The sequence below is a fragment of the Mustela nivalis genome (assembly GCF_964662115.1).
Source record: "Mustela nivalis genome assembly, chromosome: 11".
NCBI lineage: Eukaryota > Metazoa > Chordata > Mammalia > Carnivora > Mustelidae > Mustela > Mustela nivalis.
This window is the reverse complement of record NC_139030.1, coordinates 87,683,450-87,820,329: the sequence shown is the minus strand read 5'-3', so window position 1 is coordinate 87,820,329 and position 136,880 is coordinate 87,683,450. Positions and strand designations below refer to the sequence as shown.

The 136,880-nt window shown below is 49.6% G+C and overlaps 2 protein-coding genes and 1 long non-coding RNA gene across 3 annotated transcripts; 1 reads left to right on the top strand and 2 right to left on the bottom strand.

Annotated features, from left to right (window-relative positions):
- Positions 1-42,798: 42,798 nt before the first annotated feature.
- LOC309844573 lies at positions 42,799-48,439 on the bottom strand. Its single transcript, XR_014300768.1, has 3 exons — positions 48,367-48,439; positions 45,650-45,797; positions 42,799-45,003 (listed from the first exon to the last, which is right to left on the bottom strand). It is a non-coding gene; the product is annotated as an uncharacterized lncRNA (long non-coding RNA).
- An 11,691-nt stretch (positions 48,440-60,130) lies between these two features.
- IGFBP2 (insulin like growth factor binding protein 2) lies at positions 60,131-84,406 on the top strand. Its single transcript, XM_082689077.1, has 4 exons — positions 60,131-60,692; positions 81,431-81,660; positions 82,401-82,541; positions 83,905-84,406. Exons 1-4 carry the CDS (start codon positions 60,245-60,247, stop codon positions 84,067-84,069), a joined length of 984 nt encoding a protein of 327 aa, XP_082545203.1. The 5' UTR covers positions 60,131-60,244; the 3' UTR covers positions 84,070-84,406.
- A 6,316-nt stretch (positions 84,407-90,722) lies between these two features.
- IGFBP5 (insulin like growth factor binding protein 5) lies at positions 90,723-111,292 on the bottom strand. The gene is made up of 4 exons (XM_082689078.1): positions 110,188-111,292; positions 96,845-97,074; positions 96,515-96,634; positions 90,723-95,312 (listed from the first exon to the last, which is right to left on the bottom strand). The coding sequence occupies exons 1-4, from the start codon at positions 110,519-110,521 to the stop codon at positions 95,181-95,183; spliced, it is 816 nt and encodes a 271-aa protein (XP_082545204.1). The 5' UTR covers positions 110,522-111,292; the 3' UTR covers positions 90,723-95,180.
- Between the last annotated feature and the right edge of the window lie 25,588 nt (positions 111,293-136,880).

Here is a 136,880-nt window from a genome sequence, read left to right as displayed (position 1 = left end):
TTGTGCCCAAACATACCATTCAGGGACTCCTGAAGCCAACTGGGAAATACTTGGATGAAAAGGAAAGGTATCCATCAGCATCATTCTGTCAAGCTGGAGAGCAAATGTGGATCTAGTTAAAACTGAAATAAGCCCAGAGGGTTGATTATCTTCTCCCCTGACAGACCATCTTTCTAACTCCGGTTCAACTTTTCCCTTCCTGGAATGGAGAGAGATTGGCTTCCATGATACTGTTCTCATTCAGGCCAAGTGGAAGATTGGCACCTAGTACAGCTCCTTATCTCAGAAGGAAGCCTGTTCTCTCTCCTGCGGCCTGACCTTGGGATTCGAGTTATGCTCGTTTTTCCCTCTGGTGTCCTTTAGAGACTTGTTAGAGGGCCTGATCTTTCTTATTCCATTAGGTCATAGAATCAGGGCCTTTGGGGGAGCACAGCTCCCATGGAGTCACTGTTGTACCCAAGGCCCAGTCTCTAGTCAACTCTTTCTTTCTCTCTCCCTCCCTTTCACAGCTGTCGTGGACGCTACGGTCTAGGCATGGGGCTGGATGCCAAGGATGCCAGGATGAATAAGACGGGCAGCTTCTTGCCTTGTTGGAACTTACTGTCTGTTGAAAGAGACAGATTTGAAACATCAGCGTGGGTTGGTTACCGTGGGGGAGCACACGTAGCAAGAGCCATCTTCAATCTTTTAGCTACCATGTACGTCCCCTGCAGTTAAAACCTTCATTTTAGCATATGCTCTTTGACCCTGCAAGTCTACTTCTAGAAGTTATTCTTATTTACATGCGAAATGGCACCTGTCTGTGCTTATTTCTTCCAGGAATGTTTAGAATGGCAAATGAAAATCCCAAAAAATCCCAGAAAAATCCCCAAATCCATCAATACATACATGATCGATTAAATACATGATGGTATATCCATAGAATGGAATTCTATCCGAGGTTAAAAACCCGGAAAACAAGGAAGCTCTTTTTTATATAGACATGAAATAATCTCCAAGACACCTTATTAAGAGAAAACAGCAAGGTGACTAGCCAGGAGTTTGGTCTGTTGCTGTTTTTGTAAAGATAAGGGAGAAAGTGTGGTGTGTGTGTGTGTGTGTGTGTGTGTGCGCACTTGATTGTTTACAGAATATCCCTGGAAGCCTACAAGGGAGGGATAAGAGCTGAAATCTTGTTCACTGTCACCCATCTTGTCCCTTCTAACTTTTAAAGCAGTGGATAAGCACTTTTTCAAATATTTTAATTTCTCTGTAGAAAAGAACAACAGCAGGGCTGTGGACCCACTAGCGACCCAAAGCACAGATGCCCTTTTCAAGGCAAGAAGCAGGTAGGAAGTTTTAACCATTATTGGTGTTGGGGGATGTCGGTTTAATATTGCCAGAGCTTCTGATTTTTCAAAATAAGCTGGAAAAAATAACGTGCCTAAGGGGTATTCTGATTTCAAATGCTTGGCTCAAATATTTAAAAAATCCAGCTGAAATAAGACAGGCCCGTTGAGTTATGTCCAGCATAAGCCCATTGCTGCGGGATCCTGTGGGAGGGACTCCAGGGTCCCTCAGGAAGCTACCATCTTTGTTTGGGAGAGATGTCACAAGGCCACCTAGGTCAGGGGCAAAGGACAGATGGAATGGAGTCTTGGGGGAGTGAGGGGTGAGTAAAACAGCAGGATCTGGTGACCCTTATTTGTGGGGAATGAAGGAGAAGAGAAGGGAAAAAAGACTGAATTATCAAGCTCAAGTGGTTTGTCAGGTGGAGGCATTTCTGCAAATAGGGAATGAGAATGGCTCTGAAATCGGGGGGACCTGCGATCTCACCCCTTCTCTACCATTTGAGGTCATCGTTGGGTGTTCTTACAGTTAGATGTAGATAATAGGGTCTACAACTTGCAAGGTTGGTGCTAAATAAAAGAAGGCACTTAGAAGTGTCTACAGTGCTCAAAATCTGAGTTGTCACGGACACGTGCTATTTTGGGTCGCTATCATTCCTTCTCTCTAGTTCCTGTGTAATAGCTCATTTTCCTTCCAGCCCACATGGTTCCGGGGAGCTGACTCCACCCCCAAGAGGGAGCATCGGGGGAAACGCAGGTCTAGCCAGTGGGTGAATCATGTCTTCCTGGCGTGGGGAATAGGTTGGGGCATAGTCATCTGCCCCAGTGCAGGCCAGTTAGAGCCCACGAGGCCAGTCGGTCACTTCGGTTGGAACCGGGCTGGGTGGGAGCCTAGACTGCTGTGACTGTCCTGCTGCCCAGCGGAGAGCAAGTGTGGATATGCCACCCGCAGTTAGCATAGCCGAGAGATGCGGGGCGAGGAACCAAGGCGCCGGGGAGAGAATTAGTGTCACTCCATTGTGCCTCAGCTCCACGCCCAGTCTCTGTTTACACCTGGGCCTGCCCATTCTTTTGTCTAAAATATAGATACCCGAACAAACAAACAGATGTCAGTGTCCACAGACCGACCTTGGGGAACAGCCAAGCAGGCCCCTTGCTCTGTGGCATCCTTGTGTCCTGGGCCTCAACGGTTAACTTGATCCCCTGGAGACTTTGTGGAGGGTGGGGGGTGGGGGAGGAGGTAAGGCGATTGGTAACTGCTAACGGTCCACCATTCCTTCTAACCACAGCCTGGTAACCGCGTCATGGAGGCTTCCAGATCAGTGAGAACTTAGACCTAGAGGGAGGGGTGAGACCCTGGGGACAGGGCAGAGACAAAGCAGGAATGATGGTGTGTGTTGGGGGGGGAGGGAGTTGTTGAAGCTGCTTCTAGACTCCTATGTAGGGGACCTTCTTGGGGAGGCATGGGATTTCTTGGCAATGGATGGGGCAGGCCATGTGGTCCTGAGGACATTAAAGCGACACTGCCCCCGCCCCCCAACCTCAGGATGTGGCACCTGCAGAGCAACAGCATAGGGCTGAAGAGTTCAGGCCAGAGAAGGCGAGGCCTTCCTGCAAGCTTGAAACTGTTGCACCCCACTCCCCAACCGAAGGACCTGGTGTGTCAGCCTTAGAACTGTGTGAATGTCTGTCTCCCGTCCAAACCGTCCAAGTAGAGGACAGGGCCTTTTCTTCTCAGTAACCTGTAGAAGACCCCACACAGTGCCTGGCACATAGAAAGACCTAGAAGAAAATGTTTTACCCAGAAACGAACTAGAAGACTTCAGCGACTACTACTCTTTCCAGAAAAGCGACCCCAAGCCAGTGGGGTAACCTTGGCATGGAGCTGTCAGGCGAACCCGGTGTGAGGAAGGGAGTGCGGGCTGAGCGTCTGCTGGAATATTCTGTCTGCCGGGAATGTTGATGGGGAATTAGGGTTAGTTCCCTTCACACAGGGTCTCTCCTTGCCAGGCTTCATTGGAATGGCAGGGCCAAGGGGGCAAGCCTGCAAGTTCCAAGGTCAGGTTTGGAGGAGGAAGGTAGCTGGGAGCATATTGGCATCTCAGCCCGGCTTCCCTGCCTTTAAGGACCAGCAGTTAGGAACTTCTCGCCTGGAGGTTGCTGGGCCCTTTCGGTCCCTGCCAAATGAGAGCACTTCCAAATGATCTCCCACATCAGTGCTTCTAAATGATCTGCCCTGGTCTGCTTTGTCTCTCTCCCAGTAAGGCAGCTGGAGAGCAATCCTCGTGTCACAGTGGAATGGATGCAGGGGTGAGAAGGAACGAGTTGTTTTTCCATGCCTCAGACGTCCTTTTGGCAAAGAAGGAAATGCTCTCTGCCTCTAGACGAGTGTGGGAAAAGTGACTGCTGGATTGGCAGGGTTGGAGTTCTTATGGCTCCTTGGAGGAATTCAAACCCGCTCGGGCCCTCACAGCATCCCTGATTGGCAGCAGCTCTCAAGCAATCAAATCGATGTATCCATTCATTCAACAAACATTGAGAGATTACAATAGGAGGAAATAAACAAGCAGCCAAGACAATTACGTACATCCCAGGGTAGTACCTGGGATGCCTGGAGGGACCCCGTGCGATGGGACCCCAGCAGAGGGCCCCCTCCTGCAGGCGTGCTTCCTCAGCGGGGCATTAGGTATGTGGTACCAGATCAAAAAAGGAAGTGAAGGGGATTTGGATGTGCCTGCCCTGGCCACACATTGAGGAGGAACTTGGGCCCAGGTTGGACTTAAAGCAAATGCTGAGGGGTCGTTTTCAAACTCCAGTGTGCATCCGCATTAGAACCCGATGGAGAGCTTCTTTTAATAAGTCGTTTCCTGGGCCCAAACTAAGGAATCCTGGTTCAGTAGGATTGGGGGAGGGCCTCCTCATCTTCATTTTTAAGAAGGACCTTGGGTTGATTCTGATGCAGATGACCCATAGGCCACTCCCTAAAAGACTTTATTTAGAGTCCCTGATGGGGGACCAAACTTTCCCCAGACTGTCAGGTATGTAACCCAAGCAAGTACGAGTGTCTGTGATGCAGCCTGTGATTTGGGCTTCTCTGAGGCACAGGCTTGACCTTTTCTCCATGAGACCCGCTAGTCACAATTGCCAAGTTGTATGTTTGATAGGCATGTCTAATCACATAGTTATTCTTTTTCTTTTTTTTAATAAACATATAATGTATTTTTATCTCCAGGGGTACAGGTCTGTGAATCGCCAGGTTTACACACTCACCATAGCACATACCCTCCCCAATGTCCATAACTCCACCCCCCTCTCCCGACCCCCCTCCCCCCAGCAACCCTCAGTTTGTTTTGTGAGATTAAGAGGCACTTATGGTTTGTCTCCCTCCCGATCCCATCTTGTTTCATTTATTCTTTTCCTACCCCCCTAACCCTCCACGTTGCATCTCCACTTCCTTGTATCAAGGAGATCATATGATAGTTGTCTTTCTCCAATTGAGTTATTTCACTAAGTATCACATAGTCATTCTTGATTTAGATGTTTTGGGAGAAACGGTGTGAAAATACAGTATGGAGTCTAATCAGTTCCCTCCATAAAACCACCTAGATATGCTAAGTATGAGAACAGCATAGGGGCACCTGGGGGGTGCTCAGCTGGTTAGGCACTGACTCTCGATTTGGGTTCAGGGTCTGACCTCAGGACCCTGGGTTTCAGGCCCTGCGTCAGGGCCCTGTGTTGGCTCCATGTTGGGCTCCATGGTCCGTGCTTAGCGGGGAGTCTGCTTGGGATTCTCTCTCTCCCTCTGCGCCACCCCCCCCCCCAAAATGAAGGAGTAAATCTTTAAGAAAATTTTTAAAAAAGCACCATAGAGTATTAAGAGCACAGGCCAGTTTGCCAACCCTCAAATCGAAGCTTCTTTCCTTACCAGCCACTAGACCTTGGGCAAATGACTTTATCTACCTGCACCTCCATTTCCTTATCTGACATGAGACTGGCAGTAATACCTCAGCATTTCAAGGTTGTGACAGGAGTAAAATGAGATAATTGGGAGAAGAACCTAGCATAGCGCCGGGTGTTTATGAACAAGAAATGCTACTTGTTACTGACAAAGCTGAGTTTGCAAAAAATTCTCCAGGAGTCAGAAACCCCACAGGGAACTAAAAACTGGAAAAGTAATTTCAGGGACTGCCCTCTGCAGTTACCGCGGGGGTGCACAAGGGGTAACGATGTTAGAGCTGCCCTGATTTATACAGGCTTTGGGTTTTTAATACTCTTTGGGGATAAGAAATAAGAGGTTCAGTCCCTGGGAGGTGGAGTGTTGGTACTAAGGAATTCTGCGGCGACCCTGGAAGGACAACATCCTTTAAAAAATTGTGGCCCAGAAATAGTCAATCTCTAGCACAAGAAATGGGAAGAAATCTTGTTTATCTTGAACTGAGCTCTAGGTCAGGAGGGGAAAATGTCTCCCTTGAGAATTCAAAACCACTGGCATGAGCCTTTAGTGGCTTTGGGGTTTGAATAAATAGTTCCTGAACAACCTAGAAACCCCTAGGCTGAGAAATAGCATAAAATTTGGTTTGGGCCAGTGATCATCTGTTAGAAGGAAACACTTTGACTGTACTGGCTTCACCAGGTTAAAGGCTGTTGCAGATGAGCTTACAATCTGAAATCACACAACACACACACACACACACACACACACACACATGAGCAAGGGTCCACAGATCCAAAAAACCACACGACTAGATTTCCCAGAACCTTAGATTATAGAACCATACCAGGAGACCAAAAACAGTGTGTTAAAATGACTACTAGCTTCAAAAACAATAAAGCTTCAAAAACACGGTAAGTAGAAAGTAAACATAATCAGGCAAATTAAAAAAAAAAAAAAAAAAAGAGGGTCACCTGGTGGCTCAGTTGGTTAAGTGTCTGCCTTTGGCTCAGGTCATGAGCCTGCGGTCCTGGGATTGAGTCTTGCATCGGGCTCATTGACTAGCAGGGAGTCTGCTTCTCTCTCTCCTTCTGTCCTTTCCCCCACTTGTGTGTTCTCTCTCTCTCAAATAAATAAATACTATCTTTTAAAAAAAATTCCTCAATTTACGATTACAATAAACCCATTTTAAGTGGAAAATAGAACTCAAAAGTACATTTAATACACCTAACCTACCGAACATCTCAGCTTAGCCTAGCCCACCTTAAACATGCTCAGAACACTTACATTAGCCAACAGTACAGGGAAGAAACTCAACATAGAGCCTGTTTTATAATAAAGTGTTGACTATCTCATGTAATTTATTGAATGCTGACAGTGAAAACCAGAATGGTTGTAAACGTGTGGGCTGTTCGCTCTTGTGATTGTATGGCTGAGTGGGAGCTGCACGTTCTGCTGCTGCCCAGCACCAGGAGAAACTGTGGCACCACATATTGCTAGGAAATAGATCCAAAATCAAAATTAGAAATGTGGTTTTGACTGAATGCGTACTGCTTTTGTAAAGTCAAAAAAGCATAAGCCGAACCATTGTAAGTCAGGGACCATCTGTTGTACTTTTTCTTAGAAATTAAAAAAAAAAAAAGTACTCATTAAAATTTAAAACTCAATGAACAGACTGTGTAGTTGATGAGACACAGCTGAAAAAAGAATTCTTGAACTTGGAGGTAAATTGAAGAAATTATCTGAAGAGAGTCCAGGGATGGAAACTGTGAAAAGAGATAGCAGGAGACAAGGAAGTTAAGATGAAACAGTCTAACATGGATCCAACAGAAGTTCCAGAAAAGGAAAGAGAATGGGTTGAAGGCAAGGTCCCTGAGAATCAATGAGAGATGAGAATGTTTAGATTTAGCAATTACAATGAACCCCAAACCAGAGAAGTAAAACCCAGTATTCTCTTAGATACACCACAGCGAAACTGCAGAACACCAAAGACAGAGAGACTCTGTGAAAGAAACCAGAGAGTCAAGACCAAGACCCATTCAAGTTGAGAATTCCATGGGAGAAGCTGTGCAGACCATGTGAGTGTCAGTGTTCCTGGGACCCGTGTCCTAGGAGCAGAGACCCCATCATGTGGGAACTCTGAATGTGGAAAAAGGGGTGGGGGGCCAAGGCAAGGTCTGGGATCAAGGATGACTTCAAAAGCAGGAAAAGGACTTGCATTTGCTATCAAAAGATGTGAGGAGCTGATGAGACATGTAAATATCTTGTTAACTAAAAAACATTTTCCAGAGGATTGTTTTGCAGTGACTGTGTGTGGAACTGAAACTATTCTGGGACTCTTTGTTCCCAAATCCAAACTGTTGTTTTTTTGTTTTGTTTTGTTTCTTTCTTTCTTTTTTTCCTCCTCCTCCTCCTCTTCCTCCTCCTCCTCCTCCTTCTTCTTTTTTAATAGCACAGAGAGGTGCCTAGAGAAAACCTTGTTGTTTCACTCAGGATTAACCATTCTGGGTTCAGTTTTGACATTCTCTTTTCTTTCTTTCTTTAAGATTTTATTTATTTATTTATTTGAGAGAGAGAGCGAGAGAGAGCATGAGTGGTAGTGGGGGCAGAAGGAGAGGGAGAAACAGGCTCTCTGCTGAATGTGGAGCCTGAAGCAGGGGTTATGGTCTAAAGAGAAAGTGGATGCTTAACTGAGTGAGCCACACAGGTATCCTGACAATTTCTGATGGAAATGACGTACATTACCCTCTTTCCTTTCCCCTCTTTATAGCTTGATTAAATTGGATGGACCCTGCTTGAAAAAACTCTGGCTTGGCCAAAAAAGGGTGTATGCTCTGGGCAGAGGGGATGTCCTTGAAAACCCTAATTTTACATCCAAATTGATAATTCTCTGTAGCCTCCAGCATTCTGGGTTGTTGTTGATACATGCAAAATTGCTAGGCATTTGCCCAGGAAACCACCTTAAAGAATTGTGCACAACGAGCCAAGGAGTGTGAACGGATTAGAGAAGGCTGAGCCCAGGGGAATGAGGAGAGGGTCTGGGTACCATTCAACTCACCCCATCACCCACTCAGGAGCATTCATCATGCTGGCCTGTGACGTGAAGACACAGCTGTCCCCAGGAAAATTTGCTCTTTTGACACATTTTTATGGAGTGATGATTATGTGACAGTCACTGCACACAGTGATTGGGGACACCACAGTGATCCAGACAAAAACCTTTCTCTCTCAGAGCTTAGAGTCTAGTGAGAGATGCAGGTAAGTAACTCTGATGTGCTTTAAGAATGTTGTATGAGCTAGGTGGGAGACATGGCAGCGGGGACACTTAGAACTGAAGCTTGAGAGGAACAGGAGTAGCTGAGGGAAGGAAAGAGCCACAGACATGTAAAGAAGGTCACATTGTTCCACTTTTCTGGAGCATCAGAAATGAGAGGTGAGGGGTGCCTGGCCGGCTCAGTCGGTTAAGCGTCCAACCTTGATCTCAGCTCAGGTCTTGATCTCAGGGTCATGAGTTCAAGCCCTGTGTTAGGCTCCATGCTGGGTGAGGAGTCTACTTGAAAGAAAAAATGGAAGTGAACAGTGAGAAATATTCCTAGAAAGGCAGGCAGGCGTCCCCAGAAGGAGTCTGTCAGCCAGAGTCAGAATAAGCCTTGATCCTGAGGACCCTGGAGGCCATCAGAGGATTTAATGCAGGAAAGTAACCCGATTAGATTTTCATCTTAGAAAGAAAGAAAGAAGGAAAGAAAGGAAAAAATAAAGAAAAAGAAAAGAAAAGAAAAAACAAAACTGTTGTCTGGGGATTCCAGTAGAAGGAAGAGAGGGGTTCAGGGAATCTCAGGCAGCTGAACCAGATGGCACAGTGGAGATGGGAAGGGTGAGGATTCAAGTTGCTCTGAAGGAGAATTAACAGGGATTGGTACTAAATGTGGATTTTGAGGAACAGAAAAGATGTAGAATGATGTGCAGTGTCCTGGTTTGAACATCACGTAGATGATAGAAGGGGAGAGCTGTTAAGATACCAGAGGGTGGAGAATGTGACCACTCTAGGGAGGCCTCAGAATGACCAGTGGGCCTCTTTGCCTTGGCTTGGGTCCCCTTTGTTAACAGGGAGTGGAGTCTTCAAGGACCTATTCTCTTGACAGCTTCTCCGTTAACTCCTGCTTGGACCTCTCAGGTGGACTTTGTCAGAGCTGGTGCTCAAATGTGATTTGCTCATGGATGCTCAGCCCCTCCTCTTTGCTCTGCCTTCAGCTTGCCCCTTTTTAGCATTTAGGAGCCACATCAGTCCCAAATCTCCAGGAGATGGAGAGTGACATTTCCCCCTGAACAACCACATAATTGTCATCAATAGAAATGAGGCTTTAACACCATTTCTGTCACTCACTGGATGACCTTGACCAAGTTGTTTCACCTTTCTGGGACTCAGCTGACCTGTGTGTAAAAGGAACATGATGGAGGGCAACAAGTTAGGTGATTTTCCAAGAAAGCCACCATAGAAACCCAGTATGTAAAAAGATGTAAATGGAGCAGCTGTGGTTAAATGTAGGGAAAGATGGGAGAGGGATAACCTAGAGTCTCAAACTACTACTCACCTGTCCCCTTGCCCCACCAGCGCCCTTGAAACTGCAGAGTTTCTAGAAACATCAGGGTACTATGGAACACAATTCAAAAGTCTTTATCAGGTATGCCTTCTTCATTTTATAAACAGAAGGGCAAGGGGCTTGTTCAAGGTCATTCAAGAAGTCAGCGGTCATGATGGAATTAGGACCCAGGTCCCCTGACCTCTAGTTCAGTGCTCTTTCCCCTCATCGTTTTGCCCCAATCCTGTTGTGACCATTTTTTGTTTATTGAGTAGGAAACACCCTACCAGCCCAAACATGAGCTCTGCCCTTTGGAAATGGGAACAGCAGCCCACACACAAATCATTGCCACTGCCCGTGCAAGGGCACCCATACAGAGTGCCAGCAATATGATCCTGACTCTTGCAGGTTCTTTGGGTTTATAATGGAGTATGAGGTTTCTGAAGTCCCTAAAGCCTCTGAAAGAGATCTGTCAGGGATTTGGACGAGCCATCAGCTGAGTCTTGACCAATTTTAGCGTTTGATCTCTGCACCAGCAAAGCACTGAGTTATGCACAGTCCTGTATTCTTAAAGTCCAGTTCTTTCATGAGTATTGATCATCTCTCTCCAACTAGAGGCTCTATCCCATTAGAAGACAGTTCCTCCATGCCTCGGTTGGTGTTTGGTATGCCGCTGGTGTGGATAATAGTGCTGAGTCAATCAGGTGTCTTCTCAAGGCTGTTGGACCTATTTCTTCTTCTTCTTCTTCTTTTTGTTTTTTTTAAGTAATCTCTCCACCCAACATGAGGCTTGAACTCACAACCCTGAGATCAGAGGTCATGTGTTCCATGAACTGAGCCAGCCAGGTGCCCCATTGGACCTATTTCTGTTCACAAAATGGGAAGAGGAGCAGCATCAGAAGTGAGTTCTGGAGGCAGGCAACCCCTGAACCTATCAGAAAGGACATGGCGCTACTTTACTCAGCAGGGTGTAAGCGAGAAGGAACTAAGCTGGCGGCCAGTGAGAGCATAGTACAAATGATAGCTACTAGTTTGGAGGGTTTATTGTGTGATGGGTACCATGCTGAAAACTGGGGATGTATGACCTCCAGCAGTGCTAACGACAACCTTGAATGGACTCCTTCTTCATTAGGGAGTTGAGGCTCAGAGAGAGAAAGTCTACTTAGAGGAGGCTTTGGAACTACCAATAGAAACCAGCTCTAGCTGACTCCAAAGCCCAAGGTCATAATCTCCAGATCAAGATGACCAAGGGCAGTAGAATGAACTTTGAAAGATCCCATGGGTAGCGTGAAGAGCCTTTGTATCACATACTTTGATATCCCTCTGCTTGGTCTTTGCCCTTCTGCCCACCTTGCTGTCTTCCTGCCGCCTGCCAAAGAATTTAGACAGGACACCGGATGAAAACAGCTAGAGAATGTGGAGCCAGCAAGTTTGTAAACCAGACATATTAACATGGTTCTCTGGGGACAGAGGAGGAGGGGCCCTGGCTGAGACATCAACATGGTCAGAGATGGGGTAATGAATACAGAAAATCTGCAAAGTTTATCCCAAAGGTCTTTAAATCGGGAACATTGTGATCCTACCAAGCAGTCCCTCAGAGGCAGACATAAGAACTAAAGCTTTTCCAAAGTCCACTGGAGCCCTGAGAGGGTAACGGGTAGTTACTCAGTGATCTCAGAGTCAGACAGCCCTGGGTTTCAATCCCAGATCCAATCCAGATCCTTCACTTAATAGCTGAGGGATTTGGGGCAAGTTTCTTATGCCTTTAAACTTCAGCTTTCCTGCTGTATCTTGGGAATAATAATACATACTTCAGAGGGTTGCAAAAATTAAATGAGATTCCTGTTGAGTGCTTGGCATAGCATCTGACATATTGTAAGCATTCAAAAAAGAGTTATCACTATTGTGATTACTTATTAATATTCTCCATGTTCAGCTTCTCATCAAGTTCAATATAATTCTTTTGATAGCTGAAGTGACTAAACCTTCAAGTTCAGTCACACCCTTTGGTGTCACACACCCAAGCCCAGTGCTTGGCTCAGGCTCCAAGGCACGGATCAGTTCTTGCCCTCTGATTCACACCCCCTCTGCATTGTTTGAACATCTGGAGGCCAACTTGAAGCCCCCTGGTAGAAAAAGATCCTGATGAGGCTCTTTTCAATAGTCTGGGGGTCTGGGGGTGGGAGCCTGGGTGGCTCATTTGGTAAAGCATCTGCATTCAGCTCATGTTGTGATCCCAGGGTCCTGGGATTGAGCTGGGATGGAGTGCATTGGTGAGCCATGAGCAGGGAGCCTGCTTCTCCCTCTCCCTCTGCCCTTTTCCCCTACTCATGCTCATGCTTGCTTGCACGTTCTCTCTCTCTCTCAAACAAATAAATAAAATCTTTTAAAATAAAATAATAATAATAAGAAGAAGAATAGACTAGGTGGCAACTCAGAAGGAAACTTGTCCAGATCCCAGAATCCTTAACCTTCTTGAAAATTATTGATGTTGCCTGGATATCCAAAACCATGAAATCGAATAGCCTTCCCATTCATTGACTATATGGACTCGAAATAGGAGAGCTAGACTCTTCTCTGGGAACTTAGAAGGCAAAGCCTCCCATTTCTTTATGTTCTAGATCAGAACACTGAGTCTTAGAGAGGAGATGAAACTTTGGCTGGAACCACAGATTATTGGAACTGCGAGGTGACAAGCAGCACATGCAGGGCTGAGAATGAGACAAAGGCCAGAGTTTCTCTGGGTGGGGTGATCTCTGGACACCTCCAGGCCCTCAAGCCCGTGGCATTCTCATGACAGTTCAGGAAGTCTCTGGGCTCTCTCAGGGTCTTTCCATCTCTGTCAAGCCTCTTGGTGGACCCATCTCTCTGGCATGCCTGATTGTGTAACTGGTTCTGGCAGGGATTCATGGGCAGAATAAAGCCAGCCACTTTTCTGTCTTCTTGTGCTTGTTGGGCTCAGTGTCCCTGGAAAAGCTAAGCAGCTTCCTCAGGTAAAAAAACAAGGGTGCTTTCTTCCTACGGCAGTTCTCATGATTCTGGCAGAAGTATGCAGTAGGGAGAGGCTAAAGAAATAAAATTAATGAGAACAAGAAATGAGAAAACAGAGACCCAAACCAAGGAGCTGGTCCTTGGTTTGGGTCTGTGAGGAAAGGAGGAATAGAGGCAAGGACCCTATCTGCTTTGCCCACTCTGGTGTCTGCAGTGATCACATCTGACGCTCAGTGAATATACTGAATAAATGAATGGATGAATGAATTGAGGTGGAGAAGGAGACAGAGATATGCAGCTTATCAGTTCACTTGGAGAACCAGGCCAGGAAAGGTAATCTGGTAAATGGGCCATTTAGGCACGTGCAAGAAACTGATGTCCACGGAGCCTCCGAAGAGTACCAGACCCTGATCTTGGCCCTTCCATGTGGCATACCCTAGAATCTTCATCACCACCTCATGACACAGGCACTGCCCTTTCAGAGTCAGGAGTACCGAGACTCAGAGCAACTTCTGGGTTTGGGCTGTGGGAAAGCCTTCTTGGCTAGAGTCCACACTGATGAACTCCTCTCTAAATATCTTGTGTGACTGATTAACCTCCATTTGCCCTCACCACTCGACAGAGGCATCATTGCCCTTCCTGTTCTGCTCCACGCCATGGGAGGCTGACCTCGATGCACGACGTCATCCAGACTCCTCTGCTCTGGCCTTCTCTTTGGGTTTAACCCATAGAGGCACTGACTAGAGATTAGACAGCAGGAAAAGAGAGAGAGAAATGGGAATGTTTACTGCCTTGCGCTCTCTCTGCCTTGCAATCCTCTCTGGCTATAGCTCTTGCCAGACAGTCTCCCTCTGGTCTTCCAGGCTCTGCCTGGGCTCTGGCAACAGCATTCCCTCCCTGAGCCCTCATGGTGTATCACCACTTCCCCATCGTCACTAAGCCCTGGGTCCTTCACTACTGGTGGTTTTTTTGTTTTGTTTTGTTTTCTGGTTTTTTGCTTCTCTTTTCTTCTTCTCTGTTTCATCTCTAATTTCTGTTCAAAAAATCTTAGAATATAATTGTTCTAACACATCTTACTGCCTAAGGACCAACACAAGGAAAGCGATAAAGACCAAGAAGACTTTCTGAGTTGTTCATCAACTGGTGGCCCGTCTTTAGTCCAACAGACAGAAGGACAGAGTGCCGACATTTACGACTGTGGCATGACTCCTGGTCAATTACTATTTTTTCATAGTGCATACTGCATTTTGTATATTCAAGGTATATAGTAATATACATTTTCTTCCCTGTTCACCCCCACCTTTACATTTAATTCATTAGTATTGTCAAAAGCATTTTTGTTAAGTACTTAAATACAGAGTCTCCCAGACCGGGTCTCTTTCTCTCGGACAGTGGTTCTCCACTGGGGATGATTTTGTTCCCCGCCCCTGCCTGGGGACATTTGTCAATGTCTATAGCATTTTGTGTTGTCATGATGGAGGAGAGATCTATCAGCATCTACTGGGCAGTAGCCAGGGATGCTGTTAAATGCGCCACGAAACACAGGGCAGTCCCCACAACAAAGAATTATCTGATCCAAATGTCAATAGAGCTGCTGTTGAGAAACCCTGCTCGGGGAGTTTACCATGATGACATCAGGGCTGGCCTGTTCTACATCCAATGAAAACAGTATTGCAGATTTCTATTTAAGGCATTATAGTTGTTTTTTTTTTTTTTTCATTCAAATGTGTTTTAAAATATTTAGAAGAAAAGAGACAGGGGAACACACTTCTGGTATGGGTTATGTTATGAAATACATAGTTTAGAAGAGATTATTTTCCATAGTGATCAAGCTTTCATCACAAAGGAGGGACAACTGAAGAAGTTAGAACATCATTGCCAGGTAAATATTTTCCTGACTCCAAAGAGATGTTATGAGCTTACTCATGAATGGGATCGTTTAGGTGAGCAGCTATTTTTCCTTCATTTTTCTGATTCTGATCTGGAGGTGGATGCAGCAACCACTGATGCAGAATCAAGGGTTTTGAGTCCCTTCCCCGTTATTAATAGGACACTAGCCTATTCCCCAGAGGGGCCTGGACTGTGGGGTGAGACAGATCAAGGCCTGGACTGGCCAGTGACTGAAGTGTGTAGCTCTGGAGTCAAGGGCGCCCTGCCACGGTCCGTCCGAGGTCTAGGCCCAGGAGAGCCTGGCTAGGTATTTCTGTGGCCAGCAGCACGAACTATAATGGCGGCAAGTGAATATCTTGTCTCCATTGTGTGGACCAAGGGAATGAGGCTCAGGGAATTTACATAATGTACCTAACAGTGCACAGTTGTTAAGGATTGAAACCAGACTCTGAGCCCCATCTTCTCCCTTCTAGACTGGGGCACTTTTGGACAGACTCCATAGGTTGGAAAGAGGACCGAGGAGAAGTCAAAAATGTTACCCAGTTTTCTGTGGCTTTGGGCAAGTGTTTAATACCTCCAGACCTCGGTTTTCTCTTCTGTAAGTTGGGAGAGCAATAATGTCTGGTGTGTCCACAGCCCCTTGCAATTTCCGTAATCTTGTTGCATCTAGACCTCTCTCACCAGGCTTTTGAGAATTCCAGTTTCTCCTGTCCACTCAGGCGAGGAGTGGCCGTGGGAGGAGAAAAGGCCACTGAAAGTTCCAGGGATTGGGATGACGACCTGATCTGGGGCCCATTTTCAGCCTACCATAACACTCCATTCTACACACGGGAAAACGGAGGCTCTGCAAGGTGAAGCGGCTTGCCTGACATTATGGAGAGAACCAAGGCAGAGGCATGTTTCCAAACACCGGGGTCTGAACTCCATCCACGGCTCCTCCCAGTCCAGCAAGCTGTGCCCCAGACAAAAGCAGGATGACAGAAGAGACCTGCTGAGGAGAGTTCCCTCTGCGAGACGCTCCCCTTCGAGGAAGATGAGCACAGCAACTCTGCGAGGACCGTGTGGTGGGAGAGCCCCGCTGTCCTCAATCCGGAGGAGACCGGAGATGCGTGCTTGTGGGCAGGCAGATTCCTGGAAGCAAGGAATCTGATAGGAGCCTCAGATCCAGAGAAACTACATTGACTGGAAAACGTCTCGAATGCAAAGCGCCGTGGCTGCTGGAGGAACTCTGTGGTGATTCCGTTCGGCAGGTCGAGGCTGGACATGATGTTTATTCTCTTCAGGAATGAAGCAGGGGTCACGGAAGAACTTGCCGTGTCTTGTTCAGAGAGGTGCTGGGAGGCAGTCAGACTCCCTGAGCTTGGCAGCCTCGGCTGCGGTTTGGCCCCGGATGTGGGAAGAGAGGATGGGGTCCGGCCTCTGGCAGGTGCTTTTCTGTCTGAAGAAGCAGATGCTTGCTGCACACCCAAGAAGGGAGGGGACCGGCTCACGCTGCTTTGCCGGGGACTCTCCCCATTCTACCTCCACGAAACCCCTTAGTCCTGGGCGGAGAGGGACAGCTGGTCCCCCGTGCTGTAGCATTTGTTGGAGTCTCACGGGTGCCCGTCCAGGCGGCAAGACGCAGGCCACAGCTCTGTCTCCTCCGGGAAGGGAGAGGGCCTGTCTCTGCAGATCGCCCCCAAACAGGCCATATAAAAAGAGGCATTTGCTAGATCTGAGCTGGGATGCTCTAACAGAGACTCCAAGCAACAATGGCTTTAACATAATGGAACGTTATTGTCTTCTACTTCCTAGCTTGGGCTCACACAGCGCAGAGCCCGTGGGCAGCTCCATAGAGTGGCGGGATCCAGTTCCTTCCGTCTTGCGCCTCCATCCTCACTCCGGTGTTGCCCTTGTTCCCAGGAGCCACCAGGTTCATGTCCCTCACTGTGCCCTGCCCAGCTTCTCAGCTGTCCCATCTGTCGTGTAAACAATTCCTTAGAATATACTGCCACGATGGCTCAGTGTCGAAAGAGGTTCCCTTTCTCTTGATTGGATGCGGACTGATGCAGTCTGTGATCTGAAAATTTTAAGAACCACAGGGAGAATGGACATGGGGATCCCATAGACACCTCCTCCCCCCCCCCCCCATTGCATCTTGAGAAGGGAGACGAGATAGACGAGCAGAGACATTTAGTGCCTAGATCCGCAATGGGAGAAATGTCTGGCATGTGTTGTCAGTGAGTAGGGAGTTTGGCCTCATGAAGCTGCAGAGCTCCAACTTGGGCGGAGGCTGTGTCCCTGGGCTCCTGAGTGGAGGATCCAAAGACGGGAGTGGACTCCACCAGAGTGGGCAGGACTACACGGGGGTAAGGAGGACAGGTGGAACTCAGTAGGCTGGCTGGAGGAAGCAGGAGTTGATGCGAGGGCCGGGCGGTGGGGCACTCGGGAAAACTGGCCTGGATGTCTAGGACATGTGACAGAAGAGGGAGGGCAGTAGAGTCAGCAAAGAGAGATGACAAGAAACTCCTGGATAATGAGGTAGATCAGCAGGAGTCATCAGTTATGGTCCTTGTTACAGGCTGAACTGTGTCCCTCAAATTCATTATGTTGAAGCCCTATTACTTCAGAATATGATTGTATTTGGGGATAGGGTCTTTAAAAGAGGTAGTTAGGGTATGAGGTCATTTGGGTGGGCCCTGGTCCAATCTGACCCATGTCCTTGTAAGAAGAAGAAATTAAGAATCAGGCACACACAGAGGAAGACCACGTGCAGACACGGGGAGGTGGCAGCCATCTGCAAGCCTCAGAGGAATCCAAGTCTGCTGGCACCTTGATCTTGGACTTTCAGCCTCTGAAACCATGAGACAATGCATTTCTGTTGGTTAAGCTACCCAGTTGGTGATTTTTGTTATAGGAGCCCAAGCAGACTAATACAGTCCCTTAGTTACCAAAGCATTTTGATCTTTCCCTGCAACCTTCTCTGGGAGCATTTTACCTGATTAAACATTTTTTTTACTTCCTTTCCTTTTTTTTTCTTTTAAATTTTAAGAAAATTAAAAAACACGTAAAAGTCTGGATAACGCCAAATAATCACACCCTATTATACAGAATTAGCAACTATAACGTGGTTCTCTATTTCAAACATTTTTTTTTAAAGATTTTATTTATTTATTTGTGAGAGAGAGAGAGTGAGAGCGAGCACAGGCAGACAGAGTGGAAGGCAGAGTCAGAGGGAGAAGCAGGCTCCCTGCGGAGCAAGGAGCCGGATGTGGGACTCGATCCCAGGACGCTGGGATCATTACCTGAGCCGAAGGCAGCTGCTTAACCAACTGAGCCACCCAGGCATCCCTATTTCAAACATTTTTGATAAGATAATTAAAATGTTCTGATGTGGTTAAAGTCCCTTTACCAACAACCCTTTCCTCTTCTCTTGCTCCTCAGAGGAGATCACAGTTAGGTGCCTGATTTGAATTCTTTCAGTCCACGTGTCCATGAAAAACATTTGGAATTGCTTTGTGCAGGTTTTTAGTTTTTCGCATTCAGACTGCATTTCTTGGGAATCTTAGCTCCACTACTTCCTAACCTCGTGTTTAAGATTTCTCAACATGTAGCAGGCAAAGCAATGCAAAAGAGTTCTTGATAACTTGTACAAGGATCAGCCAAACACAGCATGATATGGAATGGAATAGTAACAAAATTATTCCTTGTAAGTTAAGTCCAAGAGAAATCTCAGGGTAGGGCTGAGTCTCTAATACTTCCTAATTTCCCTCTTTCGCAAGTTAGGGTACAGGCTCTAAGTGTTCAGTAAGCAAAGGTATCTGGCTAGATTTTCATACTGTTGTCATTTTCCATGAATTTATTTTTCTGACTGCCTTCTATTTAAGATGAGCAATATTGGTCTGCCATGTATGACAGTAAAATGAAGTAACCCTATAAAATGAAATTGGAAGTGTAAGAAAGTAGAGAGATTTAAATTTTTTAAAAATTGGGCCAATAACGGTACTGATAGAATGTGACAACTGAAAATTGGTGTAACTGTTCATGAATAGAATTTTGGGAGAAGCTGGCTACCCCTGTCGGGCACACGAACAGTTCTATGTATGGGACACTCTGACTGCCCCCGGCATGATGGAATGTGTTCTATCCATTCTTTGCTGTGATCCCACAAGAACCCTGCAGAATAACCTTCACCCCTCTGAGGCCTGGCCCATATTTGAGCTTTCTAACTCCAGAACTCACGTATTTAAGCTGTGCCTTGTGGTCTTGCCTTTGCCTGTAAAATAAGTCTTAAGATGGTCAACCCGATTGTTTTAAAGGGCCATCTGTGGTCAGGTAAGGATGTGAATGTGCTTTGCAAGCAGTGAAAGGCTGGCAGGGCCCTTCATGGGTGTGTGACTGGTGCAGAAGGACCCACACCTAGTTTGATGCCCTTGTGTCCACCATCTTGAGATTCTTAATACTGGCATCTTCGATTGTGTGTGCGGATTGAGGAGGAAGTCCAATGGGACAATGGAGCAGAGGTCTGGAACCTCTGGGGTCCACCTCCCAGGCCCCCACTGGCCTTCTCTCTCCAGCCCCACACCGTAACAGCCGCTGCCCTCTGCCCGGCCTGATGGTGGGCCATGTTCCACTGTTCATCCATCCCTGGCCTGGGCTTGGGCACACGGACTGTAAGAGTCAGTGTGTCACGTGCCTTCCCAGGCTCTCGGTAGCACGGTCTGTTCACTGTCCACTTGCACATGGACCTCTCACCCAACCTCCAGTGGGGCCCCAGGGTACCCTGGCACCAAGCCCACGATCCCTGGGGGGCTGACCCGAAGAAGGGGAGATCACCTTTCCCACCCCCTGCTGGGCCCCACATTTTGTAAAAAAATCTTGCTCTGGGCACCACAAATTATGCAGCTAGCCCTGAGTATTGTGTAAACATAAGGGAGTACTTAATGTGTGTGTGCCCATGCAGGAAAGCCAGAATCCAAAGGGAAAACCCAGGAGGGGGGGAAAGTGTTGAGGGAAGACTCAAGAGGTAGAAAATGCACATAGATAAGGCAGAGAGCAAATGAGACAGACCCCCCAACCCCATCCCAGTGGAACTCCTTAGGACCTGCGTAGGTATCTGTGACATGAGGAGGCTGGGCCCCAGGAGGGTCCAGGGAACAAAATGGGAATCTATGGAGTGTCTCCCCTGGTGGATGCCCAGGCCCTCAGCATTTTGCATGAAATTTAAGAGCATCACAGCTTCCCCGGAAGCCCACGGATGGACCACAAGGAAAACCAACCAGGGATTACAATTCCTGGACCGGAAGTTCTCTTAAACTCCTCCAGCACCCAAACCCAGCAGTAAAGGGCAGCTGTGAAGCAGGCCAAGGGCGTGGGAGGCTGGCTGAAATGTTCAGGCCTCAAATGGGACTGAAAGGGAAAACTTGAAAAATGCCCGTGAGACAGCCGAGGATAGGGGCAGAATGTGTGAGGCTCCTGGGTCGGTTAAAAAAAAAAAAAGGTGGGGAGAAGAGAAACAAAGAGAGTCGCCACTCCTAGAGCAGAGACTTGATGGCTGAGGAGATAATGCCATGGACCAGGCTTCGGGAGACTTCAGGAAATGGGAGAATTCTGTGAGTTAGAGCTGACTCATGACATGTTTGTGCTAACGGGCCCCCGGGGAACTTACCTAAATTCCACGGCGGGAGTGACAGCAGCTCCCCGGTCTCTGATGGGCCACTGATTGATTTCAGGGGCCAGCTGGCCCCGGCTCTGGAAAGAAAGAGTGGGTAGACACTGTTTCCAAAGAAAGCAACTCGGGGGCCTTGGGGAAAAGTAAAGAGAGAGGAGGAGAGCAGGCATTTGCAGTGAGGACAGCAGTAAAACAATGCTTTCAGTTCTGAAATGAAGACCAGGGTCTGGGGAAGAGCCAAGAAATGGCCGTGGCAGGGTGGTGGGGAAGGGGGCGACCTGGAAAAGGACCCACCCGAAAATGGTGCTTTTTGATGTCCGTGATATGTGAGAGATGGCTGGGTTTGTTGGCCTGAGAGGACGTGCCTATTTGAGTCACACATTTCATAATTTCATTGCATGATTTGTTAAAAAAAAAAAATTATTTTGGTAAAATTTGTAAAAAAAAAAAAAAAAATTAACAACATGCACAGAACCCAACCCAGTGTTATTCCTGGACACCTGGGTGAAAAAAAAAAAAAAAGAAGGTTCTGCTTTGACCAGGCCGGCCGAACACATGGGTGGGATTTTTTTTGTCCCAGAGCATAGGCCCCCTGAGAGCCAGAACCACAACTCAAAAATCTGTACTCTGCCACGTTTAACTCTGTGATTGCTGTTATTTCGGTCTTTCAAATTGCAGTTTGATTATTCATGAAAGGACAAGGTAATATTTGTCATGCCTCTGCACTGGGTGGTTTACAAGCTCTATGGAAAAAATGTGTGCATAATAGCTTTGTAAACAGTAAATTGCTTCAAATGTAAGACACTGTTTCTCTGCTCACTTATTTGTTCATTACCAATTCAAGGACTCCCATTATCCCAGCTAAACAAAAAGCGTTTGCCCAAAGTTAAACAGTCAAAATGCTATAATAACTCAGCCCGCTTTGTCCTGCGTTTTATTCCCGTTGTCAGTGAAATCGGGGCTGGAAGGGGCTTTATCCCCTCATTCGTTCACTTCTTTCTCCCTTTGTTGGGTCCATCCATCATTCATTCTGTTGGAGGGCAAGACATCCCGCAAGCCACCAAGGGATCAAATGCGACACTTTCTGTCTCGGGGAGCTCTTAGCCTCATGGGGGTTTTATGTCCCAACCATAGATGGAGAAGGAACTTTCCCCACTTCCCTTTACCTCCATTCATAGGAACTCCTCTATGTTTAGTACTTGACAAGCCAAAGCAGGTTCTAGAGATGAATTTAGCGTCTACCCTAGGCCACTGTTGGCTTTCCTCATTTTCATTTTCCTGAGACCTGGCTCAGTTTTCTGCTAACTGTGTAAATTAACCCCATCCTTGGAAAGGCCACTACCCCCCACCCCCGTCAATTTGTCACAGCTATAGAATATGACACCCTCTCCTTGAGCTTCAGACTCCTTAAGGACAAAAGCTCCTTTCTCCCAAATTAACTTAGACTGTAAATCCCGGCTCAAAATATGTCGTAGTGTTGGCCATCATCTCTGGGAGAACACAGTCCACAGGAAGGATGCATTCACATTGCTGCTTAATCCTGCTCCTTCCTCTGGTGCCTTCCAAAGCCAGAGCTGGGAACATGGAGAACCGAGCGAGAACCATGACCATGCCCTTTGGACATTGGTCACAGCCAGATGGGGAAGGTCACAGGTCACTGTGAAGAAGTGGGTGAGTGAGAGCATCTGTCCTTGTGAGACATGAGAACTGTCCCATGCGACGGCACCACAGGCTTTGTATAAACACACACTGCAGAGTACGTAGGAGACAATACCTTTTTTTTTTTTTTAAAGATTTTATTTATTTATCTGGCAGACAGAGATCACAAGTAGGCAAAGAGAGAGGCGGAAGCAGGATCCCTGCTGAGCAGAGAGCCTGATGTGGGGCTCGATCCCAGGACCCTGAGATCATGATGTGAGCTGAAGGCAGAGGCTTAGCTCACTGAGCCACCCAGGCGCCCCTGAGACAAATATTAATCATCAAGTCTTGACACTTGTTCCAAGCTTGCAACTATTTGTTTTAAAAAAGAATGCATTGGTCCCATCTCCCATGCCAGGTCCCGCCCTTTCCCCCCAGCACACATCTCTTCTGACTCCTACTCATCTCTGCTCTGCTCCCTAGCTTGTCCCTCCTCTCCCCAATCCCATGCAGGGATGTTTTGCCTTTTGCAAAAACTGTCCGGCATCTGGTACCTTTTCCAAGCATGCTCTGGCCCAGCTATGCGACAGCTGACCCCGGCTTCTCTCAGATGCTCTGCTCTTCTTTCCCTGACGACTCCAACTTCTCCTGAGACAGGGGGATAGCTGGCCTCTGGCTTCTGGCTCCTCTCTAGTTTGTGTTCTGTATTGTCATTCTGCTGCCACGAACTAAATGCTTTGCTCTTTGTTGTTTATTGTGGTAAAGTACATGTGACATAAAGTTTACCATTTGCCCATTTTTTTTAATGGGGGTATAATAACAATGGACATATAACATTGTATTAGTTTCAGATATATGGCATAATGATTCAATTTTTTTAAAAGATTTTATTTATTTGAGACAGCGAGGTGAGAGCACAAGCAGCGGGAGCTGGAGGCAGAAGGAGAGGGAGAAGCAGGCTCCCGGCTGAGCAGGGAGCCCGATGCGGGACTCCATCCCAGGACCCCGGGATCATGACCTGAGATGAAGGTGACGCTTAACTGACTGAGGCACCCAGGCGTCCCATGACTTGGTGTTTGTATATATTGAGAAATGATCGCCCCAATCCATCTGGTTAGCACCTGTCACCATAAACAGTGACAAAAACTTTCTTGTGTTGAGAGCTTTTAAGATCTCTGCCTATTTTTGATTGAGTTGCTTTTATTGAGTTATAGTCCTTTTTATAAACTAGGTAATAATTTTTTATTAATAATTCCAATTTATTCCCAATAATTCATCATTTCTAATTAGTTCCTTTTAATTTCAATGCAATCCAATTTATCTAGTTTTTCGTTTCCTGTGTTTTTAGTATCAAATCCAAGAGATCGTCACCAAATCCAATATTATGTAGATTTTCCATCTATTTTTTCCTAAGAGTTTTTATAGGTTTAGCCTTACTTTTAGGTCTTGGATTTGTTTTGCGTTCACATTCGTGTATGTTATTGTAAAGTCAGGGTCCAACTTCATCCTTTCACGTGTGGCTGTCCAGTTTTCCCAGCACACTTCTTGAAAAGACTGGACTTTCCCCCATTGTATGGTCTTCGAACGCTTGCTGAAACCCAGCTGTTGATGCTAAATACCTCTACTCTGGAAGTCTCGCCTCGTCCACCTTTCCTACCCTGGCGCTCTCATCGCAGAACCAGCGACAATCCAGGGTGGCAGCCGGGGGTCCCGCTTCTGTTAGGAGGCTCCTCCTGTTTTGCTGCCGGTTACTCCGGATGCCTTTGCCCGTGCAGAGGACTCCCAGTCACCTCAGACAATGCCTTCCTGAAAACCCAAAAGGCGGCCTCCCGAGGATCCCAGACATTAAATTGCAAAAAGCCTTTCAACTTGGGTTAAGGGATGCTCACGTGATGACATGTCGCAGAGACCACAGGCGGGAGACCGACGGGTGCAACGGGGACTGAGGTTCCCCACCCTCAGCGTGCAGACCCAGCTGGTGCATCATTTCCAAGCATGTCATCTGTGGTAGTTCCTCACTCTGTCTGCATCCCTAAGGACTTCCCCACCCTGAGTGAGGGGCAGATTTTTCAGAGAGTAAGACCTGTGTCTTCCTCTCCTGCGCTAACATGAAGTGTAGGAACTTGTGGAGAAGGTGCATGGGCTTCTAAGGTCCCGTGAAACTGAGCAGCTCAGCTTTCGAGACTCCTGGGCTTTAGACTTATTCTCAAAGTATGACCTTCAGGGGCGCCTGGGTGGCTCAGTGGGTTAAAGCCTCTGCCTTCAGCTCAGGTCATGATCTCAGAGTCTTGGGATAGAGCCCCACATCGGGCTCTCTGTTCAGCAGGGAGCCTGCCTCCCCACCTCAAACCCTGCCTGCCTCTCTGCCTACTTGTGATCTCTGTCTGTCAAATAAATAAATAAAATCTTTAAAAAAAAAAAAAGTATGACCTTCATCTTCACTGGGTCTGACAAAATTCCTCATACTTTAGGGCTGAATTCTCTTAGGGCAAAACTTTCCTCCGTTTCCTCTATCTATTGTTTTGATCCAGGACAACGCCAAGGGGGAGGCGGCTGATGAAAGCAGGGAGTGGGCTTTAGCTCCTTCTCTGTCATTGGCATCAATACCTCCCCCAAATCTGGGGCCCCTGGCTGGCTGAGTCGGTAGAGCAGGTGACTAGTGATCTTGGGGTTGTCAGTATGAGCCCCACACTGGGTGTAGTGATTGTTTAAAAATAAAATCTTTAGGGCGCCTGGGTGGCTCAGTGGGTTGGGCCTCTGCCTTTGGCTCAAGTCATGGTCTCAGGGTCCTGGGATCGAGTCCCACATTGGGCTCTCTGCTCAGCAGGGAGCCTGCTTCCCCCTCTCTCTCAGCCTGCCTCTCTGCCTACTTGTGATCTCTCTGTGTGTATGTGTGTCAAATAAATAAATTAATTAAATCTTTAAAAAAAAATCTTTTTAAAAAAATACCTCCCCCAAATGTAAGAGAAAACAGTTCTTTTTGCAAAGACAGTTGTGAGATACATTCACAAGATTGTTTTTCCTACCAGACTGCTCCCACCCTTTTCCACGAAAGTGCTAGAGCTTCGGCTACCCTGACAGCAGACACACGCATGCTAGCTCCTTCTACTGAAGGCCACAACTTTGCCCGATGGTCACTTCCAGGCACTTCCTCCAGCTCCAACGATGCTATGATTACACTTTCTTCAACCGCTTGCTTCCCTCCTTTCTGCTGATTTGACCTTTCATAATCATTGGAATCTGGCCCAGGGGAAAACAGCCCAAGAAGGGTTGTCATTCTGGCACGGAAATTCACTAGCTACTGCGTGTCCCCCCAATTCCCCTCTCTGTCCCCTTCAGCTCCTTATCAGAAGAATGAGGGCAGTGGAACCAATTTCCAATTTCCAATTTTCCATTTCCAGCTCTTCAGGTTCATGATGGCGTTTACTTCTATATCCTCAATATCATGTTGGGACGAAGCAACAATCAGCCCATTGCTGGGTCTCCAGGACTTGGAATGTTTGCATCCCCTGACCTTCTGCTATTCCTTTTTTCTTGCCATAGCTCATCCCGTCCAACTGCGGTCCCCAGTCTCACCTCTCAGATGGTGAAGTGTTTCTAGAATCAGATTGGGTCCCAAGTGTTGCTTCATTAGATCCTTACAGATCCACACGCTTTAATCTGAGCTGTCTCTACTGTTGCTAGACCCCCCTTCACCGTATCTCCAAAGAATCATTATTACGCACCTCACCTGGTTCTATTTCAAATATTTTTTTATTCCCCAAAGTTCCTATCTCTAACAGACACTTTTGGTGCAGGATCCCTGTCTTCTCAGCTGGTACCCTTTCCAGGAATGCTTCCAGCTGTCTGCACCTGGCTGCCAGAGCGCATGCCCTTTCTTCCGACATGCATGGCGCTGTCCACTCCTGTGTCTGCAGGACGTTTCTGTCGGAAGCAGCGCTCCAACAGTGACTGGAGGATAAATTCCCTGGCTCCCTCACCTCTTTTAGGAGAAGTCCGAGGAGTGTGTTCCATGCTGGTTCCCAGAGCTCTCCACTGGGTGAAGCGCCCACAGTGGTCCCTGGGCTGAAAGGGCATCTTACCGCCTACCTTCCCTTCCCAGTCCCACCTGCTTGTTCCTGTACTTCTGCTGCTTCCTAGAACCAGCTCCCCAGGAAACGACTCATCTCAGTCTGCTTCTGGGCATACCCAAACCCAAACAGCTGTCTTCCATCCAGCTCCCTCACGGCTGACAACTGAATATCCCATTTCGTGGAGAACACTGAAGCCAGCTGGGTTTATGGGAACAGCTGGAGAGCCTCATCCAGCTGCCCCTATAGGCAAACTGTAAAACTGTCAAGCATGTCCATTTATCTTAGCTTTGGAAAGAAAGAGAAGAGGAAGGGCCAGGCAGCCTCTCTCTATCTTTTCTTGGGAAAGGTATCTTGCTCTCCTTCTTCTCACTGCCTTCCTCCCATCTCCCTACAGACATTTTCCTTTTTGTCTTAAACCTGCTGGGGGAAAGAGGCAACTTTCCTTGAACCTGTCCCATAACCTATAGACCTTCCGTTCACTTGAAGCTTCTCTGGAGAACTGTTAGGCACTTCATTTTCATCTCAGCACGGCCGACCGCTTCCTCCCTCTTTGGTGAGCTGGTTTCACCCTGGTCACCCGGGGAATGCCATTGCAAGGTCATCAACAGTGCCTTATTTCCCAAATCCAGACATCTTTGCTCTTTGTCATGCTTGGCTCCAGGTAATACTGTAAAGCCCTGTTATGATCACATTACTCTCGTGCTCAAAATTCTTCAAGGATAAAAAGATAAAAACATGTCTTTGGTTCTTGCATTTCAAGTACGCCACGACTGGCCTCCAACTTTCCAGCATATCTTGTTGGCCCTCTGCTACAGACAACTGGTCTACTAACGAGCCTCAAAATACATCCATTCATGCCCACCGTCACCTTCCAGAACTCTCTCAGTCCAAGATGCCCTTCCTTCCTCTTCCTCTTACACGAACGGCTTCTCGAGTCCCCATCCAGGGCCCTTCCATCCTCATGTACAGTCAGTCTTTCCCATTTTCTCCCAGCCCTGCTTCCAAATCGAAACTCCCGTGGGCCTTGGTCTCGGCTTCCATACTGGACTTTTTCTTTCAGGAGTCCGCCTTGTCTCTCCAGTGAGGTAGGGGTTGTGTGGAACCTCAGAACCCGATGTACGGCATTCCATGCACATTTGCGGGTCTTGCTGAAGAGGAGATAGAAAGTCCCAGTCAGTTCTGAAGAAGTCACATACTGGCCTCGCTGGCGGGTGAAGATTGAAGACCCCTTTCTCACACAGACAGCGGGCACACAGTTTGTGGTGGTGCAGTGTGTGTGTGTAGGCTCCCACCTCGGTTTATTCCAGGAGAGTCGGCCCTCAGCCTATTTTCTAGAACATTCCTCTGGAGTCTTTGGGAAGGGTGAGCCCTCTATTATCTTTGGACAGATAAGAGCAGAAAGGCCCCAAGGGGAAAAGCTGTTTGTCCCAGGCTGCTGGGCCGATAAGTGGCAGAGTCAGGATGAGAAGTCACGTCTCCAGCGTGTCTCAATCCAGGGAGTTTTCTTGCCGGCCTGGATGGAAATTCAACTTTATCTCACACAGGAGGAAATGGGAGAGACCACAGTCTCTAGAAAAACAGCACAGTTTGGGAGGTACCCGGTCTGCCAGTTACAAACTCTTCGACCTCGGGCAAATAGTTTCTTGAACATTGGTTTCCTCGTGCATAAAAATAGGCATAATAATGTCTCCCTCAAACAGGAGACTTTGAGAATTAAATCAGATGACATGTCGAATATTACTCTGGGAGCAGACCTAGTGTGGTGCCAAGAGCACAGGCTTGATTTTGAGTCTGACTCTGTGAGGATTGGTGGTATCACCTAGAGGAGTGACCTGACCTCTGTGGGGAAGACCTTGATCTCTCTATAGGTAAAAGAGAGGCAATAATTGCACTCTTTTCATGGAATTAAAGAAGAAAAGGTGTATATGGCTCTCAGCACATTGTCTGGCACATACCAGACACCCAAGGATCCTTAGTTTCCTTTTTTCCTTCACAAGCAAATACTGTAAACACAATAATGGGAACCACATTGTAACTATTGAGAGAGAGAGAGAGAGAGAGAAATGTTTTCTGGGACGTTAGAACATTTTAGGCAACCACTGTTACTAATTACCAGTTCTGTGCTGTTAATTGCGTTAGTGTTTCTCTCCTGCACTAACCAGCGAGAGCCGCCCCACGGCGGGTTCATTTCTATTCATCTTTGTTTTCCCAGCGACGGAGGGCAGTACTGGGTGCACAGTGATCAAAAAAGTTTGCTCATTGTCATAAGTCAGCTCTTTAGGAAGGAAAAAAAAAAAAAAAGGAAGGAAAAGGTAATACAAAGCAGCATGAATATTTACTTGTTGGAACCGAAGTATGAATGATAAAATCCTGGAATGTGTTCTGTGTCTCAGGTACTGTCCTGAATACATGATGATGTGTTTAATGCTCGCTACAAAGCCTATGAAGCATGTACTATTATCATACCCATTTTATGGAGCAAGAAACCAAGGCACAGAGAGGTTAAGAAACTTACTGGAGGTCATGGAACTATGGAGTAGTAAAACCAGGATTGGAGTACAGGCAGTTGAGCCATATAGAGCCTGGTCTTTTGTCCCCTGTACTATTATTCTTCCCTTCCCTCTGGACAAGCCTCAGGGGTGAGGATTAAATGAATGTAAAAACCCAATGCCCCCTACAGAGCGGACACCGGAAATCATTAGCTCCTTCCAGAAAGTCCTACCTACTCTCAGGTCGCTCAATCCCCCAGAGATCTGCACTTGGTGAGCTAGGAAGGCAAGCAAGATTAGTTTTGTCAGAAGTGTTTGCAGTAATAATAGAATTTCCTTTAAAAAAGAGCGTTTGTGCTGATGAATTAACTGAACTCCCCTTGTCTTCCCACCTCCAGCCCGGTTTTTGCACCAGTCCCAGTCTCTCCGATGGTCAGATGAGCTGCTGGAGAGGAGGCTGACTGGATCGTGTCTCAGTAATCTTTCCATTTCCTGCCGTGCCTAGGACAGTGCTTGGCATGGATGAAGCGTTCCATAAATAGTTGCGGAGTTTTTGAACTAAATTAAATCTTCGCAGTGGAAAAACAAGAATGAAGTAGCCCATGAAAAATCAGAAAGCAATCTGTAACATCGCGATGCCCATGATTTACGAGATGCTACGCCTCCTTTTATTAGGCAAAGAATACACGTTCCTGGCGGAAGAATGAGAAAATACAGATAAGCAAGGAGAAAAATGTTGACATTGTGTATGGTTCCACGATTAACATTTTGTTTCCTTCTGCTTCTCTTTTTTTGCTTTGTCTCTGCCCACTGCTGGTCACACACTCTGTTCAGTGAAAAATGCCCAGGACCTATTTCCTGGCCATTGTTTCCCTTAACTTGAGTTTATATAGCTTTACTTTGCCCTCACCTGAGTAATGGGGCATTTTTGCTATTAATGTTTATTGTAGAAAATTTGGAAAATTAAAAACTTGGGAATAAAAACACAGGAATAAAACTTAATCCCAGCACCCAATTAATGTCTGAACCTCTCTCTGTCTCTCTCTCTCTCTCATGCACACACACACACCACAAAATTGTAACTATATACATAGTTTTCTATCCTGCTTGTTAAGGAAAAAAGTTTCTCACATTTATTCAGTGAGGATTTGTTTTCTGATGTTTTCCAGCATTCTGCAAAAGTAGGACTCTCCACGCTTGCTGTTCCATTAGCTGGACGCTTACCATATGCATTCTTTAAGTGCTATAGGCTGTTTTGTGGCAGGCAAACTCTTAAAAGCTCAAGGTTCAAAGGATGATTCCCTTATGGACAAACATTTTCTTCTTTTTTAAACAATTTTACTGAAAGAGGATTCACATACTGTGCTGCTCACCCCCTCGTAAGTCTGGTGACTTAGTAAATGTATACAGTTGTGCAGTCTTCTCCGCAACTTTTCAAATAATTTCATGTCCCCTAGTGGGAACATGGAATTTTGATAAGCACTTTCAATAGGCTGAAGAGTAGAGTGGTCTGGGGACTAGAACCATCTTTGTGCAAACCCAGACCCCATGGACGGTCACCTCTTCTCCCCAGCAAGTTAGGGCCAAGGCTGGGAGGCAGGAACCCTGGTTACCGCCTTCATTTTCCAGAGTCCCAGTCAGGAAGGCAGAACTTCCCTTGCCTTGATTTGTCAGATACTTTTAATTTTTGCAACCACCATTCATTTCCTCTCCTCTTTCTTGTCTCCACCATCTCCCTCCCCCGTCCACGGAGGTTGCAGCAGCGCATCAATCTGGCATCTCTGAGCATCTGACCATTTAGACATCAGCTGCCTTTTCTCTTGCCTCCATGCAGTCTGGTCTTCACTTTGCCACCAGAGGGATCCTGGTCCAAACCTAATTAGAGCTGGTCACTCCCCCGCTCAAAACCTTCGCTGGTTTTTCATCACACCTGGAATAAAATGCAGACTCCTTGGCCTGGCTTTTAGGATACCTGCCCAGTCTGATCACGCTTCTCAGCCACACTGGTCTTGCTGGTCCTAGAACATACCATACTTTTTCTACCCCAGGGCCTTTGTACTCGCTGCTCCTGCTAACTCATTTCCTTACTTTCTCCTTTTATTTGGTCCTTGTTCGAATGCTACCTCCTTTGAGAAGCCTTCTCTGCTTGCTTTGTATTAAAATAGCCTGACCCTTCTCCCCACCATCACTCCCTACCATTCTACCTTGCTTGCAGTGTTCCCTCTTTGTAGTAGCATGACTCACAGTTCTAGTTTAAGGGCAAAGATCCGTCGCATGAGTGAATGATAAATGAACACACAATTTGCTTTGACTTACGGAGTCATACCGTGAAAAGCAGCATCTAGGGGATCTGAATAAGTGATGGAGTGTGTACAAAGAAGACTGTGAATCCTTGTGGGGAGAAGGTGGTCTCTGGTGTCTTGGAGTCTGGCTCCAAATCCACACCTATTAGCTATTTTCATCTGTCATTAGGGGCTATTAATAATGCCTACCTCTGGGGCTTTGTGAAGACTCAAGGCCCTAAGGTAGGTAAAATACCACATGTAGGACACATTTTAAGAAACTGGCTATTAACTTTTTTTAAACTGCATTTTTTTTTTTTAAGTAAGCTCTAGGCCCAGTGTGGGACTTGAACTCATGACCCTGAGATCAAGAGCTACATGCTCCACTGACTGAGCCAGGCACCCTAGCTGTTAGCTTCTATTTTCTTTTTTTAAGATTTTATTCATTTATTTGGGGGTGTGGGGAGCAAGTCTGAGTGGGAGAAGGGGCACAGAGGGAGAGAGAGAAGCAGGCTCCTCACCAGGCAGGGGGCTCCATGCCCTGAGGATCACGACCTGAGCTGAAGGCAGACACTCAACCAACGGATCCACCCAGGTGCTCCCCAACTCTTTATCATCATCATCATCATCACCATCATCTCCATCACTAGACTTGCTAAGTGAAGGATCTAGAATCTTGAAAATGCCTCATGAGAAGCTGCTTTGGCATCACGCAAAGAGTCATGTGGGACCACGGTGGTATGCCTCTATAGTGCAGGACAGTGGTTCTCAAAGTCCGTTCCCTGGGTCAGCCGCACTGGCATCAGCTGGCAGCATGTCAGAAGCAATAGTCCCTCAGGGGCCCCTGGCTGGCTCAGTCCATGGAGCGTGTGACTCTTGCTGAGTTCAAGTACCTTAAGTACCCAAGAACTCAGGGCTGAGTTTTTTTTTTTTTCCAGTGTTCCAAGATTTATTATTTATGCACCTCATCCAGTGCTCCATGCAATCCATGCCCTCCTTAATACCCGCACCACACCCTCCCAACCCCCATCCCCCTCCCTTCCAAAACCTTCACTTTGTCTCTCAGAGTCCACAGTCTCTCATAGTTTGTCTCCCCTTCCAATTTCCCCCAACTCCCTTCTCCTCTCCATCTCCCAATGTCCTCCGTGATATTCCTTATGCTCCTCAAGTAAGTGAAACCATATGATAATTGACTCTCTGCTTGACTTATTTCACTCAGCATAATCTCCTCCAGTCCCGTCCATGCTGATACAAAAGTTGGGTATTCATCATTTCTGATGAAGGCATAATATTCCATAGTGTATATGGACCATATCTTCTTTATCCATTCATCCGTTGAAGGGTATCTTGGCTCTTTCCACAGTTTGGTGATTGTGGCCATTGCTGCTATGAACTTTGGGGTACAGATGGCCCTTCTTCTCACTACATCTGTATCTTTGGGGTAAATACCCAGTAGTGCAATTGCATGGTCATAGGGAAGCTCTATTTTTAATTTCTTAAGGAATCTCCACACTGTTTTCCAAAGTAGCTGTGCCAATCATGGCTGAGTTCTAAGCCATGTTAGGCTTATAGCTTACTGGAAAAAAGAAAAAGAAATGCAGTTCCTCAGTCCACAGTCCAGACTTACAGACTCAGCAACTCTGGGCTGAAACCCGGCAACCTGTGTCTTCATAAGCCCTTTGTGGGGGATTTGGAAGCCCTCTTAAGTCTGAGAGCCTCTTGGAGGAGGCAGAAAACCCGCCGAGACGGGGCTGAGTCAGGCGTGCAGAGGTTCTTGCTTGGCGCGTGTGATGGTAGAATATTTTGAAATTAGTTGTCAGCATTTAATATTTGGGAGATTTCACACACAATCTCAGATCTCCAGCTTCTCTGTGGGCAGGAGTGGAATAGCAGCTGCCTTTTGAGACAAAGAGAGCGTCCTACTCCTTGGCACACCCGCACCCCCCCGCCCCCGTACCTGTCTGGCCCCTGGCAACACCTGTATGGGCACCGAGTATCTGTAAAGGGTGTTAGACGCCGCTCAGTGGAAGGGCCACCTTGTAGAGGTAAGCAAGCAGAACCCCGGAAGGGACGTGGCATGGGTGCCCATGCTCACCGAGCCCAGAGGGCAGGATGAGAGGACGCTGGCTCACATGGGCTTTCTGCGCTGGAGAATGGAATCTGACCGGGAAGTTCCCCTCCCCCGTCCCCCAACCCATCCCAGACCTGTCCCAGGTCTGAGGCTCAGATGCTTCCCAGGGGCAGACTCCGGATGACACAGACCCTTTCCGGGGTTTCAGTGTGGGGAGAGAGTGGGAGAGAGTGGGAGAGCTGTGGAGCAGGTCTGCGGGCTTTCTCAGCTCTCCGTCGGGGGGGGGGGGGAGCACGGGTGGGAGGGAGGGGGGTCCACGAAGGGTTTGCAGAGACCCCGCTCGCACACCAGGCTTTAGCCTGCCTGAGAGGCCCACGCAGGAAGGAGCAAAGCCCGGGGAGCCACGGCCCTGGTCAGGCAGGCTGCAGCCACCCAGAGTGTGTACTTCACTGAGGAAGGCCGGCGGTGGCTCCCAGGCGTCCAGCGTAAGCCCTCCTGCGGACTCTGCGGGGGCCTGGTGGGCCCAGAGATCTGGCACCCAAGAGGCCAGGCTTCCGGCATTTTCCAGCTCTTCTCAGACCTGCCCCTCCTCAGACCTCCTGTCCTCAAGTTTGCCTTGGCAGGGTACCTCTTTAACTCCTAATGGTCTCGGGGACCCTTTCTGCCCTGTTTTCTTTACAGTTCTTTCCATCCTCTTGATCCTGCCTCCAGATGAACCCCACTGCCCCTGAGAAGTGGCCCCAGACCACTACCTTTACTCCTCTCTGCCTCCTTCAGTTTCCCTTCCAGCCCCTGATTATAAAAAGGCCAAACCTCCATCACCACCCCTTCCCCCTCCCACCCAGGGGCTGCCAATACGTGTGCAGAAGACGTGGCTGTCTTCCACCCATCCATCCCCCAAAGCACCTTTCGGGAACCTGCATCGGGGAGGGACTTGGGAGGGGACGACAGGGAACACTGAGGGATCAGGGAGGGAGAGGAATTTTTCTGGGATGCTGAGGAGGCAGGGAAGGGAAAGGAGGGGTGAATGTGTTTGTGGAGGAGAGAGTGCGTGGCCTTCATTAGGGGGTTGGGTCGAAAGGAGCAAGGGTGTTGAACAGCATGAAGGGTATTATGAGAGATGATGATTTACCCTAAAACAGAGGTTTCGAATTTTTTGACCATGCGAGATTCATTTTACATCACAACATAGCCCCCAAGGCTTTGCCCCCCTACCCACAAGTGAGAGTCTGACTTCCGGGAAAAATGCTTACCCTCAGCATGTGTGATACACTAATAGTTTCTATTCCTTTCCTCCTTTTTGCCTACATGCTTGTCTTTTGTTGTGTAATTAGCATAAATATTTCTTTTACCCGTATTGTAGTATACCCATCAAGTGACCTCACCCCCTGTTAGTGGTTCGGAACCTGTAGGCTAAGAAGCAGTGACCGGAAGAGAGGTGAGCGTGAACGTGTTCCTGGTTGTAAGTTTGTCAAGTGTGATTAGTAAATACTGGTGATAAGGAACGATGGCTAATAGGCACGTTTCCCGGCAGTACCTTACTCAGCCTTACAAATCCAGGAAGTCCTGTTGTGATTTCCATTTTACACATGAACAGAGCATTTGTAGAACTTGGTTCAAGCGGGTCCCCGTTGGAGTCACCCTGGCAGCCTGACACCAGAACCGTGTTCAGAGGTCACCAGACATGAAGCCGAGGAATGTCAGGAGGACAGAACAGGAGGAATCACAGAGCAAAGACAGAGAGCACAGAGGCCAGCCGCTCACTGCACAATGAAGACCCAAGGCGCTGGGAGCCACAGAACTGAGGGTAGAGCTTGGTGGGAACCCAGGAGCTCTGGGCAACGACACCTGTTCTCTTCCTCCAGTGAGGTTATGTGAATCCCAGACAGGTAGACACGCATCGGTGATGGCCTTCTGCAGATTCTTGTGATCGACATCATGAGTTTTAGAGAAGGGGGCATGTGTCCAGTTCTACTCTGCTGTCCCCCAGCTTCAAGGACCAGGCTGTCCACATTATCCATCCACGGTCGGTGTCATCTAGACCACCCATGTCCTGTTCATCACCAGCTGCCTGTCATTTCTCTGCTAGTCTTCTCTAGTTTCTATCTTGGGTCTCAGCTCATTCTCATTGCCTTTTATACATTGCCTGACCCACTAGACCATAAGCCCCCGAAGAATGTGAAGTTGTCTGCCGCGCTTACGGCCCTGCACTCGGCTGTTGTGGATTGTGCCTCTCTCATAAGCCGACTTCGATAAAGGACATGAATAGACAGTGGGGACCCAGCTGCAAGACGGGAACCAGACCCTCCACTTCCCAGCTGAAGCACGCCTCCTCGATTCCCAGCTCGGGGACACTCACAAACGTGCCCTTGTCCGCTGCCTTAACAGCAAAGCAGTAACTCCGGGCCCCTGGAGGGCCCGCGGATCAGTGGGGGGAGAGCAAGGACCTCAGACTGCTGGCCTGATGGAGGTGTGGGGCTCCCTTGCAGCAGATTATAATGAGATCAGCGTTATTGGGCCTGGCCCATCCAGCCTTCTTGGGGCATTTAAAATAACTGCACGTTTGCTCTCAATCCTTCCCTCGCCCTTGCATTTCTGAGGCTCCTAAACCCACCAGCTTCTAGGAGTTTTGGCTTTTGGGAGAAACTGGTGGGTCACTGTGGAGGGGAGGAGGGGGCAAGCCGGACCATTTCTCTTCTCTCACATCCCCTTCGGCCCGCAGCTCCCGCAGCAGCTGGTAAGTCTCCTCTGTGGGCCTCCCCCAGCCCCAGCCGCACCCCCTCCTTCTGGGCAGTCCCCTGGGTCATTTGAACTCCTGCTGGGTGTAGGGTGGCCAGATTCAATAAAGGGCACCGGCTAAATGTGAATTCCAGATAAACTGAATACAATTCTATATTCAATTGTTTTTATTATGGAAAAATACATGTAATACGCAATGTACCACTTTAATCATGTTGAAGTGTAGGGTTCTGTGGCATTTCATCCATTAGAGACCATCATTTTTGTACCCTGAATTATTTATTGATCAGAAATTGGAATTGAAGTAGCGTCTTGCGTTTTGTGCGGCAACTCTCTCGGGAGAATTCTCCACTCCTCATGCTGCCTCTGGCCCCAAGAGGCTTTCTAGCACCTCTGTAACCAATTTCCTCCTTTCAAGTCTCTGAATGGAAGACCCAGAGTGGCCTCCTCCCTGCCCTACTGATAGACTGTGAGAAATTGCCACTGCCCAGTCCCCAAGGGATCAAAGTAAAGTCCCGGGGATGAGGGTAGGGGTGGGGGTTGGGGGGCAGCTGAGCTGTTCTGAGTGCCCTCCGGTCTCCCCAGTCCTGCTCTATCATCCGCTCCATTTTCCTCAGCAGCTCTTAGTCCTCCTCTGTTCCAGAAACGGCCAGGTGTTTTTTAATTCCCAGGTGCAGGATCACCCCACTGCTGTGGGTAATTGGTTCCATGTGTCTGTCTGCCTTTGTCCCCCCGCCCTTCCCCCCACCCCTCCCCCCTGCCGTCAGCCCGCCTTCCGCCCACCTGCCTTCCTTCCCCGCAGTCCTCCTCTGCTGAGCCCTTCCTGTTGCACGTCTGGCACGTCCCCTGCGTCTGCAGGCTCTCCTACTCCCTCCCTGCCCCCTTTCAGGACATGACAAAGGAAAGAAAAGGGTGGCTCTTGGTGCATTCACGACTTTTATTAATGAATGCGTGAACAGAAACAGCTGGTCCTGCAGACATTTCTGCTGAGCTGGGGTGTTGCAAAAAGAGATGGAATCCTCGCTAGCATTTTGGCTTGGGAGGACACCTTTGGAGCTAACTAATACCCCTCCTGTACAATACAGGGGACCTCTCCCTAAGTCACCCCAACCAGGAACCCAGAGCCAAGTGTCTCATGAATTCTTAATGCTGGGCCAAATGGTGGAGATTCACAATTCAGCCTTTGGAATCCAGACAAGTGATTTTTTTTTTTTTTTTTTTTCCCCTGCGCCCGGCTCAGTCTTTCACCTCCTCAGCACACCAGTAAGTGTATAGTGAGGTGGATTAGCACTGCTCCAAGCGTCCGCGTGCTGCTCAGGGCTGTGAAGAGATAGAGGTAGAAATCCAGAGGAAGCATCAGAAACTCCCAGAGCAATTTGCCATGGCTGCACTATCCAAACATGTGACCGTTTTCCCAGTAATTCATTTTATTACTGGTATTTTACAGAAGTGTCAGTCTCTGATGAAGTGGGGACAGCTGGTCTTTTGCCAGAGGCAACTTGTGGAAGCCCTATTATGGAGCACAAACTCTGGAGCAGAAGTCTGGGTCGGAAAGGACCACAAGCTCTAAGGCATGGGACTTAACCTCTCCGTGTGAATCTCAGCTTCTCCTCTGTCAAGGCCGCACAAGAATGGCGCCTATCTTGTGGGACTGTTGGGAAAATTCTGTGAGTTCTAGCCTGGGAGTGCCTGGCCCATGGGTAGCCTGGCACGTGTGGCAGCTGTTCCTCGTTCTTGGATACTTCTTGGTTTGAGCTGAGTTAAACCACCACGATCATTGGTCACCGACCCCCTTTCTAGAGATCTCTGAGGACCTATCTCTATTCCCACTCTTTGTTTGCTCTTACAGTAATTACTGAACTTAGAGTTCTCTTCCTAGATATGGGAGCGTTTCTGTCCTTACCTTAGATCACAGGATGACACATAACACCGGGGTCTGGGGGTCAGATGGGAGCAGGCGGTCCGTAACCAGGGATGGTCCGGGAAACGGGGATCTCACACTTGACTTCCCAGCTACATCAAACACTAGCTAGTCCCATGGTGCCCCAAGCTGTGTCTACCTCCCTGCCCTTCCATATATGATACCAATGGTCTGGAAAGCTTTTCCCAACCGAATGGACTCTTATCTGCCTCTAGACTCAGTTCCCGAGTCTTACCACCTCCAAGCAGCCCTTCCCATGCTTAGGCATGTGCCCTGCCACGTTGCCCTGGAGATCTTTAGCATTCCTCCCACCCCTCATCCCACAAAGCCTTCCTGCTTTGTTAGTGTGGCAGGACTTTAAAGGACAAGAACTGCATGAGTCCCATTCATTTTCATATGCCCAGAGCTTGTTTTTGGAGTCTAATCCGTGCATGATGAGGAGACAAATAAGAGAAGGAATGCTTCTTACGTCTTCCATGAGCAAGTGACTTCTGCAGCCAGACTTGTGCTTTTCTAAGGACAAAGAGAGGAGGTAGCTGGGACAGAGCCCTCAGGTACGCCGCTCCCAGCTTTGTGAGGTTGGAGGGTTTCTGCTCAGCAGCTTTTCTAGAGATGCGCTTGGTAGCGGCTCACCTTGCCCATCTCTTCTCTGGACTTCGCATTGTCACGGCTTCTGTTTCTCATCACAGGTGCAGTGACCATCTGATCTGGACTGTCTGAGGGCAAACATTCTGTCTTGTCCCAAAACGATGTGAGATCGTTGAGCCCAACAGTCAAGAAAGAATTCTGGAGACATTTAACGGTGTGAGAAGGTGTTCGTTAACACAGGGACAGGACCCGGGTGCAACAAGAGCTGCATTGTGATTGTGACGAGTGACTTATTACATAGGGGGTTTCCATCCTCTGGAGGAGAAGGTGATGTCAGGGCTTCGGGAAATTGAGTCTGTAGGTTTCTGGAGGTTTGGTTATTGTTAAGATTGTGTTTTTCTTGGAAATCATGAAGACAGTGACACAGTCAAGTGGAGTTTTGTGTCCTACATGAGTGCGATCTTTATCCGTTGACCATTTGTAGTCCCCCCACCCCCCCTTAGGCTGTCACTGGTGCTTGAGGAGGTTCCAGGTACACAGTCCACCTTAAGGCAGGTTGTTGTTTGCAGGTGTCAGCTCTGTGTCTTGCCCTCAGCGTGCCTTTTGCTCTCTCATCCCCCCCCCCCAACTGTGAACAATCCTGACCCTTAAATTTTAAAGGTTATTGACATCAGAAGCTTTCATTTTCTGTAGCTTCTTCCTGCTGACTAGAGGTGTAGAGATGTCCTCACCTGTGGGTCAGCGTTGGTCAGTCGGGGAGCACCTATGGGAGTGACGCAAGGTGGAGGCAGCTGAGTCTAATGTGGACAGCAAAGAAGTATCTCCACGTGGTAAGGACCATCTTCACCGTCATTCAGTGGGGACGTTGAGATCTTCAATAGGTTCACAAGAGGAAGAAGTCATGTTAGTTTGCTCATGGGTTTCCTGTGAAGGAGGTACAGGTTTTGTTCTGGATATATGAGTCCAGGAAGAGGGTCACTCTGATTTTACTTCGGTGGGAGTATATAATATGACGTGATATGGACCTTTCCATTTTGGATTTAAGTCTCCCGTTGTGCTGGATTTCCAGTCTTTTAAATAAACCATGTCTCCGGGGCTCTTGTGGGGTCGACTTTCAGTTACCCTTGGGTTGGCATTTGGGAGCATGTGATCAGTCTATTCATTAAGTGACTTACGAATTAAATGAGCTTCGAGTGAATCACTTCATCAAGTATTATAATCTTCATCCAATAACAGGTCCTCTGTAAGAAATGGGCTGAGTCCTAGAGGTTGTGCTAGAGTTGTCCTGACCCTGAGAAGTCCTACTGGCAAGAGAGTGACCCAGTTTTCCTGGGCCTCTAGGACTAAGTGTAATAAGGTGTCATTTTAAATTGTGAGTGACTTTCTCTACCTTTCCAGAGGATTGTGGGCGCCAGGCTGAATGTAGAAAATATTTAATTCTCAAAGCATGTGCTATTTGTTGAGTGCTGTGAAAGAAGGACCCTTGTCACTTTGAAGGGATCGTCGAAGGCCAAACCTAGGAATAACTTCTAACAAGACTTTGGTTATTTCCATGGCTCTTTCATTTCTATGTGGAAGGACCTCGCTCCAGCTAGTGAAAGTATCCACAGATACTAGTAGGGACTTCTAGCCTTTGCAAGGAGGCATTTGTGTGAAATCGAGCCACAGGTCCTCTCCTGGATATGTTCCCTGCCTTTGGACTACTTTCAGAAGTGGGATTGTGGGTTGGGGAGGGGTTAGGGGACTGCACCTTCCAGATTTCTTGTGCACAAACAATGTAGGATCGGTGGAACAGTCTTACTGTAGTTGTTAAATTCCTTCCACCAGATATATGTTTGATTAAATGTTTTAAAGCTTTTCTGCTCAAATGAGTAGCCTGGTGTATTAACTTCCATTGGATATTTTGGGGCATAAAGATTGCCCCTTCATCATTAAGAAGACAGTCTTGTGTATTTTTTGAATTTCCTCTTTCCTGGGCTGTGTGAATTTTGTGGTGTGAGTAGACTGGGGGAATGGACTTTACTGGAGTCAAGACTGGTATAAGACCCAATATTTGTTTATTTTTGGTGCTGCCTGCTTGGCGGCATGGTCTGCCAAATTGTTTCCCTTACATTCCGAGGTCATGTCCTTTGATGTCCTCTGAGGTGAGTGCCAGCTACCTCTGGAGGTCAGGCTTCAGCCTCAAGGAGAGCAACAATTTCAGGCCCATATTTAACTGGGGGCTTATGGCTTGATTGTAATCTCCTTTCTCTCCAAATTGCCCCATGGGTATGTGTCTGCAGGAAAGTGTATTTGGAGTCAGTATAAATATTAATTTTTAGGCCTTTTGTCAACCGAAGAGCACAGGTAAGTGCTATTAATTCAGCCTTGTGAGCAGAAGTATTTATTGGAAGTATTTATTGGAAGGGCTTTTGCCTCAATGATCATAAACTAACTAGAGCATATCTTGCTTTTCTTTTTCCCGTATCCACGAAGCTACTGCTATCAGTAAACTAACTGTCATCTGCATTTTCTTTACAAAAAAGAAATTAATTAATTAGTTAATTTACGAGAGAGAGCATGTGTGAATGGGGAAGGAGCAGAGGGAAAAGGAATCACAATTCAACTCAGGCAAAGCATGGAGCCTGGTGGGGGGCTTGATCCCATGACCCCCAGACTACAACCTGAGCCGAAAGCAAGAGTCAGACGCTTAACTGACTAAACCACCCAGGCATCCCTTGTCTGCATTTTCAATAGGGGTATCTTTTAAGTCTGCTCCGCTAGAATAAACAAGATTGGTAATTTCTTTCTTTCTTTCTTTTTTTTTTTTGTTTATTTGACAGACAGAGATCACAAGTAGGCAGAGAGGCAGGCAGAGAGAGAGGGAAGCAGGCTCCCCGCTAGCAGAGAACCCGATGCGGGGCTCGATCCCAGGACCCTGAGATGATGACCTGAGCTGAAGGCAGAGGCTTTAACCCACTGAGCCACCCAGGCACCCCAAGATCGGTAATTTCTGAGCAGTCATGTTCTAACATGGATGTATGACGGTCAGGTCCAGGTATGAGGGTAGCTGGGTTTAAAGTCTCACAGGCTTTAAGCATCATTTCAGTTGTGTCGAAAAGCATAGCCTGGTGTTGAGTAAGTCGGTCTCCTGTGATCCATTGGTGGCCTTTGGTCTCTAGGACACTTCGAACCTGATGTGGAGCCATCACTGTCAAAGATAGTCCCATAGTAAGTTTTGAAGCTTTTTTTTTCGACCTAGAGGATTGCGGCAGCCATGGCTCAAAAGGCTGGCCACTCCTGAGCTATGCTATCAAGTGACTTTGAAAAATGGCCCACTGGAATTGTTTCATTTCCTAATTTCCAGGTAAGAACTCCCAAAGCTGCTACATATAAAGTGAAAGGTTTTTCTGAATTTGGTAAAGCCCAGGCCGAGGCTAACAAAAGTTGAGCCTTTAATGTCTGAAAGGCTGTCTGCTGGGCTTTAGTTCAGAGTAAAGGTTCTTCATTGGCACCTTTAATTGAACCATAGAATGGTTTGGCTAAGAGCCCAAATCCAGGAATCCACAAAGGGAAACACCTGCCATACCTAGGAAAGGATGGACTTTTGTAGCTGGGGGTCCAAGATCTAATATAGCATTTTTCCCGTCAGGAGATGGGGTACAGTGACCTGGTGTTAGCTCATATCCCAAATATTGCGATTTCTGTTTAGATATTTATACTTTTTTTTCCTTAAGAACACGTTTTTTAAAAAAGATTTTATTTATTCATTTGACGGGGGGGGGGGGGAGAGATATCACAAGCAGACAGAGAGGCAGGCAGAAAGAGGTGGGAAGCAGGCTCCCTGCTGAGCAGAGAGCCAGATGTGGGGCTTGATCCCAGGACCCTGAGATCATGACCTGAGTCAAAGGCAGAGACTTAACCCACTGAGCCACCCAGGTGCCTGATATTTACACCTTTTTAGGGGAAACATGATACCCTCTGTCTGCCAAGAGATTAAGTAAAGTTATAGAATTACTATCAGATTTTTCTTTTGTGGGATCACAGATTAAAATGTCACCCACGTACTGAATTATAGTCCCCCGAAGCCAGAATATATCACAGAGGTGTTTACCAAGTGCAGCTGGAACAGGTAAGGACTGTCTGTAAATTTCAGGGGAAGGTTGTCCAAGTTCAGTGAGAAGCTCGTGGGCTTGAAGGTGAGGCCCATTCGAAAGCAAACAACGGGTGGGTTTCTTCGCTTGGAGGGATGCAAAAGGAGGCATGATTTAAATCAAGTACTGAAAGCCAGTTGGCATGGCCAGGGACCTGGGTGAGAGGAGTATATGGATTAGGGGCGATGGGGTAAAGGGACACTCTTGCCTCACTCATAGAATCTTGTTCCACCTGATATTCTCCATTTGGCTTGTTTACCGGTAAAATTGGAGTGTTATGAAGAGATTGACAAGATTTTTAAAATTTATTTTTATTTTTTTAAATAAACATATAATGTATTATTTGTTTCAGGGGTACAAGTCTGTGATTCATCAGCACAACAACCAGTGCTCACCACAACATGTACCCTGTACCCTCCCCAGTGTCCATCCCCAGCCACCCCATCTCCCAGCCTGCCTCCCCGCCAGCAGCCCTCAGTTTGTTTCCTGTGATTAAGAGTCTCTTATGGTTTGTCTCCCTTTCTGGTTTCATCTTGTTTCATTTTTCCTGTCTTTCCCTATGGTCTTCTGCCTTGTTTCTTAAGTTTTGCATATCAGTGAAATCATATGATAATTGTCTCTCTTTGATTGACTTATTTCGCTTGGCATAATACTCCCTAGTTCCATCCACATGTTGCAAATGGCAAGATTTTAGTTTCTGATGGCTGCATAATATTCCGGTGTGTGTGTGTGTGTGTGTGTGTGTGTGTGTGTGTCTATATCTCACTTTTTTTTAATCCATTCATCTGTTGATGGACATCAGGTTCTTTCCATAGTTTGGCTATTGTGGACATTGCTGCTCTAAACATTCTGCTGCACCTGCCCCTTTGGATCACTACATTTGTATCTTTAGGGTAAATACCCAGTAGTGCGATTACTGGGTCATATTTTTAACTTTTTGAGGAACCTCCCTACTGTTTTCCAGAGTGGCTGCACCAGCTTGCATTCCCACCAATAGTGTAGGAGGGTTCCCCTTTCTCCGTATCCTCGCCCAACACCTGTCGTTTCCTGACTTGTTAATTTCAGCCATTCTGATGGGTGTGAGGTGGTATCTCATTGTGGTTTTGATTTGTATTTCTCTGATGCCCAGTGATGTTGAGCAGTTTTTCATGTGTCTGTTGACCATTTGGATGTCTTCTTTGCAGAAATGTCTGTTCATGTCTTCTGCCCATTTCTCAATTGGATTATTTGTTCTTCATCAACAAGATTTTAAAACACCAGGTTTGAGAAACTTAATCAGTAAATGGCTGTAATTAGCTTTTGACACAGGTTTTAAGGGATATTGGTTTTTCTGAGAATAGTGGCTGGGCCCTTCAAGGTCACTTTCACTGGCTGGGCTTTGTGAGCCATCCTGGGACATCGCCATCCCACATTTGTGGGTTTAGTGTCTTCCAGATATTCGAAGGGTTATCAGGGTAAGGTGCTAGTTTGCCAGGTGTTAAAGAGAAAAAGACATTCTCTTCTTTAGTAAGAGCAAATCGGCTTCCCAGTTTACACATTATGTCTAGTCCAAATTACATCTTATCCAAGTAATGGATGGGACAAGGCAGAGGACCAGAGAAGTATGAGTAACCCAGTGACTTTTGTATTCACAGGTTAAAGGCATTGCCTGGAGGCATGTTTTAGGCTCCCTTCTATGCCAAGAGTTTTATGGCTAGAAAGACAAGTTAGGCCTCCTCCAGTGCTGAAAAAGAATAGAGTAAGTGGCTCTTACATCAGTAAGAAAATCAACAGACTTACCTTCCACATCAGGACAACCCAGGGCTCAATCATCTTGGTGTCCTAGGGAGCCGGACCTAGCCTAAGGGTCCCCATAACGGTGGATCTTCCTGTTCCTGTTGGGGTGCAGGAAGGGGAGTGAGTTTCTGTCTTCCTCTCCCTTTGGAGATGAGGACAGTCTCTCCTCCAGTGTCCTTCTTTCTTCCAGATAGGACATGGCCCTGACAGAGAGCCTTTGTTCAGACCTTCTTTGCTCCATTGGTTGATTTGGCCAAATGCACAACGGAGGTCCTACCTTAATCCTTTGTCTGATGTGGGTTTTTTCTACCATCCCTGGTTAGTGTGGTGCTGTGGGGGATTCACAGAAGTGGCAGCCCATACTTGAGCCTCTGTTGTAGCCTGCATGTTAGCTCTCTGGTTCTTTTCTTGCCTTAAGGCCATATATCTATTATTAAAGACTCCAGTAGCTTACCCTCTAAGACACCGGGTGGGGAGTGGGGTTTATAATAAGGAGGGATAACAGAGCCAGTGTCCTCTTTGTTTGGATTGGCTGGTGAGTCCTCCAGGGGCCCAGGTCTGTTGGGAGGACTGGGCCTATTTGGACAATCACAAAACAATCCGTCCAGAGTGGCTTTGTCAACCTAGCTAGTGGCTAGACACATTCTACAAAAGGCTCTTATTCAGGGCCATGAAGGCCTGGACACAGAGCACCTCAGTGTTTGGCCTGTTTCCTGCAGAAGAGATCCAGCCGATAGATTGTATCACAGTTTAATGTCCCATCGATGGGCCAGTTTCCCTAATATCTTAAGAAGTACTGAGTCCGTGCAATGTTATAGAAAAAGATCAGTGTTCCCTTTCTTAGATCTTGCGATCCAACTTGATTCCAGTGAGATAAAAGGCATCCCGAGGGAGAATCCTTGGGGACTAAAGACCCCATGTTCCTAGAAAAGCAGAGAAGATCTATTACCAAAAATCCCCCTCGGCTTTCTGGTTGCATCCCACACCGGGGATGTCAGAGGTTCCTGGTGTCAAAGTGACCAGAAGTATCCCTCTAAGAAGTTGCTGTGAACACTGCCTTGTCTTGTAGGAGGGATGCCGGGATCCACCTGCGTCCCCACTGCATTCTAGACTACAAATGGGTGTTGGTGAAAGGACAGAAATGCTGTGGAGAACCTGCCATTCTTAACCCATGGAAAATACCAGAAAACTTTATAAGGGATAATGACCTCATATTGTAATTTAAGTAGTCAGTGGGGCATATTAACAAAGAAGAGTAAAGAGAGAAATCCATCATTATCGAAGTGACATTTCAAGACATGTAGATTCCCCTAGGAAATGGTCCCTGGTTGGGTTTTAATTCAACCAAGTACTGCTTTCAGCTGGGTGGGAGCAGAGGTCTTGCAGCCAGAAGCAGCATGACCAGAGATGTGGAGGTGATCACAATAAGCCATGTGGAGAAAACCTCACACGGGAGTCTTAAGATGGGTGGCCATCCCAGTGACTTCGGTGCTGCTCTGAGTCCAAGAAAGGCAACTCTGTATACCAATAGAAATAAAGAGAGGGCATCAAGCTTCTGGGTCTTATTACCATTCCAGCCAGGGCGCTCACTCCCAGTCAAAAGTCAGGCTTTGTTCCTCCCGTAGAATAACCACAGGCTGGAGTATTGCATCTGAACAATCCACAATGAAAACATAAGACCAGCGAGACCCATAAGACTCTGCTCCTTGAAAAGCCCCTGAAATGAAAGTAAAAAGAGAAGACAGAGTAACTTATCAAGCTTGCCCCAAAACTCCAAGTCCAGATGAAGGAAGATGCAGAATCCCCATCCTGGGGCCACCGAAATATGATGTGGGATCATGAGCCCAACGGTCAAGAATTCTGGAGACATTTAATGGTGTGAGAAGGTGTTTGTTACAGCACAGGGATAGGACCCGTGGGCAGCAAGAGCTGCATTGGGATTGTGACAAGTGACTCATGACATAGGGGTTCTATCCTCTGGAGGCAAAGGTGATGTCAGGGCTCCAGAAAATTGAGTCTGTAGGTTCTAGAGGTCTGGCTATCGTTAAGATTGTGTTTTCATGAAGACAGTGACATAGTCAAGTTGAGTTTCGTGTCCTACACGAGTGTGATCTTTATCCAATGACCATTTGTAGTCCCCTCTCCCCCCTTTGGCTGTCACTGGTGCCTGAGAAGGTTCTAGATACGCATTCCATCATAAGGGGACAGGTGTGGTTTGCAGGTGTCAGCTCTGTGTTTTGCCCTCAGTGTACCTTTTGTTCTTTCCTCAATATCATGTGCACCTGTGTTGTGAGACCACAGGTCTTGATTGGAGGTCTAGCTGGCTTGGACACACTGCCTGTGGCTTATTCCTTTGACTTTTCAGGAGAGGGAGTTTTGTACAGATCAGATGAGAAGAGCAGAAACGTGGGGTGCTGGGGTGTGAAAGAGTCATGCCCCGGACCGGGTGGGGGATCATGGCAGTGAATGCCACCGTCAGTCCGGGAGTGCAGGGGCTGGCGGTCCAGGGTGGGGGGTGGACATTCAGTAGGTACGTGTCCTGCACCATGTGAAGCTCTATGGGAAGTGCGGGGCAGAGAGGTCCCCATACTGGGCAGGGTGGGGGTAGAGTCGTAAGGGGGCAGGGCTGGGGACAGTGTGCCCCATTATCTCAAAGGAGAGAAAGAGCAATCATCCAGAAAATGGCCAAGACAGGATACTAAGGGCCTGGCTGTCTACAGTACAGAATGATGAGTTTATCAAACAAGGATCTGCTGGAAGTTCCTCGACCAAGATTAGCAGGCTGTATGACCAATCCATCACTTTAATCTCTCAGAGCCTCACTTTCCTTATCTGAAAAGTGGGAATACGGACAGCTGCCCCATGCGATGGTCATGAGAATGAAATAAGAATTAAATGAGATCAGTTTTGGAAGTCACTTTGCTGGAGACGGGTACATAGCCGACCCGCCAGCCATGCCAAGGCTCTCCTCCCCTTCTGCCCTCCTTCTGCCTTGCCCCCCTCTTCTCCGGTTCTTGGTGGTGGTGTTAGCTAGCCAGACTCGCTGGTGTCTCTCCAGAAAACCACGAACCAAGTGAAACAATTCAATGCCTGCTTCTACTCCCTTAGAATTAGAGCCGCCTGTATGAGATGTGGCTACAACTTTGTGGATGTGGCTGCTACAACTTTGACAACACGTCCCTGTGACTTGTGGTTTGGACTTTATTTGAAACCACATTTTTCTTATCTGTCCTCATTGACTTCCTATGAGCAGGTGTCTCTCCTAATCAGGCTTTTGCTGTGACCTCTCCTTGCATCTCCTGGCACACCCAGCCCTTGCTGGGGCTCTCCCCTTCAGACCACTTACAAAGGGACCTTATATTTTAAGTCAAATCCTTTGATAAGCCCTTCGCACCTGGTGGAAAATTCCTCTAGGCATTTGTATGTGAAGTGGAAATAGGAAATCTTCTGATAGAAAACCCCCTCCAGGACCTGACAGTCTGGTGGAGAAGGCCAGGGTTGGCCTGGGACATGCACTAGAGGAAAGGCCTGGAGGGGCAGGAGTTCAGGAAGGTCCCATTACACTCCTCCCTAGCACTCCTGTCTGAGCAGGCCAAGAGCATGCTTTCAGGAACAGGAGTACACTGACCCGAGCCTGTCTTCCATGGCCTTTGTCAGGCAATCCAGGGAAGTGACAGGACCCACTGCTGTTGAAATGCACCCTCTCACCTTGCATGGTGGCCCCGAGGGGACTGGAACCCAATGGGATGGGAGCTGAATCGTAAACAACGCCCCTGGCTCCATGACACTGTGCTTATCTCCACAAATATTGACTCTGGAGGATCAAACAAGTGGCCAAAAAAACAATAATATTTTCCCCAGGGAGAAGTGCCTGTTCGGACAGCCACGACCTAGTGGGGCAGACAGATGGGGACAGGTGGCACAGTGCAAGGTGAAGGTCTCCCTCTGGCTTGGGAGTCCCTTCAGAATCCCGGAGAACAGGGAATGAGAGATACGGCCCAGTCCCAGCAGTGGTCCTGAAGAATGCCAGGCACCCCATATTCTGGATCCGAGTTTTTTCCAAGGGCAGAGAATTGCTGCAAGAGTCAGGAGTCCCTCAGTCAAGACCAGCTGGGATTTGGTGGACACTGTGGAGCCTGCTCTTGGGACTAGACCTCCTGCCAGGGGCCTTCATGAGCAATCCCGCAGAAGCCCCGTGAGCTAGGAGTTCTTACCCCATTCTGCGGATGAGGAAACTGAGATTCCAAGCAGCTTGGTGACTTGCAAAGAATTACCCTGTGGATTACCTGGCGGAGCTGGCCTGGGGACCCCAAATAACAGCCTCCAAAGTGGGTTGTGCTCATTCTGGTTGTTTCAAGCCACGAAGCCTGTGGTGTTACAACTCAAATGCCCCTTTACACGCCGAAGGTCCAGAGACCAGGATTCTGGACAAAGAGCAGGAACTGAGGTCATTGACTTGGCTGAGCCTCCGGGTTATTTACTATGTTGTAAAGATATGGATGGAAATAATTATTGATTCTCCATTCTGGCTCAGGGGCAAGAGGCACAATTTGGAAAGTATTGGCAAGGTGCCCAAATGCAGGGTGTGTGTGTGTGTGTGTGTGTGTAACAGGAGTAGGGGATTCACTGTGACTCTAAACCAACCCTTCTTCCCAAACCCCAGACAATGTTATCCCAGAGTCCTGGCCACTGATTATCATTAGAACGTAGCAGAGTCCTGAGGATTCTTTCCTCTAGAAGCAGAGGGCTGGGTCTCAGGAGGCCTCTAGCTGGGGCAGGTGTGGGCATGAAAAATAATATCCCTCATGAGGATAAGAATGATGAAGAAGGCCAAGAATGCAGAAAGAGAGAAAGAGACCCGCCCTGAGCTAAGATATGGTGTGACAGAGCAAGGACAACATAGGAGATAGAAATAGTTGTGCTGAGACAAGTTGGAGAGGGGAGAGAGAAACACTTTACAGACAGTGAGGGAGGTTAGGTGCCCACCGGAGGCCACAGATACGAGGAGAGGAGTGGGGGCCTATGGAGCAGACTCAGAGCAGCTGCAGGGGCTGGGCACTGGGAGACACCACAGAGGGCCCTGATGTCCTTGCTAACCACCAGCAGCCCCAGAAAAGCAGTTTCCAATAGGCACCTGCTGTGCACAGCTGAAACCCAGGGGAATGTGGAGTTGAGTTGAGGGAAGAAGAAAAAAGAATTCCAGAAACACTCTCACAACCAAGGAGCCGGAACTCTGTTCCTAACACCACCTCCAGGAAGCCTTCCCAGCCCACTCTTTAGGCTGCAGAGCTCCCTCTGATATATCCAGAGTCTCGCTGTTCTCTTGTTTTGCATTCATAGTTCAATAGAATTATAATCAGGGTTATAATGCCCTATAGGTCCTTTTATTTGTGTTTTTCGTGTGGGTGTATATTGTTTCCTTTAACAGCCTGTACATTTCCTCTACTATTTCTGTTAGATCTCTTTGCAATATTTGGTGCAGGGCTCCTGTTCTTTTGAGTATGTACAACACTGTCTATTCCTTCCTTTTTTAGCAATTTATACTTTTTAAAAAATTCCCATACTTCTTAAGTTTCATGCCATTCTTCTGGCCGTGTCTTCTATTAAAGCTCTTGATCCTGCCTGTTGCTCTTTATAGGATATTTATTATCTCACGAAGGCAGAGCAGACATTTTTATTCTCACTTTATAGATGAGGGAACCAATCCTCAGAGACTTGCCTAAAATACCAAACCTGGCCAAAAGATTAAAACACTTTCTACATTTTGTGCCAATATATAGTACACAAGCTGATTTTAGAAGGTATTCCAAGAAATTTCCTTCATTTGGCAAGATACATATTTTGTTTTCATGTATAGAGGGAAAATAGTATGTTAAACCTGTGTTTTTTTAGCACATTACTGCTTGCAGTATTTTATGTAAATCAAATGAGTTGACTTAAAGATAATATTAAGTAAATAATAATCAAGATGGTTCAAAGATATGGTAAAATTAGAAGTAGTTTCCCGAATGACTGATATTTGGGTAGTGCTGCTTGGTGTCAGCTCTGTACATGGTGGCATGCCGTCTGTGGGATTCTATTGCCAGCACATGGCCTGGAGCAAGAGGTAGGAGTGTCTGGTGGAGTGACCAGAGCTTAGGGGAGTGAAACCACATTCATCCAATGACCTTGAGTGAGGAGGAGCTCTGTTTCTTCAGGCTGTAGTTCTTCCACTTATGGAGACATCCCTGAGGCTGCCCACTCATGTAGGGAGAATGGGCTCCTGCGAAGCCAGGCAGGAGGAGAGCAGGAGTTGGGGAGAGGGGTGTGCAGGAATCAGAGACCAGTCGCTGCCCTCACTGAACTTTCTGGGTCTTCGGAAATGGAGGAGAGTGATAGAAGGCACAAAGTAATACAAACGCAGATCTTAGGACAGCCTAGATAGATAGCTCCAGTCCTGTGAGGCTGTGTTAGCAGCAATGCACAGGGACAGCTGAGGTTTGCCACACCTTCAGGAAGGTGGTCTACAAGGAGTGAAGCTAGCACACCTGTTCAAGAGGGCCTGACTCCCTCAGGGAGCTTCTCTCATCCTCACACTGGCCTCAAGAACTGGTTCCAAGGAACCTTGGAACTGGGAGGGAAGGGTCTTCCTGTTCCCCTAGGGACTGATTCTTTGCCACCTCCACTCACCCCCACCCCAATGGCTTAGTTTCCAAATTGGATGATTTCATCCTTCCCTCCCATACTCACATCTCCCTCACTTCCCCCTCAGTCCCGGTGGAGCTGGTTCCTGATTGGAAGAGAGAGGCTGCAGTTTAATTACAGAGCAAAGGAGAACCAAGGGCTGTCTGTAAATTGCAGTGTGTGGTCTCTACAGCCTTCTCCCGGGCAGGAAAGAGGTGAGGAGTCAGAAGGGTGCTGTTCAAACCCATTTCTCACCACCCCTCAGCAGCAATTTTGTAAGAGACCAAACATGCCTACAGCAACTTCTTGCCTTCCCTGACTCTCTGTTGAGGCAAGAGATTTCCTGGAAAGGGGAGCTGGGGCCCCGAAGTGTGTGTGATGTTGAAGGAGGGGAGCAGGGAGCGAGAGAGGACCCGGGAGGGGGAGGTCTGTGTGCTCAGCTGGACACACGGTCTCTGCAGCTTGCATCGCAACACGCCTTTGCAGAGGACTTGGGTTTCATCTGTAGGAGGGGTTCCGCTTTTTTTGATGTTCTGACTATGGGGGAGACTGGTGCCCTTGGGGGGCGGGTAGAAGGCATGCTGAGCCTGTGCGCCTGTGATTTATACCGCCAGGGCTCAGGAAAGCTGGCTGGGTCCCCTCCCAGACTTTATTTATTTAGCTTTGCTTGCTTCTCAGCGGCCTCGAGGGGGTGAGGGTGGGGGTAATGGGGAGATGAGATAATTGTGGGGGCCTGAACAAATTTGCTCAGACGGTTTTGTGTGGCTGCGATCCACCGGGCAAGCCGGGGGGGGGGGGGAGAGAGAGAGAGAGAGACCCCTGAGAAGAAAGGGGGTGGAGGGAGAAAAACCAAGTGCAACAACACTGGGAGTCAATGTGAAGACGCAGAACTAAGAGTGGTGGGGCCGAAGGAGGTGGCCAGGGTGAGCCGTCTTGCTCCCAGCTGAGGGTCCGGGAGTGGGGGCAGCCTGGATTTACCGAGAGGGGAGGGGGCGCCTGCAGACAGATTTAGGATTAAGCAGTCTGCTGTGCTTCAGAAGCTCCCCCATTGGAATAAGATGGGCTGTTGTTTGCCAGGGCCTGAAAGGTTTATTTAACCATTCCAGATAGAGTATCGCCAAACAGATGCAGTCTTGTTCCTCGAAAGAAGAGCTGCGGTGGGGGGAGGGGGGCAGGCCCATCTAATGGAGGCAGCAGCCCCGCTCACATTTTCCATCGATGCTCACCCTGCCTGAGACCTTTTCAGGGAAGCCAGTTGCCAGTTCTCCCCCAATCTGAGCCAGGACCCCTGCCTTGCCTCCCTCTGGCCCCCTGTCTTGCCTTCCTCCTCTAAGAAGCATTGGGGAATGCTGTGTCCTCTCCAGGTCTTGTCCTGATGACCAGGAGGGTCTGCTGGGGCCTGGCCGAATGCCCGATCCAGACTCTCAGCTGGGGACACTGGGGACCCGGGCACCTCCCTGTGGGCTTCTGGGCTGGAATGTGGATGGAGCGGGAAGCCCGCGGAGCTATCATGGCTGGTGGATCACATTCAGGTTGGGAGTAAGACTCTAGGGTCTGAATGACCTCCTATGGCCTGACAGTCTTCGAAAGCCTGCTCTCTCTAATTAAGGAGGCCCCAATCCAGGGGTTGGCATTCTGCAGACCTCGGGCCAATTCTGGCCTCCATTTGCTCTCGTAAATAAAATGTTACTGGAACACAGCCACGCTGTGAATGTGTTTGAATATCACCCTTGGCCGCTGTGGGCCTGTAATGGTAGACTTGACTAGTTGTGACAGAGACCTCATGAAGCCCACGGTGCCGAAAAGATTCACTGAAGGGTGTTTTACTTTTGCCGACCCCTAATCTAGAGAATTCAGCTTAATCTAGGGAATTTAGGCTGAGGGATGCTTTGCTCAACCCCCCTCTCTTTGGATGCACTGGGTTGCAAGGTTTTGAACCCATCCAGAATGTCCACAACATTTTGACCTCGATCGCCTTACAAAAGAAGGTGGGGGGGAGGCATCTGATTTGTTTAATGGTGGACCCCCTACTCGAAGCCTGGAGCTCTGCAGTGCTCCATGTGAGACTGTGAGCTCCTGCAGCTGGGAAGGAGTGGCTGTCACACTGGAGGTAAAATGGTTGATTTGCTTCATTCCTATGGGCAAGCCTCTGGAGAGCCGCAGGGCTCCTTGTTCTCCAGGGAATGAGCGGCAGCTTGAGAAGTGGAGGGTGCTGGAGTGACAGCTTACCTAAGCTCGTTGGTAAAGAGGGGTGGGGGCCATGCCCGCCATGCTCCCCAGAGGTGGCCCGAACAGCCTCTTCTGTCCTGCCTGTCCGTTCTCCAACCCCCTGAAGATGAGCTGGCCTGGGGGCTGTCTGACCAGCAGAATGAGGATGATATGATGTGGTGAGACTTCTGGATGCCAAGAAACCTTGCCACTTCTACTTGTTTTCTTGGGACACTTTCTCTTGAAACCTAGCCTCTTCACCCTGAGGAGCCCAAACCACATGGAGAAGACCGGCCAAGGGGTTTGGGGGAAGTCACACCACGGTTGACCACACAGTTCAGCTGCTGGCCAAGAGCCAGCGTCTGGTGCTGGCCAGGTGAGTGAGCTGCACTATCAGGCGTGTCCAGCCCAGTCAGGCTTCCAGATGACCCAAGTCCCAGACACCGTCTCTCAGAGCAACAGGAAAGGGCCTGTGTGCAAATTACCCAGCGGAACCCAATTAATCCATAGTACCTCAAGAGATGATACAGGTGGTAGTTTGAAAACTTAAGTCTGGGGATGGTTTGTTACACAGGGAAAGGTAATGGGACGATGGCAGCATGGGCCATGAGGGCCTAGGGGACAACTGTGCCAGGTACCTCGATGTTAGCAAGTCTGGAGTTAGAGGGTTGGTTCCCAGGGTAGTGGAAATGTAAGGGTTTCACATCTGACTCTATTACACACTATAGATCTTCCTTGACTTACAGTGGGGTTATATCCTGATAAACCCATCGTAAGCTAAAAATTCTATAAGTTGAAAAATTTGCATGTAAGACACCCAGCCTACTGAGCATCCTGGCTTGGCCTAGTGCATCCGAAATGTGCTTAGTTGTGCAAAAGCAGCTCACACAAAGCCTATTGTGTAGTAAAATATTGGAATACCTCCTGTAACTTATTAATTACTGTACTGAAAGTGGAAACCAGAATGGTCATATGGATTTGGAATGGTTGTACTGTACTGGTTGTTTACCCTCGTGATTGAGGGCTGACTCTGAGCCTCGGCTCTCTGCCACTGCCCAGCAACAGGAGAGAAGACCATCCACTCATCCCTAGCCCAGGAAAAGATCCAAGTTGAAAACTTGAAGAACAGTTTCTGCTGAAGGCATATTGCTTTGGCACCATTGCCCACTGGAAGAATTGTAAGCTGACCCATTGTGAGGCAGGGGCCATGTGCAGGGTCCGCAGACTGGTCATTTAACCTCTCTGGGCCTCATCTGACACTTCAGGAAATTTAATATAAGAACACCTGTGCAAGTGCTCTGAGGTTTGTTCCTTTCTTCCTCTGAGGTTTGTTCCTTTCTTCCTTCTTCGTTGCCTGTGCCTGTGGCCATGCTGATCAGCCGGGTCTCCTGCTTATAGTAGGGAGAAGGTTCTGAATTCTCTGGCCAGTTCCATGCCTTCTTCCAGGCTTCTGAGGCACCACTGCGCTCTGAGGTCTACTTCCATATCTTTCTTGTTACTCTTCATTGTATTTCCCGGAAGCTGTGTGCCTCCAGTTATCCCCTTCCTGCCTCACTGTGGGCTGGGGATCTACTCCCACCCCTGCCTCCCCAAGCTTGGGGTGATTTCCTCCTCCTGCAAACATCTTCCCAGCTCTGTTATTTATTTTTTCTAAGATTTATTTATTTATTTTAGAGTGAGAGAGAGAGAGAGACAGAGATTGAGAGCATGTGCACGCGTGGGCTGGGGGCAGAGGAAGAGGGAGAGACTTAAGCTTAAGAGAATCTTAAGCAGACTCTGTGCTGAGCATGGAGCCCAGCGTGGGACTCAATCTCATGACCCTGAGATCATGACCTGAGCCGAGACCAAGAGTTCCAGCTTACTAACTGGGCCTTCCAGGAGCCCCCATCTTCCCAGCTGTACTAGAGCAAGGGCTCTCCTGGGCTCACACTGAGGAGCTGTCATCTCGTGCTCCATCCTCATACGGTGCCAAAGGACATGCGCCCCACATCATGAGCAGGAGGTAATAATAACAGCGTGACTATGTGCCACTGAGGGCTGCATGCCGGGTGGAGGGTTTCATTTACTCTTTGCAGCTCCCCTCTGAAACAGGCACTATTATTATCCTCCCCTTATTAGAGATGGGAAAACCAAGGCTCAGAGAGGTGCAGCAACTTGCCCCTCACGGCACAGCCAGTGAGGGAAGAGGCTGGACCTGCGTCCCGTCTGGCGTCAAGCCCTTTCTCTTAACTCCTCTGCCAGCCTCTGGGGCTCCCATTCCCATTCAGATTTTCTTTAGTGTTCTCGCTGTTTGATTACTGTAAAGTCACCCAGCCCAAGCCCATACCTTCTAGAGGGCAGGGCTGTCAAGGAACCTAAGCCAGCATCTGGGGAGAGGCAAAGATGCTCCGAGGACAAAGATGATGATGGTGATGGGATCCAGTTGCCAGCCGGGCGCGTGAGGCCGGTTAGGAAATCACCACGGAACACGCCGCCCTGGCCTCTTCCTTATCTCCGAGCACATTTTTCATTTTTTATCTTTCCCACAGCAATGCTTTCCAGATTTTCATTATGGAGTTTCCAACCAAGGCATCGGCTCAGAAGAGCCAGATGTCCTCTTGCTTGCTCATTTGACTTCAGGATTCGTCAAAGAAGAGGTACACCGTCTGCGGCAATTCCCAGGGGTGTGGACGGAGAGGAAAGGACACCCTCTGCTCAAGCAATACACTTACCTCTTTCTTTCTTCTTCCTTCCTTCCTTCCTTCTTCCTTTCTTTCTTTCTCTTTTTTTTTGGTGCTTTTCTTCCTCCTGAAACAAACAAAACTAAAACAAGACTTCCATCATAGAAACGTCTGCACTTTTTAGGTGTTACTCATGGTACTGAATCATGATACACGGGTAGGACATTACGTAACATTATGTGATACGATTTTCTTTTAAAATTCATCCCATTCTATCATTTAAAAGGTACCCAGCTTCCTCAGTCATCCGGGAACTGCGAAATAAAACCACGATGCCGTGCACCTGTATATCCCCCAGAATGGGTATGTGAGAAAAGATGGGCTTTGTCAAGTGTTGGCTGGAATACGGAGCAAAAGTCTGCTGATGGCGGCAGAGACGCACACACTGACTTTGCAAAGCTTTCTGCCTGTCCTCTGTCTACTAAAGCTGAACACATGGATACCCCATCAGCCAGAAATTCCGGACCTAGTAGAGCTGCAACAAAAATATGTGCCCGTGCTCAAGAAGCAGCTTGTTCTAGAAGGTTCGCGGCGGCTGTGTTCAGAAGAGTCAAGCATGGGGAACTATCCAAATGCCCATCCACAGTACCACGGATAAAGAAATTTCAGGACCGTCATAGCAAGGAACACTGCCCTGCAAGGAGAAGGAACCAGTAATTGACCACATACGAGAATATGGATGCATTTCACCAGAGTGATGGGGAGCATTTGCCAGAGACAAAAACACTGCCTGGTGTATGTGTTCACTGATGTGAGATGCAAAAAGAGGACAAACTCATCCATGTTCGTAGAAGTCAGGGTAATGGGGTGCTGGAGGTAATACCTGGAAGGAGGCGTGAAGGGGGCTTCTGGGTGCTATTTGTGCCTGCCTGCCTGCCTTCCTTTTTCTTTTCTTTTTTCTTTCTTTTCTTCTAAGCTTTCATTTATTTATTTGGCACAGAGAGAGAGAGAGACAGTGAGAGAAGGAACACAAGTAGGGGGAGTGGGAAAGGGAGAAGCAGGCTTCCCGCTGAGCAGGGAGCCCCAATGCCTTGCGGGGCTCATCCCAAGACCCTGGGATCATGACCTGAGCCTCAGGCAGACGCTTAACAATTGAGCCACCCAAGCACCCCCATGTTCTCTTTCTTCACTTGGGTACTTGTTATAGGGAATTTGTGTACATTTATCAGGTTTATGGTATGTGCACTGTTTTGCACGAACAGCACACTTCAATACAATGTTTTAAAAAATACACTTCTCCGTCTGATGACTTAATGGAGATAAATCCCACCTTGGGTCTGACGTGCCTTTAATATTTCTCTTTAGACTGGCTCATCTTTTGTTAACCAGAGGAATATGCCTGGTTCAGAGGCTTTCAGGAGGCAACAGTATCCAGCTTGAATGGAATGGCATTGTTTTGTTTTCACTGTGTTTATTTTTACGGTTGCCATCTATATATGACCATCAATCCTGGCTTTCCATTTATGGTAGTGATATACCGTTTATTTTAAAAATAGCTTTTAGTTGCCAAGAAAAAAAAAAAAAGAGAGATCTGACTTCACATTAAACAAATATTATGTAAATAATAGGACAGGTGGTACTTGGTTAAGGTAAACCTCCTGAGGGTGGAGTTTGTGAAACACTTTTCAAATGGAAAAAGGCAGGGATTAGGGGGAGGGGAGAAAACCAGTTTCAGCCTGTCCCCATCTCTCAACAAGTCCCCACTGCCTGGCATCATCTCTCAGGCCTAAGCACATACCCTTGACAGAGGACTCAGGAGCAATTTAAAGTAAGGTATGCTCCAGAAAGAGTAGGCACAGCAGGGACAAGGAGGACAGAGAGCCTGGGTTCACTCAACAAATATTTGTGGAGCCTCTGAGTGCCCAGCACGGTTCGAAGCCCTGTGCGGGCAGTTAGAGAACAAAACGGGGTTGAGTTCCTCCACCTCTCCAGGCTTCGGATGGCAGAGAGCCATCTGGTAGCAACAGCCAGGCTTTCTGGAGGAGAACTCTGAACCTCACAGGGGTTAGGACTTAAAAAGATGGGGTTAGTGGCGGCGGCGGTGTGTACGGCTGTGCATGTGAGTGTGTGTGATAAAACGGACTCTTCCCCAGGGAACTAGGAGAAAAGAATTGGGGTCTGGCCATCAGACTCATTCCAGAGCAATCTCGAGTATTTTGGATTTGTCAAGTTGGCCTCACTTTGTTCATCTCCATAGTGCTTTGCTTAGAGATCAAGAACTTTAAATTTAAATAGAGCTGGAAAGAGGCAGATTCTCAAAGAGTCCTTGAGGCGCTGAATGAGTGAATGAAGGTCTCTCCAGCTCCTCTTCAGGACATCATAATGGAGAATGTTCTCATACTGCCCAGAGTATTTTTAGAGTCAGTACTTTTCATCCATTCACTCATTTATTCATTCAGTATATTCACTGAGTGCCTACTACGTGCCAGGCCCTGTATTTTAGGCCTGTGTCCTGTCCACGTGGTAACAGCTAGCCGCCTGTGGGTATGATTTAAATTTTTGGCTAGTTCAAATTGAAATGTGCTCTAAGTATAAAATACACCGCAGAGCTTGAGGATATCGTTGGAAAAAAGGAATGCTACATCTTTCATTAATAATTTATAATATTGATTACATATTAAAATGGTATTTTGAATATAGTGAGCTAAATAGGGTATTAAAATGGGTTTCACCTATCTCTTTTCACTACAATCTAATGTGGCTGCTAGAAATTTGAAAATTGCACCGTGGCTCACATTTGTGCTGTGCATTAGATTTCCATGGGACCGTGCCACGCTAGGCACTGTCCGCATGCTGCGGGCACTCAGACGCTAGCGGGTGAGGACAACAGGAGCAAATGCTACCAGAGAGGTACAAGGAGCCAGGGCACACCCAGGAGGAGAGAGGACTGTCTCTTTCTACTTCTGTCAGATCTGCACTAGACACAGCTCTATGGACTCTTCCAGAAGTTCAGCTGCGGCACTCCTCCTCTGCTCAAACATGGACACTGCGGCCCCTGCCCGCTGAATGAAGCCACATCTCCTCACAAGTCAAGGGACTTTCCTGCTGGTCCTCCCCACCCCCAAGCTCTCTGCTGGTCTAAGTGGATCTCCTTTCTCCAACCTTCCTTTCTCCTTTGCTTTGGCTGGTCCCTCTGATGCCAGTGTCCTTGCTCTCCCTGTGTCTCCCTGGGTAGATTTCTAAGTTTAGATTTCAATTCTGATTCACCCAGGAGCCCCCTCCTCCGTCAAGTCTCTGACAAACAAGTTGTTTGTCCACCTTACCAAAATCTTCACCCCAAATGCTGGGGTTTCTCACTCACCTCCAGGACCAGGTGGCCACTTGGCGAGCAGTTGTGGAGTTCAGTCAAATGGCCAGGAGTGCTAAAGTTAGAGCTGGCATGGAGGGCTCTGGGGGTGGGGGTGGGGGAGGGTGGCAGGCAGGGAAATTAAACCTAGGCTGGAGTCAGCTTAAAGGTGCATCCCTGATCAAGAGAACCTCTCTGACAAGAGTCTTTGTTAGGGTCACAACATGGGTAATAATTAAGGCCTGGCCCAGCCAGGGCTAGCCAAGAGAGATGACTCAGTTTAAATCAAACAAAACAGGGAAGGGAGGCCATCCTTGTCCATCTGCAAGACCCCATAGAGCTCTAAATGCCGCCCCCCCCCTCCTCTCACACCTGGCAGTCTGATCTGACCTCTCCAAGACCCCTGAGGCAGAGTGTTGGTTAGCGGGGTGGGGATCTGGCCCATAGCAAATGCCTCTGGATCAGGGAGAGGAGGCAACTAAGGGATTACTTTGGGGGAAGTCAGGCAAAAAGGAAGGGAACAGGTTTCTCAGTGTCCAGAAATTGCATTTCTGGTAATTATATGTTAGCAGATGTTGGCAGGGTTGGGAAACTGCGGTGGTCACCAGGAGGGGCTCTTCAGGCTAGGCTGGTCTAGTGGATGGGAACCTGCTTCTTCCGACTAACTCACTGATGACCAGAGGCATTTCCCCAAGCAACGCGTCGGCACTGAGTGGAACCCTGAGGATGGAGGGAGATGGTGGGAGCGCACTGAAATCTACCTGAAGGCCAAGACTCCGTCTTATGTCCTTTGCATTGCCCCAGCACTTAGCCCAGTGCCGGCAGCATGGGAAGCACGCAAACTAAGACCTTCTGAACTGAACTGAAAACAGGAGACAAAAGCACCCACTTTTCTCCACTCCTGCGCGGATGCTACCCAAGCCCCAAGTTACTCGCATTCCCCGGGAGTCAGGGAGCCCGGGGTAAGATGGGTGTGGAGGGACGGAGGTTCAGCGGGGCGGCGGGGTGGTGATGGTGCAAGGGACCCACAGAGCCCAGAAGCGCGGCGGGGGAGGGTGGGCGTGCGGGCGTGCGCGCACTCACAGGCCGGCGCGCGGGAGTGTCGGGGGAAGGGGGTGGTCTCCAAAAGGGGGAGGGGAGAAGGCAGGGGGCGGGGAGAAGCAGGGCCCTTTAGGACCCGGCTGCGGCTGCCGGGGAGGAGGAAGAAGTGGAGGAGGCGGCTCCCGCGCTCGCAGGGCCGTGCCACCTGCCCGCTCGCTCTCCGCCGTCGCGCTCACCACCGCCAACATGCTGCCGAGACTGGGCGGCCCCGCGCTGCCGCTGCTCCTGGCACCCTCGCTGCTGCTGCTGCCGCTGCTCCTTGGCGCCGGCGGCGGCAGCGGGGTGCGCGGCGAGGTGCTGTTCCGCTGCCCGCCCTGCACGCCCGAGCGTTTGGCCGCCTGCGGGCCCCCTCCGGCCGCGCCGCCCGCCGCCGCGGCTGCCGCGTCCGGGGTGGCCGGAGACGCCCGCGCGCCCTGCAAGGAGCTGGTCCGCGAACCCGGCTGCGGCTGCTGCTCCGTGTGCGCGCGGCTGGAGGGCGAGGCGTGCGGCGTCTACACCCCGCGCTGCGCCCAGGGGCTGCGCTGCTATCCCCACCCGGGCTCCGAGCTGCCCCTGCAGGCGCTGGTCCTGGGCGAGGGCACTTGTGAAAAGCGCCGCGACGCCGAGTACGGCGCCAGCCCCGAGCAGGTTGCAGGTAACGCACTGGGACAACTAGTTCGGAGAAACTTAGAGGGCAGCGGAGCGCGGGCCGGGGGCCGTTCCGTGCGGAAGCGGCGTGCGACGGGAGCTCCGCGACCGCTTTAGTGGAGGAACAGCGGAGTCCTCGACCGGTTGTGGGCGACTGCTTGGGAGGGGGACCCGAAAGTCAGGCCCGGGGAGGGAAGCTGGAGTTAACAGCGTGCGGGAGAGCTCTGGCTGCTTACCGGTTTGGTCGGGATAAGTGGGCAGAGGAGAGGCATCCCTGTTACCGTGGTCTTCCCCGGGTGGACGTACCTCGACTTATATTTTGGAAGGGGGGATATACTGGGGAGGAGGGTGTTGGCCAGACCTGGAGGAGTACGAACTTGAAGCTTAGCTGGGGCACAGTTTGAGTCGGTGGTCGCCGACCGAAGGTTTCCTGGAAAGGTCCGGGTGGAGGACACTGCTGGGGGGCGGAGGCTGGCGGGTGCCGGTGACTTGGGGGACGTCTGATGAGAGCGGGGCGCTAGGAGAAGGGCGGCAGTTCGTCGAGGGACCCTTCCGTTTGGGATGGTGAGGTGGAAAGAAAGGACTTGGTACTCCGTAGGGTGGGTTGCTTAGGAGAGAAACGCAGACGAGCGCTGCTCTTGTCCCGGGGAGAACGAAGAAGGCTCGTGCTTCTCTGTTGGGAGGAACAATAAGAGAGGGGCATTTCGGAGACTGCCCAGCAGTTGAGTCAGTGTAACTTAAGCCGGGTCGCCGGCTGCAGACCCGGGGCGGGGGCAGCAGTGCTACTCACTGGAGCATCTGGGCCCCAGGGCAGAAGGCAAGACGATGCCCGGGCGCTGGACCGGGCTGCTCTGACCGCGGGGAGGTGTTACCCCCGTCCTGATCCGGGGAGATCGTCCCTGTGCGGTGGAAGGGGGGCCCTGGGAGTCTTTGTAAGGGATCCTCATTACCCCCAAAACGATTTTGAGGGACACGACCAGGCAGTCAGAATCTCACTTTTGTTTTGGTTTTTGTTTTTAAAAATTACAAAAGCCTTCTGCCCCAGTGGTCTGGAGGAGACTGTAATTATTTTTTTTTCTTCTTGGAGACAGTTGGGAAATGTGTCCACTGCCTGCTGCTGTTGTTTTAAAAAGCAAGCGAGTCTGACCAAGTTCCTCAAGCTTAAAAAAAAAAAAAAAAAAAGGAAGAAAGGAAGAAAAGGGATAAGTGAAAACAATTTTGCTTGCTTGTAAGCTTATGTGGTCATAGTCATGTACCCCCTCTCCGCCCCCCAGGACCGTCAGGCCGCCCCACCTTTCCTCTCCCCAGCTATTGTTTTTTCCCTGTTCTCCTTGGGAATGGAATTGGGGGTAAGAGTTGAAATCTTTCTTCTATTTCTCTGGCACATGTTGACCTTGAGTGCAGAGCAAGTTGGGGTTTCCTCAGAGGAGGTAGCAGAAACCCCGAGTCCCTTTCTTCTCCCTCTGCTTGCTTCCCTCCCCCCCTGGCCTCCAAATTAACCCTTCCCTCCTGCTTCTCTTAGAAAGTCATAATAAAAGGAAAAGACTTGGCCCTGTGTTCCTCCTCCGTGGCCCCCTCGCTCCTGCCTGCCACCCCCCCCCCCAGCTTCCCACCAGGGAGGTACTGTGCTTTTTGAGCTGAACTCTGACAAACTAAACATCTTCCTCAGCAGGGTGAACTTTTCAAAGGCCTCCAAGTTCACAGACTCCTTTGGATTGTGATCGTCTTAATCCTTAAGTGCGTGGCACAGGTCCTCCCTAAACGTTGTACTTTTTTCACCCTTCCTCCTTTCCACTGGCAGCTCTCCTGCTTCCAAGCTTCAGAACAGATGCGGGAGATTCTCCCCATTCACTCCTCCCTAGAGCCCGAAGGGGGGAGTTGTCAGGGGAGCCCAGGGACAATGGGGTGAGTTCATGGGAAGAATGTCACTCTGGATTTTCTGCCTGGTTATGGGACTCCTTTCCGCCAGCTAGCCCCAGCTGCCTCCTCAGCTCTCTCCTCCCAGTGCCCAGACAGACGCCTTCCGCATATTTCTCTTGTGCTCCAGACTGGAAAGAGGGGGCATGGGGGGGGGGGTTGGAGGTAGGAGCTAGATGTGGAAGCTGGGTGGGCACCCTGGAAAGAAGTGTTCCAAAGCAGGGTGCTGAGGCTTGAGGACTGGGCAAGAGGGGGCACTGCAGGGTGAAACCTGGGCTGGCAGGGGTGCAGGAAAGAGAGGGGCAAGTTTCGAGGCTTCTGTCCCAGAGAGGGTCTTGGGCAGGGGCATGGCACTGCCCATAGAGCCCTGGGGTCCGGGTTGGGTGTCACGGTGCACAGAATGTGGCCCAGAAGAGACCGTAGCCCTGAAGGCTGCCTCCTCCCCCCTCCATCACCCGTCCCCTTTTCTCCCCTCTCTGAAGAACGAGCTCTCTCCCATCCCAGACTGCATTCCTCTTTGAGCAGGTTGCTTTTGAGAATTTTAAACATACCCTCTTATTTTGAGGCAGCAAACCCCAGCAGTTCCGGCTTTGCTGTTAGCTCTTTTGTCTTTGTTCCCAGGACTCAGGGGCTGTGTCGCTGACTTCCTGGGGACGGCTGGGATGCAGGGGGTGGGGGGTGGGGCACATCTGCGGGTGCTGAGCCTCCATCCCTTGGGGGTGATGGGTCGGGACTGGTTGGTTCAGAGAAACTCAGCATGTCAGACTAGGGGTTGGAATAGGTGAGTGAGCCTGGAAGAAAAATGGGAGTGGGGGGCCCCCTGAGATCTGTTGAGGTCTGGATCTTAACAGTGTGTGGGTGTGTTTGCTGATGGAGTGGGCAGGAGTGCCTAGAAATGTCGGGGTAAGAGGAGGAAGTGGGCACCCTTTCAGAATTCAGGGTTGGCGGGGTGGACTGGCTCCCTCCGCATCTCCCTGCCTCCTTCCCTGCCGTGTACAATGCCTGGGATTATGCCGAGGGGCGGAGCCGCCCCAGTGGCCGTCTGGCCGTCTGCACATATAAACGTGCTATAGAAATGTGCAGTCATTCAAAGTCCTAGGGCAGGCAGGCGGGCGGGCGGGCGGGTCTGAGGAGCCTTTGCATCTGCAGTTGCTGGGGGACCAGAAAGGGGGGCAGAGGCTAGCGCTGATTTACAGTGGTTCAGTGCAGCTTCAAGAAAGGGGAGAAAAGCAATGGGACTTCTGGCTCCAAGCGCTGCTTTGCATCTTGTCTTGCATAAATTTGCATACTGAGTTCAAAGTCGTAAAATAGACTTGGGGAATGAGTGGGACCCACTGTCACTGATTGCTAACACCACTACCTTCCGCCACCCTCCCCCCTTCTGGACAGAACACCCAGCACTTGCCCCGCTAAGCTGCTCTGCCTGAGTCACCAGGACGCGTTGGGAGGAGGAGGTGGGGGAGTTGAGGTGGCGGGAGGGGGACTGAGACCGGTGGTTCCTGGGCCACCTGACCTAGTGGGATGTGGCTGTGTACACTCTGGCCTTGGAGGGAGGTCTGGTCTGGAGGGTGTGGCTCCCCAAGTCCCAACCGGGCGGGCGAGGAGGCAAGCAGTGGTGGGCTGGCTGCCTCCTCCGTCCCTTGCCTCCTCCGTCCCTTGTGCTCCTCTGAGGGCTGGAATCCGAGGAAGTCATGGAATCAAGGGTTTTTTGCCTGCAATCTCCTTACTCACCTTCCACTCTGTCCGCATTGTTCACCTTGATGGTTCCCTTTGTGTGGTAATAACGATCTCATCCATTCCCCTGACAAGGTATTTGAAGAAGCTTCGAGGAAACCAAATCCTCTGTAACCAGGTCATAGGATCTTGTAAAAATAGGGCTGAGGAGTCTCTGAATTAGCATAGGTGGTGGTGTCCAGGGGAAAGAGGAATCTATGTGTTCACGACCACCGCAGAGGTCTGTCTTTGCAGTGGTTCTTGGTCAAGTTGAACTATTGAGTTTCCTGGCAGGCAGAGGGAAGAGGGAAGCTTAGACAGTTCTAAGATTTTGCTTACCTTAGCACGGAGCTTTAAACTGAAATTTTCGGGCAAATCCTTCCTTTGGGTTAGGGGACTATGTAGAAGTTAGTCTTAGAAAGACGCCTGCGGGCCTTGGGAGCAGGAGCCTATTTGGTTCCCTTTGTCCTGCATCTTGAGGACCTCCTTGGAGAGAATCCCTGTACTGGAGCCCATTAATCAGGTTAGCTTCTTGTCGGGTCTCACATTAGCTGTTCTCTGCTGTAGAAAACTGGATGCACAGTTGCTAAATTTTGATATAAGGAAGTTCCAAAAATTCTTGGTTCCAGTGAAATGCAAAATAGGACGACAGTTCCTGGTGGGGGGCTGGGGGCACAGCAGGGTCTTCTGAAGGGAATGAAGGAGGAGCAGAAAATATGTAGGCTCTGCCCACATTTGGTTTTGTTGTTGACCCCGCTCACATGCTACAACACGGTACCAGCAACAACAACGACGACAAAGGGCTCGGTTATTACTATTTTTGAAGAGCCTCATCACCAGGGACAGCATTTCATTTCAGTCTGTCCGTTCTTAGTGTTCCCAGTCCCCCTTTCCTTCCCTGCTTAATCGATGCTGCTTTTCTAACCCCCTCTCCCCTGGCCCCCTCGGCCTCTCCCACTATGGCTGGGTCTTGAACAGCGGGTTCAAGCGGGTAAGGCTTGAGAAATGGCACAGAAGAGAGATGTACCCCAGCCTTCCACAGGACTCCAGGTAGGTGGAGACCCCGTAGGTGGTGGGGATTGGAATGCTGGAAACAAGTCTAATTCTGGGATGAGGAGGGTGGTTGGCAGAGGAACATGGGGCTGGGCTTTGTGGGGTGGGGGTGGGGGGGGCAGGGGTCACCTCCCCAAGGGGGTTTGTGCTAGGGTTGCTCTCCCTGCAACCAAGGCAGAGAGGAGCAAGGTTAAGCTTTTAAGTCACCAGGGGAGCTGGTGTTCTGCTTGGCAGATGTTCTAGGCCTCTCTACTCCTTGCTGTCTCTGGCCAGCTTTTTGCTGAGATTGGCAGGCAGCTGCCAGGGGTTCGGTCGCCTTCCCATCTGTCTTCCTCCTATCATGAACTGGCTTCCTAGCCTGCTTTGTCTCCTGTCTTCCAAGATCCCTGTGAGGGAGAGAGGGAGGCGTTTTACCTCCATGTTGCAGCTTTGGACTCTGAAGCTCAGTTAGGGGACGGCTGAGCAGGTGAGTCACGAGCTGAGAGGCTGCTGACCTTCCTTCTGTTCCCCTCCGCCCCCGTGGTCAAGCAAGGGAAGGGGGGGCTGTAGGCAACAAAAGTCTTTGACCCCGTCAGCCCGAAAGTTTGTTCCTGGACATCTGCCATGCATGGGCCAGATCTGCCTGTTTGCATTCCCTCAACTCCACCGGGAGGCCCAAGGCCTGGGGACTTCACAGAGAGGGAGGTGACCAGTGTGCTGCAGTTGGGAGAGACAAAAGGGTCCCAGGGTGGGGTGAGCAGAGGTGGGGGGTGGCCGCCCTGCTTGTGCCATCATGGGGACCGGGTTCCATTGCAGCCTGAGTTCGAGAACCCGAGTGCTGACGCGTGTGGGCCTTCCTCGAATACCAGTTTACCTGTGGGTGGAACGGGGACGATTGCGTCTCTTCAGCGGGGTGCGCATGAGGACAGCTGTGGTGTCGGCGAGCGTCCGGCCTGCAGTCGGTGCTCACGCACGCTGGCTGCCTTGACGGCAGCCGACCGTGTCTCCTCCCTGACGCCCAGCGAGCTGGCCTTCGAAACGAAGGCCACGTGGGCTGTGTCGGGCTGGCCGCGTGTATCCCCGGAATTTTGAGGGTCGTGCTTCGTGGCCTCATCGAGGTGTGAAGTTGCTTCAGCTCAAAGCCCCGTTTCCAACCACATGCTCGCCAAGGCAGGTTCTCCCCCAGCCTCCGTCTTCCTTATCTGTAAATCAAATATCGACAGCAGCAACTCTGTAGGGGGGCACCTGCACGCGTGTGTGTGTGTGTGTGTGTGTGTGTGGATGTGTGTATGTGGAAAGCTAGATAATACAGACAAAACTAAGCACTTCTTTTTTTTTTTTTCATCTCTTTACGTATAAAATGGAAATATCCATTCCTCTGGCCTACTTTCACAGACTGTAGTTGAGCTGTTTGTAGAAAGGGTAAGGAAACTGTACTTTAAATACAGTATAAATGGATTTGACGTCAAACAAGTGGTTTGAGGTGAGAAGGCTTCCATTTTTTTAGGGATGAATTAGGCAGTGCTCCTTAGGGCTCGTACCCCGATGTCTGAGGCTGACTGTTCTTCATCTGGGAGCTTCACCCTTTAATCCCTCAGTTGGGAGTGAAGGGACTGCAGGGACAGAAGTGGCCCCAGGGTTGGGACCCTGGGTACTTGTGCGGGCTTGCTGCTCTAAGCTGGTGACAGGGCTGGGTTCTGCCTTCACCCGGCCAGCCAGCCGTGAGGACCTAGCTGTCTGAGGTTTTTGGAGGACCAGAGGATCCCTGAGGCCCCCGTTCAGGGGTGGGAAGCTCTTTCCTCCGGGGACAGCCCCCTACAGGCGCCCTGCTGTAGACCTAGCTTCAGAACAATAGGGTCAGGTGGGAGCCAGCTGGTCTTAGCACACTGAGTACCTACAGCATGGGCCGGGCTGCACGGCCGGGGAGTTGTCCAAGGCAGGGAAGGCCCTGGGGTGCCAGGTTCCTGCTCCAGGAAAATGGGCTCTCACGTCTCTCTTGCCTGAGCCTTGGGTGCCAGAAAGTTGAACGTGATCCTGGCAAAGACATTGGGCATTCTGTCCAAAAAGTGACGTGTCCTTACTACGCTGTCTGCAGAGTGGACCTCGCTCTGAGTTGGGGAGCAGCCTCTCATTTCGAAAAGGTTTGATGGGCTCTCCACAGGAGTGCAGGGTGGCGGGGGGTTGTTGGGGAGAGTGTTTTCTGGGCTCTGAGATTATTCCCAGTGTCTGATTCCATTCGTGGTCCCAGAAAGCCCTCTGAGTGACCGCCTTTCTGGGCATAATGATAGTGGCGGCTGTGCTCTGGAGCCTCTGGTGGGAGGGAGGCCCCAGGAAGCAGAGAAGGGGGCTGCTTGAATCTTCAGGGGTCAGCAGAGGCTTGTAGTGAAACCCAGGACAGTTGGGACAAAACACAGCCCTTGCCACTGGAAATCTGAGGTGGAAAGTTCCTTTCCCTTGTAGAAAGGGTAAGGAAACTGTACTTTAAATACAGTATAAATGGATTTGACGTCAAACAAGTGGTTTGAGGTGAGAAGGCCCCCTTGGAGGGCCTTCATGACCGTGAGGAGGGAGGTGCCGAGAGGAGAAGCCCACTTTACAGATGGGATAGTCAGTCCAGAGAAGCTTGTGGGCTTTCAGGTTCCAGGGTAACTGCAGCCCACCCCCATCTCCACAGTGAGTAGAGTGTACTGGCTATGGATTTTTTTTTCCCCTCCTGGAAAATAGACCATCCCCCTATGCCCTTCCTCCTGGGCCACTCCTGTCCTTTAACATAGCCAGGGAAGATGTGCTCTGGCTCAGCTCCTGGGTGTCAGTCAGGGCGCAGAGGGAGACCTTGCTCAGAAAGCCGGCTTCTCCGGAAAGAAATACAGAGTCGGCTGTAGTCAGGAATTGTTTCCCCCCACAACCTTTTTTTTAGTGGGGGGAGGGGGCACTTGGCAGCCTGTGGGGCCCCTTCTGGCTGCCAGCCCCACAGCTCTTCCTGGCTGTTGGGAGGCAGGGCAGGAGTGGAGATTGGGGAGAAGGGGCAGGGGCTGGCTGGCCTCCAGCTGTGGGGCTGGAGAATTGGCCCATGGGCCCCCCCTTCAGTTGGCCTGAGCAGAGGAGAGCCTGGGGTTCCTAATTAGTGAATGGGTATAGGTGTGTCAGCCTGTGTTTCCTTCAAGGAGCTGAGTGCTGGGAGGCAGGAAGCCAGGAAGCCAGGGAGGGAGGGCCTCAGAACCTAGGAAGGCCTCAGCAAGTTGGGGAGGTGGGACGTGGGGAGGCTTAGCATGTTGAACCCTTGAAAGGATTCAAGGAGGTGGGACCTTCTAGCAGGAGGGGTCTGGATTGTGGGGTGCAGTGAGCCAAGGGTCTGCCCCAAGGGGTAAAGGACAAAATAATGGTAATTAAAATCACTTTCTTCCAGACATCATCCACTTTGACGAAAGTGTTCGTAGAGTTTTTTTTGGTTTGGCTTTGTTTTTTTTTCCAGCTCTTGTTTTAGCCTCAGGATTCTCCCCACTTGACAGATGAAGAAATCAAGGCTGCATTCCAGTTCCAGTGCAGGCGCAGACCGGAGTGGATCTGGTCACCAGATGCTTCTCCCAGGGCCTCAGTCCCGCAGACTCAACGCCTGCAAAGCAGCAGCGAATCATATATATATTGCTGCACGCTGCTCGGAAAAGCTCATTTTCCCTGGGAGGTGGACCTTAAGGGATAACTTCGCAAAACCGTTCCTTTGCGCAGCTCCCCAGGAAGTTTCTTTCAGGTCTGTCGCCTTGACTTTTGGATGGAGGTGCCAAGTTGCCTGTCAACGAGAAAGTGCCCGAGGCCAAGATAAAATGAAAATGGCAGTCCCCTGGGGGCCCTTGTCTCGAAACCACCTGATAAGGCTGGGTCGTTTCTATAGCAACAGCGGCAGGAGGTGTGGCTGGCCGGGAGGAAAGGGAGCCCAGCTAGGATGGGTGTGGGAGATCAGAAGGGCTTTCCAGGGACAGGCAAGACAAGATCCCTAGATGAGGAGGGGACGAAGGTGATCAAACAGAAGGAATAAAGCCCTGGGGGTTAAAAGCTGCCAGTGACGCCAATGACCAGACGCCAGCCTGGTTCCCCGAAGAGCCCTGGAGCCGAACAACCTGGATTTGGTGTTGGCTTTGCCAGTGATGACGTGACTTTGGGCAGCTGGCCTCAAACACTCTGGCTTTGTGTATTTTTTTTTTTTTTTTTTTTTTGTCAAGGTGAGAGGGGATAAGAAACTATCAACCTCGTGTGATTGCCGAATGATAAAATGCAGTTCTGTCCACAAAGCTCTTAGCCCAGAAACTGCGATAATCGATGTCCTGCAGGTTCTCCTTCCTTCTTCGCCTAATCGCAGCCCACGGAACAGGAGGAGAGGGACTGTTTTTCTGTATTTTCTGATTTGCCAAGTGTATTAAGAGCAGGGACGGAGGGATCCGGTTCAGAGGAATGGCTTCTTCCGTGGGGTGTGGCTTCCCTGGATGGCTGCCCTTGGCTTTGTAAAGCCCAGAATGGGGTTAGTGGTGGAGGGTTTTCCAGTGGGTGGTCATGGCCTTTGGTGCCACGGCCACTCATTACGGTTCTGCCAGTGGTTGAGAGTGTGGCCCGTTTACGCCCCAGAGTCGGGGAGTCTCCCTCAAAGCTCTGCGGGTTGTCCCCGGTTCCCGTTGCTGCCTGTCTGCCCAGAGAGCAGAACCAGGGAGGACCCCAGATGTGACAACCTATTTTATCAGACACAATTAGTGAACTTTTCGTTGAGGAAAAAGAAAAGCACGGTGACCTATTTAAAGACACTTAATTTATATTCAGGACGCTTCTTGTGCTGGTTTTGAGAGTGTGGGCAGGCAATCCTGGACATCTTTACAGGTTTTTAGTTTCTGTTTGCGCCCCCCGGGTTCAGTTTGTCAGGCCCGCAGTCCCTGGGAACAGCCTTCACGGGGCTGGAGAGGAGGCGGGCGGAAGGCGAGGGTAGGAGGAGACGGGTGGGTAGGACCCAGTCTTGATCACTCCGGGAGCTGGTCTGTGGGGTCATATCCTCCGAACGGAGTGTGGGAACGCTTGTTTGAATGTGGGTCCTGGGAGAGGGACGCGTCTTTTCTCTTACCTCTTTACTTCACTTGCTGATCCCTTTTTTTTTTTTTCCCCTTTTCAAAACACTTGACCAGTCTTGCTGCTGGGGGTCCTGGATGGTGAGGGAGAGGCTGGAAAAGTGAGAATTAAATAGAACACAGGACCCTAGGCCAGAGAAGGGTGGGGTGGTGTTGAGGGAGCCAGCTGTCCTGATCCTGAGGGTTACACATGGAGGGAGCGCATGCCGTGTGCCGCGTGCGAGAATGTGAAGATGCGTTTGACACGCGACTCGGCACCAGCGGAGCCAGAGAAGCATTTCATTTTATTTGAAACTTTTTTTTTTTTTAAAGATTTAATTGTGTTCTTTTAAGTAATCTCCGGACCCAACGTGGAGCTCAGACTCACGACTCCAAGATAAAGAATCGTGTAGTTTTACTGACCGAGCCAGCTGTAGGCCCCAAGAGAAGCATTTTAAAAAGTTGAATATTAACCATGAAGGAACTAAAAGTCAGTAGAGCTCTTTATAAATCGAATGCAAGTGAAGGGGCAGCTTTTAGCCTTTTCAACCAAGGCTTTTGGGAAGTTCTCCAGGTGAAATAGTGAGAACCCTTTCTGGTGAGTTGAGTCACAGGAGAGAGAGAATTGGGTTTGACGGGTCTCTCCTTTCAACTTAGAAGGCACCATCTTGTCTTCCAGAAAAGTGAATCGAGCACACCAAATGTCCTTCCGGCCCTCCTTTCATTTTTTCATACTTTTCTTTAAAGCGCTATGGGCGCGAAGTCCATATTTGCATCTTCAAGAAGCTCCATCCTTTGGAGGAGGAAGGGAAAGCAGGGACCCAGGCTTTTTGCCAGTGTGCTCTGGGTAGGGAGTTGTGAGAGAAGCTGAGTCAAATAAAAGAGTGCTTTGCCCAGGGATGGCCCTTCATAGTCTCAGTCCAGGGGCCTTTGGACACTTGGAAGCCATATTGCCCTTCTTCCTTGAAAGGTTCCTCCTAAACTCTACCAGAGCAAGCCTGCAAGTCTGCAGTTTTTTCCCCATCTGCCGTGTGTGCTACCTGTTTTAGTAATTACCGTGAAAGTCTTGAGTGGCTTCTACCCTGGATCGTTCTGATTCAGTTAAGGCTCTTACTCTCTGGGCCTCAGGGAACTGGAACAGCTGTCTCCCTTCCTCCGGGCATGACTGGCCTGTGGGCACCTGCACCACGCCACACCTGTGGGTGTCCCCGGTGCCCTGTGGGCTCCACTGGGATGCCCTTGTGCCCTTGGCTTTCCCTTCTCAGGTCTGCACTATCTTGATTCCTTTGTCCTCCTCTCCTGGACTCTGTGACTGTCTTCCATTCTTTTTGGGTCTTTCCTCTGATTCATTTCTCAGTTCTTCATCCCACAGAGACCTGGCCAAGAGCCCATGGTCAGTCTCTGGTAGGCAGGTGACCCTGGTGACACTGTGGTGGCCTGTGAGTGCCAGTGAAGTTGGCCAGGTCACTCATGTTCGGCCCTCTTGCACCCAGTGGGCTTTCAGAGGCACCCCAAGTTCACGGATACCCCTGCTTGACAAGGAGAGGGAGGAATGAATGTGATGAGGGAAATGACTTGTTAAAGAAAATGGTTGTAGGGCACCTGCTGGCTCAGTGGTGTGTAGTTCTTGATCTCGGGGTTGTGGGTTCGAGCCCCACGTTGACTATAGAGATTACGGATTGCTTAAAAATAGAATCTTTTAAAAAATGGTAAAAATGCAGAGAAGAAGTAATAGGAATCATGCAGTAACACCAGTTTGCCACCCAGAACTGGGAGTGGAGGACATTTTGTCCTGTTGGCTTCACATCTGTTTAACCGACTGAGCCACCCCCGTGTCCCAGCTTCATGTCTGCTTAAAAAAATATTTCCCGATGGCTTTCCCCACCAGCCTCTTGTTGCTGTCCCTTGTCCCTAGAGGCAGCCACCAGCATGCATTCCTTCCTGTTTCTGTTCCTTGGCAAAACAGATTTGCTAATAGATGCCCAACATCTAGAGTTCTCTGAAAATAAGTTACGTGTGCAAAAAGGACTCGTTCTGCAACTTTTTCTCTGTGTCAGCGTTAGGTTTAGAGGTCTGTTAGGTGGATAGATCAGAGGAGTGATCACAGGTCCGAGCCATTCTGGTCAACTGCTGTGTATTACTCCATTGTATTTACCCTACTGAATTTCCTTCTCTGTTCACCTACTGGAAGGCTGCTGGCTTGGGTTTGCCCCTACAGGTAATGCTGTAATGCATGTTCTTGTGTACGTGTCGGGGAGATGTAGAGTTGCTGGGTCAGGCACCTCCTTCCTGTTCCCGTATCCCCTATCCCAGCTTTGCACCGGAGCACACTCTCTACCCCCTTGGGGTTTCTGTGGCGGGGTTACCTTGCCGGGTTCTTGGACGGCTTTAGTTGAGCCAGAGGAGACATGTTTGGGACCCGTGGAAAGGGTGAAAGCTGATAGGGCTGTTTGCCATCTTGCTTTCAATTTCTCTGGCTCTTCAAGGACAGCCTGGCTCACGGAGTCCCAGGGGACCTTGGCTGAATTTGAGCCTGTTTTTGTTTTCTCAAACGGTGTGCCTCAGCGCTGACCCTCCCCAGGTCTTTGTGATTCCAGGAATGACCCTGGTGTTTATAAAGCAGCCCTTTAGAGAGCGCACAGGCAGGGAAGCTCTGTAGAGGCCGGGCTCTTCCTGCTAACTCGGTGGAGCCCGAGAGGAGATGGTGCCGTGAGGGCATGCTCTAGAAATCTCCATGATGCCTGGCCAAGAAGGGCCCCTGTTGCATCCATGCATGTATACGCGTCTGTTTATGAACCTATGAGCCTGTGGATGGAAAGAGCTTATGAGACGGTCTTCCCATGAAGTCCTGTCCCTTGAAAAGAACTGGCATCGTTCTCCCGTCACCAAGAAGTTCTTCAGCGAACTGAGGCAGGAGAGCGAGAAATGCAGAGGAATGGGGTCTTGGAAATGCCAGAGTTTGGAGGGAGTTGTTAAAAGTACAGAGCCCTTAACCTTTGCTCAGGCTTGCCGTGAACCCCAGGGGGCTGGAGTCCAGGACCATTCGTAGCAAGCTCTTGGGATGATTTCTGATCAACAGGCAAGACAGGGCGCAGTTCCGCTAATCGAACTCACTGAATTTATGGATGAGCAGGTTGAGCTCTTTTTTTTTTTAAATACGTAATCTCTACATCCAACGTGGGGCTCGAATCATGCCCTGGAGATCAAGAGTCATGTGTTTTACCAACTACCCCAGCCAGGTGCCCCCATATATTGAAGCCTACACATCTTAAACCCCTGATGGGCATCACTCACTATCCGGGGCATGGTGCTAGCATTGGGATCAGAACCTTGCACACTGCCACCTCCCCGCCACCTGCCACTCCCCCCCCCCCCCCACTGGCTTTTAGGCCAGTGCTTCTCTTCCTGCTTGGCTAGAGCAAGTTAGCCAAAGTTTTGAACTGAAGAGCTGGTATTCAAAGAGAATCCAGAAAGAGTTTAGGGTGGCTTGGCCGGCAGTGGGCTCGATGTCCTGCTTTCGTGCATCTTCTCCAATAGCCCGTGGTAGTTCCGAGGGTAGGATGATGAGCCACAGGTGAGGTGACCAGTGCCTGCCCCTGAGGGATACAGCCTGGATGACGGGGGATCAGGAAGGACTGAAGAGGCTGCTTGTAGCTATTTCCTCCCCAAAGGGAGTTCCTTTTGTGTCATAGCCGTGCCTAGGAGCTCCTGGTCTGTCGCCCGGAGGGTTTCTCGCCCAGTGTGGTGGCATCTGGGAGACTTTGCTGACACCACACAGGGGTGCCGGGTGTAGGGAGCAGGGCCTCCAAGGCTGGGAGAGAATGGGAAGGGAGTTTGGAAGGAAGCTGGGCGCCAGCAGGGGCTAGATGGGCTGACAGGGAGAGCGTCATTCCTGAAGCTGGAATGTGCCACGGGTGCTAGCCTCCACCACAGTGGATGTCCATGTACATACACTCTCTTCAGAATTCCCCTATGAGCACCAGGGTGGCTGGCTGCCTCTGACCCTTAGAAGAAAGGAGGGAGGGAGACACATAAACGAGGCCACTTACCCAGAGAGACCAAGGACCTCAGCTGAAAGATGCCAAAGCAGCTCCCCTTTCTTCCCCATCCATGGTTACCTTCTGCCTGCCTTCCAGCGGGGATTGAATTCTCCACCCCAGCCTCGGGGGCCTGTGTTACTGCACATGGGGGCCACAGTCAGCCATCTGAAGGCACTGGCTTTACATTCTTTTCAAGACAGCTGGTTCCCCTGCATGTTGGTGACTTTACCGATGAGCCCTGTCTCCCCTATGCCTGCGTGGTCGTTATGCGCGCCTTTCCCTCCCTCCCATCCCCCTCCCGCCCCTCCTCCCTCCCTCTCTCGCCTTCCTTCCCACAAATTCTGTAAAGGTAAAGTTATTTAGGTGAATCCACGCTTGCCCAAGGACTTCCATCAGATGCCAGAGAACTGTGATGTTGAGCGACATACAGAATTCATACGATCAACAAAATCAGGCTTTAGAAGGAATATGCAGAGAGATAGTATTGCAGAACTTTCTGGTAACTCGTTTTTCTCCAGTGTGCATGGCCATCCGACAGATCGGATCTTCCCCACCCTTGCCTGGTACGTGAATCTTCCATTTACCCATTTAAGAAATCGATCACCTGTCTGCACATTTCTTCTGGAACTTGATTTTGCCCACCCCGGGCAAATGGGCAAATGGTAATGATAAGTCGCAGCCTTCACTGGAGTAGGATTCTTATACACGTTTTTCACACTGGAGAAGGGGGAGCTCAGGAAGGTTAGAGGGTTTGGCCAACATCATGGGTGAAACAGAAGCGGCAAAGCGGGAAGTCCTCTTGACTCCTGGAGTTCTCTGCCCATTCGACTTTGTTAATGAATTGTCCATTGTCATGGATGTTAATGAGAAGATGGGAGTTAGTATTAATTCTTTTGCCCAACATGTGTCAAGATTAAGTGCATTTGGGAAGAAACCAACAAAGCAGAAGCCACGTGAGTTCTGTGTCCAGCAAGAGTGGAACCGGGAAAGCGGCCAGCCTTCCCCTGGCCCATTGCTCAGAATCCATTCTCGCAGGGCCTGCAGTGCCGTTACCTGCGGAAGGAGGCGAAGCCACGGGAGGGAAGGACAGATTTGGAGTCAGAGTTTATCTTCTCTGGGGGACCCCCAGCTCTTAGATTTCCAGAGAGGAGGTAGGCTAAAGGAGAAGGTAAGAAATGCCTAGGTTTTCTTAAGAATAAAGACAAGAAGAAAGCAGGGAGGCATAGTCGTTTGTTGGAAGATGTGGCATGTTCCGGGGAAAAGTTCTCTTTTCTCGCCAGGCCTGTGTAAGGACAAAGCCTCAATCACACTCTAAGCAAGAAGGAGTACGGGGTTGCGTTTGGATTTCAGGGGCCTATTTTCCTAAGAGGGCTTTGAGGTTTTCTATAGATCAGGAATTGGAGCGTGGAGGTCAGAGCATCGCATGAGGAGAAAATGTGGTTTCATGAGAGTGGGACTCGTCCAACACAAGGGTTTTCATGCATTGGGTCAGGTCGTCAGTGCTACGATCCAACAAGATCACGTCAAGGAAAAAAAGGCTTTGCCAGGGTATTAATGCGTAGTCCGGAACGCAGAATGAAGGTGCAAAGCTCTTTCTCCTGGAGGGAGAGACCGGTCCACCTAGTTAGGCAGAGCCAGAGGACAATGTCGGGGACCCCAGGCACTATGTTGATGGCATAGCGGTAGTGTGTAGCTCCTCTAGACCAGGTGGTAGTCCTTCTGGGCCTCGGGTTTGCTCGTTGCTTGCCTCTGATTGTCCTTGCTTTTCTCAGCGGAGCATACCTCCAGGTGCATGAGGTTGAGGGGCATGGCAGGATGCAGGAGGGGAGTTCTCACGCTCCAGGCCCTCTGTGGTCTCCCCCACTTGTCTTCGGAAAAACATGACCTTCCATATATAGTCGGAGTCCTTCCATATATAGTCGGCAAACTCCCTGCTTCAGCGGTGAACCATTTCCTGGGGCGCTATGGAGTAGAGAACAGTTAATCCTTAGGGGAAGATCTCTGGGGACCCCGGAGGCCCCTGTGGGTTATCCCTAAGCCCGAAGCCTTCTCCAGTTGTGGGATTTGGACTGCTAAGAACCATTGCTTAGACTGACCTTTGCACTGCAGCCCATGGAGCTGCATACATCAGTGGTTGTGTAATAGAGAGTATTCTGAACCTCACTCTTGGGCAGGGGAAAAAAAATGCAACTTGGTATTTTTGTTCTGAGGGCACATTCCATCTCTAATTGGAGTTCTCCATTTGGAATGTTTTCCTGCGGATCGCTCCTGTCCCCTGGAAGAGAATGTATGGAAAGCACTGGGTAATGATGGGATAAGGCCCATGTCCCCGGCAGTGCCGGGTGGGTACTTGCCCCAGTGTGGGGGGAGCCGTTGAGAGCTGGCTCCGCGTGCTCCCCGGCACTGTGTCTGCGGGCAGCGTCGCCGGCAGTCTGGCTGCCCACTGGAAGTGGGTGCTGTTGGTCTGTGATTTATAGATGAGCCGTGGAAACACAGAGAGCTTAAGTGACATGTCTGGGGCTGCACAGCTAAGTGGAGACCTGGGATTCGGTTGGGCTATGAGACTTGGGAGCCTGAATTCTTGAGCGTCGGCTGGAAATAGACCAGTCATGGAACCAAAGCTTGCTTCGGTCTGCAAGCTCGTGTGGTCTCCACCCAGTCAGCCCTCAGGCCCTTCCCCGGGCTTGGACTTCAAGGTGTGGAGCGTCAGAATGTGCGTCAGCAAACCAGATCCGTGGATTTCTTCATCTTAATGGCATGTGCGTTGGCAGCGTTGGGATCAATAATGGAATGGGACGAAACCTAGCCTGGAATCCAGGTGGCCTGCGTGAGGGCGGACAAACTGACCTTTACTTCAGAGAGGGCGGGGCCATCTCAGGATAGGAAGCCAACTCTGCCCTCCTGGGAGCAGACGGGCCCCGTAGGCCCCTGCCTTCTGGGGCCTGGTGCAGGGCTGCGTTCGGACTGCGGCCCCGGATGCCTGGGCATCTGCGGTCCTCCTCTGTGAAAAGATGTTAAGTCATATTTGGTAAATGTATCTTAGAATGGTGCATGTATTGGTATCATAGATCAAGACTTAAAAGAAAATTTACCTAAAGGCATATTTTTCCTTTTGATTTCATTTATTTATTTATTTTTAAAAGATTTTATTTATTTGACAGAGATCACAAGTAGGCAGAGAGGCAGGACCCGAGCCGAAGGCAGAGGCTTTAACCCATGAGCCATCCAGGCGCCCCTTTCCTTTTGACTTTAAAATAGACCCCCACATTTCCCTGGGCCCTTGGGCTCTGGGCCCGCTGTGCCTAATGACAAGCCAGCTCTGTCCGGAGCCTGCCGGCCTGATGCCTCTTTACCCGTGTGCATCTTGTTCCTCTTACCTGTTTTCAGATGCCTTGTTCTGAGCGCTAGAGGCGGACTGACCTCTGGGACTCTACCAGCGGATGCTGCCTTGGCTCCTGTCAGTGGTCTGAGCCCCAGGAGAGCTCAGGGAAGGGGGAACAGGAACCTTCAAGTCCTCTGGAACCAGAGGGTGGACTCCTGGACTCTCGAAGTGTGCTGGGGGAGGAGCCGTGGTGGAGGGTCTTAGCCGAGGGAGGTGAAGATAGCAGTTTGGATCTGCCTTAGGCGGGGTCTGAGGTCATTCAGCACGGGGCTGGGGGACTTCCAGGCCTCCGGAGAAAGCCTAACTTCTGAAGGGTGCTTTTCAGTGGGAGGCACTTTCAGCTCCCGGGGGCCATTAGTTTTGGTTGTCCCAACTTCAGGAGGGCTCCTGGCCTGTGGTGGGTAGAGGCCCAGGATTCTGCTTGGCATCCTGCAGTGCAAAGGTCAGCTCGCCAGGGAAGAATCCTCTGGTCCCAGTGTCCACAGTGCTGGGGTCGGGAGACAGGGTGTGTGACGAAAGTTTGGGGTGGGTGGATGGGTCTGATCGAATACGGAGGGGACAGAACTCCCATCCAGCTTGGTGGCAAATAGCTTCAAATAGGCTATGCCTGCAGGTGGTGCTTGGGCTTCTGGAACAGGATTCGACCTGTGATTGGTTTATCTATGGTAACACCCGGGCTACCCAGAACCCCTGGGGAAATAGCCATTCTAGAGAGAATTTTCAGAGTGTCTACTCATTTAAATAATTCAATTTTGGGGCTCCTTGGTGGCTCAGTGGGTTAAACCTCTGCCTTCAGCTCAGATCATGATCTCAGGGTCCTGGAATCGAGCCCTGCATTGGGCTCCCTGCTCAGCAAGGAGCCTGCTTCCCCACTCCCTTTCTGCCTACTTGTGAACTCTCTCTGTCAAATAAATAAATGAAATATTTTAAAAAAGTAATTTATTAAAAATAAATATTTCAATTTTTATTTTTCTAAAGTTTAAAAATTTTGGATAGACATCTTTTTTTTCTTTTTTTAATGGGGAATGCTTGGCATGTTACCCCCCGCCCTCTTTTCTGAATGTCCCACGGTCCTTGTCATTACCCACACAACTCTTGTTTTGAACTACACAGTATGGAAGTCCTCCGGGATCATCCATGGGTGTGGAGCTGTTTGTGATGCACTAAACATGCCCAAAGTTCTTACGTTTGTTTTTTTTCAGTCTCCTCTTATCTTCCTGCCATTCGATACTTCTCGCCACTGTCCACATGCCTTCCTTCTCTTTCCTTTTAATTTTGTTGATTTTATTCTGCCGTGGCCGTAGAAACCAGACATCCAGAGACCAGGCTCGCTGGAGCCATGCTCCTGCAAACCAGCAGTGTTCCTGTGCTGAGTGTCCCCGCGCCCTGTGAGGAAAGCACTTGAACTTGCCGATGCTTCAACGTGCTGACAGCTGTTTTGATGCTCAAGGGGTTCTCTTCCTCTGCTGCCTGGTTCTTGGGTTCTGCATTGCCGAGCGAGCAGATAATGGATAACTGAGGCAGTTGCTGTCTTCATCATCAAAGTACTATCACCAACAGGACACAGAGTTTCTGTGTTCCAGGCCTTATCTTAACTGCTTTACCTGTAACATACTCTCAGCAGTCCTGTGAAGTAGGGGCTGTGATGATCTAACAGTTCAGGTAACAAGATGGAAGCATAGGGAGGTTGTATGTGCAGGACAAATACAGCTGGAGTAAAAAGTTGGGGAGCTGGGGGTGCCTGGGTGGCTCATTGGGTTAGGCCTCTGCCTTCAGCTCAGGTCATGATCTCACAGACCTGGGATCGAGCCCTTTATTGGGCTCTCTGCTCTGCGGAGAGCCTGCTTCCCCCTCTCTCTGCCTGCCTCTCTGCCTACTTGTGATCTCTCACTCTCTGTTAAATAAATAAATAAAATCTTCAAAAAAAAAAAAAAAGTCGGGGAGCTGGCATTTAACTCCAGAATGCCCTATCAGCTGGGGCTCGCTAGTCTGGAGGTCACGTGCTGGCTTTCTTCTAAAGGAATGCCACCACAGCTGGTGAGGACGGGCCCCAGGGGTCAGGTGGCCAGACTCCACCAGAGTCTTCTGGAGCTTGCTCTGTGAAAGCAGGTGTCAGTTCCCCAGGAAGCACAAGACTGTCCCCACTCCTTAGCCATGGAGGGAGTGAGTGAACGCCACAGCTTGCAACAACCCAGAGTGGGCATCACGGCCCCCCTTTTCAGGGCAGCTCTTTGTCCCATGGAACTCTGTCCAGGACAGTGGGCATCTGAGCCCACCACCCTGTGCCTAAACTCGGAGGGGACTACCAGGTCCTAAGTGACTCATCTGAAACCCTTGTGTAGAAATACTGTAAGAGCCATTCAGTTATGTTATCGGGGCTGTATTTGAAAGCACACAAAAGGGAAGAGAAAACGTGCAAAATTTGTTTAGAAATACTCCCTCCGCACATCTAGGTCTTGTTGGCACCTGCTGGGGGATGGCTTTAGGCCCCAGGGTCTGAGACCTGGTTGGCCCTCCTGTATCCACAGGGGGCTGTTGAGTCCCAGCCCTCCTAGAGCTCGTGAGAGCTTGTCTCCCTGGTTACGACTCTTCCATGCCCTTCTGTTCCTTGGGCCTCCCCTGGCTGGACCGACAGAGCCAGCGTGAGCCTGTGGTAGCTGGGGGCTGCTCTTAGGGCCCCTCCACCTGAGCTGTGCACCCTGCAGGAGCCTCTCCCTGGAGTTGAGGGGCTGGTGGCTGAGGAAGGTGGAAAGAGACTTAACAGGTGCCTTTGAACGAGCATCGGGTGATGCTCCATGCTTCGCGGTAAGGGGAAAGTGCAGAGTGGAGCCGGTTCCTATTCCCCGGGCTCTCTGGAATGTGGCTGGTGGTGGCATGCCGAGACAGACACGGGAACGGGTCAGGGCCGCTGGGGGCAGTGCTGGAGCGGCCATGGGCCTGAGTCATCAGCGGACACGAGAAGGGGGCAGGTGGGCAGATGAGTGATAGCAGGGTGTCAGACGCTGCGGGCTCTGGTGGTGGCTCTTCCCCCTTCTTACTCCCTCACCTCACCCTGGCCTGGCCAGGGATCTCAGGCATTAGTTTTGAAAATGGACCCAACCTGTGCCCTTTTAGGCCACAGATGATGAAGACCTTAACCTGGGGGTTCTGGTGGGTGAGCCTCAGAGGTCTCTCTAGGGGAGAGTGATGGCTTCAGGAGGACTTAATGCCATTCCACGGTGAGAGCCTTGCAAACACGTTCCTCCTTCCGTGCCCCTCCGTGCCCTTCCGTGCTGCTCCGGATGGAGGCAGTACCGAGGAGGCCTCCCAGGCGTTTTCTTCAGTCAGTGGGCCTGTGTTCCAGTGCCAGATTCGCGGGCTCAGTCTCGGTTCCTGTGTGCCTTGACTTGCGCATCTGTCAAAGTTGGGGTAATGCCCCCCAAGAGTTGCCGCAAAACTGAAATCGATAGTCTATGTAAATTGCTTAGAACAATCGCGTGGCTATTGGTCATCTCCATCCTCAGGGGTTCACACTGGCCCTGGGGGCCCTGCCATTCTGAAAACGACACCTAGAGTTCTTCCCTTCCTCTCTCTGCAGACAACGGTGACGAGCACTCTGAAGGAGGTCTGGTTGAGAACCATGTGGACGGGACCGTGAACCTGTTGGGCAGTGGAGGCAGTGCTAGTCGGAAGCCCCTCAAGTCGGGCATGAAGGAGCTGGCTGTGTTCCGGGAGAAGGTCACTGAGCAGCACCGGCAGATGGGCAAGGGGGGCAAGCATCACCTTGGTCTGGATGAGCCCAAGAAGCTGCGGCCGCCGCCTGCCAGGGTCAGAGGGGCTGGGTGTGCTTGGAGGGGTGGGAGGTCTCGCGGTGGAGGAGGGCACCTAGTAACATCCGTGTCCTATTTGCCTGTAGACAAAGCACTTTCCTTTCTGGTTCTCCCACCAGCATATTTAGGGAACTTCTGGCCGGTCAGTGTCTCTTTCGGGGACCTCAGTTGTCGGTTGTGAAAGAGACTGGGTATATGGTTTCTTGAAGTCCCCTCCTTCTGAAACCTCCACATTTCTTTTTGGCGTCAGGGCATAGGCAAGGAAATGGATGCTAGAGATGGACTTGAACTTGCTTGAGCTTGCTGGGATGTGTTCCCCTCACTCGGCTGCCCCCATTCCTCTCTCCAGCTGAGCTCTCTTGTCTTGGGTCTTGGTCCCGGTTGGGTTAATGGGAAGGGATGGAAGTTGGCCCTTGGGGTCGGGGCAGAGGTCCTCTAGAGAAAGCCATTTGAAATCGCTTTTCCAAGGAGATCCCATTTTGGCCCCTGAAAGCCACTGACAGAGTGAAAGACGGGTGAAAACACCCATCCATGGGACTTTCATAGAGGCTGGCATGGACACGATGACATATTAGTGAGATCGCTGTCAGTAGTTCCTGGCTGGTTCCACCAACCAGCTCTGTGGCTGTGGGAACATCCCTTCCCTGTGCAGGAGGTGGTTCTGAGGGCCATTGTTCCATGAGCTCAGTTTCACTCTGAGAATCCTCTTTTCCCATCTGTGCTTGTCTGTGCCCACAGACCCCCTGCCAGCAGGAGTTGGACCAGGTCCTGGAGCGGATCTCCACCATGCACCTTCCAGATGAGCGGGGTCCTCTGGAGCACCTCTACTCCTTACACATCCCCAACTGTGACAAGCATGGCCTGTATAACCTCAAACAGGTGAGAGGGAATGTCCTTGGCCCTGAACCCCAGCTGTGCCTTGCTCTTGCCAGAGGCTGCCTCTTCTTACCCAGCTGCCTGCCATTAGCCCTTGGTGTCCGGATTGGGTGGAGCGCCTGGGAGAAGCCACGTTAGGTTCCACTAATGCTTCTCAACGTTTTTATTGGGCCTTAGAATCGCCTGGCAGTGATTCCTGGGTCAGACCATTCCAGAAGGCTGGGTGGCAACCAAGGGTTTGCATTTCTACTAAACTCCCAGGAATGGCTGATGACCCGTGGATCACACTTCCGGAATCACTGATTTACACCATTGACTAATTGCCTCTACTGACCCTCCCCCTGCACAGCGGTGGGGTCGGGGGATGGGGCTCACGTCCATACCTCCCTCAGCCCAGGCAGGCATCTTGCCGCTTGAAATACCAGTCTAGTGTTCAAAGCTGTTTGTACACGCGCCCTCTAAATGTGTGACGGTTACTGTATTTGGGGCTGAAAAGAAATAGTGATCTCTTCTAATGAAAAACAGACTGTGTCCTGTCCCTTACCGGTAACTGAAGGGATTTTCCATGGTAATTGATTAGTTTATGGATAAGAGCAGGGATCCTGGGACAGGAATGGCTTCTTAGCTATGCCTCTTACTAGCTGTGTGACATTGGTCAAGTTACTTAATCTATTTGTACTTCCTTCTGGTCATCTGTGAAGTGGTGGAGTAATGGTCCCTGAGTTACAATGTGGTTGCAGATTAAATGAACGTGTATGCTAGAGAAGAACGGTAGGGGGCGCCGGCTGCCTCAGTGGGACGAGAGTGCGGCTCTTGCTCTCAGGGTCAGGCGTTGGAGCTCCACGTTGGGCATAGAGCTTACTCGCGCGCGCGCGCGCACACACACACACACACACACACACACACACACACTTAAAAACCAGTAACTGAATGAGCAGCGTGTAGATGGCTCCCACAGTGCACGGCCCACACTAGGGCCTGTACTCGTGTTGACTTCTACCATTACATGCGTTTTTTCACTTCATACTGTAACTAAACCCTGGTCTGCTGGTGACCCCACGGGACAGGACCTCCTTGTGGGTGGGGACTGAGTCTTTTCAGCTTGGGGCACTCCCCAGCACCTTGCTAACTGGAGCATGTTTGGTGGGTCCCGGTGTCACGTGGGAGCTTGTGCACGGAGTGGAGTTCAGCCCCGCTCCAGACCTTCTGAAGGCGAGTCTGCATGTTAGCGAGGTCCCTGGTGCACGGTCAAGGTTGTGAAGCACCAGCCTGCAGAGCTGCTCAGCAGACCTCAGGCTGCGTGAAGGGGAGGAGAGCTGCGGGCTTCAGGGCCATTCCTCCACATCCTTCTCTTCTCTCTCCCCAGTGCAAGATGTCTCTGAACGGGCAGCGTGGGGAGTGCTGGTGTGTGAACCCCAACACTGGGAAGCTGATCCAGGGAGCCCCTACCATCCGGGGGGACCCCGAGTGTCATCTCTTCTACAATGAGCAGCAGGAGGCCCGTGGGGTACATAGCCAGCGGATGCAGTAACCCCCAGCCAGCCGGTGCCGGGCACTCCCCTCCCCCACCCCCTCTCCAAACACTGCCAGAGAGAGGAGAGCCTTGCGTGGTAGGTGGGGAGGGTTTTCCAGGAGTGTTGACACGTGTATTTATATTTGGAAAGAGATCAGCACCGAGCTCGGCACACCCCCGCCTTCCCCCTCCCCAGCTGGAGCTGTCTGCACCCTCGCCTTTTCCTGTCCCTGCTGGGGAGGAAGGGTGACTGCAGTGGCCAAGCTGGGGGAAAGGCCTGGGAGGGGGGGAAATAAATTTTTATTTTTGAACCCCCGTGTTTCTTTTGCTTGAGATTAAAGGAAGGAAAAATAAAGTGTGTGTCTTTTGCCTGAGTCTTTGGGGCTTCCTTGGGAAAGAGATACCGGGGCCTGCCCGTCTCATCTGTCCAGCTCTGTTCCCAACTCCTGGGGACAGCGCCTGGGAAGGGGACAGGCACGGCTTTGGTTGGGTTGCGAATGAGAAGAATTCAGGAGGAAGGAGAATGGCCTCCCTCACGTGGCCTTGGCCTAGGCCAATTTAAAGCCCCCAGTCCAGTGGAATCCGCTACTAAAACCACAGGAATCTGCTGTCTCCCCCTGGACTCCCAGCTGAATGAAGCTTGGGACCCCTGGTTGCCCCTGGGTGGGCAATGAGGGAGGAGAGGTGGAGCGAGTGCCTTTCCTTCTCCCAAGTTCAGGTGGATCGCAGAGACCGTGGAGGCATCTGGCGCCTCAAATAAGGAGAGCTCCCTTCTCTGCCGGGGTGTGGTGGGGGAGACAGTCCCCAGGTCCTTAAGGAAAGGGAGCAGGGTTGGTGTGCTCCAGCGTGTTCATGAAAGTGTTGCCTCAGAATTCAGGTGCTGCTCTCCAAGAGGCCCAAGTAACTGGCTTCTAGAATAACAATGTTAACAGAGGCAGGGACTACACACTTGCAGATGCAGACCCTATTTCTGAAGCAAAATTCTATGTGAGTGCTCTACCCCCTGTGTTCTGGGGGCACCTAACCTCTGGCAAATTGCAAGGAGCTCCCCGACTTTGCACGGGGCCACAAGGAAAGAAGTGCTCCCCTCCCTAGCACAGGATACAGAGCCCCACCTCTCAGTAGCCCCCCTTCTGTGTGGGGAGTCTGATCCTTTCCTTCCAGGGAAGTGAAGGAAGGTGGTTCCGTTCCACCCATATCCCTCCTGACCTTCCTTCTAGAAACTCAGGAGAGGCAGAGGGACATTTGGGGCCCTCATGAGTGGTGATGGTGGGGTGGGGAATGAACTTCTCCCCTTAGAAGAAAACCAGGTCCCCCAAAGCAGACCTACCCTAGTCAGTGCTCTAGCTTATACCAGGCCAAGGCCAAGGCCAGCAGGCCATTTGGTCTGCTGCTCTGGAAGTGAGTTAATTCAATTAGTCCTCATGAATCCATAAATGAGGCACTATTAGCTCTACTTTCACAGATGAAGGAAAAAAAATCCCCAGAGGTACCCAATCGCCACGGCCCAGGCTGGGGCCCCTAATTCCAGAGTGTGGGTGCTGCTCAGCCCTGAGTTATGCAGCCTCTCTGGGTGGAAGCAGGGTGGACTGCCTGGAGAGAGCCTAGGGCGCTCTGGATGCGGTTTGGAATTGCACCCTGTGGGACAGCCATTCCCTGGGATCTGATTCTGTTCATCCATGGGTGTGGGTGCTCCTGCCCCATACCTCTCAGCTGTAGCCGGGAGCTGGTGGCTGTTGTCCCAGGACAGGGCAGCGTTTCTCAACCTTGGCTAACATTGGAGTCGACTGGGGTACTTAAAATACTTGTCAGCGCCCCACCATCAGACAGTCGGATCTGATGGGCCTGGAGTGGACCCCAGGTACGTTTTTCTGTTTGTTTGTTCGCTTGTTTGTTTTCAGGTTCCCAGGTGATTCTCATGCAGAGCTGGGCAAGAAGAACTGCTGGAGTCAGGATACCTGGGTTTGAATCCTGTCCCACGCTGCATTATTGCCCCAGAGCTATATCACTCGCCTTATCTGAGACTCAGTTTTCCTCATCTGTCTAATGGGCATGGTCTCAGCCTCAAATAGCAGGGTGATAACAATGTGAGACCGTGGATGGGCATAGGCTCTGCAAACTAGAGGGCCTTATAAAATGGGAGGGATTATCGCACAGCCGTTGCCTGAGTGAGCACTGCACCAGCCGCCATGCCCCAAGGTTGCTGACTCGGGTCAGCTCTGTAATATTTTTGCAGAGTGCTTCTGAGCACGTCGCAGCTTCCCTGCCCATTTTCATGTCCACTTGCCCAGAGCCTCCCTGTCCTCCAAACCCTCTGAAAAGGAGGATTTTTATGGGAGTGCCAGCAGCAGCTCTGCTGTGGTTCTAGCTACAGGAACCCCACTGACTGATGGATAGTATGCCCTAGAAACCTTTGCAGAGGGAAAATACTGCATCCAAGTGGGAAGATGGCTGGGCAGGGATCCTGAGGTTGTCAAGCTGGCTGGGGCCTTCCGGAACTGGCTGCTCTTGACACACACTGGGGCTATACTGCCACCGTGGGGCAGCATGGTGAACTGCAGATGATTTGACGCTGGCCCGCAGAGGGTCCTTTTGCTTAAGGGGTGGCCCAGGAGGCCCATTGTGGGTGCTTGTTAAACTCGCAGGAGCAGGGGACCTGTCGCCACAGACCGCCTGAGCTAGAGGCTTGAGAGGGCTTCTGGGACTCTGCATCGAAGCATGCCCTCCGGGCAATTCTAATGCGTGGAATCACCCAATTTCTCGGTGACCCAATTTGTAGAATTCAGGGCAACTTCAGAGCCCCTTGTTCAGAAATTATTAAGAATTTCAGGACAGTGACAGCAGAGCTTTGAGCCAAGCACAGGGCTTGTGTGACCGCATGGGCTGCATGCCTAGGAAGCTGGCCCTGTTCTTAAGCGCTCTGAATCTGAAGGGTCACCGCTTGCAGGGACCACCTTGAGTAATGTCCCCCAGGGTAGGTGAGAGCATGCGCCTGGGAGTGGGCGGTCTTTGAACAGACTTTGGACTACATGACTTATGACTTAGGTGACTTTGGACACATTCCTAAGCTCTGAGTCTCTTTTGCCTCATCTTTAATTGGGTTAATTTCTACTTCCTACTTCAAAGACTTGCTTTGTCTCAGTGGGGTTAGTCCTGCATCCCAGGTTCCGTGTTCGGGTTTTGGATGTGAAGATGAAGTAGATTTGGTCCCCGTCCTGAAGGGCTGATACTGTGGTGGATTGAAACAGCCATGGGAGACGGAGGTGTACCCAGGTGCCCTTAGGAGGAATTATCTGCACAGATATTGTCTCATAGTGGGTGCAAAGACAGTGGTAGGGAGGAAGTAGGGACACAGGGGAAGATTTGGGGTGTGTATGTGTGTGTGTGTGTGTGGAGGGGAAGGTGGAGTTCAGGCATAGAGAGGACAAGCCACACGTGGGCTTGAGGCTCCCTGTGATAGAAGGAGGGTGTGGGTAAGGGAGCAGCTGGAGAAGAAGCCAGAGGAGAGCTCATCAGGAAGGATTTTGAGGGTCTTGCCGAGAGATTTCAACTTCGGACTGAAAGGAAAGCATTTAAGCAGAGGATGGGCTGATTGGATCTGTGTTTTAGAAAGTGAACTCCTGGGTAGCTCAGTGGGTTGGGCCTCTGCCTTTGGCTTGAGTCATGGTCCTGGGGTCCTGGGATCGAGTCCCGTATCGGGCTCTCTGCTTGGTGGGGGGGAAGCCTGCTTCCCTCCTCTCTCTGCCTGCCTCTCTGCCTACTTGTGATCTCTCTCTGTCAAAATGAATAAATACAATCTTAAGAAAAAAAAAAAAAGTGAACTCCTACTGTGCTATCTGGCAAGGATGTCCTGGTAGGAAGGAATGGCAGTAACCCAGATGAGAAGGGAGGGTGACTTGGCCTAGGCAGGGAAAGTGGGGAGCAAGGTCAGATGGCAGAGTTTTCGATGCGGTAGCTGATTCCTGGGACCTGGGGACTTGCTGGACATAGGACGTAAATGAGGAGTCAGCAATGAGACTAAGGGTCAGGCTACAGTGGCCGGGAGGATGCTGGAACCATTCTTGGGGATCTTGGGGATCACAACCAGAAGGGGAGGAGGGATATGGGAGAGAAGAGAGGGAGAGTTTAGGAGGAAAAGTGATGAGTTCAAACGTTGCTCTTGTTTTTGAACTTGTAATCTGTAAGATGTAAGATAAAATAGGTAAGGTACCTGAGTGTACAAGATGAGTTCAGTTTTGGTCACACTGAACTGCATTTGCATGGGGCCCCCTGGGTGGAGAAGACGCACTCGACTTTCCCATCACTCTCATGCTGACATCCAGGTTCATGAACAAGACCCATTGGTTCTCTCCACAAGATGCTGTTCCTATGTGCCCCCTTCACTCCCTCTCTGTGGCCCACGCAGCGGGAGAGGGGATTTGTTGGAGAAGGGCAGGAGCAACAGGTGGGAAGGGCTGTGCTTTGGAAACAGGCTGTGCTTTGGTTCAGGAAGGGGGAACAGGAAGGGGGAACAGGGTGGTGGCTTTCTGGCTAACTCCGTAGAGGTTTGGATGGGAAGGTGGGACATTCTCACATTCTCACTTGCTTTTCTCTGATCAGGAGAAGGCAGGATGGGGAGAAGCACGAGAAGGAGAAGGTGTTGTAGAGATGAGGGGATGTGGGAGCGACACAACTCTTGCAGGTTCCCCAGGCAGGATTTGGAGCTTGAGGGTTCCGGGATAGTGTCAGCCCACACCGTGGTGGGACTTTCTCCATCGGGGCTCAGCAGGGCTGTGCAGGAATGCCAGCATTGGCTGGTGAGGCTTCTCTGGAGTTGAGGTGTGCAGGGCAGGAGAGACCCAGATACGTGGAGGTAACAGTGGAGCCCTGGGTCTCATCTCCTTAGGGAAGAAGGCAGAGCCAGAGAGGCTTGAAGCTTTGGAAAATAGAATGGGGAGACCAAAGTCTCATTCTCCCATCAGTGAAATGCTGACGTCGCAGAGCCTGTCTGGTTTCTTGCCGTAATCTAGACTATGGTCAGAGTGAGAGAGTGGGGTGTTCAGATTCTCCCTGGGAGCCCTGGGGCTCAGCGTGTGGCTTCTGAGCTTTGAGGGGATGGAGGCCAGACTGGTGAAGTCAAGACCGTAATGAGCCGTGTCTCTGGAATTTGGTTTTGGACAGCTTGACATGCTGGGGCGGCGCGCGGCGTGGTGGTCGTGGCAGATGGTGGCATATGAACAGCCTGCAGGTGCCCACCCAGTCCCCCTGGGTCACCAAGACCCCGTGAGTGTCTGATCACCAGGGTGCTGTGTGGGTTGTTCCGATGACCCCTGAGTTGTGTGGGGTAGGGTGGGACAGGGGTGGGGCAGCCAGGAGCTGCCTAAATGACCTGTGGGTGAGCAGGGAGTTTGAAGACGAGGGCTGCAGGGCCGAGAGGAGGCCCCGGGGACAGCTGAGGAGCATCGTAGAGTGGGCCTGGCTGAGGGGGGGCCCTACGGGGGAGCCATGCAGAGAAGATGCCTGGTTCGCCCCCACCCATCCCCCCTCCCCAACAGGATGTGGGTGATGGTAGAGTGAGCTGCTGATGGAGAGGCCAGGGACAGTCCTGGGGCAGGCGGTGCCAGGTGGCTGGAGCAGCATAGCCTTCCTGAACGCCATTCTTCCTGAGCCCCCGCATCGACCCCCCTGTAAAGGGAAGTGAGAAGACTCCAGATCCTTTTGTGTACCTCCTAGTGCAAGGTCAAGGGGCCCACTCCATCTTTGCCTTTCCTGCTGGGCGCTGGTGGAACGACGGCATGGCTGAAGGGTCTCAGGGAAGAGTTTCAGTGACCCCTCAGAAGCAGGCATGCCCAGTGACGGGCCCACCCCTTGCCAGGCTGGGCTGCTCCCAATTCCTCCACTGGCCACAGGCCTCGGATGGAGCGGGGTCCTGGGTTTGGGCTGGGCAGAATAGGGACACCGCCGACTCCGTCTCTGTGCTGGGCCCGATGACTGGGCCCGATGACTGATGAGGCCCTTTGGGGTGCTGTAGGGGTCGTGGGGGAGGCATAAAGGGCAGTGTGCTGCCGTGCACCCCACACATGAAGGGGGCACGTGGAGTTTGGAAAGAAGGCACCCAGGAGGAAGGAAAGGCAGAACGTAGTACAACAGCTGGAAGGTGAAAGAGTCGCTAACTGTTTTACAGCTTTCTTCCTCACTGGGCAGGCGGCCAGGGGCTGGGTAGAAGCAGGAGCTAGGGTTCACCTTGGCCAGAGGTTCCCAGGAGTTAAGAGCTTAGGAGGCAGTAGAAGAAGCCACTGAGGCACATTCTAGAAACGCCTTCCTGAAAATCCTCTCCAAGGAAAGGAGACCCATCACGGGCAGGCTAAAGGGTAGATTAAGGAAACTTGACTGAGCAGCAAGGAGGGCTGAGATTCAGGTGTGGGGGATGGTAGAGCAAGCAGGCGCGGAGCATGCATCGGCCCCTCGCTGCCCTAAGCACAGGGTGTATGTTAACTCCCTGAACTATTTTGAACGCATGGAGAGGGGGGCACCCAGGTTTGCACGGGAGGCCTGGTCTGGGGGTTCCCCTCGGTCTTGCCTCTGCCTGGTCTGTTCTCCTTGCCCCTCTGGCGTCTGGCCTGAGTTGACCCCCGCGTGCCTCTCGCCCTTCACCTGCCTTCCCTGGGCCCTCGGAGGACGCTGACGCAGGCTAACTGAATGCATAACTTTATTAAATAAATGCTTTGTCATGACAAAAGACAAAGATCAAGGAGTAACATAAATTATACGTTGAATAAATAGTATACAGCAATCTTCACTTTTTTAATAAAACGTGAGATCCTCTGGCTTTTTTTTTTTTTTTTTTTATTTCCTCAGGTACAAAATGCTAGACAGGAGGCGGGCCCCTCTGCATTCAGGTGATTTTTTTTTTTCTGCTTTTTTTTTTCCCCCACAAACTGGTTTTATTTGTCAATTTATTTTTTCATCCTTTTTCACCAGTAAAGATTATGAGCATTTATTTAAAAAAAAAAAAAGTTTAAAACAAAACAAAGGGAGATAGAATAGAGCTATGATATGTATGTACGTAAGACTAGAGAGCTACAGTAATATGTGTGGTGGTTATTGCTGTCTTCAAAAAAGAAATAAAAAAAAAAAACCGGTAGGCAACTCGGAATCTGAAGGAATCTTGTCTGACAACTGTCTATCCGTGTGGGCTACTGTGTGGTGGTGACGGCGGGCGGGCGGCGGCGGTGGGAGATTTGAGACTCAGGGTGGTGGTGAGGGACCAGAGAAGCTGGGGAGGAGAGGGGCGCAGGAGGCCGACACTCTCCACCTTCCTTTCCCTGTCCAGAGAGAGGAGTTAGAGAAGGAGAGTGACAATGGCTAAACAGTAACTCCATTAGAAAACCAAGAAAGTATGTTTATAAAAAGAATCAAAAACCTAGGAGAAAAAAAAAAAAAAAGTGGAGAAAAGTGCATACGTCTTGCACTTTAGTGGTTTTAAAAATAAAGACAGTACAATGCCCAGGGGGCTGGCTGGCAAGTCCCCAACCCCTTTGCCACCACTTCTCAAAACTTAGCCTCCTTTCTCTAAAAATGTCCTCTTCGAGCCCAAGGCATGCTTCTCCTTGGCCCACGTCCCTCTAAAGTTCCAACCTGCAGCGCAGCCCTCTGCGGGGGCGGGGGGGGGCAGTGGGAGCTGAACAGGTGGAGGGGGGCAGCCCCGGGCCCCCTGGAGAGGGGTGCGGTAGGCATGTGGCCGCCCACAAGCTAGGTAGCCCTCGAGCTGAGGTGGGGCCCACCTCCCCAGGGGAGGCTGACCCTGCAGGAGTACCGTGGAGACCACTGAGACGGTGATGGGAAAATGGTGAGGAGACAGGAGGTAGACCACATGGGGCCTCCCGGGCCTCCTGTCCTCCCCTGTTGGGGTGAGGGGGTTTGAATGTCTCCAGGCCTGTCTGTCCAGGCCTGGCTGTCTGAGAAACCTTACAGTCTCTTCCATCCTGCATGCCCTGCTCTGCCCGGGCGGGTAGGGAAGCTGTGGGAGAAGGAGGGTCAGTTCTGACGAGGCCCTCCTGGATCATCGGGCAGCAGTAGCAATGACAGGTCATCATCTCCTGCTGGAGTGAGGCCCGAGTCAGAGGGCGATGGGAAGAGGCCTACTGCTGGGTGGGTGGGGCAACATTTAGTCTTGAGGCCACAGAAAACTCCAGAGCCTAAGGCCTGGAGTCAAGAAGACCCTTGCTTGGGATCCCAGCTCTCAGCGTTTCCCACCAGCCTCCCCGCCCGCCCTGCCCCAGGGAGGCTCCATGTTCCTCCATGACTCCCTCCGAAGCCAGGCCTCCCTCTTGGGAGGTTAGTCTCGTCTGTCATGAAGGTCCAGCATTCTCTAGGGCGTGGCTAGCTGAGCAGAGTCATTGCAAGTGCTGAACTCACAGGTTTGGGGGAGTCAGCATGAACTCTGGACACCCGAAGACACTGGTGGACTTAAACCAGGCCCTACTCTTCCCCGCCTTGTGGCTGCTGGCAAAGAGCCGAAGGAAGGGGCAGACACCCATTTGGAGTCCAGTAAATAGCAGGAGGGAAGGAGAGAGCCCCTCTCAGGAACAGGTCCGGGTCTTGAGAGGGGTGTGGGGTAGGGTATGCAATTCCTGGCTCAGTCTTTTCTTAGGGGGGATGGCACCCCAGTATCCACTTGGCAGATCCCCGTTAGAGGACTGTTCGAGATCCACAGAAAGAATGGGCAAACAGAAGAGTGAAGTGGGAAAGGTTTACAATACTGGCCTAAGACACAGAAATGTGAGTCAGGGGTTTGGGGAGAGTTGTGCAGAGAGATGGGGCACATGAACGCAGCAGGTCAAGTAAGTCCTGGCGGCTGCCAGCCCCATCGGGCCCTTTGTCCTATGACAAGCGACCATCTCTCTTGTCCCAGCCAACTGTCCTGTCCCGGGGGTGGTGGGGGGTGGTGGCAGCGGCAGGAGACCCCCCCCCCCCACCAAGTTCTGTAGCTGCAAGCTTCCCACCAGCTGAAATCTATTTGCTTGTCTGCTGTCCCTCCTCACGGCCCCGAGTTCGGTGTTGAAGTGGTCTCCACGGCGTCACACCATCAGCATAGAGCAGAGAGAGCTGTGTTCACAGCGAGGAGGAGTCTCCTTTGCCAGAGTCCAAGCCCCCTTCCCTGGTGGGCTAGCTCCAGCCTCTGAGGACAGCCCTGAGGTTGCTGATTTGTTGACGAAGTCAGCAGGAACGGGAATTCTCCTGGTTCAGAATCTGGCGGCCACATGCCAGCACCCTTGAGGCCTCCCTTCGTCCTGGGCCTTTCTTCCATCCTCCACTCCAGGGAGAAAGCCTGCACTGGCCTGGGGGGGATGAGGAGCTTGAAAGGCTCTGGCCCCAGTCCTTCCTTAGAGGGAGAAGGTGGCCGTTCGAGGGCACGGTCTTGTCCCTTCAAAGGCACAGCTGGCCTTTGCTGATCCTTGCTCCTGGCCAGCGGCTAGGTTCTAGAACCTACCTCATTTCTCTCTGAGGAACTGCACCCCTATTCTCCTCTTTCTGTCCTCTGGAATCCCTCTTGGCTTTGTCCCCCCTTCTGCTGCTTGGCTCAAAAGCTGGAAGGGGGCAGTTCTCCCCTCTTCGTCCCTCTGCTCCTTCTTCTCTGGCCGGCACAATCGCTTTTCCATTTCCCTGTATTTAAATCTGTTCACTTCCAACCCGCCTGCTGCCATTTCTCATTTCAGTCTCTCTCCTGCTCTGCTGGCTCCAAAACGCAGGTTCTGCCCCTTTGAAAGGACCCGGGGGTCAAACTTGGACCTGATGTGTTTGTTCCTTTGGTGCAGGGTCCAGAGCCAGCGACTTCCGGAGGGTCTAAAGGCTAACTCGAGAGGGGCTGGGGCTGCGGGGGCGCCCCACGGACAGCCCTCATCTACCTGGCTGGGTGCCTCCCATGGACGCACCTGCACCCGGGAGATCGTGAAGGCGTCCAACACCGTGGCCCGCCGAGGGCTTGCGTCTGCCGCTGCTGGGAGGCTGGCAAAAACAGCAGTTACGGGGTGTGTTAGAAGAACAGGGGTTTTCTTGGTTTTCCCAGAATGAGGAAGCTCCTCAGAGTCCCCCGAGGAACTACTTTGAAGAGTTAATGCAAACCTTTCAAGGAAAGGAAAGAAGAAAGCAAAAAAGAAAGAACATAGACGTATATGCCTTACATATGACTATATGGAGCCTCGTAGAGAAGTCTGTACGAGGCCGCCTTGATTTCAGCCTATCCTCCCCCAGAGAGGCCATGCTGGTAGTGAATGGAGTGCCACGAGGGGCTGAAAGCACCCGTGTCGGCATGGTCTAGTCCCCTTGGAAGAGCAGTCTCTCCATTCGGGGCGCGTACTGCTTTCCCAAAGTCCGCACCGGGACTGGAGTACGCACACAGACGTCATCTTTGTGATTCTGTTCCGGAACACCTATCTATCTAACAGCACTCGGTTAGTCATTTGCTTTGTTTTGAGAGGAATGGAATGCATTTTAGTTTTCATAAGTTTGGGGGAGGGAGAACCCTCTGCTGGGGGAGAGGGAAGCGGGGGCAGGGTCAAGCCATGCAACTTGCTGGCTGGAGGTGGAGACAGGTGGTTTCCTTTCTCCCCTGTGACTAATCCAGACGGGAAAACGCCCAAGGGTGCCATTGAATGCCACACCTGGGGCCGTACCTTCCAGTGCCCATACGTCTCCCAGCTCAGGCCAGGGCTGGACACAACAGGTGGGTCCAGCCACGGTCCCGGGGAGCTTTCCTTCCTCTCCACATTCTTCTTTCCTTCTTCGAAACTCAGTTTGTCTCGCCCTCTCCTCTACACGTCCACTTTCTTCCCTTCTCTCTCTCGTGTTCCTCCTCCCTTCCCCTCCCTGTCCATTCAACTTGCCTCAAAAAGAAAACTATTTTTTGGGGGGGGGGTAGGGCGGGGGTGGGTCTCCTTAGCTGTTTGCTTCTCCGCTGTTGCCGGTTTGAAAGTTGAGACCTTGCTAGAGATTCCGAGGTCCTCAGTTTCCTCAAATAGATAGATATATGTATTTTTTTTTTCCCCTTAAATGAGATGAAATGAGTGGCGTCCTGGGGTGGAGGGAGCTGCTGGCTGGAGTCGGGGCTGGGGGTGGGAGGGGTGAGGGAAGGACGGGGAGGGGACGCGTCACTCAACGTTGCTGCTGTCGAAGGTGTGGCACTGAAAGTCCCCATCGACATACTCCATGCCTGGCAGCTTCATTCCGTACTTGTCCACGCACCAGCAGATGCCACGTTTGCGGCCACGGGAAGGCTTGCACTGGGGTGGGGAGAGCGATAGGCAGTGAGGATGGCGGTTCCCGGCTGCCCCCTTGCCCGGGGTCGGGGGCTCTGCTCCTGCCTGGCCCTTGTTCTGGCCCTGCTCCTTATCTTCCGTGTCCCAACCCTCAGGGTTCTGGTATGCGCCCTGCACGGGGAAGGGGGGGGATGGCCCCGGGGGGAATGCTCACTTAGACAGTCTGCCAGTGGCTAGCTCTTACAATCTCCTTTCTGTCCCCCATCCAGGGTCTCCAACTTGGGATTCTCCATAGGGCTACGTGATCTGATGAGGATGATGGTGATGGTGCATCATTTCTACAGTACCAGACACTACTTAACACTTCCTGCAGAGTACAGCCTGTAAGTGTTTTATAAAGATTAATCCCTAATCCGTCAAAATTGCATAACGACCGCAGGTACAATTATCATTCTGCATGAGATACTCGAGGCAGAGACATTAAATAACTAGGTAAGGAGGACGAAGCTCAGAAGGGGGAAGGCCAACAATTGACTCAAGGGAGTCTGGCTCTTGGCCCCCAACTTAGATGAAGGGAACCCATAGGGAGCATCAGGGCCACCTGGGAGGGAAATTGTTAGAAACGCAGAAGTCTCAGAGTGGGACTCAGCAACCAGTGTTTTGATAAGCTTTCCAGGTGGTTCTGATGCTCCAGGAACAGGGAGAACCACTGGCCTAAGATATTAGCATTACTAATACTATACTAATACTAAGTGTACTAATACTAATACTAATACTAATACTAATACTAATACTAATACTAATACTAATACTATACTAAGTATTACTGGTTTAACCAACAGCAATGCTGCCCAAAAGGTAGCCTGGCTGTGAATGGGACGTAAATGATTAGCTGCCTCTGAACATGTGCTTTGCAGTCCTTATCTCTGTGTACATGTTTATGTGTGTGCTCATCAGAAAACAGTATACATAGCATGTGAATGACAGTGATATAAAGTTTCCTTTTTAAGGAATTTACGTTAGCGAGGGGGATCACTAAAACGGAAGTAGACTACAGTACAGGAGAGAGTGGGGAAAGTTCTGAGTGGGGGTACTCGCGTGGATATTGGGGGTTCCGGAAACACTATTGTTAATGACAGAAACCGTAAGCATTGAGAGGAAAAGGTTTTCTGGCAAGTGCCGCTTTCAGGAGCCCTCTGAACTTGGGCGCATGGGACGGGGCATACCTGCTTTCTCTTGTAGAATCCTTTGCGGTCACAGTTGGGCAGGTACACAGCGCGAGGCACCATGCGGGGGCTGGCTTTGAGCTCCTGCAGGGAAGCTTCCATGTGTCTACGGCAGGGGCCCTGTGTGAAGACGGTGGGGGTGAGAGATGTGGCAGGAGCTGAGGAAAGCATCTCTCCATGCAGAATGCATGGCCCAGGGCACTGGGGGCCAAGAGGATATATGGAGAATTTTGTTCCAACTAGTCACTCCCAAAGATTTCTCCTCTTTGTACCTGTCACGCTCCCTGGGTGTAGGAAGTGTGCAAAGCCTGCAGAGTCCGCGAGACTCACCTGCTCAGATTCTTGTCTCATCTCAGGGGCAGAGATGACCCGGGGATGCGCAGTGTTCTCAGCGCCCCCCACAAACTTGGACTGGGTCAGCTTCTTTCTGCGGTCCTTCTTCACGGCCTCAGCCTTCAGCTCGGAGATGCGGGTATGCTTGGGCCGGAAGATCTTGGGCGAGTAGGTCTCCTCTGCCATCTCGGAGGTGGTTGGTTCCTCGTGCTCATGGGAGTCTCTCTCTGCAGGGGAAGGAGGCAGAGGGTCAGTCTCTGGGGCAGAGCCATAAGGGCAGAGCCTGAGGCTTGGAGGGTGTCTGTCCTCCAGGAGCTTCCCTGACCAGGGGAAAGCAGAAGGAGGATGAAAGAGTCAGCGCTCGTCCAAGAGCTGGGACGTTGGTCGCAGGATTGGAGTCCAGTGGAGCAAATCTAGGAAGACTTGGCGGGGTTGAAAAGACCACGCTGATCAACGAGGGTGGGTCTTGTTCACCGAGGGGCTGGCTAGGTAGCTGGGCAGTGGCTGGGGTGGCCCAGAAAGGCACCAGGTGGAGATGCAGGCTGATGGAGGAAGAGAGGTGACAGCCCAGCATGGACAGGAGGTGAAGTCTATCCCCAAGTGGGGTCTTCATGCTTCCAGGGCTGTTGCAACAGATTTTGGGAAACCAGGAGCAGGAGGGTCCTTGGGGTCCAGACTAGCAGGGTGGTGGGGAGCATCACGGCGAGGAGGGGACCTGAGAGAGCCAGACATGGGGGGCCTGCAGGGGTGCAGTGCGGGTGGGTGGGGGACCTGGAACCCCAAGGCCCTGCTCTGGCTCAGGGCTGGGTCTGTGTTCTGGGCCCTGGGAGGCTGAACATAATTCAGCTCCAGGCCAAGAGAAGCGGACAGCTGGCTGGGACTAGAGCAGTTATATATAGGACAGACTCGGTGACAGTCTATACTTAGCTGACTTATGACCTTTAAAGAAGTAGGACTTTGTTCATTTATTTGTTGAGCCGATAATTCCAGCCCCTGGCCTTTTCTCCATGCACAGACTTCCAGTACGTTCTTATCTCACGGGCTCCCTTCTCTGGGGCTCCCTTTCTCTTCTCGGCTCCTTGACCCCGCCGGCCTCGGCAGACCCAGAGTGAGGAGGGCTCCACGGCTCTTCCCAGGTGGGCAGGATGTGGCCAGGATGCCCACAGCGAGACTGGGTGTAAGTGGGCCAGGCAGGGGTGTGGCGGCCTATCTTCACTGCCTCTTTTGTTTTCACATTTTAGAAAGAGAAGAATAGGGCCCTGGAGTGACCCTGAATAACTCGGATGAGATGAAGGAAAATCGTCTCCTCCACCTGCCTCCCTGTCACCGGGCTCTCCAGGAACCACGGTGACAAGGTCCTGGAATGGAGAATAGAAGGAGAGGGATCCAAGGAAGCAGGGAGAAGAGATGCACAGGGAAGGAGAATCTTGGTGAGAAGACACTGTTTTGTGCCCCCAGGGGCAGGAACCCTCTCTCCAGGGGAAGTGCCAGGTGTGGGTTACGGGGATGTGTGGGGACCTGGCCTAACCAGGTCCGGACGGCAGGTGGCAGGAAACCCCTGAGCACCTGTTTGTCTCTTGGCTTGGGATTTGTCAAACTTAATTGAATAGGTATCCGGTCTTTAAGGCCCTGGCAGAGGCGTCCCCTGCCCTGAAGAAGCCTCCAGAGGTCTGCAGTGTTTTGGGTGGTTAGCTGATTTTGGATCTTTCTCCACAGAGGAGGAAGGGAAGTAGTCACCGGAGAGGGAGATGATGGGGAGAGAGCAAACAGGAAAGCAATGGGCGGGCTTTCTCTGAGCAAAATTCAGTGCCAGGTCCCCATCCCCCACTTTTGGTCTTTCTGTCCCTCTTCCCACCTTGGCTTGACTCTGTGTTACGACTCTACAAACCTGCTGGGATTGTTCACAGTACGGCGGCGATGTGCCTGGCAGGCAGAGGAGAACCTTCTAGGGTGAGCTAAAGGAGGGATGTTTGGAGTAAAGCAACTTTCCTTCATTGTGGGACAAGCTAGCATGGGGTGGCGTGCAGGGGGGAGCAGAGCCTGCTTGGGGGACTCTGGACAAACCGAAAGACTAGGGCTCTGTGATCTAGTACATAGGCCCAAATCCGAGGCTCAGGTCTTGGGGAGAGGTGCGTGGAGAGGAAAAGCCGACTGAGGCTCAGAAGGGTGGCTGAGCCTATCTTGCTGGGTGATCTGAGATGCTTCACTCAACCTCTCTGGGCATCACCAAGCATCCTGACCCTGAAAAAGCGGTTGGCCACTGGTAGGAGAGAGGACAAGAGATGGTTGCCACTGAAAGGTGGGGGGGGGCATTCTGGGGGTGCATGGGGGGCATTCTGGGGGTGCATGGTCACGCCCTTTCCCTAATCAAGATTGTAGGCAGATGAAGTGAGGGAAGACGGGTGGGAGGTCCGGGGCTGACCAGAGGGCTGGACCGCAACTCTAGAGGCTGCTTCAGCTAGGCTGGAGGGCCCGTAAATTGGTCTCACGGGCACCTCCGTGGCTGGGCTCTAGGGGTTCCCTCTTCCACAGGGAGATCCCAGGAAGGTGCTTACTCCCAGTGGCAGACAGTACCAGCTCCTGGAATCTTTCCACTAGACCGTTAGGTCCATCTCCCTGTGTCCAAGCAGGAACAAGGACATGAATGTGTCTCGGAGTACTCTTTCTGGTTCTTAAAGACATCTGGTCAGAAGGTGTCATGCCCTCCTCCACCAGATGTGATGCCACCTTTCACGGGGCTTCTCTCTCTGGCCTTAGTGGACGTGGATGGAGGCATGCTGGCTCACTGCACACCGTGTACTGACAGCTCTTCTCAAGACCCTCCCTCTTCTAGGACCTTTTCTAAGAAATGCTGTGAGCTGCTTTTAACCTTGATTCACTCTTCCTGGGAGGATGGGGCTGTTCACAGGGGTTCAGTGAACTTGGGAGCAAATTTCTTTGACCTTAGTCTTTTCTCTGAAAGTGTTCAAGTATGGCCTTGGGGCTAAGCACATGTTGATACTGGGAAACGATGCTGATTCCCATATGTTCTTGTATGTTCCTTAAGGAACTCAAAGCACTTCTGCAAACCCTCTTTCCTTCCCTAGGGTCGCAGAGGTAGGGTTCCTGAGGGCATGCCCTCCCTAGTTCACAGGCTTTTTGGCTGCTTCTGGTCAGGCTTAAAGTTTTCATGTGCCTCCCGGTTTTGGTGCCACGTGACCCCGTGGGACCTGTTACACAGAGAGCAGGACAGTGGAGTAGCAAAGATACTCATCAGGGTTTTGTGGTCCCCTGCAGGCTGCAGAGACCACAGAAATGTAGCAAAACCCCAGGCAGAGCTACGGAGATTAAAAGGCTGGAAAGTAAGACCAGCATTGGAATGCCAGAGCCTGCGAGCCCTACTCAGCAGCTTCCTGGCCAATTCATAAATAGGCTTTCAGTTTGGGCAGGGTTTACGTTTTAGATAAGACAAGCAGGCACATGTAGACAGGCGGCTCCTGTGATCTTTCATCGAGAGAAAATGGACCAAGGTTGCAGAGAGGATTTAGGTGGATGAAAGGGAGGACTTCCTGGTGAAGTTGCCCTGCCCTTGAACAGCAAGGGAAGTTCCACAAGCAGGCCAATACCTCTCATGGCCAGTAGATGGCGGAGCAGACTGATGGCCACGCAACACGTCCCCAGCGCTGGTTTCTGGGGACTGCAAGCAATTTTCAGATCTGGGACTTAGGCGCTGCCCTCCCCGACTTCTCTGACAGCTACCCCAGTCCTCTCCTTCTGTGTATCTGTAGCACGCATTTCAGGAGTCAGGGGGATGGACGGGTGAGGACTAGAAAAAACCCACATACAAGGTATGTGGCTCTCATACCACAAAGGTATGAGAGCTGGAGGCTCAAGCGGGGGACAAGGCAGACCTGTGCCTAGGCCCATGCTCCTTCTCTAATCTGTAGCTGAAAAGTAATCTGGGGTAGAAGAGAGACCTGTCTGGGGTCCCCCCCTTCCCATCTCTAGATGTCATTTTGAAAGGATTCTGCAGCAGATGGAAAATGTGGAATGCTCAGCCTTGTTCCCTCCTCCATGGGTAGCAGAGGCATGGCCTGTGAATTTTGTGATCTCATCCGAAGACCACGGAAGCGAGGGCTACCACATTGTCCTGATGGTTGCCTTTCAGGTGGGTTCTGAGTCTGGTCTGCCTTCCAGCCAGCTCTCTGATGGCCCCTGCCCCTGCCATGTTGGGGCGGCCAGCTCACCCTCTCCTTCATTCATAAGGCACTCCCAGGTCATGGTGCTGTGCCAGCCTCCACGGAGGCACACACAGGTACACAGCCCTTCCTCTGGCAACGCAAACACCTGCTTGAGGACTAAGCCATCTCCTTGTCCCAGCAAACACAGAGGGTGTCTGGTTGTAGGCCCTGCTCCTATGGACCCGGAGACCTCCTAGGGTGGGCAGCACCACTCACACCAGAGCATACCATGCCTGTTTCCCACTCAAGCTCTCTCGCAGGGGCCAGCAGACGCAGGCACATGCTCTTAAGAAGCCTTCTGATAGCATCCTGCTCTCCAGTCCGGCGATGCACTGGAACGATGTTGGGGACCTTGCTGCCCCCTGCTGTCTAACCCTCCATCCTGGGACTCTTAGTCATTCCCTAGCACCATGAACGCCTGGTCCAGGGCTCGTGGTAGTTTCCCACTCTATCTTAACCTCATCATTGAACTCCAGAGAACTCGGGGTGGCCCAGATACTGCGATGTTGCTTACGGAAATTGAAGAAACCAAGGCGTACTCAGAATTCACAGCTCAGGAGGAATGTAGGGCTTTGCCAGGCCACCTGGACTTGGGGAGAGGAAAGTCTCTTTTTCTAGCCAGGAGACAAGATGCATTTGCCCAGAATCTCTCTACAAGGAATGAAAAGGGGAGCTGGGTTTCCTCCGGCTTTCATTCTGACTCCTTCGGTGGAATCTAAACACTTCTTAAGGGTGGAGCGTTGTCATCTATCTTTTTCTCTCCATTGTATGGTGTTCAGTACATAATCTTTAAATGGGGAGATGCACAGATTTCCTGGAGCGGTAAAGAGAAGTGGGTCTAGAAGCGCGCCTGTAACATAAACTCGGGCGCGCCACAGTTCCGTGGATGCCTTGCGAGGTCACCTCGCTCATGCTCTGGCCTGTAAGCTTGTAGCTGCTGCAGAGGGAGCCAAGAAGCGGAGGAACATGTCTCGGGGGATGGGAACAAGCGGGGGCTCCCCTGGGTTTCCAGGGCTTCTTTGATCTAAGGTTGTGCTATCCGTGACAGTGCTCACTAGCCACATGTGGCCACTTAAATGAATAAATATTAAATCAAATTACAAATTTAGCTCCCCAGTTGCTCTATCCACTTTTCAAGGACCCATGACCACAGTGGAGAGTGGCTGCTGCGCTGGCAGAGCAGATAGAGGGCATTTTCCTCCCTGCAGAGAGTCCCATCAGACAGCTGGCCAGAGGGCACTGATCCACGCCAGGCTGTGGCTAGATGCTTTGCACCCCCTCCCCACTTTGCCCCGTTTCCCCGCCAACCTCCATCCTCCAGCTTTCTGCTAGGACATGAAGCTTACGGGGAATGATGGATCAGCCGCTCACTGTTTAAAAAACTTGTGAGGTGTGTTTCAGTCACCTGAAGTCTGACCGTTTCCCAGCTGTGTATGCCAAATGAATCAATGACACCGTGTGTGCCTTTGCATAAAGAGTGCAGGCATAGGGAGGGGCTGCTGAGCCTTCCAGGGGAACTACAGTGTACCTCCTCCTAGCCGTTCCATCCCTGGCCAGTGTCTGCCTTGCCCCCATCTCTCTTGGAAGACACTGTTTTCTTTTCCTCTGCGGTCAGTAACAGACGTGTATGTTCTGGGCTCTTTTTAACATGAATTACGGGCTGAGAAGGAAAGGAGCGCTGTCTTTTCAAGAGGAAAACAAACCCAAACAACCGTGATCCTAAGGAACAGTTGCAAAAAGACACTGGAGGAGCAATTTCACTTGGGGTGAATGGCAGAGACGGGGAGCAGGTTCAGAGCCTCAGTGACTAGACAAGGAGGACCACGGGCTTACCCTGCTGAGATCCTTTCCAGCCCTCACTCCGTTTCAGTCCAGGAAAACTAAGGGACTGCTCTAGACCAATACGAAGTTGGCCAATGTGGGTATGTAACATCTCTATCCTAAACAGAGAAATAGAGACACCAGATAGCCTGGTGGGTGAACAGTCAGAAGAGTCGGACTGCCAGAAAGTGTGACCGCCAGCCCCAGGGGAGAGCAACCAGTCCTCACTGGGAGAACTCCCTCCGAAACATCCCGTCTAAAGGCATTCCTTCATGGTGTATCAAGGCAGGTTTCCTTCCAAAAGATGCAGAGAGAAGAGGTGACCAGCTGCCCTCGATGGCATAGATAGCTGCTGTCAAGTTGGTGACACTCCCCCAGGATCAAAGGCTGGGGTCTCACTCATACATCTCTCACTGTCTTGGGAACAGAGGTGCAGAAAGGATCCCCCTCAACTTTCTCCCCTATGGCCAAAGGAGGGTGGAGGGTGGGGACTCCAGTACATGATTTCTTGATCTCTGGGAGACAGGTGGTGATACATTTACACACATGAGAAATACACATTTAAGTACAACGTCCTAGATGATTGTCTCTGGCTGGGTTTCTCTAGAACTGGGGAAGGTAGAGCACGTTCAGCGGAAACGTTCCTATCTAATCAGAAGGGAATGGAGGGGCTAGGTGTAAAGCAGCCATTCAGAGGAGAGGGAGAGGAAGCACTTGGCCATTTCTCTGACCTGGCTTCACTTCCACTCATGACTCACCGCAGTCCATTCAGAACATTACAATTAGGCAGCCACCTCCCCCGAGAATGGTCCTGGATGACCAGAAGGGGGTGGCAGGGAGCAGGCAGCCAGAACCTTCCCCAGTCCCCCTAAGAAAAGAGAGCTGCTGGGTGTCAAACAAGAGTCCTGTGGTATCTGGCAATCCAGATTCAGACTCTTCGTTTTGGACTCTTTGGGGCAGGAGAGGAGAACGGAGACGTTACTTCCGTTCTCAGGTTGGGGGCAGGGGCACTTGCTGGTGGCATCTATACTTTCCAGTTGGGTAGGCTATTAGCCACATGTGGCCGTTCAAGCTTGAAATGTGGCTAGTGGGGTTGAATTTAAAGATTTATTTCATTTAGGGGAGCCTGGGTGGGTCAGTCTGCTGAGCGTCCAACTCTTGATTTTGGCTCAGGTCATGATGTCAGGGTCCTGGGATGGAGCCCCGAGTCAGGCTCCCACGTGATGTGGATCCTGCTTAAGATTCTCTCTCTCCTTCTCCCTCTGCCCCCAACTCAAAGAAAAATTATTTCATTGAAATTAATTTAAATTTAAAAACTAATACTCAGGGTGGTTATTGGAAACTTTCTGAGTGTGTCTGGAAGGACTCAGGTGTATGAATCCAGTTCCTCAACTGTAAATTGTACGAAACTTAAATATACAGAAACTTAAATATACAGTATTTTTAATGCAAAGTTCATGTCCAAATTCAGACATGCTGTAAATGCAAATGACACCTCAGATTTCAAAGACTGCATATGGAAGAAAGAATGTAAAATATCTCATTGTAACTGCTTGTGTGTATGTAGATATGATAATATCTTGGAAACATGGAATTAAAATAGTATGGTTAAAATGAATTTCACCCGTTTCTTTTTGCCTTTTTAAAAAAAATGTGTGACTAGAAAATTTGAAATTACATGTGTGGTTTGTATTGGATTTCAACTGGCCAGTGCTGCTCTTAAGGGTCTGGGACGAGGGTCCTCTTCAGTGGGGTGACAGAACGTGGAGGCCAGTCAGCTCAGCTGTGATGGTACAACCCGAATAGTTCAGGATAACTAGGGCCCAACTCATCTGTGGGGACCAGCAGAGGTTGAAGGTCGCCAGGTTCTGAGTACAAATTTGGTCTGGTTCTTGCCTCAGGTTTCGGCAAGGGAAGGCCCATGTCTGAAGGTTGAGGTGGAGGGATGGCAAATGAGGGAACTAATCTCTTTATATTTAACTCCACTGGGGTGCACCTGGCAGGTCTAACCCATTGGGAAGAGGACCTTAACCTATATGCCTTCTCCTTCAGATTCTTACGAATTCTCTCTGCCATTCCTCAGATCCATCTGAAGCCCCCAGCTGTAATCAGGAGGCCTGTCTCCCTTCTCCTTTGGAAGGATGGCCGACATCCCTGCCTGTGTTCACAAACCCTGTGATTTTCTTGCTCTCTTCCTTAGCGACTCTTGGGGGCAGTGGTTTTCTCTTCCCCCTCCGACCCCCTGGAGTTCGGGTCTCCTCATCCTGCTTGCCTGCCTCCGTGAAAGGCCTGTGCTGGTGGGGGCTGGTTGCCATGGGAAGCTGGCTGCTTCTGGGCCATGTTCTCCTTCTGCACGGTGGGCCAGTGAGGGCCTGCCTGCCTTCCCACATCAGGAGAGAGCTCCCTGCGGTTCAGCAAAGGCAGCTGAGTCCATGGACCCAAAGTCTGGGCTCAGCACTGTCCCTTTCCAGCCTCCTTGTCCCCATCCCTCACTAAACAACTGGCCTAGGCCAGTCTTGCTTCCAAGACTATGGAGGAGAAGGGAGGCAACAGAGTGTGTTGAAAATAGAAAGGGTGTTGTGTTCACTTTGAGGCAACGTCACTTCTTCCCTTAAAAGACAACACTCTCCCCCAGTTCGTCTTCACAAGTATTGTGCCATATTTGCTGAAGGCCTTGCGGCACATTAGGCAGGGCCCCAGCAAGAGCCCAACTGACAAGTGACTCTGTACCCTCCACCTCAGTGTTCTCATCTGTAAAACCATCACTTTGAGTGCTACGATCTCGGGGTTCTCTCCAGCATTAACACTCTTGGGTCAATACCTAGACCATTCCTGGGGAGACACTAGGACTGAGCTGAGCCAAGTGGCCAGGTAAAAAAAGACACTTTGTCTCTCACTGAGGTTTTCAGTAGCTCCTCTGGATTTAGATATATGTATATATAAAAGGCATCATAATAGAAATCATGGAAAGAAATGGAACCGGAAACACAAGTGGGAGATCTTCTGGATATGAGGCAGTGGGGGGGTAGAAGCTTAGAACCAGCTTCTTTGTTTATTTCCTTATTTATTTTTGCAAATATGCAATAAATCTCATTGTTTTGGAAAACACATCCAGATTGCCATTTAAGGATGCTCTCTGGGGACTGAAACTTTTGGATCAGCATAGTAAAAATGCAAAACAAAACCCCTCCAAATTGCCTCATCATCTTTCACCACATCCAACTTCCCTCCACCCTCCATCTTCACTTCTGCTCCCTGTTGGTCCCTCACTGGTACCTGGTCTGTTTATGGAGTTCTTCCAGTTTCTGGGTGCAGTGGGCTTGGAATGTGCACATCCCTTCTCTGAAGTTTCTATGTTCTATGCATTAAATAATCCAAAGTTTCAAAGGCATTGCTCAGATACAAAGTAAAAACTACAGATAAAAATCACCTTCCTTTCCTGCTAGCCATCTCCCCTTCCCCTGCCCCCCGCCACCCCTTATTAAGGGGCCCAGAGCTTCTGTTGGGATTCCCGCTCCCATGCCCTTTGCTGTAACCCTCATAGTGACCTCTGCCTCCTAGGTCAGCCTGGTCCTCCCTCTGCAGCTGCAAACCCACCTGTCTGCTCAAATCCAACCCAAGCCCCAGCACTGACTGGCAGCTGCTCCAACTTAAAATCCAAGTCCCCAAGGAATGCCGTGGAGCTAGGGGAAGGAGGGGGGGTAGTGAGAGGAAGGGAGAAGAAAAGAGAAATATGGTAAGAAAATGAGCTTTCACTGTGGCCAACTGTCCGTGCCCTTCCAGTCTGAGCTGACACAGCAGAAAGAGGGGGCGGGAGGCAAGAAAAGTCAAGTTAAAAGCACCATCTCTCATCTTCCCGGCTCCCACTTTGGTTGGCTCAGGACACAGCCAGCCTCTCAAAGGCTTATTTCAAAGGGAGGGTGTGCGGGTGGGAAAGGAATTTGGCTCCTTTGGTTTTCCATGATCTTGTTCAACGGAGACACAAATCTGGCCAATAAACCTAACTCCAGGGCTTGACTTCTACACGGCATTTGGGCCAGGCTTGGAGAGGATGCCAGGGTGATGGACGCCAAACATCTCAGAGAAGCAAAGACGGAATTTATTTTTACTTCGGTAATATTTTTTCGTTCCCAGATCATACTATTTGTCCTCTCTTTCTTATTTCTCAACGACAGAACTGAAACTCAGAACCCATTTCTCCCTGTTACCCAAGCTTAATGTCTCATGCGCTCAGGAGAGATCTCCCAGAACGGGGCAAGTATGTATTTCGCTCTCCTGCCCAGAAAGCCACAAGGGTCCTTCTCCAAACAATGCCCAAGCAAAGCCCTGTGCTTCCTTGGCTGGATCCAGCTCACCCATATTTATTGAGCTTGGATCAATAAATAACTCCCGCCTCCCGCCTCCCTCCAGCTTCACACACACTGCTCTCTGTTTCTATATCTATCTCTGCCCCAGAACTGGCCAAAATAAAATGCAGGGCCCAGTGCGCTCTCAGCACCCAATTCCCCGGCAGAGCAGACTTGCTCTCGCGTTGCTTAGCAACGCGCCCAGCAAAACACCAGTCTGGGCCCGCCCGCCCTCAGCTCTTCCTCCCAGCAGCTTTGGCTGCCTGCCAACTCGCTCTCCTCAGCTCCCCGTTTCGGATTCTGGAAACGCACTGTTTCTTTTGGTCAAAAAAAGATATGTATCTATATCCATATCTTTCTTCCTTGATGCATATATCTTTTGACTTAGGTGTGCGCCTATATATGCATATCCTCTCTATCTGTATGGCAACCGTAGGAGAGAGAGGCAAAGCCAACTTCTCACTGATGACTTTGGTAAGGAGACATGGTAGTAGGGTGTTGAGGAGCAGATTTTTTGGTCAAGGGAGCTGACACTCTCCTCCCTCTCTCTGTTCATTTCCTTCTCTTTATGAACCCTCTCTGCACCGTCTCCAACTTTTGGGGCACCCACTCAACAGTTTTCGAGTTGAAAGGCTCGAGCCAGGAGCGCCCACTACCATACTATCTTCCGGGAGGAAGGGGTCAGCTCCTGTTGCCATCCTGCAACAATGGTTGGTCAGGCACCTGCCAAAGGCGGCGTGGAGTCCCAAGAAAGTCCGGGGTGGGGATGGGAGGCACCTTGAAGGTGGGGGTTGAAGAATGGTTGGCAGAGAAGTCTAAAGGGCATCTTGCTTGGGACAAAAAACCCGTGTGTGTGTGTGTGTGTGTGTGTTAGGTTGAACTGGAAAGTTGGATGATGCGCCAATTTGCTCTTCCAAGCAATTGCGCGCGCGTGCGCGCGCCTTGCGCGCACACCCTCACACCAACCACATCACAGCAACCACACGGTTGGGCAAATAAAAGCGGGGCCAGAATGCGGCTGAGTGATACCTTGCATACTTTCGATGTGACCGGATTATTACCCAGAGCGCTCGCTTCCAAGTCAGGAAATCGATTCATGCCTTTTCTCCACCCGTCCCCCTAACCCAGTCCCTCCCATCCCCCCGCCTCCCCACCCCGCTCCGCCACCGCGCGGTGCTTAGCTCTTCCAAATCCACATCCCCGAAGATGAGGGCGGCCAGGACCGCCTTCGAAAAGTGGCTCTTAATAAAAATAACTCCACAAACCGGCCTCTAGGGCCTCCGGGGCCTGCGCGTTGCACTCTGCTCCGTTTTGGCAGGCTGCAGTCTGGAGGACCACTGCCTCTCGAAAAGTGGGGGGCGGCTGAGGGCGACAGGCAAACCCTGCAAGCTTTGCGGGGAATCCAGGCTGAACTCAGGAAAGTTCTCCTGACGCTTCGCAAGCGCTGACGCACTCTTACCGCGCGATAGTGTGCAGTTTGTAGTTGCGAAAACTCATATTGGGGTGCCCTAATGGACGGGATGGGAGGGAAAAAAGGGCTTCGCTCCAGTGGGAAACTACAGAGAACAAACACTATTTAGCTAAGTCTTAAGCCCTTTTGGGGAGGATTAATAACCAGATTGACGTTTCAGGCCCAGATTTTCGTGTAGAACTCATTAGACTTAAAAAAAATAAAAAAGTAAGATCAGGTAAATCCAAAAGGAGCCACATTCTAAGGAAGGGGGGCGGGCAGAACTGTTCTGATCGGAACAAGCAGCTCTGTTAACTTTAAACCTTCGACTCCAGACGCAGAGAATTTGGGGGCGGGGCCACTCGGGGGCGGGGCTACTTGGAGGCGGAGGGGAGGCTCCCGGAGCGCGGCTTTTCGGTCTCCGCCCAGTTGATTTTGCATTCTGTGTTTCCAGGGCCCCTCTAGCATTTACACCACACCCACTTGTGATCCAGTTTGAAAGACTGAGGTGGTGGGGGGTGGGGGGTGAGATTAGCACTGGCGGGGAAGTTGCGATGTCTGAGTTCTATATCCCTTCTTGCCCCTATATCCACCTTTCTTCCTAGGTAAAATCTGAACTGGGGCGGGGGAAAAAGGAATTAGATTCAGGGACCAACACTCAACAGGGGAACAGAAATCCTTCTTTCCTATTCCTCTCAGGACCCCTCCCCCCACCTCCCCACCGCCGCCGAGCGAGCTAAAGTAATTTTATCCTTCCCGGAAGGAAAAAAGGTATTTGGCATTTTAAGATGTTTTAACGCTATGCCACAAACAATCACACCGAGTCAAGAGCGATGGGTGTGCACGTGGGAGGGGCATAAAAGCCCCCCCCCCCCGAAAGGCGTTAGCTTTCAAGCGTTTCTGCGGGTGTGTGCGCGCGCGAGTGGGTGTAGGGATAAAGGGGAAGAAACGCCAGGACGGACTGGTAGGGGGCAGGGGCAGGGGCTGGAAGGGACAAAGGTGGAATCACCGCAGAAGACCGGTAACGCTTCTCTCTCCAGGTTCCCAATTGAAGCAATATTTTAACAAAGAGATTTTTTTTTTCAAGTTTAGGAAAAAAAAAAAAAAAACCCGTATTGGGTAGGTGGGTACGTGCGTGGAGGAGGGAGCTGATAAAGGAACACGCACCTTCTGAGACTAGAAATTGAGTACCTAGGGGCTTGGACCTGGAGACCGAATGCCCTCAGAGCCAGTATTCAGAAGGAGGGGGAGGAGGTGGGTGGGGAAGGGTGGGGGTAGGGGCGAGGAGAAGGAGCGAAAGCTGCGAGAGACACGGGTAAGAAAGCAGCCCGGGGTAGCTGGATCCGTCAGGCTCTAATTCCGAGGTGCAAGGACCCTCCCCGCCCTCCTCCCGGGCTACACTCCGGCTCCAAGCCACTTGCTGGCCCAAGCGCGCAGGGCAAGCCTCCCCTGTGTCCCCCGGCCGTGCGCCGCGTAACTGACTGGCACACTGAGCGCGCTCACCGATCTTGGCTTGCTCGCGGTAGCTCTTTTCGTTGAGGCAAACCCCACGGCCGTGCAGCAGGGCGTGCAGCGGCTTCTCCTCGTCCTGCCGGGGGAGGCAGCGCAGCCCCTGGGCGCAGCGCTCAGTGTAGACGCCGCACGACTGCCCCTCCGCCAGGGCGCAAGTCATGCAGCAACCGCAGCCCGGCTCTTTGACCAGCTCGCAGCCCAGGGGGCTGGGGGGGCACATGGAGAGGGCTTTCTCGTCACAGGGCTCGCAGTGCACGAAGGAGCCCAGGCCCTGGGCCGGCCCCGCACAGGAGGCCAGCAGCAGGAGGACCGCGGTGAGCACCATCTTCTCCGAGTCTTCCTCTTTACCTTGGGGCGGGACACGAGAGCGAGCGTGTAGGGAGAGAGGGGCCAAGAGGGCGCCCGGAGAAATTAAAAAAATTTTTTTTTCTGGCAGGTAGAGCAGGTGCCCTCCCCCAGACAATTGCAAAACGTAGGGAGAGATGGAGGGTTGAGGTGCCTGCCGGCAAGTCCCAACTGCAAGGATTAAAGGACTTGCAACAGGTTGGGGGGAAAAGAGCCGCGCCAGGTGCACGCGGAGGGAGTGAAAGCCGGAGAAACAACCCCCCCAGCCAGACCCGCTCAGAATTACAGGGAGGAAAAAGCCAAAAATTGTTCACCCCAAAGCAACCACCGGAATAATGAGCTCGGAGGCTGTGGAGAAGGGGGTGGGGGGGAGAAAAATGGGGCTGTCTGCAAAAATTTTGTTTAAAGTCTAAAGTGCACCCTGCTCCTTTCTAACCTGCAGCTGCCTGCAGCGCGCGGCTGCCGGGGAACAGGTAAGAGGCGGCTGCGGTGGCCGCGAGAGTGGGGGAAAATGTCGAAATCAAGAAATTAAAAAAAAAAAAAAAAGGCCCAAATCCCAAAGCCCAACACCTCTTTGCTCCCACTCTGTCACCACCTCTTCGAAATTTGCAGGTTCTCCGTGAAGCTCGAAGGGTGCAAACGGAAGAGGGGTAATTAAAAGGAGCAAGAAAAGAGAAAAAAATCCCACACCGATTTGCCCCTTTCCTAGCTCTTTTCCCCGGCAGAAGTTTCCAAAGAGACTACGGGCTCCGGTGGAGCAGGCGCTTTTAAATAGACGGCCCCTGGCCTCCAGCCAGTTTGTAGCTGCTATTTGAGCTCCCCAACACCCAACCCAGGCGAGGATGCCAAGGAGCTTTGCAGTACTAACTCACACGGGGTGGGGGTGGGGAGAGGCCTTCTAGACACACGGGGGCTCCCCTGAGCTCCCAGAACAGTGCCCCCCTCCCTCCACCCCCGCCCCCCCTCCCGGAATGTAAGAAAGGGGGTTGGGGGACTGGGCTGGGCTGCCTATGAGGGAGGGGGGGGGAGTGCGAGTATAAGGGAGAATTGGAGGAGCTGGTGGACACAATGAAGACTAACTCGGTCTCCCCCTCCCTCCCACCCCTTAACTAGCCAAGGCCCAGGCTGCAGGGAGAAGCATTTTCTTATTAGCCAAGTGGATATATACAGTGCCCAAGAAATTCTTCCCAAGCATTGGGAAATGGCTGTCTGCTGGTGTCTAAGTTACTGTGTGAGGGGTGTGTGTGTGTGTGTGTGTGTGTGTGTGTGTGTGTATTTGAAGGGGAGTGTTAGTGTAGGATGGCCAGCTGAGGGTAGTGAGCTGAATTAAAAAGAAAGGGGGAAAAAAAAAGAAAAGCGAAATTGGATTTTCCCCCCTAAAAGCCCAGGAAAGGGGATTTAATTAAGAGCATTTCTCCTGCCCCTGGAGTGCAAGTGACTATCTTTGGTCATATGATCAAGAGGTGGCCACTTTCCTTCAGCTCCATTGTTGGCCCAGGGAGGTTTTGTGTGTGTGTGTGTGTGTGTGTGTGTGTACACGCACACACGTCTGCGCACTTGCTCAAGCTTGTGGGTATCTTTATTGTGTATACTTGTGGGAAGGGATACTCATTCAACAGCATTGTAAAGAGTGGTAAGTTTTCAGAGACTCGTGCTTCCCGGAAGATACTAAGTCTGAAAAATCTTGCCTGGTGACCTAAGGTATCCTGGTGTGGGTTTTTGGGATGGAAGAAAGGCAGCTTGGAGTGATACCTTCCCTTCACATTGGTTTACTGGAGCATTTCTACTGGATAGGGCCACATCTCTGGAGGGAGTGGGTGACAGACCAGAGGCGTGCCTTGTTACAAGGCTAACTGGCATGCACAGGTACATCTCAGGACTGAGATCTGACAGGGCCGTGGGACTTGTTCTGAAGAGATCCTGACCAGGGACATCACTCTTCTATTTGAAACCTCAGGCAACCTCTTCAAACACTGCTTTCCTTAGTGAAACAGAATGAAAGCTAAAGTCTTAAAGGAAGGAAGGTAGTGATTTTCCTTTGTTTCTGAAATCCACATGGCTGGGCTGCAGACTCTACAGCCCGATCAGAGAGAAATGACTTGTCCTTGGGGCCCCATTTGGGAGGACCTGGGGTGGGACTCACTGCTTTTACATTTCCTTCATCCCTTTAGAAGTGCTCTCACTTTCCTTGGGAAAAAGGGGCTGCATTTCATGAAGTTTGCCACTAGACTGCACCCTTATCTGTGATAAGAATTCTGTCTGTAGGACTGCTCTTAAGAAAATATTTCTCTTGCTGGTTTGGTTCAGGAGCATCTCACTGTATGCTGTTAACATTCCCAGATCCTGATCTTCCTGCTTGCTTATCTGTTTGCTGAAAGGCACGTTTTAAAAGAGGGCTCAAGCTTAAAGTTGCACTTTTATTTGTATTGCCAGAGGGGTTTTAGGTGTTGGCTGGGTGAGGGAGGAGGAGTTGTGTGTAGTGATGAAAAAAACCCAAAAAACTAAAAACCAACAGGACCCTGAACAACCTCCCCTCCCCCCAAACTGCAAGACCTGTTTGCATTGCTTCTCCCCTCTGTCTGGGGGCTTGGAAAGGTAGGGGGAGAATTAGTATTCAAAAATTTGGTTGAAATATTTCAGGAACCATGGGGATCATGTTATTTTCCCTTTTGTGTCAAGTTCAGACTGGAAGAGGGGCCCAACAGTGTGCGGTGTGTGTTCTGACCCCTGCTCCTATTTCTGCACCAGCTCAGTGGCAAAGCTGACTCCAAGCACACTGGTAGCATTTAAGATGAATGGGGAAATTGTGGTGCTCCTTCCAGAGAAACATGAGTTGCTAGTTCCAGCCACCCTCTATTCTGAGAGAGACGGCCTCCAGTGACACGTCTTTTTGTCTAGCCGACTTCCAGTGGCTGGAAAATAAAATGTGTGAGGACAGGTAGAAGGAAGAGGGGGATGATTCATGGAGAAGAGGAAAGCGTGGAAAGGAGGAGGAGGTAATGGCTGGGGCTGGTCCTTGGGGTAGCACGCAGAGGGGCGGTGGAGAGCGCGCACTCTGCAACCCTGTAAATGTGAAGTGACCATTTCGTGTGTCTGCTTAGAAATGAGCCTAAGTCATGAGGGGTTGAGAGCTAGTAGGACAGAGTTGCTCTTCTGGGGACCTCGGGCAGACTTCTGAAAACACAAGAGAAAGAATTCTTGGTAGCCTGGGGCTGTCTACTGTGATTTTTTTTTCTCAAAGACGGGACTGATCAGTTGGGTTTGCTTGCACGAGTCCATACGTAACACAAGAGAGTGGAAGAGAGGTTCTGGTACGTGATGTTGGATTATGGGGCCTGCCTATGGGCCTTTCTCCATTTTTTTTCCGTCCTCCCCTCCACTCTTTAGACCTAGATCTGTTCACAATCACCTTTGGGGAAAAAAAAATAATTTGCATCAATGAATTTAGCTAGGAGGGGCTCATTTACTCCTGCCAAATGCAAATGTCAGAGGTCAGGTTCCCTGCCCTCCTTTATTGATGACGTGCTTTCCCTGCCTTGAGCTTCCCAACTCGGCTTCCCACCCTGCCATGTCTGAGTTTTGATGCTTTCAACCACATTTTTCTTGGAGAAGTAAGAAGTTAAATATCATCCACTTGTGTCTCATCCCCTAGAGATCACTCCTCCCCATTCCTTTAAAAAACTAACTGCATATCAAAACCAAGTCTCAAGAAATGAAACCAAGTAAAAGATTTATGCTTTTCTATGGACAACTTTCAAAGGGCGAGTAGCATTTTTATTTTATAAAGCTTGATTATTTTCTGTTAAGTTTTTAAGTGATTTTTCAAGGCAAGGGTGACACCCGATATCACAGTTTGGGAAAACTGGACTTGTAATACGACATAAAGTATCATGGGTTCCTCTAGTTGGAAAGGAAAGATGTCAACTAAGGGTCTTGTCTTCATTCTTTTCCTTTGCAATACTCTCCTCACGGCCTTAGACAGACTTGCCGAAACCATTCCCTGTGCTGAGTAATTACTCTGTGTTAAATATCTTATGAGATTGACATCAGTCCCTTTCCCAGAGACCAGCACACATCAGGCATACTGATGCTGTCACTTCATCTTAGTTTAAAATGAAGGTATGGTCACCTTTAAGAAATAAAGCAACTGGTCACTCAGGCCCCCCCCCCCCCAGGTAAGGAAAATTAGCAAGACTGAGGTTTCTGCAGAATGTTTAAGGCAGCTCTGTTGTAGTGATGGGGCTGAAGGCTAGGTGGCAGAATAGATACATCATTTCAAACACGCCTCCTTTCTCCAAGGGAAAGAAGCAGTCTCTGGTGGAAGTCTTTAGCAACAGGGACAAGGGTTGGGGGGGGGGGGGGCAAAGGCACCGATGGAGGGCCACATCAATACCCTGTGGGTCCTCTGTACATCGCCCTGGCCTTGGCACTTACTTACCTTTGCCATGATAGCACCGATCCAGTGGAGGAAGGCAGCTTCCAAGTCTCACTAGCAGCTATATTCATGATCACTGTACCTTGGAGACAGGTAGGGCCAGGTCAGAGCTTGATTACTTTGGGTACATCAAAGAAGGTCCTGAAGCTTCTCTGATGAATAGTTAGAATATGACCTTCAGCCAAAGTGCATAAAAAGGTCCTCTAAAAATTTTTCAATGTTAATTATTGTATATTTCAACCATTCCGGTAGCAGAAGATAGTGTTAACAGATAGCCTCTACTCACCACACATGTTTAACATGTTACTATGTTGCCATCCTTATTTGAAATTTTGTTAAAAAGATCTATAATGTTACAGAGAACAGCTCCCCCCTTCCCTGCGCATGCGCTCCCCTTCAGCCCCTGGCCCTTCTGTGCAGAGGTAGCCACTCTTTTGAAAGAGCTTTGTATCTTTTTGCACTGCATTTTCCCTAGGTTTTACGTGAAGTTTCTTACAGAACAGAATTAGAACGATTTTGAGGGTGAAACCACAAGCTACTTAGAGTTAATTTTGTAGCGGTGCTTGGTATGGTGGCAATTTAACTACAGTCCACATTGACCCTAGGGCTGACTTTTGATGAAGCTGGAGCTAACTATGACTCACAGTGACTTATATTTCTATGTGAGCAATATGCAAGTTAATAGTTTTAAGAATTGATGTTTAGAGGTCTTCTGGAACTGTTCCAGAAAGATATGGCAGAATAGGGACAGCTCCATAAATACAGTTTCTGGTTGGAGGCCTTCTTGGATCATGGGATCTGACATGTTTGTACAATGGACAGCCCTAGAGCTGTGTTTGAATTTTGGAAAAATGAGATTAACCAGAAAAAGTGATCTGTTGTGGTTTAAAAAAACAGTGTTGGTAGAATCGGATCTGGGAGGGGGATGGGCTACATAGGGAAGACGGAATAGGAGGAGAGGGATAGTATGTTAACTGCCCGAAGCAGATGCAGCTGAGCCATGAAAAGGCCAAATAAAACCACAGTGCATGGTTGGAATCTAGGTTCCATTACAATTCAAGGGAAAGAAACCGTAAGAGCTAGTTTACCACCACTAGTCCATAGGGCAGATTTGTGTGATTTAGAAAAAGATACCCTTCCTCAAGACACTTTACATCTATTTGTCAGCAAGTTGTTATGAAATACAGACTTTGTTAGAATAAGAAACTTTACTCACCCTTCCAGGAAATTGTCATAATGAATGTACAATCTATGGGACTCTTATTATGCAGTACCCAACCTGCGAAACTGTATGTGGTGGCACTGGTTGGAAAAGTTGAGCCTGAGTTCCAAACCATTAGGAAACACTGTTTTTCTACTAGTGTGGAAAGGACTGGTCTAGTGACATGGTTATCAGAGTTGAGCCTGAAGGGGCCTGAGACCCTTCAAAGCAGCTGACGCTGGCTGACTCTGTTCTCAGCTGGGCCAGTCTATACCTTTGTGCCATTCCTTAGAGGAAACCATGCCTTTCAATGCTTGCATGATTTTGCACAAGCTGTCCATTCTGGCAAGAATGCCTTTCCCCTCTGTTCTGATTAGTGAACTAATCATTACTAAAGATCAAGTTGAAATCACATCTACGTAACAGATTTCCCCAACTCCCATGTGTGATTTCCTAAAGAAGCCTATGTAGCAGCCTTTATCCTATGTGGTCCTCTGTGTCCTCATCAGTAAAATGGGGTGGGGAGGGAGACTTATTTCCTACCCTGTATGGTTGTTTTGAACCTTGATCGAGGCAGTGTCTGTGAGCCTCATTAATGCTTACTCAGTATTACTTATGAGACCAAATCTTCCCCTTTAGACCGGATGTTTTGAAGGACCCAGGGTCCTACTCATCTTTATCTTATTTCCACTTGTCCTTCTTTTCCTACTTCTTGGTCAGGAGATTCCAGGACAGTTCCTAGGAGAGAAGGCCCTTAATAATTACTTATTAATTACTCTTGAATGAAAAACATTTGCTGATCCCTAATGATTCCAACATTTTTCTAATCACCTAGTTATCTATGTCTGCATCACTCTGACCGTTGGTAATGTCCATGTTGGTATGTTTCTATTCTGTCCCTTTATATACTAGTCTGGTCAACACTTTGTTTCTAAAATGTGAATCATTTAAATAACAGTATTTTAAAATCTTTTAAAATAACAATAAATTCCAATATACTCTTCTTGTTGGGCTTAAAATATGTTAATTATAGTGTAACCTAAATATGTACATATGAAGGCATAGGCTTCATAAGCTCATCTCACCAGAAAATCCAACAAATACGTAAATGAACTCAATCAAAACTGCAATCCCAACAAAATACAAAGCGATACCATTAATTTAGCGTGTGGATGTTTAGTTGAATGGATGTTTTGCTGAAAAGAAATCACTCATGTCATGATTATGGTTTAACTGTTACAGTGCAAGTTTTTTGGGGTTGGTGTATACGTGTTTGATGATCTTTTGATGATTTAATTCTCTCACTTTTTTTTTAAAATTACAATGGAGTCATGGCTTATGTAGTGGTTAAAGTAAGCTTGAAATACAAAAATCAAGTATAATCAAAATTCCCCTTGAGAACTCCTTTAATCCCTTGTGACACAAAATTGTCCCATGACATCTTTACCTCGATGACATGGCATCGTGCCCCCCTACTTGGCGCCGGTGGGTTGTCTCAGGGTTGGGCTCACATCCACTCTTGAGCCCATGGCAATGAACATGGTGCCACTTGGCTCTCATGCCTTTGAAGATGGAACATGTTTTCTAGAGCTGCAGGCAAGGCTGACTGATGTGGGAAATCTGCATACAGCTGGGTGACAAGCCTTGGACAAAAACACGGATCAAGCAAATATAAAGAACATGAACGGGGCATCGGGGTGGCTCAGTTGGTTAAGCATCCGACTCTCGGTTTCAGCTCAGGGTATGATCTCAGGGTGTCTGGGATCCAACATCTGGAGCTACACTCAGTGGGGAGTCTGTTTGGGCTTCTCTTTCCCTCTCTTTCTGCCTCTCCCCCCCCATGCTCACTCACACACTCTCAAAATAAATATATAAATTTTTTAAAAAAGAACACGGTCTGTACTATGATGGTAGGGAGGGGTGTGTTGGAGGTTGCACGCAGAGATGGCGTGAGACATGCGAGGGAGCTACCGATTTGCAGGTAAACATGAGTGCTGGAGTGGATGTACCACATACAGCAGGAATATCATGACCCACAAGACCCTTTTACTCATGTAGACTTAGAACAGATACAAGCACCGATCTAACCACCAAGCAGGGCAGAGAAGCATCTTCATCATAAGCCAACCAGAGAGATAACATCTATTTGGAGTAAGGATTGAGAGGCTGAGGGGAGAGATGTGGGATTTACCCAGTTAGCAGACACTGGGTGTGGAGGACAGGTTTCCCTGAGCCTCGTGCTTTGTTCTCACTTTTGTTTCAATGATTACTCCATGTTTTCTATTTTTTAATTTTTAAAAATTTTATTTATTTTTAATTTCTTTTCAGTGTTCCAGAATTCATTGTTTATGCACCACACCTAGTGCTCCATGCAATACGAGGGGAGAGGGGTGGAAGTTTGGGTGAGCCTGGTGGTGGGTATTATGAAGGGCACGTATTGCATGGAGTACTGGGTGTGGTGGATAACTCTATTTTTTAAAAAAATACTTTGATTTTAATGCCAGTATAGTTAACATACAGCGTTATTTTAGTTTCAGGTGTACAGTATAGTGATTTAGTGCTTCCATACAATATGCAGTCTGAGTCCCGAGCTTTGAACACCACTGTCCTTTCAGATGAAAGCAGCTCAACCTCGAGCAAGTTACTTGACCTTCCCTTGGCTCAATTTATTCTTCTGTAAAATGGGTTCCATTACCTACCAATGGGTTGGTAAGATGGTTAAATGAGATAATCTCTAAATCACTTAGCATTATTCCGTAGTGTCTGAATTTGCTAGGGCGCTGTGACAAAGTCACACAAGTGACAGAAGTTTATGGTCTCACCATTCAGGTGAACTGAAGGTCAAGGAATTAGCAGGGCCTGGCTCCTTAGGAAGGCACCAGGGAAGGATCTGTTCAGGGTCTCTCTGGTAGCTTCTGGTAGTTCCTTGGCTTGTGGCAGCCTGACTGCAGTCTAAGTCCAAATTTCCCTTTTTAAAAGGACCCCAGTCATATGGGATTAGGGGCCACTCAACTCCAGGATGACCTTGTCTTACCCGATTACACCTGTGATGGATGGCCCTCTTTCCAAACACGTTCATGCGGTGAGGAACTTGTGGTTAGCACTTCAATACATGAATTTGGCGGGGGGCATAATTCAACCCACACTGCATAGAAATGCTCAGGTGGTAGTTATTATTCACAGTACCTTCAAACGCCTTTCCATAGGGCCATTTCTGCCTCCAGGTCTGCGTCTCTGTTCTTTCCAGGCCTTGATTATGTCTAGACAGAAAGTGCCCCGAGAGCAGGTGGTTTGACTGTGGGGCTCAGTACCGTGCTGTCCAGGGTCTAGAGCCGCGGGCCCCTACCAGACCCAGTGAGTGTTTGTAGATAAGTGAATGAGGTCTATTTCTGTCTTCCTTTCTATTTATTTATTTTTATTACTCAGTAGCCAGCCTCTCTCCCTAGTTACCTTTTCCAGATTGCCCAAGTATTAAAGGCAAAAGGCATGAAACTGAACAAATTTTAATTTCCTTTGTTGATAATTATTAAATCCTCCGTAATCACTTGCTCCCTGCAGCCAGTTAGAAATCCAGCCAGATGGCAGAGGGCAGCGGGGGTGCTGATGGGGGTAGGGGGTGGAGGTGCCTGTGTTGGAGACAGCAAGAGTCCTATTCCTGGGGCTTGATTTTGGGCAGGGCTGGGGGGTTTGGAATGCATATGACCCAATATTAAGTGTCTGGGAAGAAGACAATGAGGTCAATATTGGCTCTATTGGTTGAAAGTCAAAGTCAAAATGAGGGACCACAGGTCTGGAAAAGTACAGGGGCTTTATTGGGTGTGACAGGGTCACCAGGGTGGGTCAGAAAAGTTTGGTCGATGCCCCCTTCATCTAGAACAATGACTCTGTGTCCACAAACCACCAGTGCTGGCCCCAAAGATGTGGCCACCTGTATCAGTGGGCTCCTGTTCTGAAAACGTGTCAGGAGTTGTGTGAGTGAAGGACTCAGGAACTGAAGTGTGAAACACAGATGGAAAATGCTCTGTATTCTACAGACTCAGAGATGAACTGTCATAGGCTAAGGAGCTCTGAGGAGGTGTCTGGACTCAATCCCCCACTACTCTGAAAAGAGAAATGAGTGAAAAAACACTAATAATGTACCAGCATCATAGAGGTCCCTGTGTATCTGTCTATCTACCTAGCTGTTTTCTCAGAGCTGTAGAACTAATGTCCCAAATGCACGCAGACCCCAGCCAAAAACAGGAAGGATCCAGACTGGTTGGGGGACTGGGGAGAAACATGGATTCAAGAGGGGCAGTAGCAAAGTCGCAATTCACTTTCAGCCCATGGGTACAATTTGGGGCCAATTAAAGCCGTGTGGGCTCGCTCACCCTGACTTTTTTTTTTTTTTAATTAAAGATTTAACTAGTTATTTAGCTTTACTTAAGAACATTTTTATTGTGGAGAATCTCAAACATACACAAAAGTAGACAGGAATATCACAATTGCCATGAGCCCATCCCTCAGCCCGAGCAACTATTATTCCACAGCCATCCTGCCCCATATATATGGGCTCTACCCACTTCCTCCATTTCTACTGACTGAATCTTAACACACTGAAAATGTAACTCTTTAGCTTCAGATACAATTCTATTGATGAAGCTTCTTTTTTCTTCCACCCTGAAAATTCACCCAGACATTCTCGAAAGATAACTAGGAAGATAGATGATTTTCTTCTATATTATGGAGCAAGAATTTGGTGACCAATAAGGAATATTTGAGGAAAGTGGGTGTGTGGAGGACAAATGACTTTAAGGTTCTAGAGTCTGGACATCTGAGAGCATGGTGTGGGAGGCAGATGATCCGGGCAGAGGAAGCAATGAAGAAAAGTAGAGAGAAGGAGGTAGAGTCCATCCGGGGAAAGCTAGCTCGAACACAGACAATACAGTTGGGCTAGGAAGAGCAGAGCTGGTGGGAACGGTCTGGGGACCATCCATACGAATGTGATAATAAAGTATGAACTCCCAGCGGGAAGGCTCTGGGAGAAAAGGGTGCCACGGTTTGGGCTTAGGAGGAAGTTTTACAGGCAGTCATACTTCATTTTGCAGGAAAGCCTCTGCTGTGATAGTTCGGGGGGAGGAAGTGTGGGTGGAGGACACCTGTTTGATTTGATCTTGCTGAAGGAGGTCAAGAGCTGCTTATTATGTCAAGGTAGGAAGAGGTTGGGATGTGTGGAAAGAAATGAACAGTTAAGACAACTGGGATGGACTGGAGGGGAGACAGGACTGCTGGGAGACAGATGGGGCAATGTCAGGGGTGGGTGGCTGCCTGCCTACCCAGAAACCAAGCCCCTCAACCCACACCAAAAAAAAAAAAATCTATTCCAGCTCTGAGACACACACACACACACACACACACACACACACACACACACACAGACAGGGTGTGTCTCCACCTCCATAGGTTTGAATTTTTAACTTTAGGGAACATCTAGATTCTTTCTTAAAGAAAGCTCACCTGATTAGCTCAGGCTCACCCTGGATAATCTATCTTTGAATTGACTCAGTCAACTGCAAATTAATCACATCTGCGAGTCACATCACCTTTGCCATATAAGGTACCACAATCGCAGAACTGATATCCCATCACCTTGGCCATGTTCTAATGGTGAAAAGCAAATTACATGTCCCACCAACACTTGGGGTGGGGAGGTGGATTTTATATAAGAACATGGGTCATTGGGGGTCATCTTAGAATTCTGCCCAACATGATGCTTGACAGGTCAATGACAGTTTTAAAAACTTTTATTTTTATTTTATTTTTTTAGGTCAATGACCTTTTCATCCTGGTTTTCTACCAGTAAAGTGATAGGTCTCTGAGTCCTTTACCAGTGCTCAATTTCATGCATAGACCCAACTGTCAGGAGAGAAAAGATTTGAGAAAGGAAGAGACATGAAATTGTTTTCCTGCTTCTCAAGTTCTGCAGTATTTCAAAAAAAGTTTAAGGAGGCTACCAGCCGGGCACTGAAGTCAGAAAACATTTAATGAAAGCAATGTAGCACAAGGTGCTGTCCTTCTCTTTGTGTTGTGAGGGACACAAAGATGAGTGTATTTTTGATTGCAGAGAACGTTATAGTTTTCTGTGGGGGATCACATACATATAATTGATACAAAGTGGCCTAAAGGCCACATTTTAGGAGATGAAGGAAGCAGACCACACATTGGTAATGGTTACCATAATCCACACACCTTGATAGAGGTCCTGTGGTTTCTGGTCACATAAGCACCACCTGTCTTTCTGATTGCCCTGGGGAGTATCCCCAACTCTGGAGAAAAACACACAAAGATTCCCTTAATGCCAAGCTGTACTTGGGCATTGGCTGACATCTGGTCAACCCCACAGTCGTAAAGCTGCACAGACCTGCAGTGCAGCAGAGACAGACTGCTCCAGTGAACAGTTGGGTTTTCCAGCTCTAACGTTCAGGGGTTATTCAAAGTGTCAAGGGTGTGAGAGGAGTGGAAGGCATTCAAGAGAACTGGTGAGGAGTGTTTGGGCTGGGAGTGGAATCTGTTCCCATCCTGAGGCTGGCCCAGCCCAGCCTACCTCACTCCCAAGTCTTTGAAGTGTGCTACCTGGATGGTGAGCTAAGCCATGCTTGGCAGGAGGGGAGGGAGGCCGTGTGGTCTGGCAAAGAGCAGAGCAGAGGGGCAGAGGGACGAAGCCTGAATTTGCAGCTGACTCACAGCACCTCTCATGCCAGGCATTTCACCATTCAGTCCAGATGGAAAACGAGAATAAGACCCAAATCAGGATCTCACTGAGAAATCCAGATGCCTTTCAGGAGAATCAACAGGGCAGTCCTCTTCTCCCTCTGGTCTGTTTCCCTGTTTCTGTAAGAATGTCTATGAGTCTGGTTCTGGGTCTTTAGGCGTAGGTGCCTGTGCTTTAGCTTTGATCATTTCTTTCCATTCCCCTTCCTCTTACTTTCTGTGTGGATCATCTTCAGGACTTGATTTTGGCCTCAACCTCTGTCACTGTCTTCAGGTGGGATTGGGCAGAGCCCATCGTGTGGCCCCCCTCTGCTCCCCCAAGGCCTTTTTAGCTTCCTTTCCAGTTCAAGTGAGGTCTGGATTGCTGGCATATCTTTTGAGTGGTGTGTCTCAGCAAGCCTCTACCCCTCATCTTGACAATGGAAATGCTGGGGGAATAGAAAAAGCTCTCGACCTGGTGGGGACCTTGCAGGGCTCCAGTTCTGTCTGTTGCTGGAGCAACGGCAGCTTTTTTGGTGTGTGTGTTTTGTGTGTGTGTTGTTTTTGTTTTTTAATAGGCACTTCTGGTACAGAAACAAAGAACAACAACAAAAAAATCACTCCTTTAAAGTAAGTACTTTTCTATGGCCTTGGATTTCATTTTTCTCTGCTGCCCTTTGCCTCACTCCCAAGATCCTCAGATAGACCACCCTTCTTCCACTTTTTTGTTCATATTTACTCAGGAAAAACATGTCATTTTTTTCTCTTGGTCTTCCTGTCCCTTCCCATTCTTCCTCAGGCAGGGTGATTCCACATACTGTCTGCATTTCATTTGAGTCCATGTACAGAAGGAGAGTGTGGTTCTGTGGCTGACTGTGTCTACAAATGCACTGATCAGGAATCCTACAGGGCTGGGTTGGACCATAGCACCTCCACCCATTCGCTGAGGGACCTGGTGAGTGACCTTTCTGAACTTCAGTTTTCCTTGCTTGTAAAATGGGAATAATTAGACCACTGTGCAGGGTTGATGGGAATACTTAACAGGATAACATACATAAAATTCTTAGCATACTGCCCACTAAATGGATGGCCTTCTGGGAGATTATGTCCTCTTTTAAAGATAGCCTTAGCCTCCTCTGTCAATGTATTCCTTTTTCCCTCTTACCAGGTATCGTGATGATTGTTCTGTCTCTGCTCAGTGCCTTGAACCCTCCCTGTCCCAACTCCCTTCTCCTCTCTAACACTCCTTGTCCTCCATGATATTTGTTATGCTCCACAAATAAGTGAAACCATATGATAATTGACTCTCTCTGCTTGACTTATTTCACTCAGCATCATCTCTTCCAGTCCCGTCCATGTTGCTACAAGAGTTGGGTATTCATCCTTTCTGATGGAGGCATAATACTCCATAGTGTATATGGACCACATCTTCCTTATCCATTCGTCCGCTGAAGGGCATCTTGGTTCTTTCCATGGTTTGGTGACCATGGCCATTGCTGCTATAAACATTGGGGTATAGATGGCCCTTCTTTTCACGACATCTGTATCTTTGGGGTAAATACCCAGGAGTGCAATTGCAGGGTCATAGGGAAGTTCTATTTTTAATTTCTTGAGGAATCTCCACACTGTTCTCCAAAGAGGCTGCACCAACTTGCATTCCCACCAACAGTGGAAGAGGGTTCCCCTTTCTCCACATCCTCTCCAACACATGTTGTTTCCTGTTTTGTTAATTTTGGCCATTCTAACTGGTGTAAGGTGATATCTCAATGTGGTTTTAATTTGAATCTCCCTGAGGGCTAGTGATGATGAACATTTTTTCATGTGTCTGATAGCCATTTGTATGTCTTGATTGGACAAGTGTCTGTTCATATCTTCTGCCCATTGTTTGATATGTTTGCCTGTTTCATGTGTGTTGAGTTTGAGGAGTTCATTATAAATCCTGGATATCAACCTTTTGTCTGTACTGTCATTTGCAAATATCTTCTCCCATTCCGTGGGTTGCCTCTTTGTTTTTTTGACTGTTTCCTTTGCTGTGCAGAAGCTTTTGATTTTGATGAAGTCCCAAAAGTTTATTTTCGCTTTTGTTTCCTTTGCCTTTGGAGACATATCTTGAAAGAAGTTGCTGTGGCTGATATCGAAGAGAATACTGCCTATGTTCTCCTCTAGGATTCTGATGGATTCCTGTCTCTCGTTGAGATCTTTTATCCATTTTGAGTTTATCTTTGTGTACGGTGTAAGAGAATGGCCGAGTTTCATTCTTCTACTTATAGATGTCCAGTTTTCCCAGCACCATTTATTGAAGAGACTGTCTTTTTTCCACTGTATATTTTTTCCTGTTTTGTTGAAGATTAATTGACCATAGAGTTGAGGGTCCATATCTGGGCTCTCTACTCCGTTCCACTGGTCTATGTGTCTGTTTTTATGCCAGTACCATGCTGTCTTGGTGATCACAGCTTTGTAATAAAGCTTGAAATCAGGTAACGTGATGCCCCCAGCTTTATTTTTGTTTTTCAACATTTCCTTAGCGATTAGGGGTCTCTTCTGATTCCATACAAATTTTTGGATTATTTGCTCCAGCTCTTTGAAGAATACCAGTGGAATTTTGATCAGAATGACATTAAAAGTATATATTGCTCTAGGCAGTATAGACATTTTAACAATGTTTATTCTTCCGATCCAAGAGCATGGAATGGTCTTCCATCTTTTTGTGTCTTCTTCAATTTCTTTCATGAGTGTTCCATAATTCCTCAAGTACAGATCCTTTACCTCTTTTGTTAGGTTTATTCCCAGGTATCTTATGGTTATTGGTGCTATAGTAAATGAAATCGATTCTCTAATTTCCCTTTTTGTGTTTTCATTGTTAGTGTATAAGAAAGCCACTGATTTCTGCACATTGACTTTGTATCCTGCCACGTTGCTGAATTGCTGTATGAGTTCTAGTAGTTTGGGGGTGGAGTCTTTTGGGTTTTCCATATAAAGAATCATGTCATCTGCGAGTAGAGAGAGTTTGACTTCTTCATTGCCAATTTGGATACCTTGCACATCTCTAATCTTTGAGTCACTGACCATATTCCTGAGTGAGATCAGGAGAAAGGTAGATGGTTAATGGCCTTTAAATAACCTGCTCCTCCTAGGATCTTCAGCCCAGGCAATTTTCAGGTGATTATATGAACACAGGGAGAATTCACAACAGATCAAAGTTAATGTTTATGGTAGAGAGTCTGTGTGGGGCTAGGTAAGAGGGCTTCTGTGGGGGACCTAGAGGTAGGTGCTTTAGGGTTAAGGATGATGGATGCAATATAAGAGGGCCAGTTAAATTATAGTTTCAGTTACACAATGAATAGATTTTAATATAAATATGTCCTGTGCAATATTTGAGACATCCGTACTTTAAAATTTGTTGTTTCTCTGAAATTCAAATTTAACTGGGTGGCCTATTTTTTTTTTTTTTTTTAACCTGGCCACTCTACCTGGGGTGGGCCAAATTCCTGGCATCCCCAGGTTTGTGTGAAAGGGGTATGCACACATGTTTGCATTTAGGAGGCATGGGTATCAAAGCAAATAGGCAGGATATGTTTGTATCTCAGGAGGAAACAATATCTAAGGCAGAAGTCATCTCAGTGGTTTTAGTTTTTGGCTTTTGAATGAGTCCAAAATTAATAATTTTCTATTTCCAAACTCTTCCAAGAACTCGGAGATCCTTGATATGTTCCAAAGGCCCTTGTGAAACTTGGGCAATTGGTCTCCTACGTTAAATTTCCCCACTAGGTCATTTGGAAGAACGAGCTAGCTAGGATTCTTAGAGTAGTGTGCAGATCCTTCCTTCCTCATTTTATCATTATCTAGAATTGTTCTCATTAAACTCCTCTTTCTTCTCCTCGATAAGCCACTGGGGAGATGAAATATGAAGACAGAAGCTGTAGAAGCTTAGGCGCAGTTGGGGAGAAATAAACGGACTCTTCTCATAGGTTCCAGCATAAGAAAGAAGGGCGTCCAGCAAGGGGTTTGTGGGTGCAGTGAGAACAGACTCTGGGCTAGGACTCAGGGAAAGCTGGCAGGGGATGAGTCAGTCCGTGGCAGGTCTAGGAATGGAAGACTTTATGCAGTTGGCTCTGGGCTGTGCAAAGGGAGTGGCAAGTGAGGGCTTTTAGCTCCAGGCTCAATCCTGGAGGAGGAAGGGGAGGGACAGGCAGCACTACAGGTTGCAACCAACTCCAAAGCATTGCCCAGAGCTTTTTGGTTATCCTGGAATGGAGGGGTAAGCTCAGTCACCAGTCCGGGGTGTCTGGATCATTCTGTTCAAGAAAGATTTGCACTGTTTGATGCTAGCTGTCAGAGAACTTGGCTAGGGTTAAGTAGTGTTAAGTGCAGGACAGGGATGAGGAGGCGGGCTGATCCCAGGTTTCTAGTCCTGGCAAGCTCTCCCAGAATGCCTGGGTAGGACATGCTTTCTGGAATGAGTTGTTCCTGTGACATCCAATGGGAGCATCTGGACTTCTCCTTGGTGACCTTCTCTGGGGATACACTGGTCCATCTCTACTACCTGGGAGCGCACACCCCGTCTCAGCATAGGGCCCCCGAGGCCACGGGATGGCAGTTCAGCCCCACCAGTGTCTCACTTCCCATACCTAGACCAACACATCTGGCTGTAGATCTTGGAAAACTTGGGTTTGGTCAAGCTGGAGACTCAACCTGTTAGTGTAGGTGGAGGACAAGATTCCTACTGGCTTCCCTGAACCTCTGAGTTTCTGACCAAGGCAGGTATCAGTCATTTTTCTGCAGACACTGCCAGGAAGTTCACTCCTCTTTGCCACATCTTTGACTCCCACTTAACTGAGGGCCACAGAAAAACTGATATATCCCTTTGGCCTCAGTTTCTTCATCTGTAAAGTGGTTGATCCTCATTTATCCTCTAGCCTCAAACTAGGGCCTCTCTTCCTGAAGCTTATAATGATGTGGTTTAGATGGAGAGTAAGAATCTCTTTGTCAAGGCTCTTGGGATTGTCCTTCACATATCCATTTTCTTAAATTTGAACTCATGAAGATCTGAGATATAATTCTTGGGAATGTCAAGGGTTTACTGTACAGCAAAATATGCATAATGTGTTCTTTCCAGTTGCTGGGATCATGGATGATCTTAGGTGTTTCTGTCTTTTGCATGAGGATGCATCACTTGTACAGAGAGAAATAGACATTACTTTTGGAGGCTATCTTGAGGAGAGCAGCACAGGCTCTCCTTTGTTACCCCATTTCTGAATGAGGCTGACAGGTGAGCAGATTTTTTTGTAAGGAGGCAGGGATTCGATTCAACGACCTCTGGAAGGGCCTTCCAGCAGATGGGTCACTGCTCAGTGCACACCGCCAAGTCATACCTCTTTTGTGGAGCATGTTGCCAGGAGCCTGAGCCTGGGGAAGAAGAGGAGAGCGAGCGAGAGAGCAGAGAAGGAGGAACAGAAGAGTGGGAGGAAGGAGAATAAGAGCAAACCACACTGTCATGGAAAGCTTGAACCTTCCCTTTCAACCTTTCTCTTGTAATTAGCCAGTGCAGCTGGAGGGGAAGATGTTTTGGTGAGTTGCAACTTGTTGGACTCTAGTTCTCAGGATGTTTAAGGCTGGCTCAGTGTTTGGGGAAAGCTCATTTTTCAACTGGCTCCTCCTCCCTCTCTGTCTTTTTATTTCAACTCCCCACCCAGAGGGCATTTGCGAAGGGCTGGAAAATTTCTAGTGTCTTGGTCAAGAAACCTTCTGCCTCTGGCTGGCCTGGAGGTGCTGGGGAGGACCTGGTTGAAGCAGGATTCCCTCCACCAGTGATTTGGGAGCCAGCTCTGCAGAGGTCCTGGGGGACCAGTGCAGAGGGTCGTGAGGGAGGAGGGAGGGGACTGGGCACCAGTAGGGCAAGTGCAGTCTGGTTGGTTGCTCCCAGGCAGGAATCTTCTTGTGGTCCCAGGGAGCACTGTACCAGTGTCTGCCTCCTCACTGCTTTTCAGGGTCTCTGGCCACGGGGGAGGGTGATGTCTATGACTGTAGGTCCACAGGGTAGTATGCTTGAGTGGCTAGATGGAGAAGAGCAGGGCCTCTAAAGTCAAATGGCTGGATGTGAATCCTGATGCTCTCCTTCCCATTTGAGTGACTTGCAGCCAGTTACTTAGGCTGTGTCTCAGTTTCCTTATCTGTCAAATGGGTATTTGGTAATATTCTGCCTTCAGAAGGTTGTCCAGGATAGCTGCTGGCACACGACAAGCAAAGATAGAAGTTTCTATTACTGTTGCTCCTACAGGAGACTGCATGGATTTTGTCAAGGGACAGGGGACAGACACCAGCCTTCTAGCCCCACCCAGAGCTCGGTTGCCGCAGCAAGGACAGAGGTTCGGTGCCAGTGAGAACTTCCAGCTGTAAACTGCCGGCATGGGCCCCGGAAGTGGAGGCACTGCCTTCGCGTTGGACCAGGGTGACGCTGCTGACGAGGCTGCCTGGAGGCAGCTGCACAGGAAGCGGAGGGCCCTGTGGGTATTCTGGCTGGCACGGCTCCTGGCTGGGTAATTGCTCCTCTCCTACTTCTCTGGTTGGCCGTGTCTGGCATAAGCAAGAGCTCAGTGCCTTCACCATTGCTCCTGAGAGGTGCCAGCCAGGTGAGCAGCCAGGGTCACAGGGGAGCAGAACGATTCTTAGAGGTCATCTGATTTTCATTTGGTGTGAGAGGCCTGGCCAGTGACCAGGCTTACTGAGAGCCTATGCCACGCCCAGCACCCTGAGATGGATGTATGTCCCTTGTCTTCACAACCACCTGCAAGGAGGGGTCATCATTCCTATGTCAGGGATGGACAACCGATACTGAGTGAATTTAAGCTATACATCAAAAGTCAGACTGCTTGGCAGTGCTCTGTGAGGGTTGGAATGAATTGTAGGATTCCAAAGCTTGGGTTCTTAAAGATGATTAAGAGTAGCTGATGTTAGTGGGGCTGCTGGCATATGGGCTATTTTACACCAACCACGGGGCAGTGTGTCTCTTACAGATGGGGATGTTGTGGGTCGGGAGGTCAGAGCAAACTTTTTTGATTGTCTTCTTTAGCACTGACTAGCCCCCTCCAAGTGGCCTGCAAGACAAGTCTGTGTGCTCCCCAGAAACCCTTTGTTTATCATCCAGAGAGCCCAGGGGGTCCTGGGACTCTCTGGCCTGCCCCACAGGCCCCACAGGAACCTGCCTGGGGCCCCCACCAAACCACAAACTCATTAAGAGCCCCGACTACTGCTGGTCTACTGTTTACACTGCCTGATATGTAGTAAAACTTAATAAATCCTTTCTAAATGGAATGGGTCTCTGTAATAATAGCTGACATTTATTGATCACTTACTATATGCCTATTGTATAGGACAAAATACGTGGCTTCACCTATGTGATCTTCATAACCATCTCATGTGACAGATGACACAAGGGAGCCTTGGAGAAGTGAAACTTTCTTGGAGTCCCCAAAGTTTGGGGCTCCAAATCCTGTGCTTGTTTTTTGTTTTTGTTTTTGTTTTTGTTTTTGTTTTTTAATGGGCTGTCCATGGCAAACCCCTCAGTAGGGCTTCCTTCTTCCCCCCTCCCTCTCATCTCCCCAAGGTCTCAGGAGACCATTTTTCCTAGTCCCTTCCCCTATCCCCTTTCTCAGAGGAGAAAGAAGTTTGTAGAATACCCATCTTGGAGCAGGCCCCCAGAGGTCTTCAGGAACTGACCAGCACAATTTTACTTCTTGTCAAGCAAAAGGTATTTTGTCTGTTTACTTATCTTCATTATTAAGTTTTTAGTTTTAATTCCCGTACAGTTAACATACAGTGTCATATTAGTATCAGGTCTATAGTATAGCAATTCAACACTTCCTTACATTACTCTGAGTTCATTGTGATAAGTGTGCTCTTAATTCCCATTCCCTATATACCCCATCTTCTTACCCACCTCCCCTCTGGTAACCAGCAGTTTGTTCTCTATAGTTAAGTCTGTTTCTGGGTTTGCCTCCCTCTTTCTTTTTTCCCTTTGTTCATTTGTTTTGTTTCTTAAATTCCACATATAAGCGAGATCTTATGGTATTTGTCTTTCTCTGACTGAATTAATTTGTATTATACTCTCTAGCTCCATCCATGTTGTTGCAAATGGCCAAGATTTCATTCTTTTTTATGGCTGAATAATATTCCATATCTACCACCTGTTCTTTATCCCTTCATTTATTGATGAGCATTTGGGTGCTTCTATATCTTGGCTATTGTAAATAATGCTACAATGAACATCAGTTGCATGTATCCCTTGGAATTAGTGTTCTTGTATTCTTTGGGTAAATATCCAGTAGTGCAATTACTGGATCATAAGGAAGTTTTATTTTTAACTTTTTGAGGAACCTCCTTACTCTTTTTCACAGTGGCTGCACCAGTTTGCATTCCCACCAGCAGCACACAAGGGTTCCTTTTTTTCCATAACCTTGCCAATGCTTGTTCCTCATGTTTTTTATTGTAATCCTTCCGATGGGTGTGAGATACTATCTCATTGTGGGTTTGATTTGCATTTCCCTGATGATGATTGATGTTGAACATCTTTTCATGCATCTATTGGCCATCTGTATGTCTTCTTTGGAGAAATGTCTATTCATGTTTTCTGCCCATTTTTAAATTGGATTATTTGTTTTTTGGGGTGTTGAGTTGTTGTTCTTTATATATTTTGGATACTAATCCTTTCTCAGATGTATCATTAAGCAAAAGGCATTTTCAGTTGGAAGGTCAGGCCAGTCATCTGTCATCTTTGGAATTGCTCTATTGCTCTTATTTCTCTCTTTTGCCACCATTTTAGGAATGGTTTGTGCTTCTAGAACAGATCTCTACCTACTGGCTTGTGTGTTACACCAGAAAATAAAACTATCATTTACCAAATGTGGACTCTGTGCTTGGAGCTGGATCAATCACCCTATGTGCTCCACCTTGCTGACTCCTCATGACCCTCTATGAGGCTGTGACTCTTAATTTTATTCTCATTTTACAGAGAAGAAACTCAAGCCTGAGTTTTAAGTGACTTGCTTGAAGTCACACAGGGAGTAAGTCAAGGACCTGAAATTTGAACCCAGGTCTATTCAATTCCAAGATAATTCTCTTTGACATTCCACTCTCCCTGTCATCATAGCCAGCCCCTAAGAGGGCTCCAGTGATCCTTGATCACTCCCTATGTAGGCCACCTCCCATGTTATATCAGAATTAGCCAGTGTGACCAACAGAATACCATTAAAGTGAGTGTGTGTGTCTTCTGAGGCTAGTGCATCAAAGGCACTGTAGCCTTTGCCTTGTTTTGTCTTGGACACTTGCTCTGGAGAGCTAGTCACCGTGTCATGATCACTTTTAAGCAGCCCTGTAAAGAGGTTCATGGGTTGAGTAACGGAGGCCTCCTGCCAACAACCAGCACCAACTTGTCAGCCATGTGAGTGTGCCATCTTGGAAGAAGATGGCCCAGTCCCAGTCAGGTCCTCAGATGACTGCAGACTGGGCTGACATCTTGACTACAACTTCATGAGAGACTCAGAGTCTACACCACCCAGCTAGCATACTCTCAGATTTCTAACCACAGGAACTGTGAAATGATAAATATTTCATATTGGTTTTAACCACTACTTCTTGAAGTAATTTGTCACACAGCTCTATACGATGAATACAAGGTCCAAGCTCTAGCAGTCCAGGCAGGTTTTGCTCTGAGTTCTAGCTCAGAAGAGGTGCTGGGTAGGCCTTCCCCCGCTAAAGTCCATGTTCCATTCCAGCAGGTTAGCCACCCAGTCCTGGAGAGGAGAATCCAAGATTTCCAGAATATTCCCCCTTACTGAGCCACTTTCCATAAAGAACAGAAATACCTTTCATCTATTACCCTGCTGTCCTAAGACCATCAATGGCTCCTTAACGCCTATAAATGACTCTCTCAAGCCCTGACTCTTTTTAGTCTGGCATTCACCCTCCCACTCCCCTTCATGGCCATTATGGTCTCATTTCCCATTGCTGCCAGGCTGACACTTCAAGCCTGGTGGGGCCCAGGCTTTCACCACTATTGCAATCTGTCCTCAGTCAGCTTGCAAGTACTTCTTGCCCCTTGTCACCTGCAAATGAATGAACAAATACAGATGGGGAATCTGCTGGGTACCAGGGGCTAATGATGAATGCTTCCACATTCAGTGTCTCAATCTGCACAACAAGTCTTTTTTTTTTTTTTTTTTTTTTTTTTTTAAATAGAGAAAGAAATGACCTGCCCAAAATCCCGAGGAAGGAAGTGACAGAGTAAGGCCCATTCAGCCTTGTGGCTGGAAGTTCGGTGTTTTTCCACTGTACCATCTTGCATCTGACTCATATTTCTATGGAATTTTACAGTTTAAAAAGCCCCTGCTTATTGTACTTTTTAAACTGAGCTTCATAGCAATCCAGTGTGTTAGGTGGAACAAGAATTGGTCACCCCATTTCACAGATGATAAACCTGACATGAGGAAGAGGACTTGTCCTCATGGGACAAGTGTCAGTGTTGTGATTCCAACGTGATATCTGTCTCCAGACCTACTGCTCTTTCTTCTGCCTTCTTTTTGTACCTCTTCCTGAACTTACCACAGAGTTTTGCATAAAACTGATGCCCAGTGCTTACTTGCTAGCTGCTGATTGATTAAAATTTTAATGTCTTAAGTAAGTGATGACAAAGGGGGTCTGGTGTCTATGGAATTACCTATGATAACTGAGACTAACTTTACAAAAGAACTTAACCAGGTATAGCAGAGAGGTATGGGTGACTTCAGAAGGAACTTTATGATGGAAAAAGCCCATAGTCAAGAAAAGTGGACCAAAGGATGCTATGGAATTAACTATGAGGGGGAATCTCTAGAAATAGCTCACCCTTGCCTGGGTCCAAGAAAGTAGAGTTCATTCTTAGGGGTAGGAGGATGGAGAAAATGAGCTATGGAGGGTCCAGGTACCAGCCTCCATACCTCCATGAAATGGGTATCATTGGTATCCAATTTGCTGAAGCAGAGCAAAGAGGAGGAAGAAGCTTGTATTTCTTTGTTGGATACTTGTCCCTAGTACACAGGGCTTCAGTTAATGAATAAGCTGTTCTGCAAAGAGGTCCTTCGAAGACCAAGTCATACGGGATCAGGTTTTATGGGCTATGAGGCCTCCCAGGTCATCCTGTCCATGCACCTGTCCTTAGATATACCACAATACTCTAGAAGATGCTCAATAAATATTTGCTAAATGACTGAAAGGATAGCTGTGACTTTCTCTTGTCTCTGTAGGGCTTTGATTCCATTAGAATGTCTTAGATACCTATTCCAGTTCTACCTGACTTTTTAGGAACAAAACCCAACCAAACTCCAACCCAATCAATTCCAGTAGACTCTTGTCTTGCCCTCTGTGGGCGTCTGTTCATGACTGGCTCCCCGAGCCTTATGATCATCTCAACACCTGAATTCTCTTCTCTTCTCTTCTCTCCTCTCCTCTCCTCTCCTCTCCTCTCCTCTCCTCTCCTCTCCTCTCCTCTCCTCCCCTCCCCTCCCCTCCCCTCTCCTTTCCTCTCCTCCCCTCCCCTCCTCTCCCCTGTTCCTTCCCCTCCCCTCCCCTTCCTTTTCCTTCTCTTCTCTCCTCTTTTCTCTTTTCCCCAGAGAACAGTTTTTCTTCAGGACCTGTGGGTCTAAATTAGGTTAGGGGTGTTTGGTCCTCTGTATCTCACTAGAGTACCTTGCTGTGAACGGCACAGTTTTCACAGAAATGGAGTTTCACATACAACTCAGGAAGCACATAGGTGTCGAAGACACACACCTCAGAAATGTCCCTGATGATTGTGGCCTCTAATATGTTCTGAATAATAAACTTCTTCATGGCCTTGTCTTTGGGCATGTGATGGGCACAGCAAGTGTAGTGAATAGGTTGCCCGTGTCTTATCCCTTTGTGGCTTAACTATTATTCTGTCTTTTTTTGGTCATCTTCAAAAACCTGGGTTTTTGAAACATCTTTTCATTGAAGTTCAGAACCTACTCAGAGTAAGAAATGTGAAGAGACTCAAGTACAAGAGAGCAAGCAACCTGGATGCCTTGTATACTCAGCTTCCCTTTCAGAGTCTAGCTTGCCATGTGTGCTTATGGACAATGAGGGTGCAAGGACCAGTCCTCAGATCACAGCATAGTGTGGCACCAAAGTCTCCAACTAGGATCCAGGAGACATGGGCTGAACTCAGGGTCTGCAACAAGCCAGACTTGAGTGTGACCTCCAATAGCATCTTCCCTGTTCTGGGCCCTGGGTTCCTCCCTGTGAAGGAGAGGGTTGGAGTCCTGCATTCTGTTACCCACTTAACCACTCTTCTTGACCATCATCTATGATGTGCCAGGTACTCCAATGATGCAGCAGTGAACAAAATACAGTCTCTGCAATCACAGAGCGTATGCAGGGAGAGTGGCTGACAAAAACCAAGTAAAGCAGTGAGCAAGCAGATAGCAGATGTGATGCAGGCGAGGTGAGTGTGATGCAGGTGAATAGAGCAGGTAAGTGGGGAGCAAATGATGGAGCCTCCCTTAAATAAGGTAGCATGGCAGCCATCCCCCAAGAGCTGCCATTTGAGCAGAGACTGGACAAAAGGAGGGGCAATGCGTGCATGTACCTGGAGGAGTGGATCTGCAGAAAAGGAACAGCAAGTGCAGAGGTTTTTAGAAAGGAGCTGGTTTGGTGTACTTAAGAAACCACAAGAAGGCCAGGTGGGGACTGAGTGCAGAGAAGTAGCCAGGGGGCCAGACTACCTAAGTACCTGGGACTATAGCCCGAGTGACTGGGAAGCCATCAGGGCACTGAGAGCAAGGGACTAGCATGGGCTGACTTGCATTTTAAAAGGGTACATTGATCCCCGAGTTATAAAGCCATGGGCTTCCCCTAGCCCTAGGCTAGGTAGATCTGGCTTGGCAGGGGCGGGCTGGGATAGTCCTGAAGTGAGGTCCTGCTGGGAGTCAGACTTTGTGAGTTGTGCCAGGGCAGACTGCTGAGACCTGCCTGCTCAGGTCTCATCCTGTCACTGCATCTGAGTCTCAGCCCAGACTTCACTGTTGTATAGGAACGCAGAGCTAGCTGACAAATTAACCCATGCCTCCCAAACCATAGGCCACAGCGGCTGCTAGGTTGAGGTGTGGATACTTAGGGGTGAGATGTTTGATGTCTCAACCACTTCCAAATGATCTGTTCTTTCCTTTCTAGAAAAATCCTCTTCTATTCCAACTTCTTCCGTCTAACTTTCCCCATCCCTATCTTTAGTCCTCTGGTTAGTTCTCTTTTCTTCCTTATCTATCCATCCCCTGAGGATTACACCCATCTCTTAGAGGCCAGAAGCATATCAAGCAAAACCTAGTGAGATGGGATCCCTGGTCCACAGAAAAGTTAGGACACTTGCAATAGATCATAGAACTAGAAAATTGTAGGGCCGGTATCTGAAGTCAGGAAGTGTGCTCTGGAATCCTCTTGAGACAGCTCTATTTTGTTGCCTCCCAGTGGGTTGCAGGGAGTGGTTGTGATGATACCCAGGGGTCTGGAAACACAGAAGGGGCAGCGTAGTCCAGCTATACAGGTGGCCACATGGTTAGGGGTGTCTTCACAGATGAGGGGTGCTGGAAATAGGTTTTCGAGATGTGCGTGGATTTTGCCAGGCAGAGAAGGGATGTGATGGTATGGAGGGGGAGGCTGAAGGAAAGGGGATGGGGAAAACCTGACCTGTGCTTGGGGAGCAACCAGTCAATTATTGAAATTAAATACCAGCAGAGATTACCTCAGTGGAAAAATCAGACAAACTGGTTGTTTGACCTGCTTTTATAGTTATCGTTTTGTTTTGAAGTAACCGTCACTAAATAAACAGAATACATACAGATAATTTCCAGGTAATAAAGGAGATTAAATATTTATATTATGTTCAGGTCAAAGGGTAAATAAAAGAGGGGGAGAGTTAGGGGGAGCAGGCAG

Coding starts and splice junctions, on each gene's coding strand:
- IGFBP5 (XM_082689078.1), bottom strand. CDS start 110,521: ATGGTGCTCACCGCGGTCCTCCTGCTGCTGGCCTCCTGTGCGGGGCCG. Junction 97,075..110,187: donor CCGCGAGCAAGCCAAGATCG/GTGAGCGCGCTC, acceptor CTTCCCCTGCAG/AGAGAGACTCCCATGAGCAC. Junction 95,313..96,514: donor GATTCTACAAGAGAAAGCAG/GTATGCCCCGTC, acceptor TCCCCACCCCAG/TGCAAGCCTTCCCGTGGCCG.
- IGFBP2 (XM_082689077.1), top strand. CDS start 60,245: ATGCTGCCGAGACTGGGCGGCCCCGCGCTGCCGCTGCTCCTGGCACCC. Junction 81,661..82,400: donor TGCGGCCGCCGCCTGCCAGG/GTCAGAGGGGCT, acceptor CTGTGCCCACAG/ACCCCCTGCCAGCAGGAGTT. Junction 82,542..83,904: donor GCCTGTATAACCTCAAACAG/GTGAGAGGGAAT, acceptor CTCTCTCCCCAG/TGCAAGATGTCTCTGAACGG.